Source organism: Cupressus sempervirens, chromosome 9 (assembly GCF_028749045.1).
Source record: "Cupressus sempervirens isolate cs-2001-9-10 chromosome 9, ASM2874904v1, whole genome shotgun sequence".
Classification (NCBI taxonomy): Eukaryota; Viridiplantae; Streptophyta; class Pinopsida; order Cupressales; family Cupressaceae; genus Cupressus; species Cupressus sempervirens.
In genome coordinates, this window is record NC_143126.1 from 59,654,638 (window position 1) to 59,798,816 (window position 144,179).

The 144,179-nt window shown below is 35.3% G+C and overlaps 1 protein-coding gene across 3 annotated transcripts; it reads left to right on the top strand.

The window, feature by feature from the left end:
- The first annotated feature begins 29,279 nt into the window (after window positions 1-29,279).
- Window positions 29,280-94,172, top strand: LOC149537634 (uncharacterized). Of its 3 annotated transcripts, none has more exons than XM_089798993.1 (9): window positions 29,280-29,457; window positions 30,567-30,770; window positions 31,666-31,704; window positions 31,881-31,946; window positions 64,124-64,232; window positions 92,552-92,682; window positions 92,837-92,911; window positions 93,059-93,211; window positions 93,567-94,172. In XM_089798993.1, exons 2-9 carry the CDS (start codon window positions 30,576-30,578, stop codon window positions 93,684-93,686), a joined length of 888 nt encoding a protein of 295 aa, XP_089655119.1. In that variant the 5' UTR covers window positions 29,280-29,457; window positions 30,567-30,575; the 3' UTR covers window positions 93,687-94,172. The 3 variants fall into 3 exon arrangements, with proteins under 3 accessions (XP_089655119.1, XP_089655120.1, XP_089655121.1); XM_089798994.1 differs by having other exon boundaries at window positions 29,288-29,569; XM_089798995.1 differs by lacking the exon at window positions 29,280-29,457 and adding an exon at window positions 30,219-30,378.
- Window positions 94,173-144,179: the final 50,007 nt, after the last annotated feature.

Here is a 144,179-nt window from a genome sequence, read left to right on the forward strand (position 1 = left end):
ATAAGATACTAATTGTTGAATTATTTGTTGATGACTAATTTTTGGTAGAAATGAAGCATTAGGAAATCATGTGTAGAAGAGATAAGGAATGAATTTGAAATGTGAATGATGGGAGAAATAAAAATCTTGATTGGTCCTCAAGTGTAGAAGTTGAAGAAAGGTATATACATCAGTAAATCCAAGTATGCAAAGGAGATTTTGAAAACTTTTGGCATAAAATGATTCAAAACTAGTGTGAACAACCATGGTCACATGTTGCAAACTATCTAAGCAAGAATAGATAAATGAAACTTTATATAGATCCATGATTAAAGCTACATTATGTTTTTCACAGTAAACTAGATATAGCACATGTGTTGTTGGTATTGCTGTAAGGTTTTCTTCATAACCAAAGGCAAAATATTATGTCTCAATAAAGTAACTCTTTAGATATCTCAAAGGAATTGAATATTATGGCCTATGGTATGGTAAGGATGGAGATTCCTTTTATAGTGTATTTATTGGTGCATATTAGGTTGTTAAAGTTGATTACAAGAAGAGAACAAGTGGTGGGGCATTCTTTCTTAGTGAAAGATTGGTCTCATAGACAAGAAAAAAATAGTTTTGTATTTCCCAATCTACTGTAGAGGCAGAGTACATTTCTATTGCTATCAATTATTAGCAAGTGATATGGATAAAATAGATTCTTGAGGGAATTGATGAGAAGGTCATAGAACCAATTATTATATTTTCTGATAACACTATTGCAACAAACATGTCCAACAAGTGATGCACTCAAAGTCAAAGAAAATTGCATTAAAATGACACTTCCTTAGAGAAGAGGTATAGGAGAAGGAGATAAGGATTAACTATGTGTATTTACTAAATAACTTGTTGATATATTTACCAAAAAATTACCAAAGGATACTTTTGAGTATCTCAAAGCTAGATAGAGATTATTCCCCCAACTCTAGTTAATTTAAGGATGATGTTAATTGCATTAGCTCACACGTGTTTATCAAGATATCATGTCTATGAATTGATGTAAAGGTGGAATACTCTATTGAGGGAAAATTCTTAGTATGATGTTATGGTGCATGGATGAGAAAGAAAAAAGCAAGGAATAGTCAAGTATAATCAAATATGACTAAATGATTTGATGCCCTTGGCATTGTTGTCAAAGGGGGAGATGATTGTTTTCATAGGGGAAGTATATGTAATTGACTAAAGTGGGAGAACATGAATGAAATTAAGAGAAAAATATATAGGAAATGATAGAAGTGGACATTAAGGAAATGAATCAGTTTGAAAAAGTGAGTAAAGTATGATCACAAGCACAAATAGAGGTAGAAACATTATTACAAGAGTTAGAGAAGATGTAAGTGTCATTGTCAATACTGAAGGGGAGATTGTTGTACTAATGCAATTATGATAAGTATTTCATTGATGAATATTGCTAAAAATTTGATGATAGGGGAACCGTTTATTTTGTTTTCATTGATGTCAAATGATTGACTTCTTTTTTCAGTATGCTAGGTATCAAATATTGTGTGAATAAAGTATTCAAGTTATAGTATGTTTATGAAGTTTCTATTCTAAAGGAAGAATATGGTATGTATCATGATGCTATGTTTTTTATCTACACTTTTGATATAAAAAATTGAGTTAGTTAACATTGACTAAGATCAATATGGGTAACTACTAAAACAATCAATGATCTAGACAGTAAAACGATTTGAATGTTATTTTAGATTGGTACTATATTTAGTGGAGAAATAATAATATATGATTGATGACAATGTTCAGATAATTTTTTCATGAATAAAACTCTTATTTTGGATAGGTAAAGGTAGTTTATTAGGCTGGAAGTAATGTTAACAAAATGAACAAGTAAACAAGATCAAGTTTTGGAATAGATGATGAGGATTTGAAGATTGATGATAAGATATGAAGTTGCATTGGTATCTATGATATGTTTGTAAAGTAGAAATATATTTTCATGGCTTGTGAAAATATTTGTCATCACATTGCCTAAGGTGCATGCATTTGAGGAGGATTCTTCAAGAAGTATCTTTTGGTCAAAATGAGTTTAGCAGATGGTTTAATTTCAATGGTGAGATTCATATGTGAGGTGAAATGAGTAGAGAAAAATAATTTGAGTGGTTAGGTATTTTACCTAATATGATATGGATCATTCAATCTAGGTTTTATTGTAAGGCAACGGAAGAAGTTCTATATATTAGAAAGTTAATGAAGAGGTCAAGATTATTGATTAAAAGTTGTAGAAGGATTTAATGATTGAGTAAGGGGAAGAATCAAATGTGATCAAGCCAAGGAAGAGTGTAGGGTATGAAAATGAATTTTAGAGCTTAATAAGATTTGATTATGTAGAGTTAGTGCAATTTCATAAATTGCTTTATATGTTTCTTTCTAACAATGGTATTAGTGAGATCCCTTAGCATGGTGAATCCTAATAGTTTCTTACTGTAAATCCTTGACAAGGTGGCATTCAAATATAATGTTTAAAGTCATCTAACCAAGTTTCTCTTTATAGGGAAAAGGTCCTAATTGGTCTAAAGAAAAATCTCTTAAATGGGTAGCACCTACTAATGCTTTTGTAACCCTTAACAAAGTAGGCTCCTCACATGACATAATCTAAAGGAGGACATATTCTATGGATACTAACCCACATCATATTTTTTTACCCAAATTGGGTTTCTATGGGATCAAATAAGTTGTTCACATTGTGTGATTGATTATGTGTGGATGCTTGTTTTGATAGTTTTATTTGTATTAGTCATTTGTTGAATGTTTTGGTGCTTGAAGTTTAGAGAAGTTGAAATCAGTGGTATTTTTTTTAATTTATTGGTTCACCCACCCCCTCTTAGTAATCATGCATGTATTAAAAATCTCTTCATTACTTCTTTCCCATTACACCATCTAAGTGATCTCTAATAATTTTCTTAATGTAGTTAATCTTGCCATAGTTGAAAATCCAAGCAGAGGAATAAAAAATAGAATAAGTTGAAAATATTTTTTGACATAACTACACTCTACCTACTAATGGGAGGTATTTTTTACCATTTACCTAGCTCCATTTTAATATTTCATCTCACCCATTCCCACATTTCCTCTAAATTAGGATTTACATCAAAAGGAATGCCAAGGTATCCAACCACCTGGTTAGGGCCTCCTTAAGAGATGGAAAACTTATTACACCAACTTGGGGGTGCTTCCTCCCACCCCAAAAGGATGGATAAAGAGACTTTGTTGCCTGATGCCTGGTATAAAAAATATCAAGTTTCTTTATGGGGTTAGACATGTTATTGTCATTCAGCCATAATAAAATTGTAGTATCATCATCTAATTGTATATGGAATAACACCACATTGTTAGGAAGATAACTACCATAGACCTTATGTAGTCCCTACCCCTAGTTTATATTCAGTTTGTATTGCCAAACTCTTTTAGGCCAATTTATGTTTATGGTTGATGATTAGTAGCATTATTGTCCAGATCATTGGATGTTGTTTTCATACTCAGTTGATTATATGATGAGACTACTTTGATACTAGTTACTTCATGTATGCATGATTATACTTTGATGATGATGATTTATAGTTATTTTAGTTATTTAATGATGTCAGATAGATGGATTATTTGTACATGTTTTCTATGGATACTTACCTCATACTTGCATGTGTATGGTGTGCATGTATGTTTTCTTTATGTGTGACATTTTTGATGTGGTTAAGGAAGGGAGTCGTAGTCACCTGCTAGTCGGGATCTACACAATCCACCACTTCTTGCCATTGCCTATTTAGTTTAGAATATATGTGTTTGTACATGTATGAATTTTATGCACATTGCAGGTATCGGGTATCGACTTCCCTAAATTGCCAAGATGAGCGTACATTATCGTAATATCTCAATTGTAAGAGAGGGGAGATAAATTCTTGAGTCCAAATCCTAACCTTAAAACCAATTGTCCCAAAAAATTAAGACAAGTATCTAAGATGATTACCCTTCTGAATTCGTCATATGATGTAAATTCGTGATTATAACCCTTGAGTTTGATTTTGTATGTTATATTTTATGATGGGTTTTCATATTTCATCTTATAGATATTTAGTGATTTTTCCATTAATTAAGTCAAATTAAAAGATTAATTAATAATTTAATTTAATAAAAAATTATTAAGATAATTTCAATATTTATTATATTTAATTAATTAAGAAATTAATTAAATAAAAAGAATTAAATTTAAAGAGAAAAATATAGTTCTAATTTTAGAGTGTAATAATATTTATTTAATTTAATAATAATATATTTAGGAGATCATTTTTAAATAAATGGTAAATATTATTATTACTTAATAAATATTTAATCAAAAAAATGCTTTGAAAATTAATTAAAGAAAGAAAAAGAAATTAATTTTATTAAAGATATTTTAAATTGCAAAAAGTGTACATGAATATTCAAAAAGTAAATAAAGAGTTAAAAGATTGTGATGAATGAGTTCCCTCGCGTGATTGCACAATCGGTGCCCCAAATTTAGGGGAGAACTCCTTATCAGAGATTGAGAGTTCATTTCACAAGGGCTAGGATTTTTGGAGAAGGGATTTTCAGAGAGAAGGTTTTGAGAAATAAGAGAATTCTCTCACAATCTTTAGGTGGTTGCATATTAGCATTAGATTCAAGTAGAGTCTTGTGTTTTATTCGCATAATAAATTATGTTCTTCTGAATTCCTATCTACATTGTGTTTGCTAAATCTATTTGCAAAATTTTGTCTATGATGAATCTTTCATTATAAATATATTGGTATTCATATCAAATTCTATCTATATATGGGGATTGAAAGAAATTAGAAAACCCTCATTCTATAAATCAAAAAGTTGATATTTTAACCAAAAAGGATTTTGGGAAGAAATTGAATTGTTAGAATGCAAAATTTGATTAGTTTATTGGGGTTTCCCTATCAGATTAAAATCACAATGTTTATTAAAAAATTATATATAATAATTTATTTATTTTTAAATAGTAAAATAAACTGATAGAGGCAAGGCCACCAAACCCCCCACCTTCCATCACCTTTCACCCCTGCCATGACAGCATGAGGCCTTCTGGCAAACTTTAAAGTTCCACACGATAGACCTACTACCATGACATAGATGTACTGCTACAGTAGTACTCTATTATCATGATAGCAAAGCTGCCACGAAAGTGAATAAGCCTGAGGGCTTTAAAAAATTAAGTCACAGGTATGGTTGTTTTTAATTGTTTTTTAAATTAATTTTTAATTGTTGTAAAATTTAATTATTAATTACTAATAATATTATTAGTGAGTTTTGTTAATTATTAACTCAATTAATATTTAATATATTTATTAATATAGTTTTGTTTAAACAATTATTAATTTAATTTAATTAGTTTAGATTAATTAAGTTTTAATTAATAATAGATATGATTTATTAAAAAGTCTAAAATTATTTATTTAAGGATTTTTTATTATTAGTAAAATCGTAGTAATTTTATTTGTTGATCAATAATAATTATTTAAATAATTTAGGTAAATAATTATTTCAAAGTCATCTTATGATATTTAATCATGATCCTTGTAATTTCATAAGTTAAGGGTAGATTGCGCAAATTGTTCTAACATGAGAAATGGGTTAATTGGTAAGAGTACAAATGTGAATTTTCATCTACTCAAAAACTTACATTGAAATGAAAACTTAAACCTTACTGTTAACTTAGACTGTGTGTCTTCAAAATCAAACAAAACTATGAAACTACACTTTTAACAATATGTTGTCTTATGTTTTGGGGTTTGGGTTGATTAGAGTGTTGACCAGTCTTAGGATGTTTACCAAAAGCTCGAGAGTTTTTTTTTTGTGATATTATGATGATGCTTTGATCTTGATCTTTTAAACTCAACCATGATAATGTGTCCGGTATGCTCTATAATGAGTTTGGATCTATTGTTCATTATTGCTTTTAGTGTTCTTGTGTGAAAATGAGATAAATGGTACGGCCTAATTGACTTAACCTTTGATTCTTCGATCAGTTATTTTTGGATGCTTTCTAGTTTCTTGTAAAAGACTAAGGTGTTATTGTCAATTGCCTTTTTGATGCTTTCCAGTCACTTGTATAGGACTACAGTGAAAACTATGGTTCTTTGATTTGTACTTTTATGAGTTTAGGGTAGGTTATCTATATGTAATGTTGAGAAGTGGCTTGCAATGGAGGCCAAAGCCCAAAGTGGTTGCCTAGGTAACCCATTGTAGGTTATCTTAATAAGTGAAAATGCTACACCAAATGAGAGTAAAATGAACCTAACAAGAGTCTTTATCTTTCATCACCCATGCCTCAAGTGCTAGTATAGACTAGGATGGGAATAGAGAGGACACTTGGTTGTGACCATGCATCATTAGTATGCCTTGTCAGTATGAAAGGATACTAGTGCCGCATAGAGTCACTAGGGAGCTAGGGTCAAGTCAAACTGCTAGGGTAACTCTAGAGTTGATTCAAGCAATGACACTTGTCACTTGCATAGTAGATTCCCTACGTGTCTTTGTTTGCCTCTGGGTTTAGATGTCATTTTATCTTGGAACCTCTGAATTAGATTACTTTCAAGTTTTCCCTTAACCTAGATTGTACTTTTGATTTTGGGATTGCTATCCTATTTGGGACTTGAGACTATCTGCTCAGCACGGTTGGGGTGGACCTTTTTGGGTTACCATGTGGTCAGGTGGTAGTGCTTTTTACTTTTACCATTGAGATTTTTCCGTTGATGTCATGGTTGAAGTTCCTTGTTCTACATTTTCTTTCATTCTATCTCTATGTATTATGATGGATGGTTATATCTATATGATGGATGATTTTACTTATTGCATTGTACTTTGTTTCATGGATCTGAAAGGGATGATGTAATCTATTTTATAAATGTATATTCTTTCAGCCTTTCATACCCTGTGACATGTAGAGTGGATGATTGTGCAATCCGAATTAATGCCAAGTGGCATTTGAAACAAATGTATATTATTTAAATGGATTGGACTTGTAATTATTCTTTCATTTGGATGTGTTATTTATTGGATTTAGTATTATTTAAATTTAAATGTGATTTAAATCTTGGGATACTTAAGGAAGGTAATCTGTTATGTTTGCTTATGTATGCTTGTATGTTATTGCTTCTGTTATTTTATAATTGTTGTTATATGTTATCTTAAGAAAAAAATGTTTGCCAAACTTAGTAAAACTTTAGGTTAATTCTTTTGGATCCCTCGGTAGGGCATTACACCTTAGGAGATAAGGTGTCATCTCTTAGCAAGTAATGCAAAGAGTCAACTGCAATAACAAAAATAACCAGACCAAGGGCCACCCTTGTTTGATTGAGCTAGTTAGTTCAAACTAGTCTGACTTATAGCCATTCACTTTCGCCAAGGCCAAAGCTCCATTCATCATAGTAGAGACCATATGATAGATAAAGAAAGGGAACCCGAGTGCATCAAATAGTTAGAGTGGGGTTGTCATTTCACCAATAGATCGCTCTATTAATGCTTGATACAACCACTCAACTTATAGTACACAAGAAGTGATTAAGCCCTTGTCACGAATCCTAAGGGGAGCATTGAAAATTTTTCTAACAATCTCTACCTTAATGTTACCCAAGGGTTTGAGGATTCAAACCTGTGACCAAGCTCTAATACCACTTATTAGAGTGGAGTTTCCGTTGCACCAAAAGATTGATCTGTCAATGCTCGATACAACCACTCAACTTATAATACATAAAGCCCTTGTCACAAATCCTAAGGGGAGAGCTGAACAAATTTCTAACAAAAACAACATCACAATAAACTTCCACTCTAACCTATCATAAGCTTTCTCATAATCAATGATAAGCATGCCAACTTATTGGCTATAAGATCTTTCCTAGTCCAAGGTTTCCCAACATGTAAGTGTTAGAGTAATAAGATATTTCCTTATTAATTAAATCATTATTATTTAATTATTAGGTCACTTATTATCTCTAGTTTACTTAGGCTAAAAGGCATATAATGTCATGCCCAAAAATACGGGGCTAAACACACACTTTTATTTTAATCTTAAATTTCATAAATTGATACATATCACTATGTTTATCTAATTAACTTCAATCAAACGAATATGATTACAATCATACAAATACCATAAGAAGAGTGAAACATCATCATTTTATCCATTTTCAATTAAACAGATGCAAAGAACTGAAATATTAAAAGGGCTCCATGCAAGAATATTACTCAATCTTTTCTCTTCTATTAATCAACCTGGTTCAAGGCTCCATCGGGAAAGAACTAGTAAGAAAACCCGATGTCTTTGCCAATACATCAAAATTCAAATACATTTTACATAATATTACAATTCATTGAGTTTTCTTCAAGGCTTTCACAAGAGAACTTTTATCAAATTTCTTCATTGCATCAAGGGAAAACATGAAAGAGACAAGAACCAACATGGAGATAAACAACACAAAGAGATAAGCCAATTTAAACATGCATTCCCACCCGGTTGCACAATAGGTCCAACAATGAACCAATATAGGGGAAAGGTGGATTTTCTCAATAGGAGAAGTCAATCACCATACCATCACTTAGCCCTTTCGGGGCTAAAAATTCAAGAACTTCCATTCTTTCACAAGGCCCTTTCGAGGCCATATCCACAAGGATTTTCATTCTTTTCCACATTCAAGAATTCTCAATAACAACAAGGTATGAGATGACAAGTAGGGGCCCATACACCCTACCCTTTCTCCCTCCTCTCATGAGACTCTACACTATTGAGGTCCAACTAAGGCCCTTTCCCCAAACATGGCCACTTCTTCCCTATCCAAGGGTGAGTGTTGCCAAGAACATCCCCATGAAAACCTCTCAAAAACAATAAAAACATCAAGAAGGCATATGAATAACATCAAAAGAAAACAAGATAAAATCCCTCCCAAATCCACCCCCAACACACAAGCAAGAAATGCATAACTACACAATGTCTCCAACATGATTCAAGCAAGATTCAAAACATGAACACACATAAAGAACCATTCAAGGAGTGAAGAACTCCTACCTTCATAGAAGAGTTATGACAATGGTGGTTTGAGAAGAGCTTCCCTTTCTTCCTTCAATCTTCAAGACTTCCTCCAAAACTAGAGGATTGGGTGACAAAAACCAAAACTACTCCCAAAATGCCTCTAAGTATGGTCCTTAACTCTACTAGGCTTCAAGTAACTCAAGATGGAGGTTTGGTTTCACTAACCCAAGGAACAACCCGTTTTCGAAGTCAACCTAAAATAGGGTTTTTGAGTGACCCTAAGAGTCAACCTAGGAGGCTAAAGGGTTGGAAAGTACCCCCACCCATACCCTTACCCATAGGGGTACTTAAATTTAATGTTTCTAAGCCTTTAAAGACTTATTAGGAACAATTGAAAGTTAGGGGAGTAGTAAGATCAAATTACAACCTTTAAAGAATTACAATACAAGGTTAGCACAAAATTAACAAGTAATTTAGCTCCATTTTTCCATTGAGTTGTCTCGGCTAATTTTCCTACACACTCATTGCACACATCAGTAGGTCCAAAAACCACATGGATAATGTGAATTACATATTAGAAGAATTATATAAATTAAAGCATCCATTTTTTAATAAATAGTTGTTTATCTAATTCTACTCATATTTCTAACCCTTCGACTTGCATAACCAAAAGTGTTAGTGTTGCATACATTTTCTTCATCATTATACATATTTATAATCATTAAATGACAAAATCAAGTAACTAAAGTAAAGCATTACACATCGTAAAATAGCATAAAATGTTCAGTGTATCCAATAATGTTCTGACATAACAAAGCATGAGTATCAAAATAATAATGTATCATCGATGCTACGATGGGTCGGGGTGAGGCCTCACAAATCAAAACATGAATCTTTCATTTAAGCAACCCTTTCTTATTTCTACACACCTTTAATCATTATAAATTATGTAATCAATGTAAATGTATTCATTAATTCAAATTAAAATACTAGAATAATCATCGTTAGGCATGCATATAATTAAACATCCTAAACATCATTAATAAGGCAAAATGAACTATCTGAAAGCATACCACTTAATCATCAAGATACCAAAATCAGTGACCTCATTATTAGGTGAAAATACCTCACATCACTGATAGTAACAATTAATGTTTTAACAATCGAGGTGATGAAATAGTCCTACAATCATTAAGTATTAGAACATGGATATATCAACTACTCTAGATTTCATTACGACATTCACAATAAAAGCATTACTTCATATCTATTAATGATGATGTTGCTTCTGGATTCGATTGTGTAAGTTTTTTTATCATCAACGTTTCGGATCACACTTTTTTACTTCCTTCTCTCATCCTGATGATGGATCACAGAGTGTGATCCGAAACGTTGATGATAAAAAAACTTACACAATCAAATCTAGAAGCAACATCATCATTAACAATGGATTGTGGAAACTTGATATTATTAATTCATATCTATTTCCAATCTCCTATAATGATTTTAACAGAGGGTTCATATTTGATAAGTACATACGAGGAGGGTCCTTACATATAATAATTAATTATTTTACTAATTATTATCATGTAACCTAGGTTTTATCTGTTAGGGTTTTGATCTCCTTTTATAAGGATTGATCTCTTTGTAATTTTATTCATTCACTTTTGATATAGCAATTTCTCTTTTTGCTCATCAAAAATGTCTCATCTATGGATCTCGAAATTTTAGCCTCCATAGCCTTTTGCTTCTCTCTTTTGTGATTGATGTTTGCATGCAGGTGATTCTTGGGAGTTGTGGGGTTGATCTTTCATCAAATTCAACATGGTATCAGAGCTCCAAATCTTCATGCCCCTATTCTATTTATGAGAGGTTTGGCTTGGCTTTCAAATCTATGCTTTTTCTTTTAGAGGGTTTCATTTTTAAGAGTTATTTTGTATTGAATTTGGGAGGTCACTAATTTTCAAGTCACTTTGAACCTAAACCGACATCACCATTGAGCTTAGAGCACTGAAACTCCACTATTTTCATATAAAATTTGTTCAATTTGCACACAATTAGAATATGAAGCAAAATAATATTGCTTTCAGATTGGGCACATTTTCCAAGTCTACGATTTTCTAATTTTTGGCACATAAATGGAGATTTTTGATAGGGAAATTGAGATTTTTGGTATGAAAATTGACATTTTTGGGCACACAAATTAAGATTTTTCAGTGTGTAAGTTGAGATTTTTTGACACACAAATCAAGATTTTTTGCACGTAGTTCAAAAATTTTGGCATGCTAATTTAGATAGTTTTGTTACAAAATAGGCATGCTTCCTGAGGGAAATTTTAGTACTATTGAGCATGCCTCCTGATGCCTTCTAGCACAAATCCTGAGGCAATGATTTGTTTGCCCTTTGGGTGCTTTTTTGACCTACATGTGGTTTCTTGGCCATAACTTGATCATCTAGTCTCTATTTTTTGCAAATGAAATATAGTCAAAAAGTTGGTTCTGAGCCCATCATGATGGAGCAATTTATTTGGACTTTTGATGTTGTTTGGCTGCCAATTTATTTAGTCAAAGTTAGAGGTTCTATTTTGCACTACGAGAGACATATCTTAAGGCATTCTATTTTCCAGATTTTGCTCCATGCACATCCCATTCAGTTTTTTTCTTTTTGCATTCTAATGGATATCTTGGTTGTTTTGGGTCTAGGGGCAATTTTGTTTCTTTTTATGGGTTGTACTATCTCTTGTATTAGCCTTATATCTCTTTTGATCTTTGTTGACATCCTTTTGTAGTATTTTTGCAGATGTGATGAGATAAAGTGTCACTCTATTGCATTTTAGGATCTTGCACATCTTTGTGTTTTGATGTACACTACATTAGAAAGTTCCTTGGGGGCTTTCATGTTGCCCATATTTGTCATCTTCCTTTTTCAAGTGAGTGTTCCTTCCATAACATTAACCTCATGATCTATCGATGAGACATGTTAGTATAGGTGTTTGTACTTCTTTTGCACTCTTGATGTTCCTAGTTCTTCTTTCTGTAGGAGATATTGCATTCAGTTTCAGTGTTCATGTCTTATCTCTCAGCATTATAGAGGGGTTATGTTGGTTCTATTACTTTCTTGGTTCGATGAAGTGAGCTATGTATTTAGTATTTGATCGTATGTACTAGGCGATTACAGTGGCTGGATACCTATGCATTTCGGTGAGATAGATCATTTACCATATAGACATTCTTTTATTCCTATTTTAGGAGGCCACGAAAATACCTTCCATCTTTGATTGATCAGCTCTTCAGACTTAGTCTTTTTTACCTGGTCATGTTCTATATAGTGGAGATTCTTCAGATCAATAGTTTGGCTGTGTTTGCAACTTCATGCTTCAGTGGTGTTCTTCATGGTCATCCTTTTGTTCCTATCTTTTGGAACATTCTATTTACATCTCTTTTTGGAGTAAGGTTTTTCCCATGTGGTTTTCTTTTTCTCTCATCTTTATGGAGATTTGGTTGTGCTTGGGTACCTCATCAGGCCTTGTACTGGGACCCAAATTTGCTTTTAACAGTAATTTCTAGGTTTTTAGCTACTCCCCAAGTTTATCTTAAGGGGGTGGAGGGTGTGTGTTAGAGTAATAACATATTTCCTTATTAATTAAATCATTTTGATTTAATTATTAAGTCACTTATTATCTCTAGTTTACTTAAGCTAAAATTTAGGCATACAATAATTAATTATTTTATTAATTACTAAAATGTAACCTAGGTTTTACCTATTAAGGTTTTGATCTCTTTTTATAAGGATTGATCTCTTTGTAATTTTATTCATTCACTTTTGATATAACAATTTCTCTTTTTTCTCATCAAGAATGTCTCATCTATGGATCTCACAATTTTAGCCTCCATAGCCTTTTACTTCTCTCTTACGTGACAAGTGTTTGCATGTAGGTGATTCTTAGGAGTCGTGAGGTTGATCTTTTATTAACTTCAACAGTAAGGAGATTCTCCATAATGCTTTTTGATTTTTTTAATAATTTTACACTATTTATATGTTTTAAATAAATTAATAATTATCACCTCGCAAGTAAAATCACTCTTCGAATTGACAACTTTCTAATTCATTATATATTTGAATAAATCAAAAGCAATATTATCATTCACTCATGGAATGTCTTCTTTCTACCTAATTCATTATTGAAGTTAGAAAATTTCTCATCCAAATTATTCACTTACTAAATTATTTGATCTCTTTTCTATGAATAGTCCCTTTCTATTTTTATCTTTTCACAAATTCAAACTGAAAATTTCCCTCACCAATTTCATTTAATTGGTCTATATTTCTTATGGGTCCATAATATGACTCATTTTTATGATCATTTATGAAATGATGCATTTTTCAAGATTGTCACTCACCCAAGTTCCAAAATTGCAATGCACATTGGTCTATAGGTGAAGAGCACAAAATTGTAAATTTTGGTGCAAATTAGGGCAAAAAATTACAAAATTTTGGTAGAGAAAGAGTCCTTAGTCTTTTATTCTTCCATTGGTTGTACACCAAAATCCCTTTTCTTTGCTTTCAAAATAATTTTCATTTTCATTTTCATTTCCTAGGAAAGTATCAACATTTTCAAGATGTTCCTGAGAGCTTATGGATAAATTAAATTTAAGAAAATTGAAAAGTTTACTTTATTTTTTAATGCTACAATTATATATATTTTAAAATTGAAGTTGAAACATATTTATTCTTAAGTTGTAATTTGTGAATTTAAGTAACTATTTAATATTTTCTAAATATCTATAAGAATAAAAAAAATATTTTTAGTAAAGTAATTATTAATTAATTATTAAAATTAAAATTTGTATTAATTATGTAACAAATTAAATATTTTAAATGATAAGCATGTTAAATTTGGTAGGGTTTTAAAGAGAAATTCAACTATCATTGGGTTTCTTTGTATTATGAGATTATGAAGATGTATACTGGGGAGTAAATAACATATTAGAAGCTATGTCATTCCAATTAGAACAACAAACTTGTTCAAACTTTCACTTAAAGAAGGTGCAAATATTCTCATATTATTATAAATGCAATAAGAAAAAAAAAAGGAATTGATAATTTTTTTTTGCTGAATAGTCCTTTTCTATTTAATAATTAATATACTAAGATTATAATTCACATAAAAGGGTTGGGGGATACAAGATCACTATGAAAGAGTTCACATGGTCGAAGCTAGAATCATAAACTATTCATAAAAAAAAAACATATAAAGCAACCCTCAGGTGGCTAAAGCAATGCCTGTTGAGTGAGGTAGCTCATTGCGATCATGGAATCCCCAATCATCTTTGGGATTGGGAGGTGAACTGGGAATAGTCTAGTTATCAGCAACAACATCAACAACCTTAGTGGCCTGGTTAGCATCCTTCATATCTAGCTATGAAGGTGAAATAACTAGTTCTAGGTGAAAAGGTCATTTCCTAGGGACCACTTGCCAAGCACTAGGAGGAGAGAAGTGGTGGGAATCCTAGGAATGTAGAGTATGTGAGTGGCGACCTGAAGAGTTACACCTCTGACGATGGCCTCTAGGTGTAGAGGTATCAACTGAGGCATTTGGAGGTACCCTGGCAATACTACAAGGGGCATTGCCTTGGTGATTAAGAAACTCTTGCAGGTGGGCCACCTCCAAGGCCACCTTGTTAGCTTGTACTTTAATCTACATCATTACATTATTACAAATGCATGCCTTAGTGTACATAGTAATATTAATTTCAAGAAAATTGTGATTGAAAAGAACAACATTTCTATCTTTCCACAAAGTGAACAAAATCTCCATCCTAAAGGTATGCCAAATCTGGGTAAATTTTTGAGGGATTCTGGGGAATCACCCAAAATAACCATGTGCCAAGAAAAGGGTTCAAGCTGAAATGGATTAAAAAAATCATGAATCCAGGGCCAATAATTTTGAGCATGTTTAAAAAACCAAAAATATGCAGGAAAGACTCTGGTTGTCCACATAATTGACATCTAGGATCCAGAACCCCAATATGCTTGAGCTGAGGCACACGGGTAAGGCCTTGAAAAGCCAAGCACCAAGAAAAATGGGCAATCTTGGGTTCTGTAATAGCACTCCAAATAGTGTCAAAGCGCTTTCTCCATTGAGAAAGAGAAGATTGCAAGTGCCATCTCTAATTGAGTGTATCCACCATCAGCAGATGGGGAGAAAGCCATCTATAACCTAGACTTGGTTTGTAACTGGTGAAAGGAGTGCTAGGATACCACTTCTAATTAGTCCACCAATGTCTAACAGAATAAATACCCACTTTATGAATTAAGTGCACTGGAATTGTAGAAAGCAATGAGTCAAAAGTTTGTCGATCTGGACGGGCAAGACGGTACTGAACTTGCATATCTTCCCAAGATTTGAAACTCATGGAAACCCTAGATAAAAGATCTTTAGGAGTCTTGATGCCTCTTTTGAAAAATTTAGAGCACTAGCACCTTGAGTATTGGCAAGGGGAATACCTTGGATGGAAAACATGGGAGACCACCAAATGTTCTGTTGATTCAAAGAAAGCCCATCACAAAATTCATCACAAGACCAACAAAGCCAAGGCTTGACAACTTTCCATATGCTCTTGATAACAAAAGAGCCTTGTATGAGCATGGCCTCTTGCATGATGAGAAGAGTGTGAAAGCCAATCCCTTTCCATGCAGGCCTGTTGACGGGAAATTTGGAAAAAATGCAATGCCAAACCAAAATCTTCTAGGCTTCATCTCCAGTGATGGCACGAATAATCCATTTAGCACATAGAGAAAGGCCTTACTTCTGTGTGGAAAGTAGGCCAAGGCCTCCAGACTCTTTTGGGAGACAACAAAAATCCCAAGCAACTCTATGAAAGCCATGGTGAGGAACCAAAGCCTAGTAAAAATCATGGAGCAATCGCTCTAGTTTCTGATAGGAAGCTTTAGAAGGAGCCCAACAAGAACAATAATAGACATGCATTGCTGCAAGAACTTTCGAGCAAATATGGAATATTCTCACAAGAGAAAGTTGTTTCCTAAGCTAATAATCCAGTTTCTTAGTAATCTTGGCAAGCACCACATTCCACAAATCCACCGCCGATGCTTGAAAAGCAAAAGGAATACCTAGAAAGTGAAAGACCTCCCCATGAGTGACCCATTTCCATTCAAATTGGCTAAACCAAGGTGATGCTGGAAAAAAAGACTAGCGATAACAGAGTGTTTTATGCCATTGAATAGTAGAGCCAGAGGCTTGACAAAAAGTGTCAAGGCAATTTAAGGTGTTATTGATTTTTCTTCATCCTCCAAAAGAGTGAGAAAGAAATCATCAACAAAATGACCATTGACTAGTAGGGAAGAGGATTCTGGAAAAGAAATATCATGAACCAAACTTGAAGACACAGAGTGGGCTAGCAAATAGCTAAACCCTTCAACAATAAGAACATAAAGCACCAGAGCTAGAGGGCAACCTTGCTTGATGGAACAAAAAAACCCAAAGGCATCAGATTGGGAGTTATTGATGGTAATGCAAGCATTAGCATCTCCAAAGAGCATTTCCATAGAGTACAAAAAATTGGGACCAAAACCAAGAGCCCAGAGCATAGCCAAAATAAAAGGCCATTCAATTTGGTCATAGGCTTTAGCAAAATCTATTTTCAAAAGAATAGTCGGCTTCTTAGACTTGCAAGCCCACTCCATTCCTTCCTAGACTACAATAATGTTGTCAAGAATATATCTGGACTTGATAAAGCCAGTTTGTTCAGGTTGCAAAATTAAAGGTAGGAGGTGGCAAATTTTGAGAGAAATTGCCTTAGCACTGATCTTACACGACACATTCATAAGGGTAATGGGTCACCAATTGCAAATATCCTTGAGATCTCCAGCTTTAGGTATGAATTTAATGTTTTCTTTGTTGATAATAGTTCCTAAACTTTTAGAGTGATAGGCTTCAAGATAAACTTTGTGCAAATCAAGACCAATATGCTCCCAGAAGTGTTTTTACAATTCACAAGGAAACCCATCACACCTAGGGGATTTATCATCTTCCATAGAGAAAACCGCTTCTTTAAGGTCTCAAAGGGTCAAAAGTTGCTCACAGAAAGCATGTTGCTCAACTGCTAGGTTGTTTGGAGTAACAAAAATACACTTTCTAAGAGCTTTCTCTTGAGCATCAAAATCAACAAAATTACACTTTGGATAATTTGAAAATCAACAAAATTGAAAATCAATTTTGAGGGTAAATCAATAGACAAAAGATAATCATAGTCAAACATGTTTTTAGAGCAACCAACTTTAGTATTGACCATTTTTATTGAGAGATAATTTAAGACTATGGATGTTGCAATCACCCTCTTTATTTCATGATGATTTATAATCAACAAGTGCCACATAGTGGATTGCACTTGCCATAAAATACAAAGTAATAGAAATAGTTATTGAATAGTATAATAATTAATAGATATAGTAAATAAAAGATTACGACATAGACTTATAATAAATTTATTATTTTGTTAATTACATGTATTATATAATAATTTAGTATTATAAAATATCTTATAAAATAATATAGTAAAAGTTTTTGATATTTTAGTATAAGTGAAATTTGTATGTTGATTTCATTTTTTTAAATGAAAGGTGTATTTTATGAAATGGATTTTTTTGAACATGTATTGAAAGTTTAAGAAATAAGATTTGAAATAGTAATGTACATTGAAAAAAGTGGAAGTATAAATTAGTTGTATAGTAATAATTTGTAAATAATTTCATTTAAGAATAGAAATATTAAATAGTAATAAGACATGGTAGTTAGCCAAAAATATGGCTGAAAAAAAAATCAATATGGAGAAGCATCGAAAAAAGGGTTCCTATAAGACCAAATTAAATGAACCAATCATTGTTGAGAGAAATAGTTATAATAATAAATTATATTAATGAATTCATATATAAACTTTAGAAAGTATATGGAAAAAAATCTGGAACATCACACCAACAATGTTGGCATTAAGTCATGTTTGTTATTAGTGACAACACTTATTCAGATTTTGTATGGTTACTGAGCTTCTCATTCAGTCTCCAATGTTTAACAAGCAATTCATTGGTTACCAAGTTTCACAGTTCACACTGAGCATTCTAGTAGTTACCTAGTGAATACAGGCAGTGCGAAGTCTAGCAGTTTAGACCGAGCAGTTTAGTTCTTACCGAGCAATCAGTGGTTATCGAGCTTCGCAGTGTCTACTGAGTCATTAGTTCTTGTGATGTGAAGCTAGTGTTAACCGAGTGATGGGATGAGTAGTGTTTACCGAGTGCAGGCATGGTAAACATGGAATTCAGTTTCTACCAAGTGACACTGTATCTACCAAGTCTCTAATGTATATTGAGTTCAAAGCTATGTTGAGTGATTAGTATGGACCGAGCCTCTACTTCTATCGAATGCATGATGATGTTGAGTAATGCAATGGATGTTGAGTATCAAAAATTCACCAAGTCAGCTTTCAAAACTTGAGTTTTTACATTTGGGTTGACTCAATAATATTGGTGTTACCTTGTGCTTTGGCTGACCTTGTAATTATGAGAATTGGGTTGGTATATATGTAATGTAATTTTTTGATGCATGAGAATGCAAATGTGAATTAGCAACAAAGAAAAGTGTATAGCAAGGTCAAATTAGGAGTAGTCAAGTTACATCTATCACAGAGAGGTGATCAGTACTTCAAGGATCTCAATACACAATTTAGTTGTAAGTCAGATAAATATTGTTTCATCCTAACAGGTGAATCAACTTCAAATCCTTTTAACAGGGTAGACTTAACAGTCCTTTCTTTAAATCTCTTTACCGAGTGCATACTTCATTGTATGTTTGTAAAAATTCTAACAAGGTGGACCTAGCAGTCCTAATTGCTCCTAATAGGGCAGATCATCAGAAGTGATCATTGTAAGCCTTAATAGGCCAACTTTATACTACGGTATTGAATTTTTGTGGGTATCATGCCCATCCTAGTTTTACTTTCTATTTGGAAGGTTTGTGGGTCACCAAATATTGTCTTCAAAGTGTTTTGTGCTTTCAATTTCTCATGCATGCAGTAGATTAGATCTATTAATGATAAATGGATTATGTTATTAAGTGTTGAATTTGTCAAAATTTTTGAGGTTACTGATTCACCCCTCCCCTCTTAGTAACCTAGCTAGTCTTGATTATTTCCAACAATTGGTATTAGAGCTTTGTGGTTCTCAAGATAAAGTTTGACAACTTGAGAAAAGATCAAGGACAATGGAGATATTTAGACTTGACAAAGCTATTGACAATGAAAAGCTAGATCTAAAAATGGCCATAGCTCAACTCAAGAAAGCAAAAGAGCATCTTTCCCAATCTTTAAAAAGAAGGAAGGAACTTGCAAAATAGATGAATGATCACTAGTATGCTGAAGAGAAGATTGAGGACTTTTTCCCCTCAAGTGGTTTAGATGAAGCAAATGATGCAATCAAAGAACTTCTAGAAAAGAATGGCTCCTTGCAAGAAGAGGTAAGAAAATTGAAAAGAGAATAGGAAATTCAGACAATAAGATTGTGTGAAATCTCAGAACAAATAAATAAGGCAAGAGAAGACTTGGAGGCAAGGAATAATGAAACTCAAAATCAATCCCTTCAGCAAGAAAATATCATTGATTAGCTCTCTAATTCAAATGAAGAAATCATGAGTCAGAGATCTGAAAATGAAAGGTTAAGGAATGATTTAAATAGTGAAAAGCAAATCAATGAAAGGTTGAAAGTTGATCTAAATTTTGAAAATTAACTGAATGAAAGAATAATGAAATCCCAAGTAGACATGGATCAACTGAATCAACAAAATGAGCAAAATCTGTATAGGCAAAAGGGCAAAGCAAGACTTGGATACAAAGAAGAAGGTGAATCCTCCAAACAAGGTGCTCAAAGAAATCAAAGACCTACTTACAATTACTGTGGTAAGATAGGTCATACATCAAAAAAATGTTGGAGCGATGGAAAGGCAAAATTTAATGGAAAATGCTACAATTGCAATCAGCATGGTCATAAAGCTAATGAATGCAAGGAGAAACCAAAGTTTCAAGGCAAATGTCACAAATGCAAGAAACAAGGTCACAAGGCATCTGAATGCAAATCTAAACCGTTCAATCCAGCTAAAAAATTTGTAAAGGCAATATTTGGTTGGGACTACAATACTTGGTGTAGATGTCATTATTGTGGAGAATATGGACACATTGACATAAACTATGCTAGGCATCACTTGAGAAGAAAGGATACTACAATAAGATGTTACACATGTACCAAACTTGGTCATATAGCTAAGAATTGCATGAATATAGGTAGAGTTGAAGATAAAAAGAAAGCAAAAGTTGATAACATCAGGAAGCAGATGAGAAAATAGTGGATGCCTAAATCTACTGAGCAAGGTAGTTCAAGTGATGATGGTCAAGTCACTCATGAAGTGGGTGACTCCACCATTTCAAATTAAGTTCTTAAGGAAGAACTAGAACTATATTTTCAAGGTCACATCTTAAACAGTTCCAATTGAATTGAAGCAAAAGATCCAAATTAGTATTCCAGATATAGAGGGATCACAAAAGTTCAGCATCAGTAGTCATCGAGAAAGATTAGGTCATATAGAGCAAGATCAGGAGTAACAAAGTTTTGTTTGGTTGCTGAGTTACAAGCTTCTACCCAGCACTTTGTGTAGATAGTGGATGACAGGCTGTTACACACTATGCCATTATGGCTCTCATCATACCGATCATTAATGGGAATTTTTTTAATCAAAATGTAGGAATTTGACTTCATTTCCACCTTGAATTTAGTATATTCAGAGCACAGCGATTTGCAGAGCATTCTAGTGATCTTGATATAATTTGCAGTGAAGTTTTTCAAAGAATTTCCTCAGTTTACTGAGTAATCATGGCATCCAACAACAACAACAACAAGTTGAAGAAAGGATTGGAGATGTCGGTGTGAGGTATTGAATGGAAAGCTCTGCATTTCAAATTGGTACTAGTGATTGCAGAAACCCTCGACCCGAATGGAGCTCAGTCAAAAATTCCACTAAAGGTACTCCATATCAATGATATTTGAACTCATTTCAAATGCACTATCCAAGAGATAGGAACTCTAGAAATGGATAGTGGCCTAGGTGAACTTTGTGTGGATGGAACTCTTAAGCCTAAGCATAAACACCTAGAGGAGAAAGGCTTAACTCATATTCCTCACCTGCTACGAAGCTTTTAGATTAAATGGATTAGATAAATCTTGAGCCGAGTCCATAATGGTCAATTGTGGTTAGAGCAGCCAGTTCTTATTATGAAGAAAATGATTCATTGCATTACTGGTCTCCTTATGCTTAACAAGGTTAAAGTCACGAAAACCCTAGGTTGGGATGAGCTTCAAAAGAAAACCCTAGTCGAGTGGGATGACAAAAGATTGAAAATTAGCAATGTATTTGATGTGGAACTCAAATTTGGCATTTATATCATTTCTCATAAGATTTACAGCTCTAGTCGACTAATAGTGTGTCATGTGAGGCAGTTGACCTAGCATATAAGGTTGTTAAGAAGAATTTCGAATATGACTTAGCAGACTGAATGTTGAAACAACTGAATAAGAACATGGAAATCATTAGAACCTTGAAAAATAACCCATGCAAATTTGGTTCTCCGTTGACATGTTTTTTCTTTTATGTTCAAATTTTTTTCCCTTGTAAAGGCATAGTGGTATGGAAAAAGGACACACCAATTTTGTATCGGATAAATGAGTTTATTGCTGAAATGGCCAAAAAATTTGATAGTATCATGGATAATTATTTTGAAGCTTTCAAGGAAAAGATGAATAACAGGTTCCAGATTCCATAGAAATTGGTTGAAGACTATAAGGATGATGTTTGTTTTATGGTTGATTGTGATAGAGTATACATCCAGGTAGTAAGGCATAGAATAGTATGGCTGAAACCTCTTCCTTATGAGGTTAATATTGATGAAACAAAGGAAATACTTGAAGCCTTGGTTAATGAGCTTGTAGATCCAAAGAAACCTCCCTTTGGAACCTATGATGAAGCCAAAGCTAGAATAGAACTCGAAATCAAGCTTCCACGGGAAATGAATAAAGGTAAGAGGAGGATATCAAAACTAAAAATAGAAAATGCCCCTCTTATGATTACCGAGGGAAAAGGTGAAAATGAAGAAGAATCTGAGAAAGAAGAAGAATCAGAAGAGCTTGTAAGAAAGAAAGGCAAGGTGATTATCACCAAGCCACCAAGCCCTCCACAACTGTATTCACTAGAAGATCCAAGAAGAAAGGAGGCAATGAATTTATGTTTAGTAAGCCGCCTCTCATCTTCCAGGAAAGATTGAAGCAATTGGATGAAAGTGTTGGTATTAAAAATTTCAAAGCATTGAAATATGAAACCAGAACTGATGCAAAAAAGATGTAGATTGAGGAGTTGGTGCTGACAAAGATGGGAAAACGAAAATTTTCCCCTGATAAAATTACACCTCAAATTTCTAATGATTTATTAATAAGATTAAAACCAAGATGGGAATCAGCCATGCAAACAATAGAGGACATATATGAAAAATCTTTGAGATAGTTGTTACCGAGCATTACTAATGTTGAGGTAAAAGAAGCCATGAAGAAGAATGAAGACAAGATGACCATCAAATTTCATAGTTGTTTAATTTTGGTAAAAGATATTGAGCATGTTGTTAAGGATGCTACATCTATGTGGAAAAATGTTTATTATCTGCACAAACCAAGTGAGAATCCAGTAGAAATCAATGATGATGATGATGATAGTGACAAGGATGATGATAATGAAGAAGACAATACTTCTTGTGTCACCATTGATGCTGAAGATTATCAGGATTTGATGAAGGATGGTGAAGAAGAGAAAGAGGAAGAAGCTGAAGAAGAAGATATGCAAGAAGAAGAAGAAGAAGAAGAAGAAGAAGAAGAAGAAGAAGAAGAAGAAGAAAGTGATCTAGTTAGGATAGCAGTGAAAGTCATAGCCTCCCTTCCTCAATCTCTAGTAAAAATAGCAACATCATCAGGCATGGAGACAACTTCAGCAAGTGTGTTTGTGACCACAACAGATACATCATTTGTCCAATCACTCTTCACTCCCTCTCAGCTCCAGGTATCTCTAATGGAAGTGTCTACCACTTCATCTACCAAGCTACAAATTTCTACTTCTTCAGTGCCCGAGTTTGGTTCATCAGCAGTAAGTGTAGTTTCTAGTTCTATAGTTTTGGATTCTTCAGTTTTGTCTACTTTAGTTTTGCATGCTCTAGTAAGTGCTCCTATTAATTCTATCAGTATTCCACCTATTATTACCTCAATCTTGGGAAGTACATCAATTTTAGATTCTTTTAGTACTGTAGTAAGAATTCCTTCAGCAGGCACTATACAAGTTTTTACTGCAAGCCCTACTGTTTCCACCATTGTTTTTGTTTCAAAATCCAAAGCATTTGTATCAGAAGTTGAACCAAAGACACTACTAAAACTTCTTATTAGTGGAAAACAAATTGAGGAAGATATAGATCTGGACAAGGAGATTGAAATTCCCAAGTTAGATTTTGATAATGCTACTGTAGAGCAAATGAGATTGGTCAGCTAGCTACTTGAGAAAAAGGCTAAGCAGAAGCAACTTAGAGAAGAAAGAGATAGAGAATTCAGAATCATAGAGAGTGCCAAGAATATTTTGACTAAGGCTATAGGTGTTGATGTTAATTCTTCTCAACACATTTTGTTACAACTAGAAGAGGCAGTTAACAAATTCAATGAGGATTCTAGTGGCTAAGATAAGATTATAGAGAAAGTAGAGGAAAAGTTTGACAATAAAGTGCTCGAGCACATTGCTTAGCAAATTGCCATCCATTAGGATGAGCTCTCCTCAATTTTGGCAAATCTTGAAAATTCTTTCACAAATGTAACATCTCTTTATGCTAAGTTATGTGATGTTACTGAGTCTACAAAATAAATTAAGGGAAAATTGAATAAGATTGATGAGGATCTGAAGCCCAATGCTCAAAAGTTGCAGCTTGACCCTAGTTCAAGCTCTGCACACCCCATGAGAGTCAAATTCCAATCAAATATGCAGGTAGAGTTATAAAGAGAGGAAGTAAGAATCCGGTTTACATTTATAGACATCTAGAAAATGATCCTTCCTATCATGGATACAATGTAGAAGCACATTGCTTACTCGAAAACATTGATCCATGACAATAATTTTTCAATTGTAGATCACATGATTGAACTCTCTATAAAAGTCCAAGTTGCACTTCAAACCTGCAAAATTTTGCAAGCAAACTAGGACAAGACATTAACTCTTATTCTTAAGGTACACTTTGAGTTTCTCTCACATTTTGGTGTCTCTATATAAGTAGATTGTGTATAAATCTTTGACATTATTGTTAAAAAGGGGGAGAGACATATATATAAGGAGAAGATATATTTGTGGAGAGAGACATGTATATAAGGAGGATAGATATTTGTGCATACACTCAATATGATATTATGCCTAATATAATATGTACATTGTATGGGGGAGATATGTGCAAATGTATATATAGAAAAATTACAAAGACAATTTTTGAAAAATCAAAAATCAAAATCACCATGTTGTACATAAGTTTTGGCTAATAAGTGTTTTTGTCACTAATGCCAAAGGGGGAGATTGTTGGCATTAAGTCATGTTTGTTATTAGTGACAACACTTATTTAAATTTTGTATGGTTACCAAACTTCTCGTTCAGTCTCCAGTGTTTACCGAGCAATTCAGTGGTTACCAAGTTTCATAGTTCACACCGAGCATTGTAGTGGTTATCAAGTGAATACAGGCAGTACAAAGTCCAACAGTTCAGACCGAGTAGTTTAGTTCTTACCGAGAAGTTAGTGGTTACTAATCTTTGAAGTGTCTACCAAGTCATTAGTTCTTGTGATGTGAAGCTAGTGTTAACCGAGTGATGCGATGAGTAGTGTTTGCCGAGTGCAGGCATGGTAAACATGGAATTCAGTTTCTACCAAGTGACACTGTATCTACCAAGTGTCTAGTGTATACCGAGTTTGAAGCTGCATTGAGTGATTAGTATGGACCAAGCCTCTACTTCTATTGAATGCATGATGATGCTGAGTAATGCAGTGGATGCCGAGTATTAGCAACTCACCAAGTTAGCTTTCAGAACTCGATTTTTTACATTTGGGTCGACTCAATAATATTGGTGTTATCTTGTGTTTTGGCTAACCTTGTAATTATGAGAATTGGGTTGGTATATATGTAATGTATTGTATCATACCCAAGTAATAAGAAGTGAAGTAATGTTTTGATGCATGAGAATGTGAATGTGAATTAGCAACAGAGCAAAGTGTATAACAAGGTCAAATCAGGAGTAGTCAAGTTACATCTATCACAAAGAGGTGATCAGTACTTCAAGGAACATAATCAACAATTAGCTGAAAGTCAGATCTACTGTTTCATCCTAATAGGTGAATCAACTTCAAATCCTTTAACAGGGTAGACTTAACAATCTTTTATTTAAATCTCTTTAACGAGTGCATACTTCATTGTATGTTTGTAAAACCTCTAATAAGGTGGACCTAGTAGTCCTAATTGCTCCTAATAGGGAAGATCATCAGAAGTGATTATTGTAAGCCTTAACAAGAAAACTTTATGCTGCAGTATTGAAGTTTTGTGTGTATCATCCCCACCCTAGTTTTACTTTCTATTTGGAAGGTTTCTAGTTCACCAAATATTGTGTTCAAAGTGTTTTGTGCTTTCAATTTCTCATGCATGCAATAGATTAGATCTATTAATGATAAATGGATTATGTTATTAAGTGCTCAATTTGTCAAAAGTTTTGAGGTTACTGATTCACACCTCCCCTCTTAGTAACCTAGCTAGTCTTGATTATTCCCAACGAGCAATATTAGTGTGGGAGATATGGAAAGAGGGAAACAGGCGAATCTTCCAAGATAAAGAACTAAACTTTCTATCGCTCTACAAAAAAATCAAGGTTACTATAGTGGAGGTAATAAATAACGACTTAAGAAAAAAGATGATAGAAGAAGGATCATTTTCAGAATGGGATGCAGAAATTAAAAAATACTAGAAACCCCTAATTAATCCACCCTCATATATAAGAAGAACAATAGTGTAGCTATAAAAGAATGCAAATGGGAACCACCACCGAAATATTGGAAGAAACTAAATTTTGATGGGGCTTCTAGAGGCAACCTTGGCAAGGTAGAAATAGGGTGTATTATTAGGGAAGAATCAGGGAATTGGCTAGCAAAAATAGCAAAACCTCTGGGAATTATTTCAAATGACATGGTAGAACTTGAAGCAGTAGAAGAAGGTCTAAAAATTTGTATCAATCTAAAAATCAAGAAAATTATAATTGAAGGTGACTCCCAAATTGTCCTAAAGGCACTCAGAAAAGGGGCAACTCCAAACTGGATATTAAACTCTCGGCTGGAAGCAACATTAACACTTCTAAAAGAATTTGAAGAAATTAGATTCTCTCATATGTTTAAAGAAGGTAATGCTGAAGCTAATAATTTAGCAAATAGAGGCACAGATGGAGAACACTTATTAATTTTCACTCATAACTAATTCATAACTTTATATTAAAGTTTAAATCTCCTTATGTCATTCCTATTGACACTTGGTTTTATGATTTTCAAAATCTATGCAAATCTTGGATCACAAATTTGCATAATCATAATATCGACCTCACAATAATAACATAAATTAAAGTATCCATTTAATTATATTTTTGAGAACCCCTCACCAAATAATCATCAATATTTAAAACTAAAACTACTAAAGGTTGTTGAGGCATGTTTGGATCTCTCGATATCATCACCCAAAACACTATTAATAACAAATCAAGTAATAAAATTGAACATAAAAAAAGTAAAGAAAAATAGGCATTACTTCACCATATTAAACATAAGTAGGACAAATACTTAAAATTCAGCTCAAAGTCAATGCTATAGTATTTTAGAGCATTTAACTAATCCATAGGCAGTTGGGGCTTCTCATTTTTTTCCCTTAGGTTTTGATAGCAACTTTTTCTCTTTTAAATTAGTCCTAATTAGTCATTAGCTTTTATCATTCTAATTTTATTTATGCTTAACCCTCTTGGTTGTTAGTTGTTGCTATTGTTCGTTTACCTTATTGACAGGTTTTTGGTTTGCTCTACATGGATGGCGCTTTCTCTAGCACACTTGGACCCTCTCTTCATAAGGTTTCTCATTGCTCTGAGCATTATAATATTAAGATGTACTTCTCTCATTGGGGAATGCCCCTTTTATTATATGTATAATATAGGACTTCGGTCCCGAGCTAGACTAGAGGTTTTCTCTCTCTGTTATTTCCTACCAGTGCTCGTCAAAATGGAGAATTTTTGTAATTTTTAATTTTTTTTGCTTATCTAATATAATATAAGGCTCCAACCGTTTACCGATAAAAAAATACAAAAAAAACTTTAGAAATATTTCATTAATAAAAAAATAGTTCATTATGATTGGTTGATAGATTATAAACTAATTTAGTAAAAGTGACTGAATGCAATAGTACCAGCTTGCATCAAGCACAATAAGAAAGCTAACAAATCTTGACAACAAGGTGAAGACTATGAATTTGTGGTGTTCCTTAAACTACTTTTGTATGGTTGCTTTTCAATAGTGTGTTTCATTATGATATGACTATCACCACTTCTAAGAAATCTAACTAGTCTCAAAGATTGGAAATTATGAATTTAAAATATTAATGAATCACTTTTATATATAACTAGTTTTTAATATTGACTTGGTTATATGATTTGCATAAATTGTAAGCCACAAAATATATTACCTAAATTTTCAATATTTAAAAATAGTACTAAAGTTTTTAACAATAGAAAATATTTCTCAATTAATTTATCTTTTTTATTTAGTCCACTAATTCTTGTTAACGACACTCCTTTATGCAACTCCTATTTTTCTATAATGACTTTTTAGTACTTGTTGGTAGGCTAAGTACTATTGTGATACATTTTGAATTTTATGTTTTAACTAGTGATTAAATTTTTTAATTTCTATGACTTATAATCAATCACTTTTAAATTTTCTTATAAACTAATATGTTGTGCATAACATAGATGCAATTTTTTTAACTTTTTAATTTTTACAAAATATTTTTTAAAGATTTGATTTGGCGAATTCATTTAGCTCTTATATGGGCCAAATTTGATAATTGTAAAACTAATATTTTTAAATTTTTTTTTATTAAGATGAATGCATTAATGTTTAATGTATTTTTTATGTATGATTTCAGTTAGCTCTTATATGGACCAAATTTGATAATTCTAAAACTAATACTTTTTAAAAAAAAATTTTATTAAAATTTTTTTAATGTATTTTTATATTTTAATTTTATTATCTTTAATTAAAAATATTTAAAAATAATATTACTTATATTATATTTAAAAAATTATATTTATAAAAAAAATTTAAATTTAAACTAATATATTATAGAAAATTATAACTATATAATATTTTTAAATTAAAATATCTTATATAGTATAGGGGAGAGGACCCAGTAGTTGTGCACTCTAACTTCGCACTTCTAAAAATCTTATGTGTAAATTTCAAATCACTCTCATTTTTTAATAGTAGCTTATTTGGCAAGTCTATGCTTATAACTAAGGTCTCAAAGCCACATCATCAAATATGATGCCACATTAGCATGCTTTTTGTCAAAGTGTGCAAAAAAAAAGAAAAAAAAGTGAGAACAATCATAGTGCATTGGAGACCCCCATACTTGTGCAGCTGATGTGGTATCACACTATTAGTTGTTTTTATGGGAAAAAAAACACTTTTCATTCACTTATGGGTAATCATTATTAACAAGAACAACTGTAAAGTCACATCTATTGATACAATCTTGTAAAAAATGTTTGATATTAAATCAAAGTGTGAGTATTAAGTTAACAATTACTTTGACAACCATTGGAATGCGCTCAAGTATCAAGTATGGGTCCTTTTCCCTAATAAATTTATATTAAACTAAAGGCAAGTATTAAGCCCCTATGTGACACTTGTTTAAAAATAACAATTAAAAGTTGTAGAGAAAAAAAAAACCAAATAACCAACTAAAACTACGACATAAAACATTAATGAGCGGAGCCATCAAATTCTGAATATATTTATAATTGTCAAATCCCATTTGCAATCTTTGTGTTTATATAGGTATATTAATTCAATTGTAACAGTTCCTACTGTGTATTTCTGAGAATAATAATAAGCCTTTCCGATCTGAGCAGTGCTCTGTTTGCGAAAACGTACATGAGTAGCAGAGGGGATTGTACCGCCTGAATTTTCGCTACAAATTTATATTAATATTCTACCGTAAGCAGCAAAACCCTCTAAATGTGTCCTCGAAGTCTCATCGTAATCGGCAACCTATTTACAGAGATTATATTTCCCTTGGCAATGATCTGATTTACTCCCCGTTTCTAGGGTATTACGATTTCCCTTTTCATCTTTGGTAGTTTATACTGTGGAAACCATCCCTGATATCAAATTATAGTTGTAGGTACCAATGCACTCTGAATTGGGAGAATGCTTGGAAAACCATAGAAAACTGGATCACTTTTACAGTTTTTTTGTTTTTGAATTGGTTACTTCTCTCTTCTCTCCCATCTCTTTAACCGCATATCCTAAGGGAAATTTCTCTTCTTTCCTAACATCTCTGTCTTTAATTGCAAACCCTGAGTGTATATCTTCTGTAAGTTTATGTTTAATTAACTTGCACGTGGCCTCGTCAGTTGGATAGCTTACCCAATTTCGACGCTTAGCATTTATATTGACTAGCATTTAGTTTGTTTTCTGGACATCGAGATGATTTTTCAATATGCAGTATAAAAGCAATTGTCAGTCGCTTGGAGATTTGAATATGAATCTCAACTACAAAAGCCATGATCATACCGCCTTAGTGCATCTTAATTGACATCTTGATATCCATTTTGCGTCCTTCTGAATCTATGCAAAATCTGTTAGGTAGTGCAAATTAACAAATTTTTTGGTCAAGTTGAATACTGTTTAGACTCAAATGACGAAAAGGTGTCAGTGGATCCTTTTTTCTAACAAATAAATCATTTCCCCTCACGCAAATTTGAAGGTTCATCTTTTAATTTGGTCTGCACAATTGATGTTTTCGATTACTGTATTTATTTTTATTGAAAAGAAACCCATAAAATATCTCAACAGCTCGTACACTCCTTTAGTTTGAATTTAGAGGGACGGAGGACTGTATACCTTAAAAAAAATGTAAGGCGAATGGAAAAATAAAACATTTGCTTGGTTTAATGCATGCATATGAGGGGCCACATACCCCAAACTGGTGTCTTTAATGGTGGAACCCAAGAAACTAACTTCAATATTTAACATAGATGGCGAGCTAGGAGTTTACGACTTGCAAATAAGAAGTCTGATTCATATAATTCTTGTTTTGGTAGGATTTTGAGATGATGTCAGGGAATGCAGATGACGTCTCGTCAATACTTGATACTTCAAAGGCGGAGCGTTCAGTATGGCTTATGAAGTGTCCTCAGGTTGTTGCTCGAGCTTGGAAGGAATATGGTGATGCAGGTCAACCATTAGCCAAGATAACTGTCTCTGTTGATCCACTAAAGACAAATGATCAATCAGTTGAAGTAAAGGTTAGTTGTGAATTTTCAAATTTGTACTTTTTTCGTTGGTCATCTAGGGTATCTCCACAACCTAGCCCCACACCCATTTTGGGACGAGTTAAGGCAACCCACGAGACTAGAACTTGGAGATGGATCAAGCAGCTCACTAGCTAGGTCCATTTGGTGAACCCTGGTTCGCAGTTGAACCCAAGATGCATAGGGAGCAAACCCATGGCCCAAGTCAATCCCAAAGGGCAAGGCTGGCCGTTAGTCCAACAATTCCCCCCTCAGCATTATCCGAGGAGATTCAAACTTCAAACTTGTGACCAAGTTCTGATACCACTTGTTACAAGCTAGAGTTGCCGTTGCACTAAAAGATCCACCTGTTAATGCCCAATACAACACTTATAGAATATAAGAGGAGGTTAAGCCATGTCATGAATCCTGAAGGGGAAGGCTGGTGGTCAGTCCAACAGCTACCCATTTAGACTTCAATTTTGTACTATTATCTCTTCCAATTGCTAATAAATTCTGCAATTCCTTTTTCCATGTTATTAATTTAGATCCCTTTATTTATTGCCAAAATTCAATTATATCCTGCCTTCCCATTGCACTTGTTGCTATTCAATGTTTCATACTTCATGACTATGTTTTTGTAGAATTCCCTCTTTACAAGTGGTTATAGAAGTTCTATTATCAATGTTCTGGAATAAGAATAAGTTGAATAAGTAGTTAGCTCCTTCAAGAAAATGTGTTTTCCAGGAATCCTCCTCCCTTATGTGCAATAATTCTTTTCAAAGCCTTGAAACCAGCACAAAATGCCATCACTAGCCTAATCTGATTTTTTATTGTAAGAGTCATTTGAAACTATATACTCCTATACATGGCTAAAATTTTTACACTGAGAACTCTAATTATTTTGTAGGTCGTAGATCCAACAGCACCTGCTAGCATACGTAAAAAGGTAATTCATTGTTACAAGACAAATTACAAGTTAATTCTCATCATCAAAACAAGCAAATTAAATGATGAGCAGAAAAGAATATTTTATACTGTCTCTTAGTAATCAATCTGTCCACCATTTGGGATGAGGAGCATGACACTGTATAAAAGCTTATTTCAATTATATCTTGTGTGCAGGCTGAAGCACATGGGACATCTTCCACTAGTAGCCAAAAAAAGTCAACTCGGAACAACAAATCAGAGGTAATTATCTTAACACTTATCAGGGTAGGTATGATTCTATAGCAGATTTTGTATATATGGTGGCCCAAATTAACTTTTTCAGTATCATCTAAAGAACATCGAATAAATTTATCTTTTCCGTCTCATTAAGAAGATTTCCAATGTGTGCTATAACAGAGTAGTAAATAACAGACATCAGTTTTGGACTATTCAGCTTATTTTATAACAGTTCAAATCACAGTTCTAGAAAACTAAGAATTACCTGGAAAAAGCTATAAACCAAGGAGTAAGAGCTCTACGAGCTGTTTGTGAGAAATAAAGTTGGTTTTTCTGAATGCTAAACTTCCTCTGGAACAACTTTAAGATTTCAATAATTTTGGAAATTTGATATTTAATCACTGAGTTTGTAACTTTGTTACATAGAGAATTTCAGCGGATTTGTTTTTGGATCAGTAAAGTTTTGTTATTATATTAATATTTTTGAAGTTAGTTACATCATATTTTCAAAGCATATAATACACTGCACCATGCCGTTCATATCCCTTACAACCCCCACAACCCCAGTCCCTCCACATCAGCACTGTGTACACAGACAGTGCCCCCTCGACTGCAGTCAGTCGACATCATCATTACATATAGAGCAGTTATACAAAATGATTCAAAATGTTTTAAAGCATAAAGTATGCTATATGTACAACAAAAAAAACAGCACCACCTCCAGTTTCTATACCTGGCAGATTTTTGTTCCAGGGTCTTGTTGATGTGTGTTTTATGACTCACCAAACAGTAGAACAAAATACCGAAATATCTTATCCTCTCTTGAATAAAGTCTTGTGTATGCTAAGATTGCTAGAAGATCATACAATGACTTCAAGGTTCCTTTAATGCCAGGTCTTGACTGTGGATAAGATCGATGGTTGATGTGATTTGCTGATGATCACAAGGGCGCCTTACGTGTTTATTCATATTCATTTCAAGCCATGCTGGGTGTGGGAGCTATCTTAAGGTTTTGCAATGAAGCGCTTTTTCTTTTTTTGGATTTTTCACAAAATATGCAGAAATTAAATAGGATGGGGTTCAAGAATTCTATTCTAATCCTAAGGGTAGTGATAACAACAAATAGTGTTCTAGTGGACAAATTCCTCAATTTACTGAATTCCGCTTCGCCAAGTTATACTACAACTAAGCGTGAACCAGTGCAATCTTCAAGGGTTATGCCAAAGATTTTCATATCACCGCATACACCATCATAAAGAACAATGTATACAAATGATAGAAGTTGAGCATATGCATGAAAGAGGTTCAGGCTAACTTTACACAACGAATTAGAATCACTAAAACGTCAAAAGTATGAACCAAAGGAATTCATCAATACACCATCGTATTCTCCATTGTAATCACAACACATTGACTATGCTAAACTTAATCTACTTGAAGAAATTTTAGGAGAACAAGCAAGAACTAAGATACGTCAAGTATTCACCAAACTCCAATGAAAACTTTATTATCTCAGTAACTCATAGCAACAATCTCATAAAAAATCTCCCTTTACAAATGAGAAATGAGGCCTTTATATAGGTCCTCCACTACAACGGGTGGCCCGGATGATCACAATAACCGATGGTCGAGATCATGCCACATCAGCCCTAATTAGGGTTAGGGCAATGGAAAGGAATCTACATTAATGCCATAAGGAATCCACTACTGTAGTGGGTAATAAATGCTCACCATGCATGCTAATTTAAGGAGGAGTGGGGTGTAATCAATGATCCCTATGCACACCCACTGTGCATTTAATGCATCTATCCTTGATTTCTTTGCCTGAAAGATCAAAATCGATCTAATACTATTTCCAACTCCTCTGTACTAATGCTTGGTGCAAATTCTTGCTTGAATTCTAGAACTGCAATTGCTCTTTCTGCTTTTCCCAAGCTTTCATCCCAATCTGGTAGTAAGTCCTTAGTAGTGTGCATTGTATTTGAGAAGATGGAGAAGTTCTCAAAATCATCTCTTCCATATACATTTAGTTGAAAGAATTCCTCTAACTTGACTTCAGATTATCAGTTGTCATTTCCTCTTCTCCTAATCTTTGTGATAACAAGGATGCAACTGCATTTGATATTCCTTGCTTGATGTTATCAACAATCTTTTTCCATCGACTGGATTCCCTGGTAAAGCTCTCGAACATTTCCTTAGCCATGATCACTGCACTGTACCATCGAATAAAATCATAGAAATCCCCCTCGCTGATAACTCGACCATCAATCAATTCTTGCTTTGGGGTATCCATCAGACTTTGAATGTCAGCAATCACCTCTTCTTGGTAAATATGCTCATCCACCCATGATTCCTCCATGCATTGAGTCCTAGAGATTGCAGCCAATGCCCTATTATGCACTTGCACTAATTCTTCTGCATGTTTGAAGGCTACCTCCTGAATTCCTTCGATCCAAATCTTTGCACCTTGAGCAATCCGCTTGATTCTGTCAATATCACCTACCACTTCACTGGAAACACCTGTTGGAGGGACAAATGATGGACCTTCTTCTCTTACTGGATGAGGCAAGTTATTAATGTACTGACATAAGGCCCGAATTTCTCTTTTCTACTTTTCATACCCTTCTTCTACTTTCTTCAGCCTATCCTTCAAAGCCTGTGTGGAGTCATCAAATTCTTCCAATATTTGCTCTCAGGAGGCCCGACCAAGATTTACTTTTGTAACATGATATTCATCTGGAGCAATTTGATTTTTCCCTTTGTCAACTGTGGGAGTCGCAATCTGCAAGATTCTGGATTGTAATTCTCCTCTGATGAATTTAGTATATCTTTTTGCTTTCCCTTGTTCTTCTGATCGGTCCAAAATTTCTTGTAATTCAATTGCTGGATCAACCTCATTTTGTTGATGCAATTGAATTCGTTGCCTCAACCATTCCGGAATGGGTATACTTTGGTCCCCCGGAATTACCAATTGTTCTTTCCTTTGGACTGCTCGAATGTCAATCTCTTCTTCACCTCCTGGACTATCCATTGTAACCCCAGGAACTATAGCTTCGGCACTTGGAAGATGTATTGCTACCCCTGGAGTTTCTTCCTCTAGTGGACCATCTCCATCATTAATCATTTCTCGCTCTAAGATCGTAGTAAGACTTTCTTCTGTAGCAATATCTTGATCTCTCCCTCTTTCTTGCATAGATTTTTCATAAGCATTTATACTCAACCTATCATGAATTGGCATATCCAAATTCTCTTCTTGCTCAAATCTCCTTATACTTGTCCCTATATCCTGCCTTTCAAAAGTTTCTATCTCTTGGACACTTGGAGTTCGACTTGGAGAAGAGGGAGCATCTTCGTATTTCTGCTTCTTATTTTGAGATTCTTGGATGACTTCTTCAATCCTAGGACGCTTTTCTCGAGGTACCTCCTTCCCTTTCTTGGTTCCTACATCTTCGGACGGAGCTCCCCTTTCTTCAACAGTCCCTTCAGATATTTGTCTTGATCTTTCATCCCTGAGTGGTCTGTGGCCAAGCAACCTATATGTGAATCCTTTAGCTGGTGCAACTAATCTTTCAAGCTTACGCTCGATCCACCACTTTGTAAAATCTAAGACTGGTTTTGAAAGGGTTTCAAGATCTGTAATTTCTTTCTTCTTCCAATCAAATGGTTGAGCTGTCATTTCTGGATTGAATCCTTTTCGCATCATATTTGGGTCCTCCTCCATTTGATCAGGAACCTTGAATATGTTGCATGTTCTAATAATGTTCAATGTAGTCTTGAATGCAATCTTTTTCTAATCTCGTTCTCGTCTGCTGCATTTGCCCAAAAATCTTCAAGGTGAACCTTGTGTTGGTACTTTGACCCTCCTACTGATGAGATCTTGTTGAAAGGATCAAAATCATTCCTCTTTGGATAAAGCGGAAGGCGAAAGAAGTGGAGCTCATCTGATGATTTCTCTGCAGCTTTTAGACATGGGCATACCTCAGTTTTCCCTTCTCCTATGGAAATTGGAAACTGCAATCCCAACGTCTTCTTCCGTTCTTAAATCTTTTCATAGGCAGTAAGTTGTCGAGTAAGCTCTAACAAGACCATCTTATCCGTTGGATACCTAGGAAGTTTGTATGGCTCCGTGGAGAATCCTTGAACTCAGATGTATGAAAAGGTGAGAAATTGAATGAACCAGGTGCCATATTCTTCAACCAACTTCATTGCACCCATTGACATTCTTATATGTGGCCTCTTTTGTAGTGTTCTTACTATGCGCATGGCAAATATATCATTAACCCTCATGTAATCATCCTTTGAATACAAATGCAACTGCGGGTAACATTCGTGGACTTTGAGGTGTTGGCTTCCGCTTCCAATTGGTCCTTTGCATCGTAGTCCATCATAATTTGTCCTTCGTGCTAGCATGTAGATGACATAGGAGCTCATGTAAAATTTCCTTGTATGCTCTAGATTCATCAACTGCTCATTTAGGTTATCACTTATGAGCCCAGCCCAATCTATTTTGTCACCTTCCTCCATTACTTGCTCAACAAAATACCACATCCAAGATTCAAACCTATAAGAATTAGGCATGCCAAATATGCGACTCAACATCATGACCATATCACTATATTCCCTCTGCAAGTCGAGCCATACTATTTCTTTAGGAATCTTAGAATGATGTGGTCTATTCTTTTTCAACCATCTTTTGTTGATTATTTCTTCACAAAAATTGATTCCAGATGTATAGATTCTCAGTGCTTGCTCTTGTGTTTTTGTGACCATCCTTGGATTTGAAGGAATTCCAAATGCTTTAGAAATGGATGTCGGAGAAAAATCTGCCAGAATATTTCGTTCCGAATCCCGGATGGTTCTGTCTCTAGGACTGTAATGCTTGGTACATTCCACGATTAACTCTGGATGTTGAAAAGAAGGAGGGAAACCAGCTGCAGCAAAAATTCCACTTCTGAAAATTTTTGTAGCCAGGTGTGTTGGGTGATAGTCGTTATATCCGAGCATTCTCCGGTTAAAATCTTTCAAATCAAGGCCGCCAAGACTTGTATCTCCAATTTTTGTCCACTTTGACACAATGTTGGATTCAGGATAGAATCCTCTCCTTTCATTCTTTATCAATTGTCCTCGCGTTTCTCCTGTTCCCCTGGGCTCTGCCATTTTCCTTTCCTGCAAAATAGAAAACGTAGATACATAAGACTATGCAAGGAAAGCATTAAAAACAACATATATGACTTGTCCATAAGACATAGATTTTGGATTTTCGCCAAAATTTCCATACTCCTTTCAAGATTCACTTTTCAACACTTTCGCGAAAAATATGAAATTCCACAACTCACTGCAAAGAAAAATCCTTTCTGATAGGATTCAAAATCTTCTGACGTGAATTCCCAGAAAACTCCTCAACAATTTCAGAAAATTTCTCAAAAAATCTGCTTCCTTGAACTCCTCAAATCTTACTCCTATTCTTGATCTGCTCTTCAAATTTCTGTGTGAGCCTGAATGAATGAGAGGGTTTCTTATAGAAATCATCCTTCAAAAAAGATGCCTTTAAAGCTGCAGACTAAAATTAAGCAGCTACTTTACTTAACCATTAAGGTTTCCATTTTTTGTGCCACTTGTCGCTTTTTTGCTACTTGATTCAAAAAGTTGCTATCTTTAATGCTCTTAGCTTCATGATGAAGCTGAGTATTCTTCTATTTTGATTTTTTTTTTTAGCTTTATTAATTAAATATCAATTAAAAAAAATAAAAATCAATATTTAATTAACTTGCATTTTTAAATGAAAAATCAAATTTATTTGCAACCTTTTCTCCATTTTTATTTTTTGGATTATTATTCAAGAAAAAATCAAATTAAATATTAGCAAACTAATATTTAATTTTTTAATGTAAATCCAAAAGAAATCTTTTGAAGGAAAATCATTTTTTCGCTTTTCCTCTCTGAATTCAACTTTCACTTCATAAGAAAATTCATCCTTCCTCTAAATTTTCTGATTTTTTGCAAAATTTTCAATTTTCCGCTTTTCACGATTTTTACCAGTAAGCAACTGTTTCCAAAGAGCTTATATAATTTTCTATGCCCACAGGGTTCTCTGAGCCATTGTTAAGATTTTGAATATAATCTTTGCACGAATTGGAGCGACTGGATTCATCCAAACCATTGTCATGATCCTCAAAACTAGTAGATGAAAGTTCATGAACAACAAGATCCGAAGAAGCACTACAATGCTTAATCATAGACAGTTGATCACGTTTTGAATTTAGGGCTTCTCGCAGATGATCAAAGGATTAGCCTTTTAAAATACAAGAGCCATTGTTCCTTTGGGCTTTTATAATAACATTATCACTAGTGCTGCTGCTGCTGTTATGAGGACTGAGATTGCTGCTTGTAGGCAAGGAAGCATCCCTGGTGCATTTTTCATCCTGTTTAGATGATCCTTTATATGACAATCTTCTGGTGAATGACAAACAACTTCAACTTTCTGTGAGTTACAAAAAAGCTGATGATGCTGAAGTAGCTACTCCAGATGAAGCTTCAGTAACCGTGGACATATCCGTGCGACCCCTCAGTGGATGCTTTGCCTTGGATGGGAGATAAAGTTCTCAATCCCTAAATCTGCACTCAAAATTTGCTGGAGCGGGTTTTTCTTGGAATGAAGGATTTTATCCTTCACGTAATATTTCCCTACTCCTTCAGATTTGCGCTCCATGATTTCCGGAGCGGGCTTTTTATGAAATGGCGGATTTTCCTTTTGCACAATTTTCTTCACTCCTGCAAAATTGCGCGCCAAGATTTAATAGGTCGGGGTTTTCGAGGATTGGAGGATTTTGCCATATTCCTCCACTCCTGCTGGCTTGCGCTCCACGCGTTAATAAGTCGGGGTTTTTATGGAGTGAAGGAATTTCCTCATTTCCTGACTTCTTCAGTCTTGCGCTCCGCAGAAGAAGGAAACAACTGGCAAAAAGTTTTAAAAAACGGAAGGGGGGTCCCACAGGGAAATGTTACAAATATTTCAAGGATAAGACTTAATCCGAACTCTGAATCTCTGGTTTCTCAATCTTACGTCATCAATAAGAGAGAAAACAAGCCAAAAGGGGAGAATAATCATATATTGGATCAAAAACACATTTACTTTGCGACAACCTGAGTGTGTGCAATTTATATTAATTCCATCTCAACAAGACCACTCAGAAATCTTAGGATTAATCATGACAAGTTATTGATTCCTCTTGACTTCAAAAGCATCCTGGACATTGCCCCGCTGCCAGTTAGGCGTCCATAGCCCCGACGGAGTTGTCACTGTAAAACCAACGGAGATTGCTCCACTTCCGGCGAATTATTCTTTAGAACACCTATGGAGATTTCCGCGTACCCCCAAAGCCAATCTCATTATTTCATCATTTTTCTCTTTTTCTTTTTTTATTTTCTCTTGAATTTGTATTTCATTTCTCTCTTTTCTCTTGGCTTGTAAGCAATGAAGCTTACCATGGGTTTAGGAGTTACAGTGGCGCTGAAGCAAGATTTTTAAAATTTTCACAAGTCATGACCTTTCCAAAGACACATAAATGGACTTAGAGCAATAGTTAAGAGTGTGAAATATGTGGCAACCTCAGAGTTCATGCGTCGAGACACAATGTATGATTAACCTTCCGAGTCAAGTATGTTTTCTAACCTACTGAAAATATATGAAGGATAGCCGAGATTTTAATGCTCTCCATAACAATTATCCAAGAAATGAAATAAAAAAAACTCGGCGAAGTCTTCAGATGAAGTAACCAAATCATGACACCACTCCACTTGCAAAAAGGAGATTCTCACAGTTATGAGCCACCTAGCAAAAGCCAAAACCGAAGCCAAACCAAAAGAAGAGAGAAAACAGAACCACCCAAGGAAGACAACCTAGGGAAAAATAAAACAAAACAATCAAGGGAAAGAAACCTAAACTACGCAAAGCCAAAACTCCTAACCAAGAGAGGGGAGACAAACCAAAACGCCCACCTAACTAAAAAAAAGGAAAAACAAAAACAAAAACACACCACAAAGGAAAACCTAAACTAACTATGTACAAGTTAGGCTTCACAAAGAAAACCTAAGGGCAGAAATAATGCTTGAGGAATTGCCCATTGATAGGCAATTGGACTTCCTTTCCTGTTAGAGTCTTAAGCTTGAATGCATTATCTCCCAAAATTTCAGAAATCTGATAAGGACCTTTCCATAGATTATCAAACTTGTCATGTCCACCTTTCTTTTCATGTGCCTTATCCCAGCGAAGTACCAGATCTGAAATTCGAAATTCTTTAACCTTTGCCATTTTGTCAAACCATCTCTTAACAACTCCTTGATGTTTAGCAAACTTTTCCAATGCTTCGTCCCTCTTCTCTTCCAAGTGCAATAATTGGGTCAAACGTGTTTGCACTCTATCTTCTCCTTCCATAAAATCTTGCATGAATCGTAGTGTTGGAATCCTCAATTGGATAGGAAAAATTGGATCTTGTCCGTAGACCAAATGATATGGAGATGTCCCTAAAGAACTCTTTATTCTGATCCTATTCGCCCAAAGTGCAAATCTCAGCTGTGTATGCCAATCTCTAGGGTTATTGTCTAATAACTTCTTCATTGCACTCAATAGATTTTTGTTTGTTGATTCTGCCAATCCATTCCCTTGCGGATAGCGGTTTGATGAAAAGTTTAGTGTGATCCCATAGTCAAATGCCCAGTTTGAGAACTTCAACGATCTAAATGCTGGCCCATTATCACGTATAAATGCATGGGTACATCCAAACTTGGTAATGATATTTTTTTCAAGAAATTTGATAACAACCTCCGTTGTACAATTTTTCAGTGATTGAGCCTCGGTCCATCTGGTGCAATAGTCTGTAGTAGTTAGGATATACTGGTGGTGTCCTGATGATGGTGGATTGATGGGACCGATGAAATCTAACCCTCATTTTGCGAATGGTTTTACTTCAATAACAAGTTGTAATGGCATAGCAGGATTTCTTTCACGTGTCGCAGCTATCTGACATCTGTGACAAGTCTTCACGTGTTCATAAGTGTCTTTAAACAAGGTTGGACAATAATACCCTGCTCTTGATATTTGATGAGCCATAGCCAAACCACTTCCATGACTGGTTCCATATTTACTATGAAAATGCTCAAGGATGTGTCCAGCCTCTTCCTTTCCAACACATCTCAAATAAACCCCATCATGATTCTTTCTATATAGCACAGATCCTTGAAGCGTAAAATTTTGACTCTTCATTCTCAATGAACGCTTTTGAACAGAGTTCAAGTGTGATGGAGACTTATGGTTCAACAAATAATGAACAATATCATCATACACTCATCCGGGGATACTTCTTCTAACACATACTTGTTGTACTAACCTGGGACCAGTTGTAGACAGGGTTTGGGCTAGAGCTTGTCCTCGTACTAACTTCATTGGTTGTATCTCCATGTCATATTCTTGAATAATTGCCATCCACTTTCCTCTTCTTTCTCCCAATTCATTCTGCATTAGCAAAGTCTTTACTGTTGCATCAGGAACTATTGCATAAACCTTGCTTCTTAGGATGTAATGTCGAAATTTCTTTATTGCTTTCACCAAAGCATAAGCTTGTTTTTCAACATTCGGATATCTCAATTTTGCATCTTTCATGGGTGAACTCATGAATGCAATAGGATGTTCATCCTGATCATCTGCCTTCTGGGTGAGGATAGCTGCACAAGTGTGTTTTGAGGCAAAAGAATATATATAAAAAGGCTTGGTGTAGTCAGGACTCAACAAAATAGGAGCATCCACAATTGCTTGCTTGATTTCTTTGAATGCCTTTTTTGCTGTAGGTGTCCAATCTATCCTTGCTCCTTTCTTTAGCATGTCATTTAATGGCCTTACTATCTCTGCGAATCCAGTTATGAACTTCCTTACAAAGTTAATTTTCCCAAAGAATGACTTTAATTCTTTCTGACTAGCTGGCAATCCTATCTTTGATATTGCCTCAATGCGCTTAGGATCAATTGAGATTCCTCGTTCTGATATTACATGTCCTAACAATTTCCCTTCAGTGACAGTGAACATGCATTTCTTTGGATTCAAGGAAATCCCATATCTTCTACATCTTTGGAAGATTCTCCTCAAATCACTGATTTGATCTTCCCTGCGTCGAGAGAATACTGTGAGATCATCCATGTAAATGATGATGCACTTCTTTACCAAGTCTCTGAAAGCATAATCCATGGCCCTTTGAAAAGTGGCTCCTGCATTGATCAAACCGAAAGGCATTCTTCTATAAGCAAATGTACCCCACTTAGTTGTGAATGCCGTCTTTAGTCTATCTTCTTCTTCTACCATCACTTGGTTATATCCAAAATAACCATTTAAAAATGACATCATTTGAGAACCGTTAACAACTTGTATCACTTCATCTAATGACGACACTGGATAATTATCCTTCTTTGAAGCTCTGTTGAGATTTCTAAAGTCCACGCACAACCTTATCTCTCCATTCTTCTTTCTAACAGGTACAAGGTTGGCGACCCACGTTGAGTGTCAAACTGGGAATATAATCCTTGCTGACAATAACTTCTTCACTTCTTGATGTATTAGTGGTTCTAACAATGGATTCATTGGTCTCTGCCTTTGTCTAAATGGTTTACTGTTTGGCTTTAACGGAATAGTATGTGTAATGAGAGACGTATCATATGTCTTCAGATCTTCATATCCCCAAGCAATCACATCAGGGAATTCCTTCATAAGCTTCAATATTTCCTCCTTTTCTATGGGGGTACAAACTTTCCCGATAAATACATTCTTGACATTTTCTCTCATTCCCAAGTTCACCTTTTCACATTCCCCTCCTTCAGTACTTTGGTACTTGAGGGAACTTAGTCTGTTGGCATCAAAAATTCACTCTAGTTCAATCATTCCTTTTGGAATGGTATTTGTCCTTAAATTCATAATCTCATCGATTTCAAATTGAGCTTGTTGTTTTTCTCCTTCATCTATGACTTGTGCTTCAAATACCCTCGAGCTTGTCAAAAAATCAAGAATATGCTTGTCATCTTCAAACACTTGAAAATTTGTGATGTTGTCAGGAACTGATGGTACTGAAGTCAGCTCAACCATAAATTTCTTCCCACAATCCATGGCTAATGGTTCTAATGAACTTGCAGATTGAGCCAAAGAGTTTGCTACTGGATTGCTTGTTCAATTTATCCTTTTAATAGTGAAAGCATCAAAGCTTTCGATTAGGTCCCAAACTCTATTGCGATACCGACCCAATCTTTTATCATGGCATGTATATTTCTTGCGTACCTGTCCAATGACTATGTCTGAATCTCCACATACGTGTAGGATTTTGGCACCCTTTTGGATAGCGAGGAGCAATCCAATGACCAATGATTCATACTCAGCCACATTATTAGTGCAAGGGAACTGCAACCTATGTGATGCCAAATATGTTTCTCCAGTTGGGCTGATGAGTTCAACACCATCTCCACTACCTTTCTTTGATTTGGATCCATCAAAGGATAGAGTCCATACTTGATCATTTTCATATTCCATGGGTGATTTTATCTTTGAATCCTTGGATTCTTTTTGATGTTCTTCTTGTCCTATTTCACCTTCTCGAATTCTTTCTTGTTGTGGGTCTAAAATTTTCATACAGGATGAGTTCATTTTGACCACATTTTCTGCTATCCATGCTTGTGGAACCATTTTGGAAACTTGTGCAATTGCTTCTTTGCACATGGTGCATGATATCTCAGAATGAAAAGCATCATGTATTCTACACCAGTTGGGTAACAACAGATTTTGAATGGATGCACCTTTTCCTAGTTCAACTTCCTGCTTAATGCTTTTTAGGACAAAATTCCTAAAATTCTCAAACATTCCTTCATTCAGCGATGGTTCTGAATTATCCATAACTGGTACCTTAGTGAAATTTGGAGTCACATCCGGACATCCCCCTTGATTGTAACCTTGCAACATTAAAACCTCTCCAGTTTTGGGAATATATGATCCCAAAGTGGTTTCCATAAACAAGATCTCATTGTGTTCACCATACTCAGTGATCAACAACCGGAGCCTTGGAGTGCTCTCTATCCTTATCTGATTGGGAATTCCCTTCCATGGGAGCCACATGTGTGAAAAGTCCGTTGCGATATAACCATTCAATTTCCTTGCCCAATCTCTACTAAGAAGCATGCCATACCCTTTAGGAATATCCACAACAGATATGTCAATACAACTTTGAACACGTGGATCAGAGGCCAATTGCATGTGAATATTATTCAACTCTCCCATGACTGGGACTTCAGTTTTATCCAATTGTGTGACTTTCTTGTCAGTCTGAAGTGGAATCAATCCCAACTTTCTACATATGTCCAATGGCATTACATTACTTGATGCACCAGAGTCAATTAAACAATTATGTAACATTTTTCCGAAAATTCTAATAGATACTAGGAAAGGTGCAGGTTCCTCCTTCCCTTGATAAAAAACCACTGGCTTCTGCCCTTTTGAATCAAATGTCTCATTGTTATGTATAGAATTTCTCCCATTTTGAGTTGTCATGGAACTTTCCACTATAGGAGAATTATCTTTGATCATTTCTAGTGATGGATCTTTTGAAGATACTTGTCCATTTGATGTAACCTTTTGATCATCCTGAGAGTTTTGCACCATTCCAATGAAACTTGAAGGATTCTCAGCAAGCTTAGATGCATATGGTGATACATCATCTGCAACATTGGTGTTTTGCGCAAAATTATATTGTTGGACATTGGATACCCCTCTTGGAGGATGTGATACATTTTGAGAAACAGTCTTTGTGGGGGCGTCATTGAAACTTTCCAATAATGTATCTCTAATTTCTGAAATCTTCATCAATTCATATAGTGGAAGACTCACTTTAATTTTCTTGAATTCCTCTAGTACATAAGTACTCAACCTTTTCAATTCCTCTCTAGAAGGACTTCCTTTCTGTTTTTGTCCTGGATTTTCACATTGCCTTTGTTCTCCTTGTTGAGCAGAGGATTGAAGATTATTCTTTCCTTTATCACTTTGTGAAGAATTTGTCATGGGAGATTGGCCTCTATCTCCTTGAGAGCTTGTGTGTTGTCGATATTCAGGGGAGTCTTTGAGAGGCTCAGGATTATTGTTCGCATTTGGATGCGGGGGAGTTGAAAAGTTATTTGGAGGAACTGATGATGTTAATGGCTCATGGTTCCTATAATTCCTCTGATATGTCTTTATTGGAGTATTACCCGATGTTTGTTGAAAGGCTTGCACTTCACTTGTTCCTTCCACCAAGACACTATTATATAGAGGAGGAAATAAAAATCCATCCTTATGTAATGATTCATTTGGGGATACTGGTGGAGGTTGATTTTCTGGTGGGACTTGATAATGTGGCATCTCTATAGGACCATTTGCTGAAGCTGGTGGGAATTTTTGATTAGCTTGTATTGGCATGTAATCCTGAGAATCAGGAGGAGGAAATTTAAAATCATCAAAAACCAATGCTTGGTCATATCTTGGTGAGGGTACCATCTCATATCCCGTAGGAGGAGGATTCTCAGATGTGGTAGTGTTCCTCACTTCTCCCTTGAAAATATCTGCTGCTCTTTGAAATTCGTGACACTGTAATTTAGAATGTTGACTAGTCTCATGTAATCTACACCATCCAGATAGTGCAGCTTTTGCTAAGAAAACTTTATCAGCTGGGTGATTCTCAGATGGAGGATTATCCATTGGTGACGGTACGCCTCCATTATTTGGATTAGTGTTCCATGATCTTCTTTGATGACCTTGGTTATTATTACGATATCCTTGATTACCTTCATTGAATCCTTGGTTGTGTCCTTGATTACTATCATGATGTGGAGGGGTATTCCCTTGATAACCTCGGTTGCTACCTTGATATGACTGATAATTCCTTCGTGCATTTTGCAACTGATTATTTTGATTTCTAAGGTAAGTGACCTCAGTGGACAACTTTTTCACTTGTTCAATCAAATCTCTCATCTCATCTTTTTTCTCTTGGGTCCTTGTAGAATTTGTCGTGTTCTGGAGATAAATTGGTTGTGTGGGCATTGCCTGCGACATAGGTTCTCCAGGGTGCAACACTAACTGGCTCGGAGGGGCAGGAACTGGATTGATAGTCGGAGCATAATTCAAAACTCCTTGATTCAATGCATTTGCATTTCCAAAATAGCTAGGTGCTCCATTCATAGTTGCCGGTGATTGTAAACTAACTTTCTCCGCCTCAGCATATGCTTGGATCAAACTTGCAGGAGCCGGATGAGTTTTTTGAACAAACATAGATGTGAAACAGTCTAGGGCTGCATAGTAGATAGGTCGTGCTGCATCATCTCCCATGCGATATGGATCACGCAATCTTGAATAAGCCCTTTGAAATCGGTTATTGAAAGGACCAATTGATTCACGTTCTTGTCTCCTTATCTCGATAAACTGACTATACAATTCTGCAGGGGTGATAGGCAATCTGAACTTCCCAAGGAATGCATCCTTCAATTGTTGCCAAGTCTGTATTGAATTTGAAGGTAGGTTGATATACCAGTAAAATGCTTCCTCACCCAATGAATAAGGGAATAGTCTACATGCAACATCCTCATCTTGCACGTTTCTATTCTAGAGGACATCCTCAAAAATTTTAATTTGTTCATCAGCAGTGCGACTCACATCATTCACAAAGAATTTAGAACAAAAGTGTTCAGGATTCTTTGGCATATTATTGTATGTGGCAAATGTTGCAAGGGGTGATGCATTCTGCGGACGCCATTGCTGGGCCATTGCTGGAACTTGTTGTTGGACAGTTGCAGGTGAAACAACTTGTATAGGTATTTGCACAAATAACTGTTAAATTTGTGTAGCTCTTGGTGGAACTCCTCCTTGGATTGATCCTTGTGCTTGATGTTGAGGTGGTGGAGTTTGGAATATCCTTGTGAGATCAGCTACACTTGGTGAATTCTGACTCGTAGATGCTTCTTTATTTCCTCGCCTAGGCTTTGGATAAAAACTCAACTCTTCTAATTCGTGCGCTCCCGGGGTGAATCTCAAGGATCTTCGATGTACCTCGGGCGAGGATGAATTAATGTTCTCCAGTATGTGAAACTGCCATGAAATATTTTAGTCAAGCCCTCCTTCTAGCGCCAGTTTCTGTTGATGTGTGTTTTATGACTCACCAAATAGTAGAACAAAATACCAAAATATCTTATCCTCTCTTGAATAAAGTCTTGTGTATGCTAAGATTGCTAGAAGATCATACAATGACTTCAAGGTTCCTTTAATTCCAGGTCTTGACTGTGGATAAGATCGGTGGTTGATGTGATTTGCTGATGATCACAAGGGGGCCTTACGTGTTTATTCATATTCATTTCAAGCCATACTGGATGTGGGAGCTATCTTAAGGTTTTGCAGTGAAGCGCTTTTTTTTTTTTTGGATTTTTCACAGAATATGCAAAAATTAAATAGGATGGGGTTCAGGAATTCTATTCTAATCCTAAGGGTAGTGATACCAACAAATAGTATTCTAGTGGACAAATTCCTCAATTTACTGAATTCCGCTTCGCCAAGTTATACTACAACTAAGCGTGAACCAGTGCAATCTTCAAGGGTTATGCCAAAGATTTTCATATCACCGCATACACCATCATAAAGAACAATGTATACAAATGATAGAAGTTGAGCATATGCATGAAAGAGGTTTAGGCTAACTTTACACAACGAATTAGAATCACTAAAACGTCAAAAGTATGAACCAAAGGAATTCATCAATACACCATCGTATTCTCCATTGTAATCACAACACATTGACTATGCTAAACTTAATCTACTTGAATAAATTTTAGGAGAACAAGCAAGAACTAAGATACGTCAAGTATTCGCCAAACTCCAATGAAAACTTTATTATCTCAGTAACTCATAACAACAATCTCATAAAAAATCTCCCTTTACAAATGAGAAATGAGGCCTTTATATACGTCCTCCATTACAACGGGTGGCCCGGATGATCACAATAACCGATGGCCGAGATCATGCCACATCAGCCCTAATTAGGGTTAGGGCAATGGAAAGGAATTTACATTAATGCCATAAGGAATCCACTACTGTAGTGGGTAATAAATGCTCACCATGCATGCTAATTTAAGGAGTGGGGTGTAATAAATGATCCCTATGCACACCCACTCTGCATTTAATGCATCTATCCTTGATTTCTTCGCCTAAAAGATCAAAATTGATCTAATACTATTTCCAACTCCTCTGTACTAATGCTTGGTGGAGATTCTTGCTTGAATTCTAGAACTGCAATTGCTCTTTCTCCTTTTCCCAAGGTTTCATCCCAATCTGGTAGTAAGTCCTTAGTAGTGTGCATTGTATTTGAGAAGATGGAGAAGTTCTCAAAATCATCTCTTCCATATACGTTTAGCTGAAAGAATTCCTCTAACTTGACTTTCAAATTATCAGTTGTCATTTCCTCTTCCCCTAATCTTTGTGATAACAAGGATGCAACTGCATTTGATATTCCTTGCTTGATGTTATCAACAATCTTTTTCCATCGACTCGATTCCCTAGTAAAGCTCTCGAACATTTCCTTAGCCATGATCATTGCACTGTACCATTGAATAAAATCATAAAAATCTCCCTCGCTGATAACTCGACCATCAATCAATTCTTGCTTTGGGGTATCCATCAGACTCTGAATGTCGGCAATCACCTCTTCTTGGTAAATATGTTCATCCACCCATGATTCCTCCATGCATTGAATCCTAGAGACTGCAGGCAATGCCCTATTATGCACTTGCACTAATTCTTCTGCATGTTTGAAGGCTACCTCCTGAATTCCTTCGATCCAAATCTTTGCACCCTGAGCAATCCGCTTGATTCTGTCAATATCACCTACCACTTCATTGGAAACACCTGTTGGAGGGACAAATGATGGACCTTCCTCTCTTACTGGATGAGGCAAGTTATTGATGTTCTGACATAAGGCCCGAATCTCTCTTTTCTGCTTTTCATACCCTTCTTCTACTTTCTTCAGCCTATCCTTCAAAGCCTGTGTGGAGTCATCAAATTCTTCCAATATTTGCTCTCGGGAGGCCCGACCAAGATTTACTTCTGTAACATGATATTCATCTGAAGCAATCTGATTTTTCCCTTTGTCAACTGTGGGAGTCGCAATCTGCAAGATTCTGGATCCTGATTCTCCTCTGATGAATTTAGTATATTTTTTTGCTTTCCCTTGTTCTTCTGATTGGTTTGATCGGTCCAAAATTTCCTGTAATTCAATTGTTGGATCAACCTCCTTTTGTTGATGCAATTGAATTCGTTGCCTCAACCATTCCGGAATGGGTATACTTTGGTCCCCCGGAATTACCAATTGTTCTTTCCTTTGGACCGCTCGAATGTCAATCTCTTCTTCACCTCCTGGACTATCCATTGTAACCTCAGGAACTATAGCTTCGGTACTTGGAAGATGTATTGCTACCCCTGGAGTTTCTTCCTCTAGTGGACCATCTCCATCATTAATCATTTCTCGCTCTAAGATTGTAGCAAGACTTTCTTCTGTAGCAATATCTTGATCTCTCCCTCTTTCTTGCATGGATTTTTCATAAGCATTTATACTCAACCTATCATGAATTGGCCTATCCAAATTCTCTTGGACACTTGGAGTTCGACTTGGAGAAGAGGGAGCATCTCCGTGTTTCTGCTTCTTATTTTGAGATTCCTGGATGACTTCCTCAATCTTAGGATGCTTTTCTTGAGGTACCTCCTTCCCTTTCTTGGTTCCTACATCTTCGGATGGAGTTCCCCTTTCTTCAACAGTCCCTTCAGATATTTGTCTTGATCTTTGATCCCTGAGTGGTCTATGGCCAAGCAACCTATATGTGAATCCATTAGCTGGTGCAACTAATTTTTCAAGCTTACGCTCGATCCACCACTTTGTAAAATCTAAGACTGGTTTTGAAAGGGTTTCGAGATCTGTAATTTCTTTCTTCTTCCAATCAAATGGTTGAGCTGTCATTTCTGGATTGAATCCTTTTTGCATCATATTTGGGTCCTCCTCCATTTGATCAGGAACCTTGAATATGTTACATGTTCTAATAATGTTCAATGGTAGTCTTGAATGCAATCTTTTTCTAATCTCGTTCTCGTCTGCTGCATTTGCCCAAAAGTCTTCAAGGTGAACCTTGTGTTGGTACTTTGACCCTCCTGCTGATGAGATCTTGTTGAAAGGATCAAAATCATTCCTCTTTGGATAAAGCGGAAGGCGAAAGAAGTGGAGCTCATCTGATGATTTCTCTGCAGCTTTTAGACATGGGCATACCTCAGTTTTCCCTTCTCCTATGGAAATTGGAAACTGCAATCCCAACTTCGTCTTCCCTTTCTAAATCTTGTCATAGGCAGTAAGTTGTCGAGTAAGCTCTAACAAGACCATTGTATCCGTTGGATACCTAGGAAGTTTGTATGGCTCCGTGGAGAATCCTTGAACTCGGATGTATGAAAAGGTGGGAAACTGAATGAACCAGGTGCCATATTCTTCAACCAACTTCATTGCACCCATTGACATTCTTATATGTGGCCTCTTTTGTAGTGTTCTTACTATGCGCATGGAAAATATATCATTAACCCTCATGTAATCATCCTTTGAATACAAATGCAACTGCGGGTAACATTCGTGGACTTTGAGGTGTTGGCTTCCGCGTCCAATTGGTCTTTTGCATCGTAGTCCATCATAATTTGTCCTCCGTGCTAGCATGTAGATGACATAGGAGCTCATGTGAAATTTCCTTGTATGCTCTAGATTCATCAATTGCTCATTTAGGTTATCACTTATGAGCCCAACCCAATCTATTCTGTCACCTTCCTCCATTACCTGCTCAACAAAATACCACATCCAAGATTCAAACGTACAAGAATAAGGCATGCCAAATATGCGACTCAACATCATGACCATATCATTATATTCCCTCTGCAAGTCGAGCCATACTATTTCTTTAGGAATCTTAGAATGATGTGGTCTATTCTTTTTCAACCATCTTTTGTTGATTATTTCTTCACAAAAATTGATTCCAGATGTATAGATTCTCAGTGCTTGCTCTTGTGTTTTTGTGACCATCCTTGGATTTGAAGGAATTCCAAATGCTTTAAAAATGGATGTCGGAGAAAAATCTGCCAGAATATTTCGTTCCGAATCCCGGATGGTTCTGTCTCTAGGACTGTAATGCTTGGTACATTCCACGATTAACTCTGGATGCTGAAAAGGAGGAGGGAAACCAGTTGCAGCAAAAATTCCACTTCTGAGAATTTTTGTAGCCAGGTGTGTTGGGTGATAGTCTTTATATCCGAGCATTCTCCGGTTAAAATCTTTCAAATCAAGGCCGCCAAGACTTGTATCTCCAATTTCTGTCCACTTTGACACGATTTTGGATTCAGGATAGAATCCTCTCCTTTCATTCTTTATCAATTGTCCTCGCGTTTCTCCTGTTCCCCTGGGCTTTGCCATTTTCCTTTCCTGCAAAATAGAAAACGTAGATACATAAGACTATGCAAGGAAAGCATTAAAAACAACATATATGACTTGTCCTTAAGACAGATTTTGGATTTTCGCCAAAATTTCCATACTCCTTTCAAGATTCACTTTTCAACACTTTTGCGAAAAATATGAAATTCCACAACTCACTGCAAAGAAAAATCCTTTCTGATAGGATTCAAAATCTTCTGACGTGAATTCCCAGAAAACTCCTCAACAATTTCAGAAAATTTCTCAAAAAATCTGCTTCCTTGAACTCCTCAAATCTTAATCCTATTCTCGATCTGCTCTTCAAATTTCTGTGTGAGCTTGAATGAATGAGAGGGTTTCTTATAGAAATCATCCTTCAAAAAAGATGCCTTTAAAGCTACAGACTAAAATTAGGCAGCTGCTTTACTTAACCATTAAGGTTTCCATTTTTTGTGCCACTTGTCGCTTTTTTGCTACTTGATTCAAAAAGTTGCTATCTTTAATGCTCTTAGCTTAATGATGAAGCTGAGTATTCTTCTATTTTGATTTTTTTTTTAGCTCCCCCTCAACTCCATGTTGTCCTCACTTTGGTGCATACCCACACCCTTACTCCTCCCCCTGTAGGTACCTTGGTTCTGGTCATGCACATTGTGATACAGGACTCACCTATAGTCCACAAGCTTGAATTTGAGTTTGGTGATATAAAATTCCGCTTGGCTTTGCCAAGATTTGATGACTTTTTTTTCAGTCCTCTGTATAGTCGCACAATACCCATCACGTTCGTTGGGCATGTTCTCTTCTATCTTGGTGATTGGACCTAACCTTGTGAAGTATGAAAGGTTGTAGGTGCAGTGGGTAACCGGGGATCCATGTCCAATCTCCCAATGTAGTTCGAAAACCTCTCCTCGGCTTTGCTATGTGTAGGAAGGTCTCAAGCTGCACCCTCCAATCGGATCTGACACATCTAGTTATCACTTGATGCAGCCCTGACTTTGCACTAAAATCCAACCCCCATGCGCAGAAAAGTGATGAGTTGTCTCTGCTGGCTCTCAGTTTATAGTCTACTAGCAAGAAGTCATAGCCCAAAAGACCTCGTACCATGATTAAGAACCACATGTCATCTATAGTTGGAGGCTGCTCCATCGTAACCTCACCCCAGAAAAAGCATCTCTTGCTTAGGTGACTGCAGGCTGAATTTGGCTTCCATGATTACAGAATTCAATGTGAATTGAAACCATCTGTTTGCCATTTGTCTACCATCTTTCTACCCTGCCAGCCAACAAATTTACTTTACATTTGTGTTGAGCAGTTTCAACGTCCTTCAACACTTATTTACTTCTGCATTTACCACCAATCCTGCATGTGCTTTGTCAGCATTGATGTCCACCAGTAGGGGTTTTATCCACCTCAACCTTGGTTTACCAGCATTTCCCTCTTTGGTGTCTGCATCCAGGGATTTTATCCACCGTGTCGTTACTTCCCTAGGTGTCATTGCTTTGGAGGTTTTGTCATCTTTAGTGTTCATCTCCGGTGATTTCATCCACCCCTATCCTTTCCGACCAGAGTACACTGTGGCGAGGAAACATCCTCTTGCCATTTGTACACCACCTTTTTTCGGGCCTCTCACTATTCCCTTCATGTCCTTCACATGTGTGTTGAGCTGTCTTGATATTCTTTAACAATTACTGATTGTCATGTTATGTGCTTAGTCATCATTTGTGTCTGCCACTGGGAATTTTGTCCACCTCAACATTGGTCTACCAGTATTTCTACCATTGGTGTCTCTCACTGGGTATTTTATCTACTATATTCTTCCTTTCCAAGGTGCAACCTCTTTGGGGTTTCTAACATCGTTGGTGTCCACCACCGAGAGATTTATCCGCCTCAATCTTGGTTTACCAACATTTCCCACGCTGGTATTTGCCATGGAGGATTTTATCCACCATGTCATCCTATCCCTAGTTGCCACTTCTTTAGAGATTTTATCAACTTTGGTGCCCACCTTTGGGGATTTGTTCCACTATGTCTTCCCGTCCCTAGGTGCCACTACTCCACATTTGTCGCCTAATTGCTTTGGCAACTCCCTACTTGGATAGGGAGTCTAGCACCGCATTGCCTTCCCTATATTCATGGGATACTTTGAAATTTCAAAATATCTCCAGTTCTTTCTAGATTGTAGTTTTTATCTTATCGATTTTCTAGACATGAGATTTTCTTAACCCAATAGCATTTACTATGGTTTGCGCATCATCCTCCAAATGCACTTGTTTGACCTTCAAACTTTTGACTATCTCATTGTTTGACTTCTGCCTCATTATTTGTCCCATCCTCCAGTTTCTTTGCCTTCATGGCTAGAATGTCAACCCCTCAAATCCCTTGCCACACATCCTACACCTGATGGCCTAAGTTGCCTTTAGATGCCCCATCAAAGTTTACTTTTATCCATCCATTCTCCGATGCTTCCCATTGTACCTCACTCCTAGAACATTTTCAGAAATCAACTTGTTGGAACCAGTTAATGGGCCAAATTTTAGAGGATTTTTGTCAGATTTTATTATGCCTAATTTAGAACTAGTTCAACTTATTATTGTATGACTTTGAGTTAAAAAAAAATTTAAAATGTGGAAACTACATTGGTACCATATGGTGTTTCATGAAGTTCTAGTTTACCAAATGCTTTCCTCTTTTCTTTGATGTAACATTTATGTCAACTTCTAAGTCTAGTTTGTCATGTCCCCTCCTTAGTTTGACTATCAGAGTCATGGGAGTTAGCCTATCATGGGAGTCTCGTAGGCTAGCAGGGTTGGACAAAGACTTACACAGGGGATTCAGTGGGCGAACAAGGCATTTTAGGCAGTTTTGGGCTAGTTTGGTGCAGTTCTTTGATTTTAGGAGGTTTCCCTAAAATTTAGGAGGATGTGACAGTTTCCAGTTATGAGGTTTCTCGGGACTAGTTCCTGGTTTCAGTTTCAGGATGATAGGATGAGTTTCCTATTGTTTAGGAGCATCCCTAGATTTTAGGGAAGGGACTACTAGTTGACCCATTTTATGTTGCATTAGTCACAGACAGGTGACAGGGTCAGATTCATGATTGGTTGGTTATTTTGGGCTATTATAGGCTATATGGGAAATATATTAATATATTTAAATATTTCCTAAGTTAGTGATTAAATACATTAAAATAAGGCTATTTATATAGCCATTTTGGAGTAATAAGGGGATATTTGCTTCATTTTGTCAGGTATGCTTATGTGTTATAGCTCATTGGAAAGGTCTCGAATTATTATACCTGATTTTCACTATCTAGAGACCTTTTGGTGCCTTGAGTTGTGAAATTTTAATAAAGCAATGTTTTTCCTATAGCATGGATGCCTTTTTTTGGGAAAATATTATTTCATTATATTTTATTTAAAAGCGTAATGTGTGAATTTCATTGTGGATCGATTTGCACTTGGGAGGAGTTATAAGGAGATGAAGACCTAATTGTTGATCATCTTTTGGCATTTGAAACTTATGAATTGTGAAATTGCTTTGGAAGGGCAATTTTGTGGCTTGGGATGAAACCCTCAAGTCTGGACCATTGGGACGCAAACCTCAGCAGGTCTTGGTAATTGGAGTTGTATTTCATTGCATTCCGATTGACAAAAGGAAGTGGTCGATTTACCTTGCCATTATCATTTGAGTGGAGTAGGGCACTTGCAGCTGGGCTCTCAACTTTTGGCAACAAGCATTTCATTGCAGCAGCTCACGTGGGGGTTGGAGGTGGTCTTTTCTTCACCACTAGGTGCCATAGCTTTCCTTTGGCATTGGATTGTGTTGATGTGTGTTTTATGACTCACCAAACAATAGAACAAAATACTGAAATATCTTATCCTCCCTTGAATAAAGTCTTGTGTATGCTAAGATTGCTAGAAGATCATACAATGACTTCAAGGTTCCTTAATTGCCAGGTCTTGACTGTGGATAAGATCGGTGGTTGATATGATTTGCTGATGATCACAAGGGGCCTTACGTGTTTATTTAGATTCATTTCAAGCCATACTGGATGTGGGAGCTATCTTAAGGTTTTGCAATGAAGTACTTTTTGGAATTTTTACAAAATATGCAAAAATTAAATAAGATGGGGTTCAGGAATTCTATTCTAATCCTAAGGGTAGTGATAACAACAAATAGTACTCTAGTGGACAAATTCCTCAATTTAGCGAATTCCGCTTCGCCAAGTTATACTACAACTAAGCGTGAACTAGTGCAATCTTCAAGGGTTATGCCAAAGATTTTCATATCACGGCATACGCCATCATAAAGAACAATGTATACGAATGATAGAAGTTAAGCATATGCATGAAAGGGGTTCAAGCTAACTTTGCACGACAAGTTAGAATCACTAAAACGTCAAAAGTATGAACCAAAGGAATTCATCAATACACCATCATATTCTTCATTGCAATCACCACACATTAACTAGGCTAAACTTAATCTAATTGAAGAAATTTAAGAGAACAAGCAAGCACTAAGACACGTCAAGTATTCACCAGACTCCAATGAAAACTTTATTATCTCAGTAACTCATAGCAACAATCTCATAAAAATCTCTATTCTTTACAAATGAGAAATGAGGCCTTTATATAGGTCCTCAATTACAATAGGTGGCCCAGATGATCACAATAACCGATGGCCAAGATTGTGCCACATGAGCCCTATTTAGGGTTAGGGAAAAGGAAAGGAATCTACATTAATGCAACAAGGAATCCATTACTGTAGTGGGTAATAAATGCCCATTATGCATGCTCGTTTAGGAAGGAGTGGGATGCAATAAATATCCACCATGCATGTCCATTACTCAATAAATGCTTAGTCTTCCTTGAATAAATTATTCTTGATTCCATTTTTTGAATGCATAGAAGTTTGACTTGGAGACCTTAGTTCTTCATCAAAGATAATTGGATGCCATGAAATGATGATGGAGGCCATGTAAGCTCGAGTCTTTTCCAACTGCATCATTTTAACTAAGATCCAACTTTGACTGACTTTTCTGAAAATCTCTCTTCAAACATTCTCGTCTTTCAAGTTTCATGTACTTGCTTGGAAATTTATCTCCCTAAAATGGATTGGAATCCCTTGCTGATGATTATGTTACTCTAGAATTTCTTCATATTGAACTTCCTTCGTCATGTTCTTGGATTTTTGGATTTGAATTTTGATCTTTGAACCTTGAATATTTGGGACCGGATCACTTAGTACTTTGATCTTGGTACTAGAATTTTGGATTTCAGCGTCTTTCTTGAATTTCTAGAACTAGAGCTTTCTCCTTCTTTTTCTTCAAATGCTTTCAATTCACTATTATGCCTTTTCTTACATTTTGAAGAATTCCCCCTTTTTTAATCATCATCAATCATCTTTCCAGTCTTGGGTACACACTTGAAGAGGGTGAAATTCAAGATCTGGAGGAGAAATTTCCAGCACTTAATCCTTTTTCATTTTTCCATCAAGGAGAAAGTTTCCAACACTTAGCCATTTATTCTTCCATGAAGGAGGAATTGCCAACACTTAGCCAATTTTTCTTCCATGAAGGAGAAACTTCTAACACTAGCATTTTTTCTTTCATGAAGAAGGAATTTCTAACACTTAGCCATTTTTGCTTCTATGAAGGACAAATCTCCAATAGTTGGCCATTTTTGCTTCCATGAAGGAGAAATTTCCAACATTTAGCCATTTTTGTTTCCATGATTTCTAATTCTCTTGCTCGTGGAAATTTTGAGTAGTCGTGGATTTTGTCCATGATGGAAGAATTTCGCAACAACCATTTTTCTCCAAGGTGGGATTTTTTGAGTGATCGTGGATTTTGTCCATGATGGAAGAATTTCGCAAGAACCATTTTTCTCCAAGGCGGGAATTTTTGAGAGATGGTGGGTTTTGTCCATGATGGAAGAATTCTGCAACAACCATTTTTTTCCAAGGCTGGATTTTTTGAGAGATCGTGGATTTTGTCCATGATGGAAGAATTCCGCAACAACCATTTTTCTCCAAGGCTGGATTTTTTGAGAGATCGTGGATTTTGTCCACGATGGAAGAATTCTGCGACAACCATTTTTCCTATTATTTTCATGCCTTTCTACTTTTGGATATTTCATGGGTGATTCCAGATTTAACCATTTTTTTCTTGATTGACTGTCATGCTTGCTCATTCTTTTGGATATAGACACATGTACCCGTTTGGCTCTTTATCAACCATAGCTCACTTGTTGTAGAAATAGACTTGCCAAAAATAGACATTCTAAAAATAGTAAGTTGTCCCAAAGTCAAAATAAGGCCAATTTGAGAGGTAGTGAAACTTACTAAAAATAGACTTTCTAAAAATAGTAAGTTGTCCCAAAGTCAAAATAAGGCCAATCTGAGAGCTAGTGAAATTTACTAAAAATAGACTTACTAAAAATAAACTTTCTAAAAATAGTAAGTCAAGATATTCAATTCTCAAACAAGCAAATAATTTCCATTCTCAGAGCCACATGGACTACACTTTCCACATCTGGCCAATTTTACCAATTCTCATTTGAAAGAGGGAACTTTAGAAGATTGAGTCCAATACTACCAAGAACTAAAGCCAAAAGGACAAGACCAAGAGACAAAAGGGGGCCCCCCATTTGCAATGGGGCGATGGTGTGAAAAGCCCGCAATAGACTGTTCATTGCAGCAAATTCTGTAGGGTTGAATCATTATCAAAGCATCTCCTTGTAGCTGGTGTTGATCCCTGTTTAAGACAATATTGTATATTGGCGATGATCTTTTTGAAGTTAATATATCAGGTTGCTGGTTGGTTCGAGTATGTACTATTTCAGAATTCAATAATGATAAAATTTGCATCACGAGTTTACATTTCTTAAGTGCTATTTATTTCCTATTTGTTATGCAATTATTTTATTTCTAAAAAACCCAAAAATTGAAAAAAACAAGGAAAAGAAAAAATAAATCAGAATTCAGCTAAGATCATTCAGTGGTAACAAATGCTAGTCAAAGATTCAGATTTTGAAACAAATGGTAATTTCTGCGGTCACCGGAATTGGGAATCTTTCATAGTTAGATTCACATCTAGCACCTCTGATTGTGTAAATACATTTTCATGTGTTCTAGACATAGTTTTTGATTCTTTTTGGTCTAGACTCATTTTTATTTAATCTATTTGATTCAGACCAGAAATATGCTTTTCCCTGACGAGTCTGTGGTCCATTTCAGTTCCACTTGCTTTATAAAATTCTGCATCTTCAAGATTGACATATATTTTGTCAGATGGTTGGACTTTGCTTTGACATACGGTTTGTGTTGTGTGTTTGAATGCTGCTTTCCTCTCTTCTTTGGCAGGGGTCTCTCAACCTAATTGAGTGCCTGGCAGAATTGGCTCTTTCTAGCCATTTGTTTGCATGATCAAATGGTGTGAATCTTCACTTCAATTAAGCTTACATTGTTGTAGGATCTATTCCAACTTTGCACACCCATTCTTCAGAGGATCTTTTCAACAATATAACCCATTGAGCAGTTGGCCCATGCTTGTAACTTTCCTCCAGTAAAAACCCACTGATCCCTCCTCACATTGCAAATGGATATTAATGTGTCTAACTGCAAATGACTCTCATAGTACCCATCATTACTGAAGTTTTCTTTGTAAGTTCCGTTTGATGATTTAGATTTGCAGATTCTCAATGAGGGTTTGTATCTCACAATTGCCTTATCACCGCTATTCACTATCTTTGCTGATATTCTCACGTAGAGCCATAATTTGCATATTTTTAATGGAAATGATATTGCAAATCATCATCCATTTATGTGTGCCCCTTTGCAACTATTGATTTGGAGTATTCCTAGATCATCCATCAGATGCTTTCATTGTTCTTCTCTCTTCTTGGATTTTGTTTTGGGATCCAATCACTACTTTTCTGATGGTTCTGAATCACTTGTATGCATAAATTATGGGCTTTGCCCTGTTGCAAATATATTTAGCTCTTTTATCAACAGAATGCTCTTTTACATTTTTTTCCGTGAAATCTCATCATGGAGACTGTCCACTGACATGGAAAATTATGTGTTTGGCTGATTGAAAGGGTTTCAAAAGGTTATATGTGTTCCATTGTTATAGTGGTGGGCTGGAGTATTTCCTGTCAATATTGACACAAAGTTTGATGGATGGTTGAATGCTATAGAGAGCGCTGTTGGGTACATGAGTTTTTTTGGTGCATCACCTTCCTTGTATTTTTGCTCTAACCCATTGCTCTGTTATTTTCTTTGTACTGTCCTCTCTTTCGCCACACAGGCAGTAGAAGAGAGATAGATTAGTGACCAGACTAGCCCTTGATTTCTAGACTAGCTTAGTAGCAGAATCAAAAAGGGGAAGCTTACCGGATTTGTAGATTCCTGTATGACTTGATTAATGAAGTTTCTTTGAACATTAACTACAACGGGTGATATTCTCATTTGGGTTTGGTTTGGTGAGTGGCACATTGAACTTGTTCCTACGCTTTGGTAGTCAAACCTCCATGATTGTCTGAAGTGCAAGTTTCAGGTTTCTCTCGGTGAGAGCTGCCGCTGTGCAGAACATATTTAGCATTATTGAATTCCCATCAGGTGTGTAATTCTAAAGCAACAATAAGGTTATCAGGGCTCTTAGTCTTAGATGCTTCAAAAGCAATTTTCTTAAATTGTCTTTACAAGCAATGGCTGGAAACTATCCTCTTTGTCATTATTGGTTTTGTCATGTATTGTTGTATTGTCATGGCCTTTTTGCATCAGTGTAAAATCTAAGCATTTTTCGTTTTTTGTCAGTGTTGCAAATTTCATAGGCATAATAAAGTGAAGCACTGTTAATTATGTTTTGAACGATAGGATATGTCAGTATTATTGAAACTGAATTTTCCTTGGCGGCCTCTAATACACCCACAACGAGCTTAGTTACTGGTTTGAGTTCGGTTTGAAATACGGGTTCAAAGAACTGGTTCACCGGTATGGCCAAATTTTGGAAAGGGTTTTGGGTTCATTCGTACAAAAAACATGTAAAAATTATAAAAAAATAAATGTATAAATATTTACGAAGCCTAGAAGCATAGAGTATAGTAAAATCATATGATGTAAACTAAGTTAATCATTTAAACAACAAAAACACCATAGGCATAAACTTTAAACATGTAAGTTACTAAGTTGTAATCATAGCATTATGAATAAAGATCATAACATCATATATTTCAATTTTTATGTTCAACATCAGAGATTCAAAACATTAAAACTTAAAGTAAATCATTATCCATGAATCATAACAGCAAGTTCAAGTATCATTGTTTCAACTTTAAGTCAAGTAATCATAATGTATAAAATTTTAATATTCATCTTCATCATCATCATCTTCTTCTTCTTCTTCTCATAGTCCTTACACATTAGTTGACTCAGCAATAGAGCTAAGGCCAATGGTATCAACACCAACAACAATAGTATGGGCATGAACATCTTCAAAGTTTTCAATTGTAAGCCGAGAAGCAGAAAAATCCAAGTTCGCCAACTTTGCATCTACATCCCACCTCTTTGTCTCCCCTTCTTTGTATTCTTTAGTCTTGTGTGAAAGGAGACACAAGTTGTAATGCACATACACTAAGTTTTTCACTCTTTTTGATTGCAACCTATTGCGCTTCACTGAATGGATGAAAGAATATGTGTTCCAATTTCTCTCTGAAGCGGATGAACTAGCAATCTATGAAGACATGACATGTATACAATTAAAATAAAATTTAAATTATGTAACTTGAATCTTAGAATTTCTAACAATTTTTTTAGACAAAGGAAACTAATAACAATTTTTAAAAAATTAAAATTAGTTGTGATATCACTTTGATTGCAAGGGGCTGCAACCTTTGAAATCTTTGGCCATGGTCGTACAACCAACTATGAGCATCCTTCTCAACTGATGACGAAGGACATCATTACTTCAATTTTTTGCTTCCACAAATTGTATGAACTCATCCGTAATCAAATCTCACACTTCATCATCAGGAAAGATTCTTTCAAATGCTGCCTTGTATCCATCAGACACTTCTATGTCTCTATAGGGTGGTAGCCTTCTTGGTAGATCAATATATTGGGTGCTATAGTATTTGGGCGTCAATGCATAGGCCAGCAAATGTAGAGGAGTGGTCATTTTGTTCCATCTTTCTATGGTTTAAAGAAGGTCGGTTGAGGATCTTGTTCCTTTTCATTTACAATTTGTTTGATCTTCTCAAGCATTGAGTCTATGCCATCACAGATCTCTCCAAGGCAAGGCCTATCCATGTTTGTGTACCTAAGCATGATCATAATGGGTGTGGTGAGATTAATGAAATATTCCACACGTTCCCACCAATTTTCATCCAATATCCTCTTCCTTTTTGTGGTTTCCCTCTTAGTATTGCTTTGCCGCTATATAGCCCAATTGTTGTTGGTTACCATATCGGTAAGTGCCTCTTTCACTTGCATAAGTCATCTCAAGATGATTACTTTTGATGCAAAACGTGTCTCAGCAACCTTTAACATAAAATAGAGCAAAAACAATACAAATTGTTAGATACATACTTGATGAAAGAATATACATCATTACATAATCAAAAAATAAATAATTGTATGATACTATTTTTTTTAAATTTAACTAATTTGAGTTCAAGTTTACTTACCTTGAGCAACTCCAAATGTGAGAACATTCTGAATATCCCTTGAGTCATGTGGTGGTTTGTGATGAACATTTGGATGTCCTTTGCTTCTGCATACATCTCCTTGATCCACTAAATACTCTTCCCAATCTTTGTAGCATAAGATTGAATGAATGAACTACACAAGGTGTCCGAAAAATATGGTGGTATCTCTCTTCAACCAACAAACCAGCAGCTTTACAAGTCTTTGCGCTGTCTGTTATGACTTGGACAATGTTTCTTGCACCCACTTGTTCAATGGACTCAATTAGGATATTAGCAATAAATGGCCCATCTTTTACATGACCCTCACAATCCATTGCTTTCAAAAACATTGCCTCTTTAGGGGACATCGCTAAAACATTGATCAATGGACAATTTCTAGCATCTTTCCACCCGTCCGAAACAATTGTTACCTGTCTCAATCCACGAATATCAATCAACTTGACCTCGTCATCCAACAAGGTGGTTCGTACTCTCTCAAAACTGGAACTTGAATACCCTGCAGTTCCTTTATTAGCACTTGCCAACATCTGCTTGAAATATGGAGAGCGAACAAGATTAAAAGATAGCCCATTTGCATACAAGCATCTTGCCACATCAATGTTTGTAATTTCCCTACACTGGTTTTGAAATGCAGTTTCAAGTGGTCCCTATCTTTTGTATCAAATGGGTGCTTCATTTTGAGAATCAGGGGTAACTGAGGTAGTATAGAAGGGGTGATTTTCTATCACAACATCTGGGGTGGATATCATTCCTTTTGTTCTTTTCTTATTCTTATTGTCATCAATGGCATTTTGTCTAAGTTCCTCTCTCTCTTCAACTCGCTCATGCTCTTCAATATATTTTAATACTATTTAGTTTGGCACAAGTGCATTTTTTTTCTTGGACACCTTTTCACTCCTCTACCAGGGTATCCACACAATTGACCCACCACATGATAATATGAACTATTTCTCTCTACATCACAACTCCAACATTTCCAATGGAAGCCACCATCTCCTAGAAGAGGTTCTAGAATATCCACATACTTCCACAAAGGAGAATCAGATGGGGGTTCTTTTCTTTGTAGGATGTTGGTATTGCCCATGGAGGAAGATGTAGATCCCTTTGAAGCTCCTTTTCCTATGATAAGAAATTGTGTACATATTGACATATTGATATTATTATTGAGAATAAGTTTTAAAACTCTAGCCTTTAATATTTATGAAACATTGAAACAAAAGCAAAATAGAACGAGAACTTACCTCTTCCTCACATTGTAAGCTTGCAAAGATGTAGCAATGCGACACAAACACTTCAATATAGCTAACAATCTAGTCTTCCAACACCACCTTGCACAAACTTTGTTTGCTCAATCACCTATTTGCACACTACAAATGATGTTAGAAGCCAAAATAACCTACTTAATTCACTTTAAGGGAAATTGGACCTCAAAACATATTAAATTTGTTATAAAAAGTGACTTGAAAGTCTCCCAACAGCAGAAATTCGTCCCAAATTCGTGACGGGTTTGATCTGGGCAGCCCAAATTCGCCTGGGTTCAAATTCTGGGCTGCATGTTTGAACCAGCCCAAGGAAATTCGAACCTTGGTCGAACTTGGATCGAACTGGACCTGAATTTCGAACCGGTTCGAACCTAGGCAGGGTTCTTGGGCCAATATGGCGAACTTGGGCAACTAAGCTTAAAAGTTGTTCCATGGCAACAAGATGACATAATGTGTCCCGATTTCTGACTTTTGCAGAAAATTATAACATATCTGGTGATATAGGTGTGCAGTATTATACATATGAGAAGAGATGAAATTTGATTTTGTTTCTCAAGTCCATTTTATAGTAAGAATGTACAAAAAATCCAATTTGTGGCAACCAGTTAAATTCATTAAGATGTGTATTTAGTATTTACTCTTGTCTAACTTGTTCATTTTGTATTCTTCTCAATGCCTATTTTTTTCATGTGTCAAATTGTTAATGTATGCAGTTTATGATGGAGTTGATGACGAATGGATCTGCAACTGCACCAAAGAGCTATTCGTTGAACATGTCTGCTGATATTGTTCCTATGTGTATTTTATCAGAGACAAGCCAAGGTAAGGTGTAGTTCCGATTATTAAACATTACCTCTTCTAAGATTTTATGCTGGCTACTGAAGTAACTCTTTAGTTCATACAATTGTATTAAGATAGCAGATAGATATCAAAGGAAGGCTTAGTGGAACAGAGAAGGATGACTTAGTGACCATTCATTCTCTTTATTCTCACCAAAATAACATTCAGCTATACCCACCCAAATGTAAATAATTGATTCTTCCTCTAGATTATGAATTGTTTCTCTCGAAGAAAGCAAGTATATTTGAAACAAGGTTGTAAATTTGATATTTCTTTCTTGTAATCTATTTATATCATATCAAACGCTTTCTAATGGCCATCTTTCTTTAACAGTTGTATGTGCAAGATTTAGGAGAGTTATCATTTGATCCAGCAAGTACTTATGATTGGGCTTTTTGAATTCTTTTAGGCTGAAAGCAAATGCTTTCATCAAAAAGGAAAGAATTTTAGTCAAAGTAATGCCTTTCAGGAGGTTGAATATATATACATGTGTGTGTGCGCGCGTGTGCTTTGTTGCCTTTAATTTTGACCCTGAAAATTCTAAATTTTCAGCCTTTTCAGACTCACAGATATTGTTCAAGAGGAATGAGGAACATGTCCACATAGTCAGGAATCAAGCTAAAGAAATAAACAGCTCTTCAACAACACTAAATTGGTTCTTTAAGTCCAATCATGTACCTTGTGCCCAGAAAGTATTAATCCCCAAGATTATGAAAATGCCGATGTTAGTCAGAAAATCAATGTGAAATGCCTTCCCTTTTCAGTGGTTGTGGAACACAATTTGGGTATAATGAGGAGTTCCAAAGCTTCTCTTCAGGCCTGAAATCAGTTTTGGTAACACTTATCATGCTGATGATTGATTGGTTCTCATTCCACTTTTTCTGACCATAGTTGTAAATAAGGTGGCAGATCACAGTGAGAAATCGTAACCTCTTAATTTTGAGCATTAAGGTAATTCAAAAAGGTATCAATTTCATTTTTGTCAGTGTAGTCAAGAAGTGTTAGAACCATAATGGTTATGCAAGCTAGTAAAGCTTCCAGCATCTCTTCGTCTCATAAAACATAGAGCAAAGTGAAGATCTAAACATGCTACTGGTGTTTTAGTTCGAAAATGGGCTTTGGGCCCCAAAACAAGTTCTGGAACTTCACCCTTTTACTGACAAGTGGAAAATGGAATTGGTGACAAAGAAATGTCATCTCGCCTATGACCAAAATTATAAAAGCGCGATGCATGATGAAAGTCGAGACTGTGGCTTGCAGACACACAAAACATGACAGCTAATGCAGTATGACTGCAAATTAGTATTTCATCATCATATATGGAAACATGAACAGGGCATTTGATGGGTGCAAATTTGGCACCTCAGTCTCTGCTATATATTCCATGGACACAATAAGATGGGAACCAAAGTATGATTGACAACTGTTACAAATAATAATAATCAGTAATTTTGATTGTTGTTATCAACTATTGGGGTCTAATACACAAGCTGCAGCTAAGCAATATTGAGAACATGGTAGAAATTGAAATATTTATGACAGTTGCTCCTAAGCCTGATGAGTTCCAAAAAATGGGTTTTTGGACAGGGCTATCTCTTTCTTCACCAAAGCATTTCTCCTTGAACAGAAAGTGCAACATAATATGGTGGAAAAGCTGGCTATTGGCAGTCAGAAAACACATTCAAATGGAGAACTTATGGAATAATGTAAAGACACCCTTTTAATTCGACAGTAAGGTTTGCACATCAATTCAAGAGTTTATATGATATGTGAGTTTCAAAAGTTTTAGTGTCTAATTTAGTACCCCTGGGTTGTATGCCATTGCTTATAAGTTCAAGAAATCCAGATAATGGAAGATGTGTACATTACATCAATAGTATCATCACAAAATTCAACAAGGGTCTAAAAGACATGCTTAAAAACAAATTGCAGATGGAACTCTCTGATGTGTGCTTTTTGAGGAACAACTATGCCATTCTTTCTCAAATCTTCAACAATCTATCCGCATTTGGATTTTAATATGTAAATAAGAGTTGTGCAGAATAGTGCATGTGAAAGCAGACTTTCCATGCAGTTTGAGTAGAACAGGCACTGCATCTATATCAGAAAAATGCATTGAACTCAGAATGGCCGATTTTCCTCAAATCAAGGGAAGCGAAAGTGAATAATTGAGTTGATAAACAACTGTCAAGGATCCATCTAAAGAAATGATATGCAACTGAAAGCAGTGAGATAAAATTTGAGTTTTTTCCAAAGAAGTGGGGAATCATCTTCACTGCTTTTACAGATGAAGAGATCCAGAATAAGTGTCAATTGTTACAATATTTGAAGTCCCGTCCAGGAGCAGATCCATAAGATTAAGTGAAGAGTCAAAGACAAGGGATGCTCCAGAAAGTTACCACAAAGCAGTCTACGAAGTTAGAGGGCACTTCAGATGAAAGGAAAGGGAAGATAAAGAAATTACTGAAGATCGTTCAGAAGTTGAAGCTGATAAGAAAGAGGAAATGAAAGATGCTGGCAATGTGGAAGATTCCATAAAAGAAATAGCTCTTACTGCAGCAGAAGCAGATGATAAGGAAACACGGGATGACAAGAAAGAAAAACCAAACGATAAGTCTGACAAGAGATAATTATGTGTGCAAAATCTGAAAGCATAGCTTTAGAATCTGTTGTTTAAGGTGCAGTCCGATTAATTTTACATTAGGATATGGGCAACATTCTTTCTATTGGACAAACTTATGGAAAGGTCCGAGGAATGGATTTTGCAGCAGCTAGACCAAGTGCCATCCGACATTGCTTTAGAGGAATTTATGTGGATTTAATAGACATGAAGAATGAGAACCACTTCCCACTAAAAATATTCTCACTATATAATGTTGTAACTCATGAGTCATTAATGAATTGAATATCTATGTCCACAGGAAAGTGTGAATGTCGGAAATTAAAAAAACATAACTTTTAGAGAGCTACAGAATTTTGAAACTTTTTGGAAGGTCACTAAATTTAATTTTGTAATTCGTTCTTATATAAGGGAGAATCAGTTACAGAAACTGAGAAGTCCCACGGGAAACAATCTTTTAAATATATAATCGAATGACATTGGAAGGGGCTAGATTTTTCTGAACCCTCTTGCCCTTTAAGGCATGAGTGAGAATCAATAAGGTGAAGGCATTTTTGTTTTGTAGGAGGGAGAGAAGACACATTTCTCTGTTTTTGGACATGATTATTGTGTAGAGGTAGAATGTTCCTTGAGCCATTTGTTTTTTAATCAAAAAAGGAGATATATATTAAGTCCTTGTGTTTATGTGTGGTTCCTATGACTGCAGATTTTCATTTGAGGTTTTGCATTTGTTCTTTGATCTTTTCCTGTCCTATTAAGCTATGCATATGTTTACTGCAAAATCTTTGAGTTCTGACCTATTCATATATCTGGAAAGGAACTGTTGAAGCTTTCTCTTGTTTATCCGTTGTGGGTTTTGAGTCGTTGATCTTTGTGGGATTTTTCTTTGTTTCCCTTTGTTTCTAAATCCATAATCGAATGTGTCACGGTTATGCATAGATGTTAGTTTCGTTTCCTACTTTCTGGTTAAAAGCCTGCCCCCAAGAGTCCAAGTTACATCATAAGAGGAAGATGTACCTCTAAAATTCAAAAGAAAATTGCTAATTCAATAATCAATTTCTCCAACTGTTTGTTAGGAGTTCGTCTTCATATCTAGGCAAAAGAGAGTGATTTTATTGGCAATTTTGAAACTACAATATATATAAGACATTTATAAGACATTTATAAGAAAAATTGAAATGAATTTATAAGACATTTTATAAAAAAAATTGGTTCACCGAATTTTGAACCTAAAGCCAAAAATTCGGTGACCCTTGTGACACAGTATATATATACATACATACATACATACATACATATATATATATATATATATATATATATATATATATGTATACATATATATGTATGTATATATATATATATATGTATATATATGTGTATACATACATATATATGTATACATATATATGTATATACACATGTATATGTATGTATGTATGTATATATATACTGTGTCACAAGGGTCACCGAATTTTTGGCTTTAGGTTCAAAATTCGGTGAACCAATTTTTATTATAAAATGTCTTATAAATTCATTTCAAATTTGTACAGATAAAAATGGGTAAAAATTAGCTTTGATTTAATGAACAATGGCTAGGGAAAATCGTTTATGACCGATGGCTAGGGCAAATCTAGGGCACCATGTACTGTTTCTGTTTGGAGTCTGGACTTTGCATTGCACGATCGCCTACTATTGTTTTGCACCATCGCCCACCATTGTTTTGCACAGCTGCCATGCCATAGTTGGCGTTCTATGATTCTGCTATGAAATAGTCATCGCAGCCAAATAATCCATCAATCTCCCCTTCAAATCTGTCGTTTCCACAGCCGCTTCAACTAGACAGGCCTACGTTTAATAGTTGTGTTTATTTTATTTGTTTTTAGGTTTAGTTTGTTTGTGTTTTATTTATTTATTATTAGATTATTTTAATTTTATACGGTTTAGTTTGCTCAAAAGTTTAATTTGATGTATATATATTTTTATTGAGACAACAATATTTATGATTTTTTTTTTTAGTTTTAGTTCTATTTAGAAATTAGTATAATCATTATTGTATATTCATTAATAGGATTATTTATTATTTTCAATCTCTTTATTATAGAGAAAAATAAAATAATTATTATACTTTTATTTTTTTAAAATTTTAAACTATTACAATTTAGTAGTTTTGTTTTGTCTTTATCATTTAAGATTGTATTTAAAATATTTTTCTTTTCTTTTTTCAAAGTCTAATAATTTTTTTTTTGATTGGTAAGAGGCCGAAGCCATGACTAATTATTGTGTTATGATTAAGTTATTATTATTTATTAAGCTCTCGAGTAGATTCGAACCCAAGACCTCTCAGATAAGAGGCTCACAATTTACCGTTGTGTTGTAGGCTCTTGCCTCAAAGTCTAATAAAATTATTCTTGTTTGTTGATAAATTAAAATAGAATTTGATATTTATTAATTTCACATTATAGTGTCTAAAACAATTATCTGATATATTTGTTCAAAATTTAATATTCTATTTAAAATAATTATTTTTTCCTTTGTAAAGTCTAATTAAATTATTTTTGTTTGTAGTTAATTAAAATAGAATTTAACATTTATTTATTTTATAATATCAGTTTTAAAATAATTATTTGATATATTATGTTTTACTGTTTTTAAAATGAATATTGAATGATTTAAAAATAAATATTGGAGAGTTTTGTTTTGTAGGTTTGAACTGAAAAGTTCCTTGCATGAAATTCATAAACATATCAAAATATTCACTACTATGCAAACTAATTCACTACTAGGCATAAATATTCACTAACGCCATGGACAGCAAGAAGAAATTCCATGTTTTGTCATTCTCCACAAAGTTAGAAAGCCTCCTATAGCTAGGATTGAAGATCATATATTTATAAATGTTTTAAAATTATATAAGGCGGATTTTTTTTTGCCTTGTTGAACTTCATCCGAACTTCATAGTTGTCGAACTCGAACTCAAACCTTGTGATTGTGTGTGTGTGGGTGTGTGTATATATATATATATATTTTTTCTTTCTTTATGGCTTATAGATGAATTACACAGAATCTATTCTGGCAGGCAAAAGTCAACTTCCATAATTTGTGTCGCAAAGATGAATTTTGAAGATGTTGAAATACTTAAAATAAAATGACATGCATGGTGCTTGTATTTACTCTTATCAGGAATATGGATATTTGATTCATGTATGCCTGTATGATACGTTTTATGGAGCAGGTTGCCCATAAAGGATAAGGAAAGTATTTTGGGTAATACCCTTTTCTTTCCAGACTTCTCCAATTGGTCTTTGGATTGTGGTCCTTGCAAGAATTGAGGAGAAGCTGTCTTATTGGATTACCAAGTTGCTTTTGCTGGCTGGTAAATTTCTGCAATGCTCTAAAATCCTTGTAGCCATGCATGTTGATTACTCCTTTTGCTGGGCACCCTCTAAGGCCTCCTATCTGAATTTAGAAAAGCTTTTGTATGAATTTTGTGAGCCTTTTCGGAAGATCACAAAGGCTTTCATAGGTTCACTTGGGAGTTTCGTTGTCTCTCATGTGACTCGGGTGGACTTGGGTTCCTTTTTATGCAAGGTCTGGACTTAACTCTTTGTGTCCTTAAGTGCTGAATGGATAGCTTGTGCTTTTTTTTGAGATGGAGACTAGAAATTTCTTAGACATTGCATTTCCTCTAGCTATCTGATCAATTGGTCGGCTTGGGAAGGGATAGGCTTTCATACTCTTTTGGTTATGATAGATGATGCTCACATTGAAGGCACTTTCATGGACCCAAGTATTTGGCATGTCTAGGAAGCTATTAAACCTTGGTTATGGCAGTCTGGTTCAGGCGTTTAGAATGACCTCTCTTTTAATCAACACAACATTTGCGGGCTCCTCTTATGTAGGCCCAAGGGCTTCCCTTGGATTGTTTGCCTTGGGTTTTGTTGATGTGTGTTTTATGACTCACCAAACAGTAGAACAAAATGCCGAAATATCTTATCCTCTCTTGAATAAAGTCTTGTGTATGCTAAGATTGCTAGAAGATCATACAATGACTTCAAGGTTCCTTTAATGCCAGGTATTGACTGTGGATAAGATCGGTGGTTGATGTGATTTGTTGATGATCACAAGGGGGCCTTACGTGTTTATTCATATTCATTTCAAGCCATACTGGATGTGGGAGCTATCTTAAGGTTTTGCAATGAAGCACTTTTTTTTTTTTGGATTTTTCACAGAATATGCAGAAATTAAATAGGATGGGGTTCAAGAATTCTATTCTAATCCTAAGGGTAGTGATAACAACAAATAGTATTCTAGTGGACAAATTCCTCAATTTACTGAATTCTGCTTCGCCAAGTTATACTACAACTAAGCGTGAACCAGTGCAATCTTCAAGGGTTATGCCAAAGATTTTCATATCACCGCATACACCATCATAAAGAACAATGTATACAAATGATAGAAGTTGAGCATATGCATGAAAGAGGTTCAGGCTAACTTTACACAACGAATTAGAATCACTAAAATGTCAAAAGTATGAACCAAAGGAATTCATCAATACACCATCGTATTCTCCATTGTAATCACCACACATTGACTATGCTAAACTTAATCTACTTGAAGAAATTTTAGGAGAACAAGCAAGAACTAAGATACGTCAAGTATTCACCAAACTCCAATGAAAATTTTATTATCTCAGTAACTCATAGCACCAATCTCATAAAAAATCTCCCTTTACAAATGAGAAATGAGGCCTTTATATAGGTCCTCCATTACAATGCGTGGCCCGGATGATCACAATAACCGATGGCCGAGATCATGCCACCTCAGCCCTAATTAGGGTTAGGGCAATGGAAAGGAATTTACATTAATGCCATAAGGAATCCACTATTGTAGTGGGTAATAAATGCTCACCATGCATGCTAATTTAAGGAGTAGGGTGTAATAAATGATCCCTATGTACACCCACTCTGCATTAATGCATCTATCCTTGATTTCTTCGCCTGAAAGATCAAAATCGATCTAATACTATTTCCAACTCCTCTGTACTGATGCTTGGTGCAGATTCTTGCTTGAATTCTAGAACTGCAATTGCTCTTTCTGCTTTTGCGAAGCTTTCATCCCAATCTTGTAGTAAGTCCTTAGTAGTGTGCATTGTATTTGAGAATATGGAGAAGTTCTCAAAATCATCTCTTCCATATACGTTTAGCTGAAAGAATTCCTCTAACTTGACTTTCAGATTATCAGTTGTCATTTCCTCTTCCCCTAATCTTTGTGATACCAAGGATGCAACTGCATTTGATATTCCTTGCTAGATGTTATCAACAATCTTTTTCCATCGACTGGATTCTCTGGTAAAGCTCTCAAACATTTCCTTAGCCATGATCATTGCACTGTACCATCGAATAAAATCATAGAAATCCCCCTCGCTGATAACTCGACCATCAATCAATTCTTGCTTTGGGGTATCCATCAGACTCTGAATGTCGGCAATCACCTCTTCTTGGTAAATATGCGCATCCACCCATGATTCCTCCATGCATTGAATCCTAGAGACTGCAGCCAATGCCCTATTGTGCACTTGCACTAATTCTTCTGCATGTTTGAAGGCTACCTCCTGAATTCCTTCGATCCAAATCTTTGCACCCTGAGCAATCCGCTTGATTATGTCAATATCACCTACCACTTCACTGGAAACACCTGTTGGAGGGACAAATGATGGACCTTCCTCTCTTACTGGATGAGGCAAGTTATTGATGTACTGACATAAGGCCCGAATTTCTCTTTTTTGCTTTTCATACCCTTCTTCTACTTTCTTTAGCCTATCCTTCAAAGCCTGTGTGGAGTCATCAAATTCTTCCAATATTTGCTCTCGGGAGGCCTGACCAAGATTTACTTTTGTAACATGATATTCATCTAGAGCAATCTGATTTTTCCCTTTGTCAATTGTGGGAGTCGCAATCTGCAAGATTCTGGACCCTGATTCTCCTCTGATGAATTTAGTATATCTTTTTGCTTTCCCTTTTTCTTCTGATCGGTTTGATCGGTCCAAAATTTCCTGTAATTCAATTGCTGGATCAACCTCCTTTTGTTGATGCAATTGAATTCGTTGCCTCAACCATTCCGGAATGGGTATACTTTGGTCCCTCGGAATTACCAATTGTTCTTTCCTTTGGACCGCTCGAATGTCAATCTCTTCTTCACCTCCTGGACTATCCATTGTAACCTCAGGAACTATAGCTTCGGCACTTGGAAGATGTATTGCTACCCCTGGAGTTTCTTCCTCTAGTGGACCATCTCCATCATTAATCATTTCTCGCTCTAAGATCGTAGCAAGACTTTCTTTTGTAGCAATATCTTGATCTCTCCCTCTTTCTTGGATGGATTTTTCATAACCATTTATACTCAACCTATCATGAATTGGCCTATCCAAATTCTCTTCTTGCTCAAATCTCCTTACACTTGTCCCTATATCCTGCCTTTCAAAAGTTTCTATCTCTTGGACACTTGGAGTTCGACTTGGAGAAGAGGGAGCATCTCCATGTTTCTGCTTCTTATTTTGAGATTCTTGGATGACTTCCTCAATCCTAGGATGCTTTTCTCGAGGTACCTCCTTCCCTTTCTTGGTTCCTACATCTTCGGATGGAGTTCCCCTTTCTTCAACAGTCCCTTCAGATATTTGTCTTGATCTTTCATCCCTGAGTGGTCTGTGGCCAAGCAACCTATATGTGAATCCATTAGCTGGTGCAACTAATTTTTCAAGCTTACGCTCGATCCACCACTTTGTAAAATCTAAGACTGGTTTTGAAAGGGTTTCGAGATCTGTAATTTCTTTCTTCTTCCAATCAAATGGTTGAGCTGTCATTTTTGGATTGAATCCTTTTCGCATCACATTTGGGTCCTCCTCCATTTGATCAGGAACCTTGAATATGTTGCATGTTCTAATAATGTTCAATGGTAGTCTTGAATGCAATCTTTTTCTAATCTCGTTCTCGTCTGCTGCATTTGCCCAAAAGTCTTCAAGGTGAACCTTGTGTTGGTACTTTGACCCTCTTGCTGATGAGATCTTGTTGAAAGGATCAAAATCATTCCTCTTTGGATAAAGCGGAAGGCGAAAGAAGTGGAGCTCATCTGATGATTTCTTTGCAGCTTTTAGACATGGGCATACCTCAGTTTTCCCTTCTCCTATGGAAATTGGAAACTGCAATGCCAACTTCTTCTTCCCTTTCTGAATCTTGTCATAGGCAGTAAGTTGTCGAGTAAGCTCTAACAAGACCATCTTATCCGTTGGATACCTAGGAAGTTTGTATGGCTCCGTGGAGAATCCTTGAACTCGGATGTATGAAAAGGTGGGAAATTGAATGAACCAGGCGCCATATTCTTCAACCAACTTCATTGCACCCATTGACATTCTTATATGTGGCCTCTTTTGTAGTGTTCTTACTATGCGCATGGAAAATATATCATTAACCCTCATGTAATCATCCTTTGAATACAAATGCAACTGCGGGTAACATTCGTGGACTTTGAGGTGTTGGCTTCCGCTTCCAATTGGTCCCTTGCATCGTAGTCCATCATAATTTGTCCTCCGTGCTAGCATGTAGATGACATAGGAGCTCATGGCAAATGCAGCAGACGAGAACGAGATTAGAAAAAGATTGCATTCAAGACTACCATTGAATATTATTAGAACATGCAACATATTCAAGGTTCCTGATCAAATGGAGGACCCAAATGTGATGCGAAAAGGATTCAATCCAGAAATGACAGCTCAACCATTTGATTGGAAGAAGAAAGAAATTACAGATCTCGAAACCCTTTCAAAACCAGTCTTAGATTTTACAAAGTGGTGGATCGAGCGTAAGCTTGAAAAATTAGTTGCACCAGCTAATGGATTCACATATAGGTTGCTTGGCCACAGACCACTCAAGGATGAAAGATCAAGACAAATATCTGAAGGGACTGTTGAAGAAAGGGGAACTCCATCCGAAGATGTAGGAACCAAGAAAGGGAAGGAGGTACCTCGAGAAAAGCATCCTAGGATTGAGGAAGTCATCTAGGAATCTCAAAATAAGAAGCAGAAACACGGAGATGCTCCCTCTTCTCCAAGTCGAACTCCAAGTGTCCAAGAGATAGAAACTTTTGAAAGGCAGGATATAGGGACAAGTATAAGGAGATTTGAGCAAGAAGAGAATTTGGATAGGCCAATTCATGATAGGTTGAGTATAAATGCTTATGAAAAATCTATGCAAGAAAGAGGGAGAGATCAAGATATTGCTACAGAAGAAAGTCTTGCTACGATCTTAGAGCGAGAAATGATTAATGATGGAGATGGTCCACTAGAGGAAGAAACTCCAGGGGTAGCAATACATCTTCCAAGTGCCGAAGCTATAGTTCCTGAGGTTACAATGGATAGTCCAGGAGGTGAAGAAGAGATTGAAATTTGAGTGGTCCAAAGGAAAGAACAATTGGTAATTCCGGGGGACCAAAGTATAACCATTCCGGAATGGTTGAGGCAACAAATTCAATTGCATCAACAAAAGGAGGTTGATTCAGCAATTGAATTACAGGAAATTTTGGACCGATCAAACCGATCAGAAGAACAAGGGAAAGCAAAAAGATATACTAAATTCATCAGAGGAGAATGAGGATCCAGAATCTTGCAGATTGCGACTCCCACAGTTGACAAAGGGAAAAATCAGATTGCTCTAGATGAGTATCATGTTACAGAAGTAAATCTTGGTTGGGCCTCCTGAGAGCAAATATTGGAAGAATTTGATGACTCCACACAAGCTTTGAAGGATAGGCTGAAGAAAGTAGAAGAAGGGTATGAAAAGCAGAAAAGAGAAATTTGGGCCTTATGTCAGTACATGAATAACTTGCCTCATCCAGTAAGAGAGGAAGGTCCATCATTTGTCCCTCCAACAGGTGTTTCCAGTGAAGTGGTAGGTGATATTGACAGAATCAAGCGGATTGCTCAAGGTGCAAAGATTTGGATCAAAGGAATTCAGGAGGTAGCCTTCAAACATGCAGAAGAATTAGTGCAAGTGCACAATAGGGCATTGGCTGCAGTCTCTAGGATTCAATGCATGGAGGAATCATGGGTGGATGAGCATATTTACCAAGAAGAGGTGATTGCCGACATTCAGAGTCTGATGGATACCCCAAAGCAAGAATTGATTGATGGTCGAGTTATCAGCGAGGGGGATTTCTATGATTTTATTTGATGGTACAGTGCAGTGATCATGGCTAAGGAAATGTTCGAGAGCTTTACCAGGGAATCCAGTCGATGGAAAAAGATTGTTGATAACATCAAGCAAGGAATATCCAATGCAGTTGCATCCTTGTTATCACAAAGATTAGGGGAAGAGGAAATAACAACTGATAATTTGAAAGTCAAGTTAGAGGAATTCTTTCAGCTAAACGTATATGGAAGAGATGATTTTGAGAACTTCTCCATCTTCTCAAATACAATGCACACTACTAAGGACCTACTACCAGATTGGGATGAAAGCTTGGGAAAAGTAGAAAGAGCAATTGCAGTTCTAGAATTCAAGCAAGAATCTGCACCAAGCATCAGTACAGAGGAGTTGGAAATAGTATTAGATCGATTTTGATCTTTCAGGCGAAGAAATCAAGGATAGATGCATTAAATGCAGAGTGGGTGTGCATAGGGATCATTTATTACACCCCACTCCTTAAATTAGCATGCATGGTGAGCATTTATTACCCACTACAGTAGTGGATTCCTTATGGCATTGATGTAGATTCCTTTCCATTGCCCTAACCCTAATTAGGGCTGATGTGGCATGATCTCGGCCATCGGTTATTGTGATCATCCGGGCCACCCGTTGTAATGGAGGACCTATATAAAGGCCTCATTTCTCATTTGTAAAGGGAGATTTTTATGAGATTGTTGCTATGAGTTACTGAGATAATAAAGTTTTCATTGGAGTTTGGTGAATACTTGACGTATCTTAGTTCTTGCTTGTTCTCCTAAAATTTCTTCAAGTAGATTAAGTTTAGCATAGTCAATGTGTGGTGATTACAATGGAGAATACAATGGTGTATTGATGAATTCCTTTGGTTCATACTTTTGACGTTTTAGTGATTCTAATTCGTTGTGTAAAGTTAGCCTGAACCTCTTTCATGCATATGCTCAACTTCTATCATTTGTATACATTGTTCTTTATGATGGTGTATGCGGTGATATGAAAATCTTTGGCATAACCCTTGAAGATTGCACTGGTTCACGCTTAGTTGTAGTATAACTTGGCGAAGCGGAATTTAGTAAATTGAAGAATTTGTCCACTAGAATACTATTTGTTGTTATCACTTCCCTTAGGATTAGAATAGAATTCTTGAACCCCACCTATTTAATTTCTGCATATTCTGTGAAAAATCCAAAAACAAAAAAAGTGCTTCATTGCAAAACCTTAAGATAGGTCCCACATCCAGTATGGCTTGAAATGAATATGAATAAACACGTAAGGCCCCCTTGTGATCATCAGCAAATCACATCAACCACCGATCTTATCCACAGTCAAGACTTGGCATTAAAGGAACCTTGAAGTCATTGTATGATCTTCTAGCAATCTTAGCATACACAAGACTTTATTCAAGAGAGGATAAGATATTTCGGTATTTTGTTCTACTGTTTGGTGAGTCATAAAACACACATCAACAGGTTTGTGCCTTGCCTTGTCACAAACATGGCATTCACATGCCCTTAGACTTATTTTCCAAGAGTCACCATGAATCTTCGTGTTTGGAAAGATATGAAGATCAACATTGGCTCTCCAGCTAGATCCACTGGCATTTGAAACATATACATCAGTATTGGAAAGGTCTGAGGAATATATTCTGGATAAAGGCTTTCCCAAAGCATATTCTGGATGTTTCTTGTGGTTGGTTGCATCTTGTTCATGTTCTATGTGTTCTGTTTTGTCAACTGGAAACTCTTAATGGGTCATTGGAAGATCTGGAAAGACTGGAGTAATAGAAGTCTCAAAGAGAAAGATTAGTCAAAAGAAAAAAAGAATTTGGTATATGCGAAGTTGTAATTGTTAGAAGTTTGGAACAAAAAATAGGTGATGCTTCAACTGTTGGGACCATAAGGTAAGTTATGAGTGGACTTTAATTAGGTGCCCGGGAAGATTTAATATGAGGTTGACCTGCTCCTCAGTGAAAATGAATAGTGGAAAGTGGAAGTCTTTTCTATGGAGAAGACTGAAATTGAAGTTTAATGGGGCTTCCTAAGGCAAGCCTGAGGTCTCCAAGCGGGGTGCGTTTTGATAGATGAGATGCAATCCCTCAAATGATATATCAAATCAGTTACCACATGGTACTAAGTTGTAACAATGATACAAAGTTTGGTGACCTTTTCAGAAAATAGTAAATACCACTTACGATTTATTTTTAGTGCAAACTCATTGGAATCTCCACAATGGAAGTGATTTTGGATCAGAACTTAAGTACAATTCCAGAGTCATGTCAGGTAGGTGTAAATTTCAAGCAGAAGTCAAGATCAGATTCCAGAAACCAAAACAGAATTAAATAAGAAGATAAAAAAGTGAGTTCTCCAGATCTGAATCAAGTCATATAAGGGTAAAAATCAGAGTTGTGATATGAACTGAAAATCAGAACCTTTTCAAGATCAAGTGCAGATTTCTATCATTGAAGAGCAAATTTTTTTATTAGATTAATGCATTTTCAGATTGACTTGCACCAGCAATTTCAAAAGGGTTTCCAAACCAAGTGTTTGTGGTTGTAAGGATAAATCAGATTTCCTTCATTAGTCTCATCCAATTCCAAATATTAAAATGTAAATCCCATTTAAGATGAAAGTTCCAATTTAAGATGCAATGGCCCCTTGAATGTCGAGTTGCAAGATATTCACCAAGTACTTTGTGTAATGGCCTCCTGAACATCAATTTGCATAACATTTACCATGTACTCAAAATATTCATAAGGTATGCGCACACACATTCTCATAATGCTTACCATATGAACATCTACTATGCAAATTATTATCTATCATGATCTGCATAGACATTATAAGATATCCATCAATTAGAAATTGAAGTTATTGTAAGATCTTCACCTTTCAATAAGTTCCTGCAAATACAAGTGATAATCATTTGGAAGTTGTCACTTCCTAATGTTGTACACAGGGGGCAGGCCCATCAAAATCATACAGTCATACGCATGACACCAAAAGTTTGCATGAAGTCAAAACTCCGTTTGATTCTGATATGATCAAGATCAATTGAAACATATCCTCTATCTTCTTTTTCAAACAGATGTGTCAGACTCCCTTTGAACATCAATCTTTTGAGCTCCTTTACCTTTGAAGAAGTGTCAAACTCCCTCTAAATTTGAAGTCAATCTTCCTTTTCCTAGAAGTACATTCTCAGAGGTTAAGATCAAGGCAAATAGCTGTTATAGTATGTATTGGAATGCAAATAAGAAAGATACCACAATGAATAGATAAATATTATACTCAAAGAAAATACCTATTTGACTCTTCAGGAGAAAATGCAAGTCAGCATCATTCCTCATGCAAGTTGCTCTAATGAAGACCTTGCAACCTGGTTATGAAGGATGTGCATCATGTCACAAGCCTTTCAACTTCAATTAGTGCTTATTACATACTCATTGAAATTTTCTCTATTTACCGATCAAATCTTTGAGAGTGGGAGACATAGTATTGTAGATGCCCCTGGTCCAAGAAAACTCAAACATATCATATCCGTTGGAGGTACTTTAATTCATGTGGTATTTTAATTTTCCACACTGGCTTGGAACAAGCATCATAGGCTCTAACACTCTCAGTCACCAACTTTAATAGCATTACTTCCAAATTTTTTAGAATCCATTCATTTTGTTTGTACTCCGTATCATGCGATATCTTCAATAATATTTTCATACTGTTTTCAGTAATATTTTCATATCCAATACAACACTTCCATGAAGGACATTCATTTGCCATTAGACCATGACTACCTGTGACTTTCCCCTTTGTCTTTGATGCGTTACTGATCTCGGCACCAGTAGTTGTTGCACTTTTATTTTACGTGCTCATTTCTTCCTTGATGGTTCTTATCCTTGTCCTGGTTGCTGTTTTTGGATACAAAAGAAGACAACTTCATTTGTGGGAGATGGAAATTTAATTGCATTTGAATAGAGGTGAGTTTGTCGAGATCAATCTTCATTTGCAAGATGTATCTCCAATATGTATTAATGTCTGCGATCTATATAATAATAGTTTCCTTAAATGTATTGTGAGCATGCTCTAGTATTGGCAGCGTCAAATCTGGAATGAACTCGATTGGATAGAGTTATCACAAACATTGAGATTGGTCATCAACATTGCCTTTGTGACATTGACAGCCCCAACTCGATCATCCCATGTCGACATTGGACATCCACAGTCTGTGGACAACCCGCACTTGATCTCATTTTTTTTCTTTTGCAGCATTTAGTTAACATAAGGCTCCATCTCCAAAGCCAACGGACACGGGATCATAGGGTCCAGTCATAGTGACATTGACCATGCACTGAGTTTGCATCTGCCCACAATCCACACAAGCAAACACATCGACATTTCTTGCAGTTGCACTCTCCTGATCTACTCATACACAGTACCTCCATTGTCGAGCACACTAATCGACTTCCATAGTCGACCCATAACGTTGAAAATATTGAGTTCGAGCCCCCAATTAGTAGGGCACTGATTAACTCTGACTAGCTCGAGAGCATTTAGCAGAAACATTGTACATAGAAGAAAGACCCATCTTCCCACTTTTGTGTATATTCAAGCCTTCATAGAATGTTTTGCATTTTTTCCCTAACCTAATATGAAGGAACTTGGCTTTGATACCATGTTATTTTTCTCTGATTGCTGCAAATGTAGTTGTACTGCCTTTGCAATATGTACTTTCCAAATGGCAGCAATCTCTCTTATATTAGAAGAAATATGTGTTAATTTAAGACTTTATCTATGAGTCAATAGATCTTTAATCCTTTGACAATATAATCTTATGATAATATGATAAATCTCATCACATGAATATCTTTACAATATATATATATATATATATATATATATATATATATATATATATTGAAATGGAGGAAATGTATGTTGTTGATATTTAAATAGAAGCCAAACTGTTTTATACAAATTGAATTGGACAATGAATGGAGTAGATTGGACTTGAATGAATACTAAATATTGTAATCTGCAAATTTCAAACTCTACGTTGAATACTATTATTTCCAATATGATAGAGTGTAACTGAGAGGCGGGATATTATAGTTACTCCACTTGATCGCAAATGAAGATATGATGACCTGTGTTCAATTAAGAAAGCTCGGATGAATCATGTGTTTGTAGTCAACTTTGCACTATAACTCACCTTGGAAGACATTGGGAATTTTGTGTTCATCAGTTGTGTTAAAGTGCAGGTGGAAGATATATTTGTAGGTGACGCTGAGTCACCACCCAATGGGGGGACTCCAACATGTAGTCATGTCCCATTAGGTCATGATTTTCACGTCACCTCTGCATTAAATAAAATGCAAACAAAACATATTTTGTTTTCTATCGATCATGCACTTTTGTCAACCACGTTCTAATTAAATTAGTTGGTCAAATCAGACACTTATATGGTATGCAAGAATATATAATATATAATATGCAATATTAAATATGTTTAGTATACTTATCAATAATATATATGTGCGTGTGTGTGTATTTATAAATATAAAATATATATTTCAATATGTTTTTATTTGAATTGACTATATAAGATTTTAACACTACCTCTTAGTCAAGAAGGATAAACACAAATATTACACCATTGGTATTATTTAGAAATGACAAATTTTAGGGACATCTTTGATCAAAAGATCTCCACCATTTTGATATAACGAGTATTGGTCTTCCAAAATATCAACACATGATATTCACCAAGTACTCAAGTAAGGTTTGATATCACATTTGATACCATGAGTATTGGTTTGCCAGGATATCAACACACGCTCTTCACCAAATACTCTTTGTGTAATGGCCTCCAAAATGTCAAGATGCAAGATATTCACCAAGTACTCTGAGTAATGGCCTCTAGAACATCAAGTCACATGATATTCACTATGTACTCCGTGTAATGGCCTCTAGAACATCAATTCGTATAACATTCACCATGTACTCAAAAAATGTTTATAAGGTATGTGCACACAAATTCTCATAATGTGTACCATATAAACATCCACCATGCAAAGTATAATCTATCATGATTTGAATAGCCATTGTAAGCTATCCATCATAATAGAAAATAAAGTTATTGTAAGATCGTCACCTTTCAATAACTTCTGTAAATACAAGTGATGTTCATTTGGAAGTCGTCACGTCCTCATGATGTACACAGGGGGTAGGCCCATTAAATCATGCAATCTCATTCATCATACCAAATGTTTACTTGAAGTCAAAACCCCCTCTGATTCTGATATGATCAAGATTTTCAAAGATCAACTAAAACATACCTCTATCCGCTCCTTCAAAAAGATGTGTTAGAGTCCCTCTTCCTACAATAAAATTCTCAGAGGAAAAGATCAAGGCACATAAGTATTATATTACGTATTGAAAATACAATCAAATAAATGTGATTTTAATGTTAGATTTATATAAAAACTATATTACAATAATTTGGTATTCTAGGACTCCATCTCAGAAATTGTAACCAAGTCAAGTTCACTTTGAAAGCATTTCACATTTATTGTGCAGTTTGATGAAGATGATAAATAAATAGAGAACCCCCTCTGAATCCGATATTTCACAAATATTATGGATATGTTGAAGTTCTTTAGAATTGACATCTCTCTGAACTATATCAGAATTTTTGACCTTGGCAAGGGATGCTTGATGTTTCAGTTTATCAGGGCATTGAAATGTTGAGTGACCATAGTTGTCACATCTAAAGCATTGTATTTTAGAGTAATCTATATGTTTCCTTTTCCCTTTGAACTTAGATTTCTTCTTTTTATCAACTTGACTTGTGAGTATCTGAATGTCACTTCCAGTAGAACTATCATCTTGAGACATTAACACATAGTTACACCACCCTAGGAGATGGGGGGACCAGGGGACAAGTTTCCAAGACGGGGGGACAGAGAGACCTTGATTTGGGGACGGCGAGGGGACGGCGGCGGGGGACGGGGGGGTGGCGGAGGGAGCAGGGGTGTATATACTATACATATGATACTTAAAATGCTAGTTATGAAAAGATATACTACAATTATACAAGATACACAGATGTAAAAAACTTAAACATTGAACATTACACTGAAGTTTTCATCTAGAATGTCATGATTCATGATCAAATAAGTTATAACAAACAAAAAATGAACATTGAACATTGAACATTAGAAAATATTCAAAATAATAAATATTAGTCTATATATTAGTCTTCAGATCAATAGTATGAGTATCTAGATTCTACTATCTAATAGTAATCACTAATCAATGATCAAATGAGTCATGACTCATGACATAAAGATGAATACAATTAAGTATCATGTACCATGAATCATGATATCAAAATAAGTATATAATGCAAACAAAAATTACAAGTCTCCAAGAGTCCAAATCAAAATGCCAAATCAATGATCAATCATCATCCCCTAGAGGTTGAAACTCATTGCCACTGGAACTATCAGTCTCTCCAAGATCAAGAGCTGAAAAGGGAACACCAACTAGCCTTGTGGTTGGATCTAAAGCATCCTCCTCATCAATCTACGATGGCTCCTCAGGCTCTACATCCCATCGTGATGCTGGGCTTTCCTTGTACACACTTGTGGTGCGGTCATTGATACGCAACATACTGTGTACAACCACTAGCTTCTCTGCTCTTTGAGAGGTAAGTCTATTCCTCTTAAGAGAGTGGATGAAGCTATATGTAGACCAATTCCTCTCAGAAGCTGACAAACTAGAAACCTGAGATGAAAAATAATTGGCTAATGTAAGACTCGGGAATTAGAAATTGAACAATAAACAATGAAAAGTTAAAAGTTGAGGAACTAAGTACCTGGGACAGCAAACGAATAGCTAGTGTGGTGGTTGTAGATTTCGGTCCATAAGCTGACCACCACAAAATGGGATCCTCTTGTGCCATAGTCTTGATATCCGCCTTTGCCGCTTGTTTGTAACCCCTAAGAGTAGCAAATTTGGTCCACTCAATGCGAACCTTAGCTGCTGTCTCAGGGTCATACATCCTGTCTATGCACTTGAAGAACCCTTCCTTTACCTGAAAAAATTTAAAAAGTACAAATTATTAGCAAATAGAAGAATCAAGATACTAGTAATGTAAATGATTTTAATTTATAAAATGATAAGAATCTAAGTCTTAAAGTGTTATATAATAATAATATAAATCACCTCATCATCGTGAAGTGGTGTAACTCTACCAGGCCTAGTCATATACCACCTCGGATTCAATGCATATGCAGCCATGTGTAAGGGTGTGTTAAGTTTGTCCCATCTACGCTGAATAATAGGCCGAATGTGATCATTGTAGAAGGCTAATGTGGGGTCCTTCTCTCGCACAACTGCCCTCATCTGCCCAGGCATAGAATCAATGCACTCATACACCTCTCCAAGTGTGGGCGCATCCGCATCTCCATACCTGATCACCTCGAAGACTGGCCTAATAATAGAGACAGTGTATTTTGCATCGCTCCAAAATACATCTCTCTTAACTATATCCTTCACCCTCATCCCCTGCTCTGACCTAGAACCATCCCACCTATTCCATTCATTTGTCATAACCATTAGTTGCAGTGGCTCCTGCAAATCAAGCATTCTCTCCAAGAGAATGAAATAGGATGCATATCGTGTCTCAACTGGCTTCAGGAACTCCTTGTTGGTGAAGCTCCTAAATAGTACATGTGAGGTGTGGTGGTTGCAGATATACATCTGCACATCTCTAGCATCACTCACCACTCCCTTTAGCCAACTAATCTTCCCCATGTCCTTTAGAGCATTGTTCATAGCATGCACACAACAAGGAGTCCACCAAATATGCCGATATATGGCCTCAATAAGCCTCCCTGCAGCTCTGCACACATGAGCTGCATCTGTCACTACTTGGACCACATTTTGTGGCCCAATCTCCTCAATGGCTTCTCGAAGAATCTGAAACTGAAAATCAGCATCTTTTCGATGCCTCGAACAATCAACCGCCCTAAGAAAGAATGGGCTCTCTATACATGTGACTATGACATTGATGAGTGGACGGTGTCTAATGTCCGTCCACCCATCCATGACAACGCTGCACCCCGATTCCTCCCAAACAGCCCTCATGGTCTCCATGGACTCACCAATCTTGGCATACTCATCATCCAAGATTTTAGTCCTCAATTTGTGCTCACCTGGTGGCGCATATGATGGTAATCCCGCCTTCGCTACTTTCTGAAATGCCTCCTTAAAATAAGGAGACCGAGCAATGTGAAGTGGAACGCCATTGGCAAATAACATTCTCCCAATGTATGCATCTAACTTCTCTCTCGTCTGGGCTACAAACAATTCTGCTATAGGGTTGTTGTCACTAGACTGTGCCTTGCGTTTCCCCTTGCTCATCTCAGTTGCTGCTACACCTATAGAGCTATAAGTAGAGGAAGGTGCGGAGGCTGCCCCTAGCAATGAAGTAGATGAAGCTCTATGCTGTGGTCTAGAAGAAGACATGCGTCGGTGTTGTTGCCCCTGTATTTGTTCCTTATGCACCTCTTGTATAGTCTAAATCTGTTGCCTACCAACCAAAGTAGTAGGCACTGGAAGGCCCAAGCCCTCTGGAACTCCCCAAAGCTTGTTGAATTCAATTCTAATCTTCAAGTTTTTGGATTCACTCAAAAACTTACATGGTTGGACACCTTTACCTGTCCAAAAGAGGAAGTGTACATTCACTCTAGTGATGCTACCATACCAATCTTCACCACAAATATTGCATCTCCACTTTCTTATGCCACCTGTTCTTTGTCCGCTTGTTATTCTAGTGGCAAATTGTTTTAAAGGAGATTTTGGATCAAACTTACCCCTAGCCCACTGTGCCAAACCTGGGGAGGGGCAATCAGTAGATGGAGTACCATATAGTATAAAACTAGTACCTATAGAAGTGGAACTAGTTTGGGCCCCTTGCTGATTTGGCCCAATCGGAATTGCAATGTCACTCTCATGGTCACCCCTCTCAACAGTGTCATTATCATCCTCAGCCCCAACCTCAGGCTCAGGCTCATATTCTGATTCACTGCCACTATCTGAATAAAATTCCATCTTATCATCACAATGAGTATTCATTGTGACACTGCATTTCACAAAATGAAAGAACAAAAATTAATAAAGCTAAATTATTGAGATTTATAATTTATAAATGATAATCATAACTATAACAAAATGAAAGAAGTTAGAACCAAAGAACAAAAAATATATTGTTTATTAATAATAATAATAAAAATTAATAATTTAATAAACCCAGAAAAAAGAAGTATAAAACGAAAATTGACTTCCAATGGTTCTGTAGGATTTGGGCTTTTCTGAGCTGATTTCAGTATGTAAGAATTAACAAAAAAAGTTAATTGGCTTTTTTTTTTTGTAATTTTTTCGATTCCCCCAAATATGGTTCAAAGAGAGTAGAAGTCGTCGGTTTAAACAATCGAAAATAGACATTTCAAAAAATCCAGAGATAACAGAGGTCGTCTAAACAAACAAAAACATTCATAAACATGCATTTCAAAATCATACAAATACGTTAGAAACCCTACCTTTTGCTTTAAAAACTCCAACAAGATGCGGCAAACCCAGAACCACCCTCCTCTTCTTCTTCTTGCTCCTAAGCTCTTCTTTTTCACTTGCAAACACTCTCTTCACTCTTGCACAAACCCTTATCTCATCTCTTCACTCTTCTTCTTCTTGCTGTTGCAAACAATGAGAAATGCAAATGTGAATCAAAATGAAGAATAGAAAGGTTTTAAACAAAGGAGGAGGAATGGATGGGCCCCACTATCCAATACAAGAAATAAGAAACATTAAAATATTTTAAAAATGAGTTCAAGTTTTTTTTTTTATGTGTCTTTTTTGCTTGCCATAGGAGACGTCCAGGCGTCCACCCACAATGAAGGAGATTCCTTGGCGTCCCCCCGCACTCGTCTCGGAGACGTCTCGCTGTCTTCGGCGGCGGTGGCGCTTTGAGTGGTGCCGCCCGAAATGCTGAGATGCCGTCCCCCTGTCCCGGGGACATCCCCGTTCTAAGACGGCCCAGATTTTGAGGGGGGGGACGCATCACTGTGTTACACTGCATTAACATGCACTACTCTTGTATGCAGTCAGCCTTTAGTCGAGCAAGTTTAGGAAGCTTGGATTGAGAGCATACTCCTTGTCGAAAAGTTTTCCATGATGGTGGCAGTCCTTTTAGTGTTATCATGGTTAATTCTTTGTCATCATAGATGTGACCAATTGTAGAGAGTTGGTACCTTAGTTCTGTTTTCCTCATGAAATATGAAGTGATGGATTCTCCTTTATTCATCTTAATGTTGGAGAGTTTGTCTTTCACTGTGAGAATTCTAGTGTTATTGTTTATCTCAAATATTTATTCAAGTTCTTTGTACATTTCATGCGCTATGTCTAGTTCTGTAATGATGGGAAGTGGATGATCCTTCACCCTGTCCACTAGTGATCTCATAGCCTCAGTATTGTCTTCTTCCCATTTACTCAATTCGTCACTCCCTTTGGGTGGTGGGTCTGATTTTTCAATAAACTGTTTTAGATCGTGTTCTTTCAAGATTAACATTACTCGCAATTTCCAAGCTGCGAAATTTGAGTCACCTTTGAGTCTGTCTTTTAATCTCACATACCATTCACCATTTTGAAAGATATGAAATTTTAAGAATATTTGAGTGCAATAGATAGATAAGTCTGATCAAGATCATCTCTTAGACCTGCTCTGATACCATGTTAATTTCAGACTTTATCTATGAGTGAATAGATCTTTAATCCTTTGACAATATAATCTTATGATAATATGAGAAATATCATCACATGAATATCTTTACTATAGACACACACACACACACACACACACACACACACACATATTGAAATGGAGGAAATGTATGCTGTTGATATTTAAATAGAAGCCAGACTGTTTTATACAAATTGAATTGGTCAGTGAATGGAGTAGATTGAACTTGAATGAATACTGTATACCATAATCTGCAAATTTCAAACTCTACGTTGAAGACTATATTATTTCCGATATGACAGAGTGTAACTGAGAGGTGGAAGATTATAGTTTACTGCACTTGAGAGCAGATGAAGATATGATGACCTGTGTTCAATTACGGAAGACTGGATGAATCATATGTGTTTGTAGTCAACTTTGCACTTTAACTCTCCTTGGAAGACATTGGAAATTTTGTGTTCGTCAGTTGTGTTAAAGTGCAGGCAGAAGATTTATTTGTAGGTGACAATGAGTCACCACCCAATGGGGCGACTCCAGCATGAAGTCATGTCCCATCGGGTCGTGATTCTCACATCACCTCTGCATTAAACAAATTTCAAACAAAACATATTTTGTTTGCTATTGACCATGCATTTTTGTCAACCACAGTCTAATTAAATTAGTCGGTCAAATCAGACACTCATGCAATATTAAATATGTTTAGAATACTTATCAATAATATATATTAATTGCATAATGTTAAACATATAAATATAAAATATATATATTTCAATATGTTTTTATCTGAATTGACTATATAAGACTTTAACAATATGGATAGACATGTGTCTTCACGGGACACGTCTATTCATTATTATTTAATCTAATAGTTTGTTATTTAACATACACACACACACACACATATATATCACATATATAGTATATATAATAAATATATGCAATATATCTCGTATATCTAATTATATATATATATATATCTTTAGTGAGTTTTATCTGACTGAAAGTACACTAACCTTAATAGACAATAAAGGATTTCCAATCTGGTGATTCTTTGAAGAGTTGTAATAAGAATATTTCAAAAGATTGGCTTGAATTTCATTTCTATTTGTAACTTTGATCTCAAATTTTCCAATGTTACCCAGGGCGGCATCTCAACATAATCTGACCCATTTTGGAAACAGGGATGTCTTTGAAATGTGTCCCTTAGCTGTCCCATAGTATTAATGTTTGAGCATAAATAATTTGTTTGACTCAACACTCACATGAACTCTCAATTTAAATTATTTAATGGAATTTTTTTTTTGATTGGTAAGAGGCCGAAGCTGGGATTAATTATTAGTGTTGTGATAAATTAGTATTATTATTTGTTAAGCTCGAGAAGATTTGAACCCAAGACCTCCCAATTAAAAGGCTTACAATTTACCATTGTGTTGTAGGCTCTTGCCTTTAATGGAAATGTTATTAGTTAAGGTTTTATAATTTATATAAGAATGCTTTATCTATGTTTTCATATGAATATTTAAAATTTCCCTATATATTACAATTTTTCCCAATTCTTATAGAGCTGTCCCCTCTGTGCCCTAAAATGGCAGTAAAAAAGTCCATCTCATAAACTTGTTTGCCTATCCCCCCTTCACCCTTGTCTTATAAACTTCGGGTATTCTCTTCTTTTGAAGTTTGATGTAAGGATTGATGCAAGAGGAGATGATAAGAGTATGCTGATCATGGAGGATGAAGAGGATTAGCTCAAGGGTCAATTTTGAAGAATGATGATATTTGAGATGAAGATGACAAGAAATTCAAGATCAAATTGTTTAAGGAACTTAATCACTACGCAATTGAAAGATCCTACAAAATCCTTGGATTTCCAAGACTGACATGAAGGTGGTTACAACATGGAGTACTCCACAAATGTATTCAAGGAGGGACATTGCAACACAATAAGTATGGGATATCAAGTTATTGACAGAAGACAACATCAAGATCAATGTGTGCAAGATGAAGTCACTTTACCATAATAAGCATCTCAAAACACAGGAAAGAGATCAAGTCACGCGAAGAGGGATCAATGAGGAGAAAGATTACATAATTTCAACAGTGTAATCATAACATTAAAGGCTCATCAACATAAGAGTAGATCAAGGTTAAATTCAAGAGGGTGATAGCAAAAGATGGAAATCGAAATGCAATCGCAAGGGTCTAAATCAATAACCAGATAGGTAAAAGGCATGAAAAAGAACACTTAAAAGAGTAATGAAATACAAAGAAGATGATTTAATCAAAGAAGTCTGCCGTAAATAAATACACAATGAAGTCCAAGGAAGATAGTTTCAAAAGAGTTTAGAAATGTTGAGTATCAAGAGATATTGCTGGAAATGTGAAAGACTTCTTTGTGATAAGCAGATTGATGAAGTATGCACTCATTTATAACAATCAAGTGATTCCACATCATCATCATGGTGAAGTTCATTGAATTTGCTATCAAGGTTAAGGAGCATATTTACCTAAAAGATAGTTGTGAGCATTGAATTTTCCTAGTCGCCATTGGAGGCTACTTTATTTCATTGGTTCACATTTAATTTGTGTAGGTGGTAATTGTAGCAAACCCTTATCAGAGTTTTCTTGAATTATTGTGGCAGTTGATTTAGAATGGTTGTAATTGAAAGCCCTATATAAAGGCTCATTCGTTTCATTTGTAGGGGAGAAGAAACTTATTTGTGAAACTGCCATTGAAACTAATGATTTCAAACTCATTGGAGCTTGGTAAGAACTTGTGTTGTTTTGGGTGTGAGCATGGCTACCCACCTCTCATTAGTTTAGATTTGTTTACATTGAGTTGAAGTAGTTCAATGGAAGATTTTTGTTGTTTATTGTGGGGAAACCTCAATACTCCTACCATTTGTAATTTGTTGATTGCAAGTTGCAATGTAAGGTTAGTTTGAACTCATTTCAAAAGCTTCACTTCAGTTGCTTTATCCAAAGTGTTTTGAATTATCATTTGCATACCCTTTGGGAGATTGTATTGTCTTTGTGTAGTTGTTTCCTTTTGGTGAAGCATAACTTGCTTCAATTTGATGAAGTCAGTAATTATTTCTTGCAATGTGAGAAGTATAATCGATCTCTAAACACCCATCTCTTTTGCATTTTATTTCAAAATACCCTTGTTTGGATCAGTTGAAGAGTCCACATTGCAAAATCATTCATTGTTTGAATGAAAGTTGATACTCCAGAGAATAATATCATAAGTCCCTTTCTGGATCACATCATATTCACTGAGCTGCATCCAATGTTAAAGTCGCTAGTTCACAATGTAAACCTTGGGACTGCTTTACCTGTTCACACAATGCCACATCTTTTAGCATTTAAGTTTTCCTTGTTCAAGAGAGGATAGAATATTTAATATTTTATTCTATGTTGGTGAGTGTAGCAAAACACCCGTCAACAATATCTACTCCCAAACCCCCTCAGTGTAGTCTAGTTTTGTAGGTTACAACAGATCTCAATAACTTGCAGGGGCTGGGAGTGGAAACCCAATGGGTTGAGGGTTAGTCCCCACCACCAAGCCAAATGAGGCCTTTGAAACCACACAAACCTTTACATATAAATGTTGCAGCTGCATCCAGTTGTATCCAACTGTACCATATTCAAGGAATTGAGTTCAGATAACAGCATACCAAGTAAAGAATAAACAAAACAACCAACGGAATTTAATATATGTATATGTACATACTTGTATACACACATACATATATGACCTCAGATAACTATATACCATGCATAAATTAAACAGAACAGTTGTAAAATGTCAAATTATAAAATTCAAATGTCTTAATAGATATTCATTATTCAATATTAAATACAGTGAACATAATGAAAGTCTCTCAATTTGAACTAAATAATAAATCTAGATCATCGAGAGAAATGTAATTTGAGTTGGGCTCTCTTTTCACTTGTGACATTTAAAACATTTCTTTCTGCAATTCCGACCTAAAAATAATCCCATGTTGATACTATTCCAGCAAAGGAATGAAGCTTGCAAAAACCCAACACAGGTGAAAGAAAATATATGCACAGCGCTGCTACTTTCAACAGCTTGAAGTAGTTCCAAAACAATTTCAACGATCTAATGCCAATGGCATGAGGAATATTCTCCGACCAATTACCTATAAAAAGACTCATTCATCTTCTCACTTCTGTCCATTTCTGCTTATTTGCATTGTATTATTGCTTGTCAAAAAAAATGTAAAATGAAAATATGTCAAACATTCTGCAGAATTGTCCATGTTGGTTTTACTATGGGAACAAGAATTCAGACTGTGGATCATTCTGCAAGGTTATACACCAAGATTTGATTTGCTACTGTTTCAATTCTCAATCTGGGGGTGGTTCAGCAGCACAGCATTTGATGAGTCAGATTGTTGGGTATTTTCGTTTTGTCTAAATAAATGATGTAAAAATGGTTGTAGACCAAAATTGTTTGAATCAATCTTTTTAAAACTAATATTAGTTCCAGACATGTTCCTTTGTAAAATTAGTTGCTACTGTAAAGTTCATTTGTTTTAACATCTGGAATTGAATTGAATCTATGTATTTTCCCTTGACAATTTGTAAGCAAGCATTTGATATGAACAGGCCTTAAAAGTAGAACTGTAAATCAATTTATGCACATACAGGAAAGGTAGCTATTGATGGGAAAGTTGAACACAAGTTCGACATGAAACCCCACCATCAAAACATTGAAGACTACCGCAGGTTGTGTCGTGAGAGAACAAACAAATTTAATGTCAAGACAAGACAAATTCAGGTATGAAGTTTCTTTTCTTGTTTATTCTTGAGTGAAAGAAATTTGTGAAATGGATTATTTATTACAATTAAGCAATTTAATCATCAAATAAATGTTTTCCTTTGTAATTGGGCTATTGAAATCCATCTTTCTGCCCTTCCCTTTTCTATTTCAGATGATAGACAGTGACCATGGAGGAGGTTACAATCCAATGCAAGGGATGATGGATTTTTCAACATTTACTTCAAAGGTATGAACTTCGGAAATCTGTTCCGTATTTCATTTTAGCTGGCTAGAACTTGCAGAGTAACCAAAAGGTCAATACAAAGCTTAATGGTATTCTTTGTCCAGAGTTCAGAAAACATACTTATGATTTTTCACTGTCGTGTGAGTGCAGGACAAAAAGGGTGCTGCTGCACCAGTGAAAAGTCAAGAAATGAAGAGAACTAGAATGGATAGAAATGAGCTGGAGAATATTCTTTTCAAGCTTTTTGAGCGACAATCTAACTGGACTCTGAAACAACTTGTAACAGAAACAGATCAGCCTCAGGTGATCATCTACTTGCTTGCATTTTCTAGGAGGCAGTGATTGCAAACTTTTGGCTGTTTACAAATTCGTAGGTCTAGTTGGGAGATATCCTTTGACGACCTCATTTTGTGAAATTATGTGTATGGATAATGTTATTGTAGCCTAAGCTGCTTGCCGCCATTTCTCTTCTCATTCTGAAAAGCTTAAAACCAAATCACTTTAACAGAGATCTTTTCCATTGGCATGTGCAGCTTAGCAAGTTCTAATATATGCTTACCCCAGGGATGTGTATGAATCTCTGGTTATACAGTGTTATGTGCTGCTTATAAATATTTAGCTACAGATTCTCTTATGAATGTTTTGATGTTTGCTACAGCAATTTATAAAGGAGATAATAATGGAGCTTGGCAATTACAACAAAAGGGGCGCCAATCAAGGAACTTATGAACTAAAACCTGAATATAAGAAAACTGCAGAAGACATGGAGGCGGATTAGTTCTTTGGCATTTGGAAAGAGAATGTCTTATCACAAGGTTGTTTACAATGACCCTCTTTCAAAGTTTCTAAATCACGTATGGAAAGGGAAGGTTATTTGGAAAGCGATCATATGTTGGAGAAACAATATATATTATAAAGGGTAAAGGTTCCATGCAACCAGGAAGTTTGGGGTACGATTGTGACCTCCATATTTAATATTTCACTGCAATTACAGAATGAAATCATTTGACTTCCAATTGTAAATATTTAGAACTCTGATTCACAAGAAGTAAATTTTGACCTAATATTTAATTTATACTCTCTGCATATTAGTTATTTGTCAGTGAGAGTTAGAATAGGCCAGTGATTCAAATAATGGTATCATTGTGCTACGCATCCTTAGGGAATGGAGGAGCACGGCTCATATTGGTCAGTTTTATTGTGTCCATTTGCATTTGTATCTCTTGGTTTATTTATTTATTTACAATGCGAGGTTTTGAACTAATGGCCTCCCCAAAGAAAGCCATGCCAATTCACCTTTGTACTGTGGGCTCTCTTGGTTTTACTATTACAGATCTATTATTGTAATTTGTTCAATTAACAAATTCTTTATTTTAAAAAGAACTTATTAATTCGCCACATATTTTCCATTGGCCCTTTCCTTTGGTGGTCTTATTCTTCGTTTCAATTGCTGAATTAAGGCTTGACAAGACACAATAATGAAGTCACCCAAAATCATGGGTTCATTATTTAGGTATTTGCACAATTAGGGAGTCAATTGTTCAACGTTTTTGAAACGTGAGAACTTTGTCTTTAGCCTAAGCCTTTGTGATAAACATACATTAGTTGTTCAAAGTTCTTGGAACATGAGAACGTTGTCTTTAGGCCAAGCCTTTTCATAAATATATGTATGTTATTAAGTGTATTTAACAAAATAATATTTTAAAGTTTTAATAGGATGTACTTTACATAATACATATAGCGCCAATATAAATTATATATAAGATTATTAGAATAATAATAACTAACGTTGTACAAAATATATATTTTAGAAGTTAAATAATTAACACACATCATTGTGGTAATGTCAAAGTAATTTTTAATAAATTCATATATATTTATGTAATAATACTAAAAAATTAGGTAAGAGTCTACAATACAATGGTAAATTGCAAGTTTGAAGTCTAATAAATAATAATAATAAATTACATGTGATAATAATTAATCTTGGCTTTAGCTTCTTACTGATAAAAAATTAAATTTAAATTATTAAATTATTATTAATTTACATAAGAAAAGTGTACATATAAATTATAATTTTTGGAGTTTTAATTGTGAGGCAATAATTTTAATTTGAATGATTTGTATACTTAATGAATAAAAATAGATAGGGGAACTTTTAGATATGATGTTTTTGTTCGGTTGTCTTATGTGATTGAATTGCTTATAGTTATTGTCTTGTACGCAAGTAGCAAAAAATTGTCATTTAAAGTGTAGTCCAAAAATGTATATTTCTTCTTGTTATATTACTAGTTCATTTTGACAATAAAAAATTTTGCACAATTGATATGTAATGCTCTTCATAATTGTGCACCATTGGTACCATTTAAATAAAATAGTCAATCTAAATCCTAACCCTTTTTAAAAAAATGGGTGTTTATTTGTCCACTAGATAATTTTTTTGTGGACTTCAAATTAGTAAAATCCATTAAATAGTAGTTAAAACAAAGAATATAGATTGTAATTGATGTTCTTCCTCCAAACACATCAAAATTCATATATTTGAATATTCTTCAGTATATTAATCAGCTAGATAGAATTTCTACACAAGTTGTTTGGACCTTCTAGCGAAACCAAATGCAACCATCATGCGCATGGTCCATGTCACAAATATTGTTCTAGAGCACGTCAATGTGATTCTCAAACCATTGTTTAACCTCATACACCTAGTGATGCCTTGATTTCCTTTGATCAACCTAGGCATGAACGAAAGAATGAAGCTAATTTGAAAAGTCTTAAAATGAAAAACATGACAATTCTATTTGTATGTTAGACTCTATTACACTTAATTTAGACAAATAAGATACTCTTGATGATGCTTTTGATGCTAGCAACGATATATTCATGGTTCTATTTTTGATAACATGTATGTACTTTTTGTTGTTAATAATGATTTTTGCCAATTATGTTTTCACAACAATTATCTATCAATACTAGCACACATGATAACCTATCTTCAAACCTTGTTTGAAACTAGTTGTTCCATCTTTTGTGTTTGATGTTGCTTCTCTTGTGATTTTCCCACCTTCCTTAAATAATATGGTATGCAATACACTAGACTAACTCTTCTTGTTTGGTGGACTATGTTTTCCTATGGTAATTTACTTCCCTTCTAATGTATTCAATGTTCTATGTTGTATGTTTTGTTTAGAGTCTTTAAATGACTTGTTATATCATTGGCTCAAGGTGATAAAGGATTAGAAAAAAATTGCATACATTCTTCTATTTGTATCTCATTTTTTTTATATGTTGTTACATATTATGTCATACACGTGCCAATATTGTAAATGTGCCTTTGTGTTGTCTAATTGGGGATGATGCAAAATGGTACTCACCTATTCCCTTTGGTCTTTATGATGCTGACCAAAAAAGACACTTCGAGGTAACTCTTACATGATTTTCTTAAAATGTGCTTGTAGTTCTAACACCTTTGGGGGCTGATGTCATTACATTTTGATATAATATTTCATTTATTATCATATGATCATACTAAATGTAGAGTTGGTAGATTACTTTCATGCTCCTTTTTTGTGTTCATTTCCCTTGATTTGTCCTTTCTAGGGCCATTTCACAATATAAATATTTCTTGTGGGTGCCTGCATGTTTTGTTAAAACCATTACTCCTAGTAAGGCATTTAAAATCAATTTAATGCATGGGATTACATTATGCTTTATGTATCGCATCTTGCACATATGCATTAATGTCATCTTTTAGCAGATCCTTAGAATGTTCATTCTTTTCATTTGGTCCTTAGATTTATTGCATACATTTGGTCCTTTGATTGACCACCTTTTGGATCATTACTTTTTTGAAGGACAAATTCTTGTAGATGGATTAAATTAGCATGACACAATTTGCAAGAACATTCAATGCCATCTTTCATGGTGCTTTCTTTTGTGTGCTACAAAATAAGACCTCTCACTAGGATACTCTCTCTCTCTCTCTCTCTCTCTCTCTCTCTCTCTCTCTCTCTCTCTCTCTCTCTCTCTCTCTCTCTCTCTCTCTGCCCCTCGTATTATTATTATTTTATTTGATGAGGACTTAAGCCACTTGCAAGCTTGATGTTTGTTTGTCTCCTTCAACTTTGTAAGATTATCCTATCCATTCAATGTACTTTATCAAAAGCATGAGATTATTAAAGTGGCAGGTAAATCTATCATCTTAAAAACTTAGAGCACATAATTGGAGGCTCTAAGATATATTATAAACCATTTTGGCGATTTCAAGGCCTAGGTGTTTTTTTTTGCTTGATTTGAACAACTCAACTTTTTTTCCTCTACATTCTATTACACCCTTAGATCTTGTAAATTTTTGAGGCAGTTTTACCTCGATTAAGTCAAGTATTTATCTTATTCCTGTACTAAGACGACAACCTCAAAAACCAAGGACTAAGTCGACTTAATCCTAGTTTTCAAGACAAAATTTGGCTCTGGGCTTCATGGAAAGTTTTCCTCCAAGGTTTTGGTTTGTGGTTGGACTTGAGAAAAATTTAATCCCACTATAAGTATAAAAGGATATCAATTAATCTCATTTTTTCATAACATATACAAGGCAATTTTAGGATAAAGTGCTTTCTCTCACAATGCATTCAAGTTGTGGATTGAATATTTGAAGGAAAACATCTAATTCAAGATCTCTAGGTCTTTGTTTCTTTAAGATCAATTCAAGCAAATGAAATCTTCTCTAATTGATGCAAATTTTCTTTCCCATCATAACCAACTAGAGAGATTATTAATCAAATAAGAAGATTGACACATCCATTCTTCTTTCCTATCCTTCTTCATGAAGGATACCAAGCATATCAACATTCTAGATCTACAATTAGTGATCATACATTTATGCATTTGTTAAGGCATCCTTGATTCCATTATACATTTCATTCCAAGATGTACACATACAAGCATCTTCATGGATATGACAGATTCCCACAACCATCTATGAGTGTTTCTCATGCAAGGTGAATCTAACATTTTACATTACCTTCCTAAGATATGCAATTTTGAAAACTCAATTAGTTCAAAAATAAATAAATAAATGTGCATGTGGAGAGTGATGAGGAGTGATGGATGTCAGTTGGGCTAGGGCTCAATCCCTAGCCTATGTTTGTTGTTTTCCCTTTTTGTTGATATTCTTCCTTGTTCCTTTTGGATTGACGACTATTGGACAAAGTCAGTGTAAGTTCCAGATTTTGGAGAGCATTTGAAAACAATTTTGGATTGGGTTTTTATTTTTTTCATGGCAGGGCTTGGGATTTCTTCTACATTGGTGAGGACAGATGGTTCTTCTCCAACTGTGCATGCAATGAGATCTGAATCATTTTATTCAGGGGAGAGCTCGAAGATGAAAAATGTTAATGGTTTTTTTTTGCGTAGCCATGATCACCCTGTTATGGTTATTCCTCCAATGACGGTGATGGAGGACATTGAATATTGGGCCAAGCATGCTTTAATATGAAAATTTCTTGGAATTTGGATTTCCTTATTTGCTATTGAGGCATGGATCTGTCACTCATGGTAGGTGGAAGGAGATATGTAAATCATGCTGGCTGGGAATAGCTATTTTTTTAATTGTATTCTAATGCATGTCTGATCATGATCATGTTTTTGAAGGAGGGCCTTATTTCTACAACCATGTGGGGTTATTTGTCAAACCCTAGCATCCAAGTTTTAATTTTGCTGAGGATCTCCCTTCAACAGTATCAGTTTGGATTCTCTTGCCTTGCCTTCCCCTAAAATTCTGCCAAGAAGACATCCTCTGTCAAATTGCTACTTTGCTAGGAAAGCCAATTATGATTGCACATCAATCCCTCGATAAAAAGGTAATTTCTTTTGCTAGAATTTATGTTGAAATTGATTTGAATAACCCATTACCATATTTTTCAAAAATTTGTCTTGGGGCTTCTTCCTGGGTGCAACAGTTAGATTATGAATCCCTTCCTTTCTGATGTTGGATATGTCATGAGTATGGTCATTTACAGTGTCAGTGTCCTCACAACTTGACTTCCAAAGGAGTGGATGTTCTATGACTGACAATGGTGGTGGTCTGGCAAATGCTGTAGGGAAAGGACAAGCTCAGATGGATAATACAACCAAGGGGATGAATCAACTTGATACTACGGGAAAGGGAAAGGCTCAAACATAGGATAAGGATGGATTTATCCCTGCTAACCCACGAGCTAAGGACCATGGTCAGAAGAGGTTTTTGAAAGATAGACAATCTAATTTGGGTTTTAATCACTTTGAGGTGGTGGATAGTATGGTTCTAGAGGAGGGCATTCCTCCTAGTATCTCTTCTGACCCGATTTTCCCAGATGAGGGACTTTAACCTGATGATGCTTGTGGGGCATTCTAGGTTGTGCTACACCAAAACTATGAGGTCTCTATAGCTCCTGTGTCTGATCCTCTAGTGACACTTGTGGTCTCGGAGGATAATAACATTGTTTTGGAAAACTTGGTTAAGGATGTGATACAATCTGGTAAGGGTAAGGGGTCTCCTCTCCCCTTGGGGTTGATGCATAGACCTTTTAAGTAGGTTGGCTTTACTTTGCTAAGTTGCCTTTACTTCTCTAAGGAGTGGGCACAAAACAAACCAAGATAAGATTAAACTCACAAGAGATATATTGATAGAGTTTGGGTTAGTGAAAAATTTGGATGCTCATTTTCCCCATTCTACTTAATGATGATTATTCTCTCATGGAATGTTAGGGGGTTGAATAGCACCTCTAGACAAAAGGTTATTCAAAATTTGGTGATTGATCATTCTCTTGATGTTTTTTGTGTCCAATAGACTAAGATCTCTATGGTGTCTATGATCTGATATGCCTCTAGTATTTGGCCTCGTGGGCAATGCTAATGTGTTGGGGCTACGGGCAGTGCTGGTGGTTTGGTTATCTTTTGGGATCCACAAAAAGTTTCTCCCCTTGGCTAGGTTTCTTCTCACTCAGCTCTCTCTAAGATAGCTTCTACTTTGGACTCAAGAGAGGTAATCATGATTACTAATGTGTATGCGCCTATTGATTTTGTGGGAAAGGAGGAACTTTGGAGGCATATTCAGTATGTTAGAAATTGTCACCCTTTCCATCCTTGGGTGTTAGTAGGAGACTTCAATTCAATTTTAAGTTTGGAGGAGAAGCAAGGTGGTTTGGCTAGATTGGGGTCTTCTACTCTTCTTTGACATCACATAGTGCTTTTGCATCTCTATGATGTTAAGCCTTCTAATGGTCTCTATACTTGGAATAATCGAAGGACTGAGGTTGATGCTATCTTATAATGTTTGGATAGATTTCTTGTTTCTTGTTTATGGGTTAGTGGCACTCTTACTCTCTCTTCAAAAATTCTGGACTGCAGGGGTTCTGATCATTAGTCAATCAAATTTTTTGCTACTAGGGATTTTATTGTAAAGTGTCCACCTTTTAAGTTCCATTGATGTGGCTTCGTGCCTCATCTCTTCATGATCTTGTTTTATGTTGGTGGAGAGATGGCACTCTTGCATATGGTACTGCTATATTTTCATTTTCTAAAAGGCTTCAATATGTTAAAAGGCAGCTCAAGATATGGATTAAACAATGTTTTGGGAACCTTCACTCTATGAAGAGGCTTGCTCAAGAAGATCTTGATGTCATCACCAAGCAGATTAGAGATCGAGGTTTCTCGGAGGATCATGGAAGGGCTCAATCCCTAGTTTCTAGAGTTCTAGAAGAATGGGAACTTCAAGAGGAAATATTTTGGAAGCAAAAGGCTAGAGTTAATTGGCTCCATGAAGGTGATAGGAACACTTCTTTTTTTCATAAAACTGTGCAATCTCACCAGAGTCAGAGTAATATCTCTTTACTGATTAATTCTCAAGGTATCCAAATGACTTCCTTGCCAGCTTTGTTCCGAGAGACTACTCGATACATTTCTACCTTCTTCTTTGAGGACTCTCCTCCTATTGATAATGAAGAAAATATTATTTTGTCTTGTATTCCTTCCCTTATTACCTAGGAAATGAATGATTATCTCATGTGATCGATCTCTTTGGAAGAGCTGGAGGAGGTGGTCTTTGGCATGCCTAAGGGAAAGGATCTTGGTCTTGATGGATTTCCAATTGTGTTCTTTCAGGAATTCTGGGACATCATTAATCATGATTTTTTGGAGGTGGTTAAGGAATCCTATTCTAGCAAGCAGATGCTTCAGGCATTGAATTCTACTTTCCTGACTCTTATTCCAAAAAGAGAGGGAGCTAATCAATTGGAGTTTTTTAGACCAATTACCTTATGTAATGTGGTTTACAAAGTCATAACTAAGTTGATTGCTGAGAGAATTAAAAAGTGGCTCCCCATTATTATCTCAGAGGTACAAGGTGGTTTTGTTGCTAGAAAACAAATTCTGGATGGGGTGGTTATTGCTACTAAGGCTATTCACTCTATGACTAGTTCAAGGGAGTGATCAATGTTTGTTAAGTTGGATATGGCTAATGCCTACGATAGAGTTAAATGGAGTTTCTTGAGGAATTTTATTCTTACCTTTGGCTTTAACTCTAACTGGGTGAGTTGGACTGTGAGTTGTGTTACTTCTACCTCTTTTTCAGTTCTTCTTAATGGTCAACCTTCCTAGCTATTTGATGCCTCTAGAGGTCTTGGCTAGGGTGATCCTCTCCCCCCCTATCTTTTCATCATCATGGCTAAGGGCTTGGGTGGATTCCTTAAGTATCAGGTGTCCCAAAATTCTATTCAGGGGTGGCAGTGGGGTAATGGTTTACCTACTCTTTCTCACCTTCAATTTGTTGATGATTTTGCTCTTGCAAGTTTTGCTAGGATCAAGGAAGTTGAAGCCTTTCGACATAATCAGGATATTTATTTGGCAACTTCAAGCCAAAAATTTAATGAGCACAAATCTTCCATTTACTTTTTTAACATTCATGATTCTATTCAGCAAAGAATTGCTGATATCCTGCAGTTTTAGATTGGGTCATTTCCTTTGACTTATCTTGGCATCCCTATTGTTGTTTCTAGGGAGCCACAACTCTTTTGGAAATTTTTTATTAGCAAGCTTCAGGATAAGGTAAATCATTGGATTCATAGATGGCTTTCTACTGCTACTTGGGTTACTATTCTTCAATATATTATTCAACATCTTCCTACTTATAGAAGCATGGTTTAGGCTACTCCTATTTACTTTCTCAAGGAGTTTGATGCTCTTTATCAGAAATTTTTTTGGAGTGGTAATTTTCATAGCACTAAATGAAGTTTGATTAATTGGGAGACTATTTGTAGGCCTAAAAGGGAGGGTGGTCTTGGTCTTCGATCAACTCTCTTGAGTAGTCAAGCATTGGCTACTAAGCTTTATTGGTGATGGTGCTTTGGACAACATCGAATTTGGGCTTGTATTATCATCTGTAAATATTTTTGTGGTGTTGATCCTTTCTCTATTTCTACACTTCCTCTTGAAGGTCATGACTCTATGGTCTAGCATTACTCTGAAGACTAGTGCTCTATTAGTCAAGAGAAGTTTGTTCTAGATATGTAAGGGAGGTTCTAAGGCTTTTTTTTGGGTTGACGCTTGGGATGGATTCCCATCCATATTATCCATGGACCCTCATCTTTAGACTCTCTGTGGTTCTTTTCATGCAGCTGGATGGGATAAAGTGCCTCATTTCAAGACTCCTTATCAATTGGGACCTAGTTTTAGTTATAGATGGAATCACTCTTTTGATTGGCGTCTTGGAGGCACAGAGGTGGATCGTTTGGAGATTTCTCATATTTTGACTTCTAGGGAGTGTTCTTTGCTAGGACCAGATGTTTTGGCTTGGGGAGGTACCTTGTCTGGTAAATATCATGTCTTTGTTGGGTATCAGGAGATAACTTGACAATTATTCGGGGATGCCGAGGTCCCTTGGTGGAAGCAAGTTTGGAATAAAGTTTCTTGTCCAAAAGCATTTTTTTTCATGTGGCTAGTGGCTCACAACCACTGTCTTATGTGGGATAATCTTTGTAAATGTGGATTTCAAGGCCCCTCTTATTGTGTTTTGTGTGGTAATGGGGAGGAGCCCATCTCCCATCTTTTCTTCCATTGCTCCTTTTCTACTCAGTTATGGAACCTTTGGTGGAGTTCTAGGCATGCTTCCTCTTTGCCTAAGTTCCAGGCCTACTTGGGCAATGCTCGCTCCAAGTCTTTTCCTCTCCATGCTGCTTGGATTGCTAGCCCATCATTCATTCTTTGGCATATTTGGCTGGAGAGGAATCGTTGAATCTTCCAAGATGTTTAGATGGGTGCTATGCATCTTTGGTGGAAGATGTCACATTCTCTTCAGGAAACTATTCAAGTGAATTGTGCACTAGATGGGGGTATGGATCTAGCTAACCTTGCTATATGAAATCACCTCAATTTTCATCTTTAGGATGGGGTTGCAACTCAATGGTATCAAAGAGTGCCCAAGAATACTTGGCAATATAGGAAAGGATGGGTGAATCAGGAGGGGCATTGGAATCCTCCTCCTCATGGAGTTCTAAAAATTAACACTGATGGTTCTTTCTAGGGGAATCCAAGCCTTGCTAGTATTGGGGGAGTGGCTTGTTGCAATTCATATGAAGTTAAATTCTTTTTCTCAGTACATAAGGGAAATTACACAACAATATCATGGAGGCTTAGGCCATTTTATATGCTATGGAACAATGTTGTTTGTGGGGATGGCACTAGATTATTTGTGAGCCTGACCCCCAAATGGTGGTGAACTTGCTTTCCTTGTAGAAGCTTAAGGATATTAGTTGGCAATGGGCACTGTTGTTAATTAGACTCTTCTCTTTTGTACCTCTCTTGAGTTTATTAGGTTTACTTACATTCCTCATGAATGGAACAGAGTTGCTAATTGTTTGGCCAAATGAGCTTCTAGTCATGTTCCAGGCTAGAATATTATGGATAGGGGGTGACTTCCCTTTGAGCTGGTGCAAGAATTTGATGAACTTGTTGCTTAGGATAGAGCTCCTTGTTAAGCTCTTCTTGTTGTAATCTTTTCTATTTTAATAATTTTTTATCCTTCTTTTTCCTAAAGATATGCAATTTCAACTTTATTTCAAGACTAATTCCTATACAGGGGTTTGACCAAGGCATGTTACCCATTTCCATAATCTTTCCCCTTCTTTTATGTGTCAAAATAATTCCTTGAGTTGCATATATGGATTCCAAAGTTTTAAAGATAGTCGTGGGCCCTCATATATCTACATAAGATTTGGAGCTATTGGGACTAAGTTAAATAGTCAATATAGTCTTGCAAATTTTTTCTAAAAAATTTCATAGTAGGTAGGTATAGACCTCAGGCTCCCATTTGGAGTTATATATGATGTTGTGATGTGGAGCCTAATTAGACTCAAAGGTTTATTTGGTGTAGTTTTCTCCCCAAATTATTTCTATGGGGTTTTGGAGGCAACACCACCAAGATAGGGGTCAAGGGGTAGCACCCCTGCGGGGTCTTGGGGTAGCGCCCTAGGTGTAATGCCCCCATTAGGGTTTTTTAGGGGCAGTGCCCCCGAAGCCAAAAAAACTGTTATATTGTAAAAGGCATTGGCTGCTATTTTTCTTATTGGACAACTTTTTCTAACCCTAATTTTGTAAGTGACAAAAGCTTGTATAAAAATGCTTAGGGTTAGGGATTTCATAATGTAATGGTGATATTGTAGCTTCTTGTGGTGGTATTGAGCTGTAAGGGATTGTGAATTGTAATCACTGGATAATAATAATAATATTGGACTTGATGTTGGTGGAGGTAGTCCACAAATTGGGTGAACCACGTTAAATCTTGGTGTCTTATGTTCTCTTTCATGCGATCTACTATTTTTTAGTAATGGTTATATTGCATGCAATTGTTATTTCTGTCTGAGGTTAATCTTAACAAGTGGTATTAGAGCTAGACGATCGTCATTTTTTTAGCTAGACCATCACCATTTTTTTTAACGATCCTTTGAAGGAAGGTCTCACGATTGAGTGGGAGCAATGACAGACGAGGGTAAGCTAAAGGTTGAGAAGCTTAATGGGTAAAACTTTCAATTATGGAAGATGTAAATGTAGGACTATCTTTATTAGATGGACTTATGGAAGCTGTTGGAAGAAAAATCCAAGAAACATGGAATTGTAACAGATAAGGATTGAGAGATTTTAGACACAAAGAACTTGGAAGCATTCAATTATGCTTGGCACTATCAATGAAATTTAATATTACAAAAGTGAAGAGGATGGAAGAGTTGATGTAAACCCTAGTGAAATTGTATGAAAAGTCCCCCGCTTCAAACAAGGTATTTCTCATGAAGCATTTATTTAATATGATGATGATAGAAGGTGGATCTATTGCAGATCATTTAAATGAGTTTGATATTGTTACTAGTCAATTATCTTCTATTGGTATTAATTTTGATGAAGAAATCAGGGCTCTCTTAATTTTGTGTTCTTTTCTTGAAAGTTGGAATGGCTTGGTAATGACTGTGAGTATTTTTTTTTCTAGATCTAATACCCTAAAATATGATGATGTGATCAATGTTATTTTGAGTAAGAAAACTCGTAGGAAAACCTTAGGTGGTTCTACATCAGGAAGTGCTTTGAATGCACAAAGAAGAGGTAGAATGACTGAGAGAAGAAATAATTCTAGAAATTTGGTAAAATCAAGAGGAAAGTCAAAGGGGAAGAGGTCTCAATCTAGAGGACCAAGAGATTGCTAGTACTATGGTAAACTAGGGAAAAAGAAGAAAGATTGTTGGACTCAAAAGAACAATGAAGGAGATAAACCAGAAGGGAACAAGGAGGCAAATTTGGTAAGTAACAAATCCAAAGAGGATGCTTTGCTTCTTTCTTTAGGAACTATTGATGATTCGTGGATTTTAGATTCTGGTGCTTCATTTCATGCTACACCTCGTAGAGGTTATTTTATTGATTATGTTCAAGGGGATTTTGGGCTTGTTTATTTGGGGGATAGTGAACCCTATCAGATTGTTAGAAAAGAAAAAGTTAATATTAAGTTGTAGAATGGAAATCATTCGCTACTACATGAGGTAAGGCATGTTCCAAGGCTGAGTAGGAATTTAATTTTAGTAGGGCAACTCAGTGATGAGGGTTGTGTAGTTACTTTTAATGATAAAAATTGGAATATTTCAAAAGGTTCCTTTGTAGTAGCAAAATGTGTGAAATTAGACACCTTATATCTTTGTATAGGTCATACCGTTCCTTCTACTTTGATTTTTTTAGAGAAAAATGAATGGTCAGGACAATTGATACAGTTGAGTAGGGAGAACAAATTGTTGCTGTAGATTATGATATTATAGTATTTTGGTGCAACAAGCTTGGGCACATGAATGAGAAAGGTATGAATATACTTCATTCAAAGAAAGTTATACTAGGTCTAGAATGTATTACTATGGATTTGTATGAAAGTTGTGTGTATGGAAAACAAAAGAGATTGAGTTTTGTGAAGACTAGGAAGGAAAAGAAAAGTGAGAGATTAGAGCTTGTGCATATAGATGTATGGGGACCAACTCATGTAACTTCTCTTGGTAGCTCCCATTATTATGTTACATTTATTGATGATACAAATAGAAAAGTATGGGTTTATTTCCTTAGACAACAATTTGATGTATTTCAAACTCTTAAGAAATAAAAATGCTTGGACAAAAATAAGTTTGGTAAGAAGTTAAAATGTCTCAGATATGATAATGGCGATGAGTATTGCAGTCATGAATTTGAAGATTATTGTTCCACTAATGGTATTCATAGACATAAAACTATTCGAAGGACTCCATAGGAAAATGGAGTGGCTAAATGCATGAATAGGACTATAATGGAGTGTGCAAGAAGCATGAGGTTACATATAGGGTTGCCCTTAACCATGTGGGTGGAGGTTATCAATACGGCTATATATTTGATTAATAGAGGCCCCTCCACTCCTTTGGATGGTGGTATTCTAGAGGAAGCATGGATTGGCAAGAAGGTCAATTATTCTTTTCTCAAAACCTTCCGTTGTGAAGCATTTTCTCATATAGATTCTGACACTAGAACCAAGCTGGAAGCCATGTCAAAGAAATGTTTTTTTTTTTGGATATGGAATTAATGAATTTGGTTATAGGGTTTGAGATTTTGCAAATTGTAAAATTGTAAGAAACAAGGATGTCATATTCAATAAGAAAGTGTTGTACAAAGATATGTTGCAACAACATGAGAAGAAAGAAGATGATAATTTAGTGCTAGATGATATTCCAAAAAAAGATTTTCCAACAATTTTTCATGATCTACAACAACCACAACAATAAATAATACACACACTAGTGAGTGATAGACAAAAAACAATGCTATGTAGACCTCTAGAAAGATTTTTCCCTTCCTTGTATTCTATTTTACTTACTGATGCTAGTGAGCCTAAATGTTATGATTAATCTATGCAAGTGGATACACAGATTCAATGGGAGTGTGTAATGAAAGAAGAAATGGGGTCTTTGCTAAAAAATAAGGCATGTAATTTACGCAAATTTCCTATAGGTAAAAGGGTTTTACAAAATAAATGGGTTTACAGGTTGAAAAAATAAGATGGAGGCAATAAAAGATTTAAAGCCAGATTACTGGTAAAAGGATTTGCATAGAAAATGGGCATTGATTTTTATGAGATATTTTCTTTCTCTTGTTGTTAAAATAACTTCTATTCTCACTATTTTAAGTATTGTGGCTACTAAAGATTTTCATTTCAAGCAGCTTGATGTTAAAATAGCCTTTCTTAATGGTGATTTTGATGAAGAGATCTATATGGCACAAACATAGGGATTTGAGGTCAAAGGTAAGGAGAACTTTGTGTGCAGATTGAAGAAAATTTTATATGGCTTGAAGCAAGCACCTCGACAATGGTATCCAAAATTTGACAGTTTTATGCATGAACACGGATATAGTACCTATGTCATTAAGATCATTATGTTTATTTTAAGAGGTTGGATGATGATAGCTACATTATTTTATGTTTATATGTTGATGATATGCTTGTAGTTGGGTCTAACATGAATCAAATTAAGGGGTTAAAGGAACAATTAGCACATGCATTTTCTATGAAGGAATTTGGGGCAGCAAAAAAATCCTTGGTATGAAGATTTGCAAAGATGGAAGAACAAGAAATTGACATTATCTCAAGCTGATTATATTGCAAAGGTGTTGCAACATTTATCTATGGAGAATGCTAAAGCTGTCAACACACCTTTACCTAGTCATTTGAAGTTGACAAAAGATATTTGTCCCAAGACACAAGAAGAGGAGGATAAAATGTTTAAGGTACGTTATGCTTTAGCTATAGGAAGCTTGATTTATGCTATGGTATGTATGAGGCCATATATTGCACATGCAGTAGGAGTTGTTAGCAAGTACATGAGTCATCTAGGAACTGACCATTGGAATGTAGTAAAATAGATTCTTAGATATTTGAGAGGTACATCCAGTAAGTGTTTACACTTTGGAGGCTCTACTACAACTTTATAGGGCTATGTTGACTTAGATTTGGTAGGGGATATTGATACCTGATAGAGTACTATAGGTCATGTATTTACTAATGGTGGGTATTAGTGAGCTGGGTTTCTCATTATAGAAGGTTAATGCTTTATCCACTTTAGATGTAGCCAAGGAGATGATATGCCTTCAGTTCTTCTTGAAAGAATTGGGACGCCCTCAGAAGGATAATTATTTGTTCACAGATAGCCAGAGTGCCATTCATCTTATAAATAATTTAGCTCTACATTCAAAGAAAAAACACAAACAGTTGCAGTACCATTTCACTTGGTCAGTTTTGGATAATGGATAGTTAAACTTGGAGAAGATACATATAGATGACAATCCAATGTATATGTTTACAAAGGTAGTGACAAGGGAGAAGTTGAACTCCTCTTCAAATTTGGTTGGTCTTCTCAACTAAACAAAATAAAAGAACAATAGAGTCTAGGGTGGTTTGATATTCCAATGGGAGCTATGAGTTTAGCAGTGCTATGATCAATATCCAAGTGGGAGGTTATTGTTGTGGAGTCTGATTAGTTTCCAAGTGGGAGATTGTTGTGATGTGGAGCCTAATCAGACTTAGAAATTTATTTGGCATAATTTTATTCCCATATTATTTCTACAGGGGTTTGGGGGAAACACCCCCAAGATAGGGTTAAGGATCAGCACCCCTGTGGGGTCCTAGGGTAGCACCCTAGGTGCACTCCTAGTTGTAGTATAGGGTGGGATCAAGGGAAAATGCCTCCACGGTTTTTTTTGGGGGGAAGCTCCCCCAAAGCTAAAAATGCCCTTATATTATAAAAGGTGCCAGCTACTATTTTTCTTATTGGATAACATTTTCTAGCCCTAACTTTGTAAGCAACAAAAGGTTGTATAAAAAGGCTTAGGGCTAGGGATTTCATGATGTAATTGTGATATTATAGCTTCCTGCAATGGTATTAAGTTGTAAGGGATTGTAGATTGTAATCACTAGATAATAATAATATTGGACTTGCTATTGGTGGATGTAGCCCAAGGATTGGGTGAACCACATTAAATCTTGGTGTCTTGTGTTCTCTTTTATGCAATCTACTATTTTTTGGTATTGGTTATGATGGTTTGATTTTCCACAGTGTAAAGATTTTCCTAAAATATGTGTGAAAATTAGATAGATCTATATATATTCTACAAATTAGAGTTTGGTCTTTTCAAAATTCATTAACCCTAAGAAAAACCCTAATAAAAACCAAATTTGTGCCCTAAGTAAACCCTTTAGGTTGTATGCGTTTGAAGATTGAGCAGGAAAATCATTTTTGAAAAGAGTATATATTCTCGGGAACTTTTAAAGTTTTTCTTTTGGCTTCATATTTCCCCAAAATTTTCCTCAATGTCAAATCTTTTTAAGATATATGGTGGTTGTCCTATCATTATGGAAACTTGCGGTCACTTTATCTCATGTGACATGGTGTCCTCCCACAAAAGGAAAACATGATGGGCCAAAAGTGAATATGGCGCCAGAGTTTCTGCCTATCATTAATGAACCATGTGAACATAATGGACTGTCTGATGTGTCAAAAGATTAGTAAATATAGTCATACCTAGAGCATGTGTTATTTTCATAGTGCCATTTTTTTTATAAAATTATGTTAGTCGCTATGTCGCCACCGAAATGTGTAAGAGTTTTGGTGGTAGTGATATGGAAACCTCCTGGGAAAGTGAAGCATGGCGAGGTTGTTGGTGTAAATAAGTATTTACTATTTACACTTACTTAAGTTTACTTAGGTTAATGCATTATTTTATTATTTTATTTTGTGAGACACTTAGGAGTTTGTGCACCTTGTGAGTTGTCATATTGACAACACAAGAGTCCACACCCCTTTTATGCACATGGTGTCGATAAAAAATGAGTTAGCACACTAATTAAGCACATGGTTTCTACAACCTTGTCATTCTTATCCACTCATCTAGAATGATGGATAAGGCATGTGCTTAGTTGTCATGATGCTTATCTTATCTCCTAGTTCTTTCTAGAGACATTCTAGGTGCTTCTTGAGAGGCCTTTATATACAAGCACTCTTAGTGTGTTTGTAGATATTGAACAGAGAAATGTATTAAGACATACTCAAATTAATTGATCATATCCATTTTTGGTCTACAGTTGTGCTTATGTTTGAATTCTTAGTTCTTTGGTGAATTTTTCCCTAAGGAAACTTCTTACATGGTATCAGAGTTTGGAGATTTTCTCATCACATAGCCATTCAAAACTATTGTTGTTTCAGCACCTCAGCCTGAATTTGGAGTACTGTAAAAATTGGGAGAGCCTAGAGCCAGATTTGACCTCACGATTGTGTCCAAAATGCTGATTCGGTGAAGATCAACTATAAATTTGGCTACTTTAGGCCAAAGTTGACCGTGAGGCAATTTTTTTTTGAATAATGGCACCAAGAGGCCCCAATTTGCAGTTTGGGTATGGTCATTTGCAGATCTATTTAATTAATTTATTGGATCTATAATTTTATTTCTCTGCAATTATTTTTATTAGTATTTTCAAAAAATGTTTTTCCCCTTTGGGCAGCTAGTAGAGAATTTTTTTTAGCAGAACCGGGCTGTCAGATCTAGGCCTTGTGCAAAGGAATATTCTTTTATTATAGAGAATATTCAATTTTATTTCAGCGAGATATTTCACTAAATTTGACCAGATTGTACATAATCTGGCAAGATCACAAACTGGCCATGAAACTACACTACACTACCACCTAGTGACCAAGCTCCTCGAAAGTCTCTTGTTTTCAAAGTCACAAGTTTGTGTTTAAAAATAGTGTAGAGTTTGTTTCTCCCATCAATGTGGGACAAAACAAAGTAAAAATAGTGCTTGTTTTTCTTTCCAATCTAGTGTTGCAATCATTACCTCCAACGTCACAATTTAATTCTCCGGTGTTGCAGAGTGCAGACTTCCACCCCACAAGTAATATATTTTGGCTTTGCCATTTTCACCAACCATTTTTTTTTAAATCTACTGTGTTTTACAATTTTCAGTCACTACATAGCATTTTTTAGTACACAATGTCTTTTTCAGTGATGCGAAATATCTTCGGCCAGCGTGTGTTGTTTTTTAGCCTCTCTCAAACTTTTTCAGCACAATTTTGTATTTTTTCGATGTCTTGCAATAAACTACGGCTGCACATTTGATATTCTGGAGCCCATTTTAAAATTTATGACCCATCCACCTCCATATACAGTGGACCCAATATTTGCCACACGTATCATACCTGCCATGCAGGACAAACTTTAGCATAGAATTTTCCACGTAGATCAGTAATTTTTTGCCACATGCACTCATTTGCCACGTCAGCACACTGACTATGCTTGACACTTCATCCAAACATGTAGGAGACACATCAGGAATAGAGTCAAATTGCTATCAAATTTCTCACTTAGTACAATACACTACCATATGTGAGAGGACTTGAATACGATCTTGAGACTTCTTCCCTCATTTGTTTTATTCTCTTTCTATATAAAGATTATGAGGTTTTGGATTCACTTATCAACCTTAAGAAATCTTATCACTATGATAATTGGATGTATCTTTGGGAGACATATGGAGATCCAAACATTCCTCCATTTCCAAAAGGTCTCATACCTCTAGTTTTAGCTCACTCCTCTTCAAATGAGATCACACCTCCTACTCCTGTTGCTCCTACTGATCCCGTTCCAGCCATAGATGCTTTAGATTCAGTGTAACAAGACTTTTTATGTCTTCCCACTCTACCTTCATGTGATGATTTCCATTTTTCCATTGTAGGCCTATTCATGGAGTCACACATTGAAGATGTGGGAGACACTATTGATGATATTCATCTTTTCTTTGAGGTGAATACTTCATTCATTACCGTAGTGACAGATTCATGTACTTCAGCATGACAGGGTACATTTTTTCTTCTAGGTGATGACTTCTTCTTGTCTAACATTTCAACTTTTTTTGTAGAGTCACACACAAAAAATTTGGAAGACTTCTTTTATGATATTCTGCTTCTCTTTTCTGAGGACAATCCTTCTACAATTGTTGTGAGGGCACACTCTGACCCTCATGTCCATTCTCTATATGATTAATTCTTCTAGGTTGGTGTGATTGTGGATACTTATGTACAACAATTGTTGGAGGTCTCTTTGTCATTTGAGGAGATTGTTGGTTCTTTGAAATAGGTTCTACATCAATCCTTGCTAGATCTGCACTTCTTCTTAGCAATTTTGGAAGGAGCCACCATTAGTATCGACATAGGGACACTTGAATAAGTTTCAAAGAAACCTTTCATCATCAAGATTCTTTCCACACATAGGGGAAACATCTCACCAGTACCACAGTCATTGTTTCTTCCAAAGGGGACAAACATCATTCAATGGTCATGGATCAACTTCTACATTGGAGCTTTTCTCACTGGTGGACACCTTACATTTGGGGGGAAGGGGGGGGGGACTACCTTGTTTCCTTCTTCTCTTTTATGTGGGGGACTTTTTCCTCTTAGGAGGTTTTTTCCTTCTCCCATTTCACTTTTGTATATACTTGATGTATGTCATAATGGGGGGGAGGGGGGTCTTGATTACTCCATCCATCCATGCATCCTCTTTTCATCTCTCTTTTTGGGGGAGGGCTTTTTCACACAATTTTCTCTCTTTCTTTGCTTTATGAGAGCTTTCATATCATTATGTACATGGGTACCTAACACGGCCTAGTAGTCGGGACCCATTATGCATTTAATCCTAGTTTTTGTAAGCTTAAGGGCATTCCTCTAAGTTTCACTTAAAGGGGGGTGTTGGTGTAAATAAGTATTCAATATTTACACTTACTTAAGTTTACTTAGGTTAATGCATTATTTTATTTTGTGAGACACTTAGGAGTTTGCATACCTTGTGAGTTGTCATATTTACAACACAAGAGTTCACACCTCTTTTATGCACATGGTGTCTACAACACAAGAGTTAGCACACTAATTAAGCACATGGTGTCTACAACCTTGTCATTCTTATCCACTCATCTAGAATGATGGATAAGGCATGTACTTAGTTGTCATGATGCTTATCTTATCTCCTGGTTCTTTTTAGAGACATTCTAAGTGTTTCCTGAGAGGCTTTTATATATAGGCATTCCTAGTGTGTTTGTACATACTAAATAGAGCAATGTATTAGGACATACTCTGATTAATTGATCATATCCATTTTTGGTCTACAGTTGTGCTTGTGTTTGAGTTCTTAGTTCTTGGGTGAATTTTTCCCTAAAAAAAATTCTTACAAGGGTCAACATTGAAGAAGGGTGCCATAAAATTTCTTTGTCATTTATTCAGTGGTTTCATCATTATGGAATGTTAGAACATGCATTAAATAAGGTAACCTATTGAGAACATGCTTATTTCTTGATGCTGGATTTCTTCAGAAAATATGGTGGTCACTATGTTGCCACCAAAAATTATGATTTTTTCACCAGTAGTGACATGGTGACTTCCCATGAATTAAAACACGATTGGACTTGATTTTAAAAGAGTAGTACCAAAAGGGTTGATAGTTATAAAAGACTATGCTAGCATGTCAAGGTGGTCTAATGTCACATGCTATGTGGATCCACACTCATAGAAGGATACATGTTGATTAAAGCCTTTAGATTGAAGATGCATCAATAGTAGGTGCCATGTCACTACAAAAAATTTCTCAAATTTTAGTGCACGAGACATGGTGACCAAAGGAAAAATAGAAGGACCTACCATAGTTGCATTAAAACACTTGTGGAATATACATCGTCAGATCAGAGATGCATCAATGATGGTCACTATGTCACATGTAGAAGTTTCTCAATTTTTATGCATAACAATGTAGCGAGAATGTGACATGTGTCTGCCAGTGCCAATGGGGCTAGAACAAGTTTCCAGTAGTGGAAAGAAAAGCTTATGTGGAGAAACTTGATTAGGTTGATTGCTAACTTAGAAAATCAAAAGTTAGTCATTCATGACTTTATTCTTAGAATGTCAAATTTTTTAGAATCGATAGTGTGTTTTCAAAATTAGAAGGCAGTGCCACCCTATTTCTCCTTACAATTCATTTATGAAAATTAAAAGCTCCCTATGCGAATCATAACCAAAGATATGTTGTAAAATTTTTCCATTTCCTCTCCACACAAATGAATTTTGGAATTATAGAGAGCTAAGAGCCAACTAAAGAATTGTTCCTCGCCTGCATGAAGTTGCAAAATATTTTCAGTATCCACCATTTGTTATATAATTTTGAGAGGGATAATGAAGAGCCAGGTAAATATCCAAATCCATTAGACAATGAAGAGTTCTAGTATTTCTGTGTCACTAGTAAACATGCCTCCAAAGAAAGTTTTCTTAGGAAAGTAGATTATGCAAGTAGAAATATACATGATGACCTTCTTGAATTATTGTCCAAGTCTACAAATGAGTCTACCTAGATGAAAAAACTAATTTCTATAAACCCTAGGCTCAGGATTGTAGATGGCTTATATGATAGAGGGAATTGGGTTAGGGATGCTACCGATACTAAAATAGGGGTCCATATTTTTAAGAAGTGGTTCTCAGAAAGAAATTTCTTTTGCTCCCCATGGAAACATTTGGAATTTTGATTTTGGAAAACTAGTGGTCCCTAGTGCTTTTATGGATTCTAACCTACTAATGGCCATTACCCAAAATTTACTCAACAACTAGGATAGTGAGAAGAATGGATGGGGAATGCCTGGTAAGAATAAATCCTGAAGAAATTTGAGAATTTTTTGGTCTAGAACCATTTTCAGATTATCATGTACAACTATTGACCTAGTAGGACTAGAGAAAGAATACTTATTGAAGAAGGATAAGATAAGACAAGGTGCATTGAGGGAAAACATAGGTTCAATTGGAAATTTTTCAGTAGTCACAACATCTACTCAAGAGCCCTCTAAAAATGATTTTTTCACTTCTAGGGCCTTAGAAATATATATGACTATGTTTAGGATTTTTGGTGAAGATGAGGAAAATTTTGTGCCAATAAAATTTATGTATATGTTGATTCAAATTTCCTCTTTTGTAGTTGATATTATTTTTGATTTTGCATCCTATATAGTGGAGGAAATTCATATAGGATTAGTTGGAATTACAAAGAGCAAAGTGGAAAATTTTTTTGGCCACGATTCATTGTTAATGTACATATTCCTATTTAAAGGGGTTACATATTTTGAGAAGGAGATGGTCCTGAACCAAAAATATGAAGAAGAGGCTTTGCCAATCTAGTTGTGGAGTGCAGACATGACCTGGGATGCAGAGGAGGCTAGTCTTGTTAGGTTTGATAGGTATTTTGCTACTAGATTAAGGTGCCTCTTTTTAAGGGACAATCCCACAATCCCCAAGGCACTGTTGAATTTTATCAGACCCATGTATAATCATTCTGATTTGAAAGTATCACCTAATTGGGTAGATATCATTTCAACCATTTTTAGGGTTTATGGTTTCCAAGGGACTCCCCATGTACTACCCTACTAGGTGCCTTTGAAGGTAGGGACAACTAAGATGTTGTTGCAGCTAGGAGGATTGGATGAAGCACTATTGGATAGAAGAAATAGAGGGTCAATTTTTCCAACTTGTACTATTGCCCACCATTTCATAATCACAAAGGGTGGTTGGTTATTATTGTATAAATTTCTAGACTAGTACAAGATGGGTGTTTCTCATCCCCATTTTTCTGACACTGAGGGATTTTTTGATGTGTTTAGAAGAAGGGCTAAGGTGGGTGCAAAAGACCACCAATTCTATTTCCTTGAAGACATATGATTTCTCCCTACAAGAGAAAGAGATTAAAAAAAAGAAAAGTGGAGAGTTTATTCTAGAGTTTTGGAATTCATTCATTGTTTTGATAATAATTACAAGCCTCTTGCTAATGCAAAAATAGAGGTAGATAGATTGAATAAACTCATGAGTTCTTTTTCCAAAATCATGGAGGTCATGAATGAAAAGAAATTATTATTTATTAATTCTTTTTTAGATGAAGCCAAAGAGGTCATGAGGAGGCTATCTTTTACTCCTACAATAGGATTAGGGTACTTGATTATTCAAAAGAGACCTGGTTACAATGTGATCCAAAATAAAATAACCCCTGTAGATAAAGGAAAATAGATTATGGGATCAACCAATGTAGTTCTTGAGGAAAGACCTGATGAGTCCTCATCTAAGAGGTAGAAAATAATAAAGGAACAAACAACTCAGATTGAGGAATATTCACCTACTCAGTCCTCATTAAAAATAGGAGATGAATAACTGACTAGGGAGCAAGTGGAACAATTGGGGTCCCAAGGGGGAGTGTTCATTACTCAAGTAGAGTTAGAAGAGGGAAATCCGTAGGAATCTCCAATGGCAAGCCTTGAAGTAACAATGGAAGACTATAGAGGAGGAGAGTTGGACCTTGTAATGAAAAAAGCTACCATGAATTCATCTTTGATGATAATTTTGTCAAATCCAAAGCCTTCTACCAATTTTCTTGGAGAACAAACATGGGAATGTTTGAAGAAAGATGCAATAAGCTGAAAATAGAGCATCCAAAAATGGAAGAGGCAGATGTTCAAAATCAAATAAAGGAAGAAATGATGTAAAAATTCAAAAGCTTGAACCCTAAAGAAGGGAGATGAATGAGAAAAAAATCCAGTGTTTTGTTGCTACCCAATTGGGATATTGCAGATGCTTTAGTTTTTAACTTTGGTGCAAACAAAATGAGTATAGAGGATCAAGGGAAGAAAGAAATGAAAGGTGCCAAATTAAGTGAGGACCAGGATACATTGGTCATTTGGTCAGTAAGGAAAGGATCTAGGACTAGTTCTTCCCATCCTGATGATACCAAGTTGATAGACAACCTAATTATGAATAGAGTTGAAGAAACTACTAGTGTAGAAGCTACACATTTGGGTGTTGGATCAATCCACTTTACCTTAGCGACAACTCTAAGAGATGAAAAGGAAAGGTTGGAGTTACAATACATATATGAGAAGGCTATGGATACATACAATAAAGAAGTTCAACAAATAATTGAACATGAAAATAAAGTGATGGGACGATCCACTAGGCAAAGAATCAACTACCCTCACCAACCAGTGGAGCCTTTTAAATCCACTCCCCTCATTGAGATTCTAGATACACCAGAAAGGCCACAATATTATATTATAGAATATTTTGAACAAAAAAAGAGCAAATTATGGGCATTACATGTAGAACTGAATGTAGAACATGAGGATTATCTAAGAAAAGCCCTCATGTATTTAGTTGATAAAATTGATTGGTCCTCATTTTTTGAGCAATTAGCAATGACATCAAATATATGGGATGAAATAAAGGAAAAAGATGAAGCTTTGAAGCCAATTGTCAACAAGTGGAGTAAAAGGAGTAAAGAGGTCACCTTTTTATGTTTTTCTATCATCAATTTATCACATGATCATATAGAAAAGACTTATGATGTTGCCAATGATCTTTTAGAATTTGATGATAAAAGAGTTGATCTACAAAGGAGAATTCTTGGTTATCTAGACAAGTACAAGAGTGTTAAATTTGATTTGTTCCCACATAATTTAGGTAAAAAGAATAAATTAAAAAGTAAGGAGGAATGGGCCCAAGAATTAGATGACCTATTTTATCTAAGGATGAATAGATTCATAAATGAAAGAGAAAACAACATGATATTCTACTATTTAATTGGCCAAATGACACACTTTTTGACAAGTGGATGGAAGATATCGCTCATGGTGAGTAGTTAGAAGATGCTGGAATTGATAATGATGAGGAAATGGAACAAGATGAGGTAAAAATAATTGACACATCAACAAGAGATCAAAAAGAAGAGAACAAAGGTGCACAACCAATTGCAGTTACTAGCACCGAAGTCTAGATTGATGACATGGCAGAAGAGAAAATAGATATAACTATTATCTTATTAGTTCATGATGATATACATGGAGAGCCTCAAGTAGAAGTTTTTCTGCAACAAGAAAAGCCAGATATGTCACAATCAATTCCATTGGCTACAACCTCCGAGGAGCAACAATAGTAATAAGGCCAATCATCAATTTTTTCACTCACAAAGAAATGCAACAAAAGATGTAACAGAAAATGGTCCCACCAAAAGGCGTTATGATGTAAAGTTTTTCTTGTTGTACATTTCTTTGTCTTTTATGATAGTAATGATGTAAATATTTTTTCTTAAGGACAACTTTCAGTTCTCTATACTTGAAGCTTGTTGCATCTCACCCTCTATAAGTGAGATCCCAAGGTTAGAGAAAGGGTCTGAGTATTTTTTAATTTTGCCTTGTTCAAAAGTGCAGTCAGTCCATTTTTATGTGTAGTCTTTTGAGTTTACTTTCAAGCTTTGTAATTTCATAATGTTTTCATATAAATGACAAAATCAACAAGGTATTATGAGTTTTATTGAGTTTCTATTAGTTATTATATTAGTATTTTCAAAGGATAATACAAAAGGGTACTTGCACTACATCTATGGTATCAATCTCTATCTCCATTTTATGAGTTTGTTTACTTTGAGATTAGTTAAATAAGGTTTGATTGATTGAATGCAATTTGGATAGGTTGTAAACTAATTCTATTGTTGCCTTTAATTCAAGGAGTTAAGGAAGTGCTTCAATGAATCAATAGGGTTTGTGAGTTTATAAAAGGTATATTTCATAAGAATGAGAATTAGTGAGTACAGTTGATATAATTCTTTACAAGTTATTTGAGTTAGATCCCCTGCTAATAGTTGACTCTGTGTAATAATGGATAAAGCACTGGCCATATAAATCAAAGACAAACTGAAGTAAATTTTACTACATGTATCCAATTTATATTCAAATCTAAATCAATCAAATATTATATCAAGTGTATAAGGGTGGTCATCATCTATCTATGGAAATTTATGAGTTATTGTTAGCTACTATAGCTCATCTTTGTTTCACATATATCAAAGAAATTGGACAATATCTGCTATGTCTATGGATTAAGGGTAAGAGTCAAGAAATTAATTGAATCCCTAAGGTACTCCCACCTTGGTTTGGAAGAGCCAAAAGTGTAGGAAGCAGTTGTGCTTTGTGTAGTTGGCCTAGAGACATAGTTTATTATGGTAATCATGAACATTGGATACCTCTAGGTATAATACATTTTGTTGTCTACTGGTAATAATAATCACTATTAAATTAGGAGCTAATAGGTTATATTTCCATGTAACTATTATTTCTGTTTGAGGTAAATCCTAACATATGGTTATGACATTAGGTGATAGGGTCAATATTTATCTTCTTGTTTCAAGGTGAGTTTATTCTATTTGTTTGTCTCTTGCACTTAAATTAAGAAATAAGATTTGGTATCATACATATTCACTTAACATTAATTTCATCATAATTCATATAAAATCAATTAATCAACATTAGTGAATCCACATATCCTCCTTGAGCCTAGCTCTTTTACTAACATCCATTCATCCTTTTGGGTTGTGCTAATCAGATTAGTTTAAGGGTTGGCTTGTATTCCAAAGAAATAATATGATTTGGTGAGTAATCTTTATTCCCAACATTCCTCTCCATTTTATATTATACACTATAAAAATTTTATATTGAAAGATAAAACTAAGTACTTAATATCAAACTAAATACTCTTATTCTTTGAGCTTATTGTCCTCTATATATGTATATGTAGGTGTGTATACACACAATCATACATACAGGTATATTCACACATATGTACATATATACATACATTTAAATAAATAAATAAATACATACATACATGCATAAATACATACATATATGTGTTTATGTATATGTATACACATAGATGTGTGTGTGTATGTACACACACAAGTGTGTACATATATTCTCACACTTGTATTGATTACATCACTAATCTATGACTGGAAGACAACATTGTATTTATGGATTCTGTAATAGCCCACTCAGGAACCCAAAATAAATAAATCTAATATGTTACAGAGTTTAATTTTTTTAAAAGTTTGAAAACATCAAATTAATAATCTAGAAGCAATATACATATACACAACATGTACACAAATGTAATTACAATACATATTTAATTCCTAAAGGGTTACTTCATGTTGAGTCATGTTTAAGAAAGTTTTATTAGATATTTTAAGTCTCTCTTATAATGTCCATAATCATAAAATGAATAAAAACATACATAATATCATATACACATACATAAAACAATTGATATTATATAGTACATTCATATAACATCATCTACTGCTCATGTTGCAGGGTATGCAATAATAAATACAAGTACATCAATATACAATACAATATCTCATAGGATCTCAAAACACATGATACATCAAACAAATAGAAGTCTCCAAGATAATAATAAGAATGATAATGGTACAATTGTATCAATGAGAATCAAACATCTATCAATCTTAGGGGGATCCAAATTGTAAGAAGCCACTACCACCTAACCACGTGGTCACTTGATCAGGTCCCCACTCCCTTTGTGTAGGAGAGATAATGTATGATCCACACACATATAATCAAATTATAAAATAATCCTAGGTAAGGAATCCTAATAGCCAAATCTACCTCAAGGGTAACACAAACTATTGACAAAGAAAAGAAAAGTAAAAAAGACACTCATCCAAACCAACATCTCATACCAAAATCAACAACAACCACCTCCAAATCAATGTCAAGTGTCATATGAACAATAACCAACAGATAAAAACTATCATAAAAAATAGTAAGCCACCAATCACTAACTCCAACAATAAAAACACCATTGATGAATCAATGACATTCATTAATAAAATTTAATTGTCCACAATAACTGACATCCAATCAATAAATAATAACTCACAATGAATACACCATCAAAAGTAATATCTAGCAAGTACACCACTAATAAATACACCATTAAGGGAAACTACAAAGAAAATATGAAGGAGACTCAGGCTACATACTATGGAGTGTCATCACATGAGCCAACTCTAAGTTTATCCTGACAGTCTCTTAGGACCCCGACCCCCTAGTGACTCTATGCAGAACCAAAATACCCTTTTGTGAAGATGAGGAAATTAGTCATACCTCTCAAGGTATTATCTCACTCTCCTCTGTAACCTATACAAGCACTCAAGGCATGGATGAGAAATAATCTCTAACTTACCTTTTTAACTTATCTCAAGGCATGGGAGAGGAAAGTATTTTAATCACTATGTTATTACTTGTTACACAACACTTTGGGCCTCAACCCCATTGAAAGACACTCCCATAGACATGCACCAAGTCTATCTTCCCAAAAATCACAAACCACAATTGTGTCTAATACCACAAAAGTAATATTGATCAAATTTGGTTCCTTAACATGAAACCCAAATTCTTATAAATGTTCATCAAACAAAATTTCATGAAAAAATATTAATTTATATCATAAAGTACATCATGACATCTATTCAAATAATCATAAAAGAAGTCTCACAAATGGCTCTAGTGCACATCCTAACTTGGCCAACTAAACAACCCACATAGAAAAACTATCACAAAATAAACATCACAAGAATATAAATAAAATATTTGAGAAAAGACATAGTTTTCAGCCATATGATTTAATTCCATGTTGTTTAGTTTGAGTCATAAAGATGTGTTTAAAAAATAAAGTGAGAATATACATGTTAATATAAATTGCTATGCTAATATACTTATTTAAATCAATAAGTATTTGAGAGTCAAATCTCTTTGTATTAGAGTAATAAAGTATTTTCTTATTAATTAAATCACATTGATTTAATTATTAAGTCACTTATTATCTCTAGCTTATTTAAGCTAAACTTTGGACATATAATAATTAATTATTTTACTAATTATTGTCATGCAACCTAGGTTAGTTACTTGTTAGAGTTTTGACCTCCTTTTATATAGATTGATCTCTTTGTAATTTATTCATTCACTTTTGATAATAGCAATCTCTCTTTTTTCTCATCAAGAATGTCTCAACTATGAATCTAGGAATTCCAACCTCCATAGATTTTTCTTCTCTCTTTCTCTGATAGGTGTTTGCATACAAGAAATTCTTCAAAGCTATGGGGGTGATCTTTCATCAACTTCAACATGGTATTAGAGCTCTAGATATGTATGCCCCTATTTTATTTATGAGAGGGTTGTCTTGGCTTTCAGATCTATGCTTTTTTAGAGGGTTTCATTTTTTAGACTTTTTTTTTGTATTGGATCTGAGGTTTACCCTTTTTGATGCACTTTGAGTCCAAATGAACCTCACTGTTGAGCTTAGAGTACCCAAAAACTCCTATTTTCATATAAAATCTGTCCAATTTAGACACAGTTGAAATTAGAGGCAAAAAAATATTGCTCTTAGATTGGGCACGTTGCTTGAGGTGGTGATTTAAAGAATTTTTGGTATGGAAATCAAGATTGTTTGACCTATGAATCAATTTTTTTGACACAAAAATTGAGATTTGTTGGCACAAAAACCACAACTTTTTGGCACACAAATTCAGATTTTTTGGTATGAAAATCAAAATTTTTGACACACAAATTGAGATTTATTGGCATGAAAATTGATGTAATTTTGGTTCAAAACTAACATGTTTCCTGAGGTAATTTTGGTACCAGTGGCTATGCTTCATGAGAAATTTTGGCATGAATCCTAAGGCAGTAAATATTTTTATCCCTTCAAGCTTTGTTTTGACCTATATGTAGTTTTTTGGCTATAACTTGCTCATCCACACTTTGTTTTTCATGAAAAATATATCACCAGAAAGCTAGTTCTGAGTCCATTGTGATGGTGTAATTTATTTGGACTTTTGATGCTATCTAGTTTCCATTCCATGTAGTCAAAGTTAGATGTTTTATTTTACACTCTAGGAAACATATCTTGTGACATTCTATTTTCCAGATTCTACTATAAGCACATCCCATTCAATTTATTGATTTTTTGCATTTTGGTGGATATCTTGGTTATTTTAGGTCCAAAGATCAATTTTGTTGCTTTAGATGATTTTTCATGGGTCATACTATCTCTTGTATCAGCGTTATGTCTCTTTTGATCTTTGTTGACATCTTGTTGTAGTATTTTCACAAACACACTAAGATAAAGTGCCCCTCCAAATAAACCTCATTGTTGAGCTTAGAGTACCCAAAAAACCCTATTTTCATATAAAATTTGTCCAATTTAGACACAATTGAAATTAGAGGCAAAAAAAATATTGCTCTCAGATTGCGCACATTTCTTGAGGTGGCGATTTAAAGATTTTTTGGTACGGAAATCAAGATTGTTCAACCTATGAATCAATGTTTTTGACACAAAAATTGAGATTTTTTGGCACAAAAACCACAACTTTTTGGCACACAAATTCAGATTTTTTGGTATGAAAATCAAGATTTTTGACACACAAATTGAGATTTATTGGCATGAAAATTGATGTAATTTTGGTTCAAAACTAACATGTTTCCTAAGGTAATTTTGGTACCAGTGGCTATGCTTCATGAGACATTTTGGCATGAATCCTGAGGCAATAAATATTTTTATCCTTTCAAGCTTTGTTTTGACCTATATGTAGTTTTTTGGCTATAACTTGCTCATCCATACTTCATTTTTCATGAAAAAGATATCACTAGAAAGCTAGTTTTAAGTCCATTGTGATGGTGTAATTTATTTGGACTTTTGATGCTATTTGGTTTCCATTACATGTAGTCAAAGTTAGAGGTTCTATTTGCACTATAGGAGACATCTCTTGCGACATTCTATTTTCCAGATTCTACTATAGGCACATCCCATTCAATTTATTGTTTTTTGCATTCTGGTGGATATCTTGGGTATTTTAGGTCAAAAGATCAATTTTGTTGATTTAGATGATTTTTCATGGGTCGTACTATCTCTTGTATTAGCATTATGTCTCTTTTGATCTTTGCTGACATCTTGTTGTAGTATTTTCACAAACACACTGAGATAAAGTGCCCCTCTATTGAATTTTAGGATCTTGCACATCTTTGTGTTTTGTTGTACTCACACTATATTATAAAGTATCTTTGGGGGTTTCATGTTTTCCATATTGACCATCTTCATTTTTCAAGTAAGTGTTCATTCCATGATGTTAGCCTCATGATGTGTCGATAACACGTGTAATTATAAGTATTTTTACTTCTTTTGCACTCTTGATGTTCCTAGTTCTTCTTTTTGTAGGAGATATTGCATTTAGTTTTAGTGTTCATGTCTTACCTCTTTGCATTACAAGGGGTTATGTTGGTTCTATTTATTTCTTGGTTTAATGGAGTGATCTATGTATTCAATATTTGATCGTATGTACTAATTGATTTTAGTGGCTGGATACCTATGCATTTTAGTGTGATGGATCAATTATCATATAGACATTGTTTCATTCCTATTTTTGGAGGCCATGAAGATACCTTCCATCTTTGATTGATTAGCTCACCAGAATTAGTCTTCTCTACCTAGATAGGTTCTATATAGTGGAAACTAGTACATTTTGGAAAATACATGACTACATGATTAAAAATTTTAGTCACACCACTAAAATTTTTGGTCACATGATTAAAGTTGATCACATTCTACTATTTCTTTATAATTTACAACTATAAGTGACTAAATAAGTGACTAATTTAGTTATCAGATAAAATCATAAGATCAACCACTAAATAAACTACCAAATAAATGAGTAAATAGATGACTAAAAATATACTCACTAATAACTAGTCACCTAAATAAAAACAACTAAATAAACTACTAAATAAATGACAAAATAGGTAATCAATAATAATCATTGAATAAAAAAAAAAAGAATGAATACAATAGTTTTACTCATGTTTATAATAACATTTGATAAAATAATCGTAGACTAATATATGAATTAGAGGTTCCATTTCACTAGAAATGTTTATTCGTCAATAGGATTATTGCATGAAATCTGTGTAAAATTGACTCATGCAATAATTATGGATTTCAGGTGATTTTAAAATCAAATATTGATAAATACTATTTAAGTATATTATAATAATTATGACAAGCTTTGAATCTTCAAAATAGTTTCCTAATACATTAAAGGAAAATCTTTTAGATTTTTGTTATTGGTAACTGTATTTAGCTAGGAGAACAAAATTGGTGTATTATAATTCATGAGGTACATTAATAGGAGGGTATTATCACAAGATATTCATTGTCATTCAAAAGTTCAAAATTCTTGATCTTGTGAAAGAATTGGACACTTTTATTCATTGTATAATCAATTCAATATATTGATTGATGGAAAGGTCAATCAAAATCTTTTGAAGTGATATAGGGAAGCGGGTTTTTTTTTACTAGGGTTTCAAATTATCTTTGAGATTCCTTGCATACAACTCTCTGTCTGAGCTTTCTTTTTGTTTTCTCCACCTATCAAACTGCATTTACTGTAGGAGTTTTTAGGCTAGTTTATAATGACCTCGACCAGTGGTGACCCAATTGTTGATACTGGTGTTCACACTGCTGATTCATAAAGCCATGGAGCCTCCATTGAAAAAAAGTCCTCACAAATTCATCCCAAAGGTCTTTCATGAGGTAATCCTAATATTTTCATTCCTTTGTAAGAATTTAATGCTGTTTGTGATTGGTTAGAGAAACATACCTTAATAGGGTATTTTGTGGGTAGGACTCCTGCTAAAGCTATGCTCCAAGAATAGGATAACAAGAGCTGGACTCCTCATGGAGTCTGCCTTGAAACTATGCAAAACCTTACCAAAGGGTTTTTTAATTTTGTTTTGCCAACCTATCATAGGCAGATGCAATTTTTAGCAATTGTCCTTGGTCTGTACATTCTTCCCTACTTGTTTTTCAAAGATGGTCAAGAGATTTCACTGTATCTAACAACAAAAAGTTTAGGGTTCTTGTGTGGGTAGAGTTTCTAGGTTTATCCTTGCCATGTTGGCCTTTTATTGAGTCTAATGTCAATACTCTTGGGAAACTTATTACAAAGGAACATGAATTTTTTTTCAATGATCATCCTCAGAAATGTGTTTGTGTTGACGTTGATCTCTCCAAGGATCTTAAGGACTCTATGGAGATACATATTGGTTCCCAAACCTTCTCTTAGAAGGTGCTTTATTTGAACCTTCCTAACACCTGTTATAGGTTCCAGTCAATAGAACACAAGATTAGGGATTTCCCTTTGGCTATGCCTAGGGTTAAACCCCTGCCTAAAGAGACCCCTATCAAACTAGTAGAAGGGAAGAAAAAAGAAGAATGGACTACTATTGGGTACAAGGGCAAGGATCCCTTGGCTCCTAAATAGTCATCTATGAATCTCATTTTGGTTCCTCCTATTTCAATAGGAGTGCAAACCTTGACCATTTTAGGAATACAAGAAGCTTTTTTAGAACCAAACCCTAGTGTTTCATAGGTTTCAAACCCTGGTTCACAAGGGATCAAGGCAACCACTAGGGCTAACACCTTGGTTGTGATTCACACCCCTCTTGCTACTTCCTCCATTGTGAATCAGAATGTGCGACCTTCTCACAGTCCTCCCAAACATGTTGAGAAACTAGAGGAGAATGTCAAGCCATTAGTCCAAAGGATTTTCCTTTTGGCTTTAAGCAAGTTTCAATTTTCTTGCAAAATAACTACTCCTCTCTTGAGGATGAGGAAGATATGGAAGAATTTTCATGAATTTTTTTTATCATGGAATGTGCGAGGTCTTATAGACCTCTCCATAAAGTACTATGTTAGGGATACCCATCATAGAGTTGGTAATTTTAATTTTCTCTATATGCAAGAAGTTGAGATCTCTGGTTTCATGCTTTTCTCTACATGTTGCATCATTTGGCCAGATGGCATTATGTTTTCCTCTCAGCACAATTTTGGTAGAGGCGGTGTAGTTACTCTTCTATCACTTCATCTCCATTCTACTATTATTTTGCACAGTTCTGACCCCATGCAAAAAATCATTTGGCTTTTTCTTTCTATTAACAATCATTCTTTTGGAATTGTTAATGTTTATGCTTCCAATGATGCTGTGGAAAGATCTCAATTATGGCATTGGATGGCTGACAACTTGTCTTCAACTACTTGGGTTATGTGTGGTGACTTCAATATGGTTAAGGTGGCCTTTGACAAAGATGAAATTTTGACTTTTCACTAGATAGCTAGGGAAAGGGAAGCCTTGTGCTGCATGCATAATAAATTGGGCCTTTTTGATCTCAATACTAACCATTGCCAGCGTAGTGGGGTTTGGCATACTTGGTCCAACTTTTGAGCTAGCTCTGATCACATTTAAAAATGTCTTGAACATGCCATAATTAGTGCACAATATTTTTTCTCCTTTTCTAAGGATCAAGATTTACCTCTCATTTCCTTACTAGATGTGACATTATTAGACCACTATCCCATTTATTTTGCTATTTTGTGGTGCACATCTATCCAGCGAGTTGTCAAGACTCAATTTTTCCTCAATAAGTTAGTGTTGATGCATGTTTCCACTATTTCTCATATTCTACATGTCTAGAATTTGGAGCCACATCTGCATTCTTATAAAAGGTGGATTTAGTGGTGGAATGACACCATTACTAGAACTAGTCAATTTATGTGCATCTATGGGCAGCAATTAGCAGTTTTTAGAAGGCGGTCCTATGAAACCACTACCACTACTCTCAAGAAATCTTTTGAGACTCTCACCCTTAACCCTTTTGATGTTGATTTGCAAATTCAACTTGCCAAACTATGCTTTGACAAACAAGTTGCAAATAATTATGTTTCTCAAGGGGCCCAAATCAAAGCTCGTCTCCATTGGTTGGAGGTTGGCGATAAAGTTTCAAAGGAAGTTTTTGCTGGCTCTTCAAGTGTGTCATACCAATTTTGGGATTAAAAAAATCAAACAAGGCACTTCTACTCTCTTGAGTCTCCTTGACATCCTACAAGCTTTTTTACACCATTAAGAAAATGTGTTTTCTTAGTAGGAAAATTTGGTTGCTCAGGAGGAAGCCCTCAAAAAGTGTATTTCTAATACTCCAAACTACCTAGTGGTTGAGCAATTTTCTTTCTGTGAGGAACTTCTCACCATCCAAGGCCTTTAAGAGGTAGTTTTCTCCATGGATGATGACAAGTCCCCTGGGTGTGATGGGTTTCCTTGTGAATTTCACAAACACCTCTTGAAGTATGTTAGTCCCAACTTGCACAAAGTTTATCTTGAAGCCTGCCATTCCAAAATCCTTGGCACTATTATCAACAAAGGAAACATCAAATTCATACCTAAAGCTAGTGATCTTGAGGATATTTGTAATTGATAGCCCATTACCCTTCTTGTAAGAATTTGGTATAGCTTTGATACCATATAAGAATTTATCTAAGACAAGAATTCAATGCCAAGATCAAGAAGCTTGGTAGATAGCACAAGAGAGGCAAATGATGATAAAATGAGAATGGATATTCAAATGATTGGATCACAGATAATTGGGTATTAGATATCTGGATGAATACATTATAGAAGTGCCTTGTATATAAACGAAACTAATATGACACAGATTCAACAAGGAGATAAGAATAACAACTAAGCACATGTCCACCAAGAGTGGATTATCTTCCATTGTGCATGAATGTTTGTGTGACAATGAGAGGATAAGAATACAAAGGTGTATCTCGTAAAGAGATGTAATAGACAACATGTGCTCAATTAGAGTGGAAACTACTATGTTGTCAACATGACAACTCATATGAATATGCAAACTCCTAGGTGTCTACATGACAACTAATATGCTAATGCATCAACCTAAGTAAACTTAAGTAAAGTGTAATTGGTAAATACTTAAATATACCAACACTTCATAATGTGTCTTATAAGATTATTGCTAAGGAAATTTCTCTTAAAATTTTCTATCTACTTCCTTTAATTATATGAGTAGAGCAAACTAGCTTTATCAAATCCAGGTATATTCTTGACAACATCATTACTATCTGGGAAAGTGTGGAGTGGGATCGCAAGTCCAAGCAGTCATCTATTTTTTCAAAAATTGATTTCACTAAAGCTTATGAATAGATTGAATGACTTTTCATTTTGGCTATGCTCCAGGCTCTTGGTTTTGGTCCAAATTTTCTACAATCTATGGAGATGCTAATTTTTGCATTACTACCAATAAATATCAATTTGACTCCTTTGGGATTTTTTGTTCCATCAGGTAGGGTTGCCCTCTAGCTCCAATGTTATATGTTCTTGCTACTGAAGGGTTCAGTTGTTAGACCACTCTATCTCTTCAAGTTTGGTTCATGGAATTTCTTTGCTAGATTCCTCTTCCTATTTGGTCAATGGTCATTTTGTTGATGATTATTTTCTCACCCTTTTGGAGGATGAAGAAAACATCAATAATGCCTTGAATTGCCTTGACACTTTTTGTCAAGCTTTTGGCTCTGCTATTCAATGACATAAAATGCTCTGTTATCGCTTGTCTTTTTTGCCAACTCCACCTTGTCTTAACTAGTTTGAATGGAAATGGGTCACACATGGGGATATTTTCTACTTTCTAGGCATTCCTTTTGCCTTTTAAGCTTTGCCAGTGGATTTGTGGAATGCTATGCTTTCCAAGATTATGAAGAAGCTGGACTATTGGCTTACAAAACCACTTTCTCTTGCGAGAAAATTCTAGATTTTCTCTAAAGTTCTTGCAGCTATGCATGGATATTATTCTTCCTATTGATCTCCTTCTAAAGCCTCCTATTAGAAATTAGAGTGATTGCTCCATGATTTTCTTTGGGCCTCCAGTTTTGACCATCATGGCTTTCACAAAGTTGCTTGGTATTTTTTTTGTCTCCCCAAAGAGTTTGGAGCCCATGGCCTTTCCTCCACATAGAAGCAAAGCCTTTCTCTTTTTGGAAAATGTATTATTCATTCCATCATTGGAGATGAAGCTTGGAAGATTCTAGTTTAGCATTGCATCTTGTCTAGGTTTCCTATTAACAGACTTGCATGGAAGTGGATTAGCTTTGAAACCCTTCTCATTATATGAGAACCCATGAAAATACATGGCTTTTTTGTTATCAAGAGCTTATGGAAAGCCTAGGAGACTGTAAAGCCTTGGCTTCACTAGTCTAGTGATGAGTTTCGTGATGGGCTCTCTTTGAACCAACAAAACATTTGGCGATCTCCTATGTTTGCCATCCAAGGTATTCCCCTAGCCAAGACTCAAGGTGCTAGTGCTCTGCATTTTTCAAATGTGGCATGAAGACTCCTAAATATATTTTATCTAGGGTCTTCATGAATCCCAGATCCTAGGAAGATATGCAAGTCTAATTTCATCTTGCCCATTCAGATCAACATACTTTTGACTTGTTGCTTTTTGTTATTCTAGGGCACATAATTCATAAAGTGAGTAGCTAGTCTATTTGCCCATGGTGGACTAATTGGAAGTGGTATCCTACCACTCCCTTCATGAGCTACAAGCCAGGTTTTGGATATTGATGTCTTTCTCCCCATCTACCGATGGTGGATGCCCTCAATTAGAGACGACATTTGCAATCTTCCCTTTCTTAGTAGAGAAAGTGATTTGACACTATTTGGAGTTCCATTACAAAACCCAAGATTGCTCATTTTTCTTGGTGCCTAGATTTTAAAGGTCTTCCCCTTGGGCCTTAGCTTATGCATATTGAGGTTTCAAATCCTTGGTGTCCATTTTGTGGCCAACTAGAATATTTCCTGCATATTTTTTGGTTTTGTAGACATGCTTGAAAATATTGGCATTGGATTCATGATTTCTTTTAGTTGTTTGAGCTTGAAAATATTGGCACTGGATTCACGATTTCTTTTAGTTTTTTTAGCTTGAACCTTTTTCTTGGCATATGGTTATTTTGCATGATTCCCCCAAGTTCCCTAGAAAATTTACCTAGATTTGGCATACTTTTAGGATGGGAATTTTTTCCACTTTGTAGAAAGATAGAAATTTTGTTCTTTTCACTCATAGTTTCCTTGATATAAATATTGCTATGTACACTAAAGCATGCATTTGTAATAATGTAGTGATGTCGATCCAAGTGCAAGCCAACAAGGTGGCTCGGGAGGTGGACCACCTACAAGAGCTTCTCTCACTAGGGAAATGCCCATTGTATGGTTGCCAAAGTGCCTCTAAATACCTCTGCTGATACCATGGCCATTGCCAGAGGCATAGTTCTTTGGGCTGCCGCTCACATATGCCATATTTGTAGGCTTCCTGCCACTGCTCTCCTAGTGGTGGTGATGATGGTTGGTGTCGTTGCTCAATTTTTGTGCCTCGTGGTGGCACAGGCTGGTCCTTAGGCCCAATGGATCCTCTTCTTGGTCCTTAGTGTGTGGTTTTTGGAAAGTGGCCCATTTTTCTACAATTGGCCATTTCACCTCCATGACATGATACAAAGGATGCTAACCGGGTCTCTAAGGATGCTACTGACAACTTGACTATTCCCAGCTTGCCTACCAATCCCAGGGATGATTAGGGATTTCATGATTGGGATAAACTACCCCCCTCAGCTTGCACTACTTTAGCTTCCTGAGGGTTGCTTCTTATATGTTTTTTTTTTGATGAATAGTTGTTGATTCTAACTTTAGCCATGTGAACTCTTGTGGGGTGATCTTGTATCCCGCGACCCCATTTTTGTGAATTGTAATCTTAGTATATTATTTATTAATAGAAAAGGAATATTTATAAAAACAAATACATATTGACCATGTCTTATAGTTATCTAATTTTGTTCCATGTTACCATGCATGGGAATGATATTAATTTCTAATTTTATGTAACTAATTTGCCAACCTAAAATCTAGGGCTCCTTTTCACTAATACTATTACATAAGAGTGTAATTTAATATGTCTTTTAAAATGTAATTAATGTTTTATCTTAAATATTTTAATTATTATTTTAATTATTTTTAAATAAAAATTAAAACCATTTCAAGTGTCTTAAATTGAAATTAAGACCATTAGTAATAATATTTTTTATATTGATTAATTGACTTTAAGTTTGATATTTTGAAATAAGTTTTTATAACAAATTTCTTTAAATGTTGATAATCAGTGATTAGTTTATAAAATATCATTATAAATTAATTGATTTAATTATAACTATCAAATGTATAATTGATGATAATTGATCAACTTTAAATATGATATATATTTAGAAAAGTTGTATCAAATGTATAGTTGATAATAATAATAACTCATTATAGGGTTAAGTGCACCAAGTTTTGGTACCAAAAGTGGGGTATAAGTGGCCACTTTTTTTTGTTTTGTTTTTTGAAATCATTAAATTTTGAACTTCGATGAGGGTTTGAAGATAGTTACGCTCAAAATTTTAAGATATGAAAAAAATAAAAGTCTTAGTCCTTTGAATCTAGTTTTTAAACTACTAATTTTTGTTTTCAAAATGGTTTAGTTTTAGGCCTGTAAAAAATGGGGCCATAGAAAGAGGTATTGTTTTTATAGAAAAAGCATAAAATAGTGCAAAGTTTTCCCCCCCTAAAACTTTAACTTTTATTTTGAAACTATTTAATTGCTCTTGTCAAAAGTTACCAAACACCATGTAGTTTAGCACAAAATTTTTGCATAATTTTATATTTTATATTTCTTTTAATGAATTTTGTTAGTGGACACATCCCAAAAATGTGAAATATCTATGTGTTCCCCTAGAAATTATTGAAAACTAATCCAAAATAAAAAAACTTATTTTTTTCAAATGTGTAGAATGGAGTCTAGTTTCTAAAAAACTAAATTATTGCAAAATTCAATGAACGAGCTAAAATCTACACCCCAGTATATGTTGGTTTTTGAGAGAAAGTGGACATACATTCAAAATATAATATAGTTGAAAGGCTTGACATAATATAAATGTGAAATAAATTATATGGTTATATAGCTAACACAGAGATCTATAATACTATGTAACCTAATTTTATCGATTCTCAACCATAGGGAAACTTGAAGGAGAGCATAGAAGGAAAAATAAGCATTTTTTGTACGCTTGTTGCAAAACACATCTCAGACAAGTTTAGAGCCTCCAAACCTTTGGGTTAGATCTCCAAGGAAAATCAAAGCCTTAGGCTTGGTGGTATCCAATGCTTTAGACAGTGCATGAGCACAATAGTGCATGCATGCTATTTAAAGAATTTTAAAATTCAAGGCTTAATAGTGTGTACACGCTATAGTGTATGTGTGCTATAGTGTGTGCATGCTATTTAAACCTTTTTTAAATTGAAGGCTTAAATAGTGCATACACACTATAGTGGACATGCACTACAATTTGTACATACTATTTAAGCCTTCAATTTTAATAGAGAGGATGGATAAGGAGAGAGTGAGAGAGGGTAAAGAGTGGGGGAGAGAGTAGAGGATGGGAAGAGAGTAGGGGACATGATGTAGGGTGATAGAGAAGAATAGAAAGAGAGAAGGGAATGGGTAAAGAACATAGGGGAGAGAGAGAGAGAGAGAGAGAGAGAGAGAGAGAGAGAGAGAGAGAGAGGGGGGGGGGGGGAGGAGGGAGGGAGAGAGAGAGAGGAATAGGGGTTCAAAGTGTACATTAGATATGATGCATATAAAAAGAGAGAGGGACAGAATATTGGATGATAGAGAGAGAGGGAGAGAAAGATAGAGAGGGGAGAGAGAGAGGGAGAGGGAGAGGGAGGGTGTGTGAGAGGGAGGGAGGGAGGGAGAGAGGGAGAGAGGGAGAGACTAATAGGGAGTAGAGGATGGGGGTTCAAAGAGTACATGGGATAGGATGCATAGAAAGAGAGAGAGAGAGAGAGAGAGAGAGAGAGAGAGAGAGAGAGAGAGAGAGAGAGAGAGAGAGAGAGAGAGAGAGAGAGAGAGAGAGAGGTAAAGAGTATGAGATAGGATGCAAAGAAAGAGAGAGAGGATGGGGGAGGGAGGAAGGGAGAGAGAGATAGGATGTGAGAGAGAGAGGGGGGGAGAGAGGGAGGGAGGGAGAGAGAGGATGGGGTTTGGAGAGAGGGAGGGAGAAATGAAGAGAGAGAATAAAGGGAGAGAGAGGGGAGAGAATAAGGGTTTCTATTATTTTATGTGATTTCCAATAGTGTGTACTTGCTATTACGAATTCCATTTCTCCATAGTGCATGCTATTAACAATTACATTTTTCTATAGTGCGTATGTGCTATGGCTTGGGCTCAACAAGCCTATACCTAGGCCATAATGCATATGCGCTATTGGAAACTTTGAAGGAACATAAGTGTCATCTTTTTGGTGCATTTTCCCATAGAAAATAAATAATAAGTGAATTTTGATAAGTTTTAAATATGATATATTTTTAGCAAAGTTAATAATATATTAAATCTGATACACATGCACAATTTTCTTTCTATTAGGTGGCAATGGTAGAGGAATTGTAGGAATTGAAAACATCATCTTTTGGCACTTTTAGCATGGAGTTACATTTCTAAAAGTTTTTATTTGCAAGAAGTTTTAGGATGACAAAGGAAGCACATCAAAGTTACAAAAAAATCAATAGTTGACTGAAGAGGATTTGGGTGGTTTCATAGTTGCATCTCATGGTTTGGATGGTTATGTAATTGCATCTCGTAGTTTGGGTGGTTTTTTAGTTGCATCTTTCTAGGCATTGAAGTGAACTTTCCCAGTTAGGTTACTTTAACCCATTTTCATCCACCTTTGGTAGCATTTTGATAGTTAATCTGCACTCTACCATTTTCTTTTAGTGTTATGGTAGAGTTTCACAATCTTTTCCTATAAAATTATTGGGAACTCCAATAAAGCTTTTGAATTTCCTTGCAATGATTTTCTTCTTCTAATGTTTCATATTATTATGGTTATTGTTTTAATGCATTATCTAACTCTGTATTTGTCTCATTCTGCATACTCAGTTATAGTGCATTGCTTCAATAAAGTTAGGAAAATGAAGGTAGCTAGAGCATTTGAACCCTATTGTATGTCCGAGTCTAGTTAATTTATCATGTTAAAGGAAGATGGTTGTAAGATATAGCTTGGAGAGTTAAAATTTATTCATTTGTAAGTATGGCTTCCTTAACTTTGAAGCTATTTTTTTCTAAGCTTATTATTTTATGGAAACTACAATAAACTTTATAGACTTTTCCTCTATTTTGAAGGTGAGAGGGTTGTCTTTTAATTTCGTTTCTATACTTTTTATTTTGGTTTAAATGGATATTGAACATTGGCACTGACATCATTTTTGGTATTTTAGGACGCCTTCATATCATGGAAGACATGTATTTCCAATGGATCTCATTTAGGTGTTTTGTTATCATTATTTCCTTTCTAGACTATTTTGGGCTTGGAAATTACAATGAATTAATGCTCTTTCATCTGACATGCAAGTCATATGTGGAATTTCACCATCAACTTATGGTGGAAGAGATGGGTCTGAAGGTGGATGTAGTTGGGTTCAATGTTGCAATTGAGGAAGCTAGAGAAAAATAAAGAAGCTCTTAAGGTATAACTTTTCTTTATTACTATACTATTTGTTTGGACAAAAGATAATTTGCTTAAATGTGAATAATTAACATTAAAGCTACTTTCTATAAATTATTTGAAAATTTTATTTGGATTGATAGCTAAATGAATCCACACTAAAGCTACTTTCTAAATACGATTTAATTAAATTCTATGTTTTTATAGCTAAATGAAAGGGCTTTGGTTGAGTATAAGCTTTAATATATTAGAATTGAAATTCTAATATCAAAACTAGCATTACTAAAAAAATTATAATAAGAGCTCACAACTATCAAGTTGGTTTCATACTACTATAATTATACAACACTGACATCCAAAATGGAATATAAATATCAAGGGAGGGTTTCTAAAGATATGTGTTAGGATTAACCATAGACATAAATAAAAATTACATACAAATATAACTAATATCAAAAAATAATAAATCACAGAGAAGAGAACACAAGACACCAAGATTTAACATGGTTCACCCAATCCCTGGGCTATGTCCACCAAATAACAAGTCCAATATTATTATGATCTAGTGATTACAACCTAATTACAATCCATAATCCCTTATAGCTCAATACCACTACAAGAAAAATTTTTCACATCACACCTTATGAAAAGTCCTCAGCCTAAGCTCTTTTATAGTAGTATTTTTATTGCTTTAAGGTTATAATTAATTATCATGTGTTGGCCCAAAATCCTTATAAAATAGGGCCCAATTTTTTTCTAAGGTGATGCCCTGAACCCCAAAGAATTATGAAGTATGTATAGTACTTCCCTAATCAGTCACTAAAAACTAATAATCTCCCACTTGAGACTAATTAGCCTATACTCTAGACAAAAATCTCCCACTTGGAGACTGATCTTATAGCAATACCACTACCACATGAGGCTCCCATTGGATCAAACCACCCTGGACTCTCCTGTTCATTTATTCTATTCAGTCTACAAGACCAACCAAAGATGAAGAGGAGTTCAAATTCTCCCTTGTCACTACCTTTATAAACATATCTATTGAATTTTCATCTATACGTATCTTGTTCATTTTTAATAGTCTATCATCCAAAATTGGTCGAATGAAATGGTAGGACAACTGTATATGTTTTGTCTTTGAATGCAGAGATGAATTCTTCACAATGTGAATGCCACTTTAACTATCTATAAACAAATTATTATCCCTTTGAGGGCATCCCAATTCTTCCACAAAGAACTAAAGTCATATCATCTCCTTGGCTATCTCTGTAGTAGCAACATACTCTGCCTCTATAGCAGATAACACATTAACCTTCTCTAACCTATAAACCTAGCTCACGAATACCTCACCAAGAATAAATACATAACCTATAGTACTCCTCTTGGTATAAAAACCCCACACCAAATCTGAGTCAACATATCCCTATAAATCACTAGTAGAGCCCCCAAAATATAGACAATTACTAGATGTTCCTCTCAAATATTTGAGAATCCATTTAACTACATTCCAATACTTAGTTCATGGATAATTCATTTACTTGTTAACAAATCCCATTGCATGTGCAATATCTAGTCTTGTACATACCATAACATACATCTAGCTTCCTATAGATGAAGCATAAGGTACCTTGGACATCTTATCCTCCTTTTCTCATTTCTTTGGAAACATCTCCTTAGGCAACTTCAAATGACCAAGTAAAGGTGTGCAAACAACTTTAGCATCCTCCATAGAGAAATGTTGCAACACCTTACAACATAATCAGCCTAAGATAATGTTAATTTCCTATTCTTTCTATCTCTACAAATCTTCATACCAAGGATTTTTTTTTTCTGCCCCCAAATCCTTCATAGAAAATGAACATGCTAACTCTTCTTTTAACCCCTTAATGTCATCCATGTTAGACCCAACTACAAGCATATCATCAATATATAAATATAAAATTATGTAGCTATCATCATCCAACCTTTTGAAGTAAACAAAATTATTTGAATGACATCTACTATATCCATGCTCATGCATAAAACTATCAAATTTCATATACCATTACCAAGGTGCTTGCTTGAAGCCATATAGAATTTTCTTCAATCTGCACACTAAGTTTTTCTTACCTGTGACCTCAAATCCATGTGGTTGAGCCATATATATCTCTTCATCAAAATCACCATGAAGAAAGACTATTTTAACATCAAGCTACTCCAAATGAAAATTTTTAGTAGCCATAATACTTAAAATAGTACGATTAGAAGTCATTTTAACAACAAGAGAGAATATCTCATCAAAATCAATGCCCTTTTTTTGTGAAAATCCTTTTACAACTAACCTAGCTTTAAATATTTTCTTACCTCCACCCTCCTCTTTCAACCTGCAAATCCATTTATTCTATAAAGTCCATTTACCTATAGGCAACTTGCATAAATCCCAAGTCTTATTTTTCAGCAAAGAGTAGACTCCCATTAAATCTTAGTATCCACCTACATAGCTTCATCATAACATTCTCTTTCAATAAAATTTGTTAGTAAAATAGAGTACAAAGAAGGAGAAAATTATTTTGGAAGTCTACTTAGCCATGTTGACCATCTACCATTCATTGGGGTGTGTGGTATTTGTTGTTGCAATTGTCGTACATCATGAGGAATTGCTGGAACATTATTTTTTGGAGTATCATCTAATACAACATAATCATCTTCTTTATTCTCATGTTGCTGCAACAAATCATTGTACAACACTTTCTCATTGATTATGACATCCCTGCTTCTTACAATTTTATGATTTTCAAAATCCTAGAGCCTATAAGTAAATTCATCAATGCCATATCCAACAAATACACATATTTCTTTGACTTAGCTTCCAACTTGGTTCTATTTTCAAAATCTATATGAGAAAATGCTTCACAACCAAAGGTTTTGAGAAAAGAATAGCTCACCTTCATACCAGTCCATGCTTCCTCTAGAATACCACAACCCAAAGGAGTAGAGGAATCTCTATTAATCAAATATATAGAAGTATTAATAACATCTACCCTCATGTTTAAGGGAAACCCAACATGTAACCTCATGCTCCTTACATGTTCCATTATAGTCTTGTTCATGCGTTCAGCCACTCCATTTTCCTATGGAGTCCTTGGGATAGTTTTCTATCTATGAATACTATTAGAGGAGCAATACTATTCAAATTCATAACTGCAATACTCACCACCATTATCAGATCTAAAGTATTTTAATTTTTTACTAGCCTCATTTTCAACTAAGCATTTTCATTTCTTAAAAGTTTGAAATACATTAGATTTCTAAGAAAATAAATCCATACATTTTTAGTTGCATCATCAATAAATGTAACATAATAATGAGATCCACCAAGGGAAGATACTTGAGCTAGTCCCCATACATCTGTATGCACAAGCTCTCATCTCTCACTTTTCTTTTCCTTCCGACTCTTCACAAAACTCACTCTCTTTTGTTTTCCATACAAACAACTTTCATACAAATGCATATTAACACATTTCAAACTTGGTAAAAATTTCTTTAAATGAAGTAATTTCATACCTTTTTCACTCATGTGCCCAATTATAATTGTGCCATAACACTGTATCAAAATGTACAACAACTAATTGTTTTCCCCACTCAACTTCAATAACTATTCCTAAACATTCATTTTTCTCTAAAACAATCAAAGTAGAAGGAAAAATATGACCTATACAAAGATATATAAGGTGTCTACTTTCACACCTTTTTCTACTACAAGGGAACCTTTTGAAACCTTCTAATTTTTATCATTAAAAGTAACTACACAACCCTCATCACCAAGTTCCCCTAGTGAAATTAAATTCCTACTCAACCTTGGAACATGTCTTACCTCATGTAGTAGGAAATAATTCCCATTTTGTAAATTAATCTTAACTTTTCCCTTTACAACAATCTCACAGGTCTCATTACCCCCCCAAAAAATAGAAAATCCCCTTGGACATAATCAATGAAATAACCTCTATGAGGTGTAGCATGAAATGAAGCACCAAAATCTAAAACTCATGAATCATCAAAACTTTCTAAAGATAGAAGCAAAGCACCCTCTTTAGATTTGTTACTTACGACATTTTCCTCCTTATTCCCTTCTAGTTTATCTCCTTCATTATTCTTTCAAGTCCATCAATATTTCTTCTTATGCCCTAGTTTCTTACAATACCAACAATCTCTTGGTCCTCTGGATTGAGACATCTTTCCCTTTGACTCTCCTCTTAATTTCTCATGATTTTCAAAATTATTTCCTCTTCAGTTATTTTGTCTCTGCTTTGTGCATTCAAAGCACTTCCTAATGTAGATCCACCTGAGGTTTTCCTATGAGTTTCCTCACTCAAAATAACACTGATCACATCATCATGTTTTAGTGTATTAGATCTAGAAACAAAATTACTCACAACCATTACTGAGCCATTCTAGCTTTCAGGCAAAGAACACAAAATCAAGAGAGCCTTAATTTCTTCATCAAAATTAATACCCATAGAAGATAACTGACTAGTAACAATATTAAACTCATTTAAATGATCTGTAATAGATCTACCTTCTTCCATTTTCATATTAAATAAACACTTCATGAGAAATACCTTATTTGAAGCGGAGGGCTTTTCATACAATTTCTCTAGGGTTTCCATCAACTCTTCTACCATCTTCACTTTTTTAATGTTAAATGTCACCAAGGGTGCCAAGCATAATCAAATGCTTCCAAGTGCCTTTCTATCTAAAATATCCTAGTCCTCATTTGTCATAGTTCCTTTGTTCTTAGTTTTTCCTTCTAACAACTTCCATAAATCCTTCTGATAAAGACAATCTTCTATTTGCATCTTCCATAACTGAAAGTTCTTCCCATTAAACTTGTCAACCCTCAGGTTACCCTCATCTTCCATTAGTCCCACTGAACCATGAGGCTCCCACTCAACTATGAGACTTTCTTCTAGAGGATAACTAAAAAATAGCTAGGCTCTAATACCACTTGTTAGGATTAACCACAAACAAAAATAACAATTACATGCAAATATAACCAATGTTAGAAAAAATAAATTAAAGAGAAGAGAACACAAGACACCAAGATTTAAGTTGGTTCACCCAATCCTTGGGCTACGTCCACCAAACAACAAGTCCATTATTATTATGTTGCAGTGATTACAACCTGATTACAATCCCCAATTCCTTACATCTCAATACCATTGCAAGAAGCAATTTTTGCATCATAGCTTATGAAAATACCTAACCCCAATCTCTTTTATACTAGTATCTTTACTGCTTTAGGGTTATAATTAATTATTACTCGTCGGCCCAAAATCTTGATAAAATAGGGCCCAATTTTTTTTATAGTATGTACATTACTTCCTTGATCAGTCACCACAAACTAACAATACGTTCAGTTATAAGTAAGACATGCCTAATTGTTGAGTAGTTGTTCTCTTGGTTCCCAACCAACCAAAAAATGTGAGTATATATGAGTAGTTTACTCCCAACTTCATGTAATGGTATGGCAATCAACCAAAAGAAAATGCAATATCTAATCAAAAAATTATTTCAAATCTTTATTCTTTTTACTAATTGAATAAAAATTCTTAGGCACATAAATGGAAATTCTTGGGCACATAAATGGCTCTAGTTTACTTGGACTTGGAATTAAAATAAAAAAAATGACATTTCATCATCAGTGGGAACTAATTTTGTATTACAATAGTATGATCGTTGCCCACATTTTATTGTAATGTTGACATCTAAAACCTAAAATTAAACACATAAAAGTTGCTTGCTAAGAGAAATTTTGCAAATCGCTACATAACTACTTTTCATGTTCCCAACCAACCACCAAACAATCATATGTGAGAAATTCTTGTTTGAGAAAGTATTAGCAAAGTTGGCTGAAAACTATTTTAGTATTGACATCTAAAATCTAGAATTATGAGATTATAAATCCAATAGTTTAGAGCTTTCATATTGAATACTTTTGCAATTAGCTATAAGTTGCTATAGTATTGACATCTAAAACTTGGATTGTCAATTATAAGATCAATACTTTAGAATTCACATATTTACTACCTCTTATATAAGATTAAATTATTTTGTTGACTACTAGTACACATGTTTATTATTGCCCACTATCAAATCAAGAGGAGATTCTATGCATTTAGTTTTTATCTACGATTTATTTCTATATTGATGAGTACATCTTGCAACACTTTCATACTTTGGTCATCAATGATAAATTCACATCTTCCACCACATCTTCCTCAACTGCATCAATGAAAGCTCCCACATCTTCCACCTTATCACAAGCTAGAATACACTCCAATTCATTCACAAAGGTAGAAAGTTCATTCTACTGAGATTAATCCTTCTTGTTGTTCCATGCTATATCAAGAGACACTCACCATTATCAATCCTCTTCTCAACTTCCACATCTCAAAGAATTTCACCAGTGTACTCATACATAAAGCTACCATAAGGTATAGGCTCTAATGGTCTCACTCCCTAACCTCTCTTATCATTTTTAAACACCTCAAGATGAAATTGAATATGGTGGAGGAGCAGCCTACCAAAATCATTCTAGTGTTTAATGTTCAAACCTAAAGAAAATATTGTAAAAGTCCAATGTAAGTCTAATAAGTAAGTTTTTTTTTGTACAAATTTAATATTGAAAAATTGGATCCCTATTTTACAGTGTTGTGCTAAATGTGTCCAAAAGAATGCAAACAATTATGGTCTAATCGTTGAAAGATTTTATAACTATCTAAATATTTATGAAAAGAGGCTAATGTTTTTGAATGACACAGATTTAAGAGGATAGATCATGGGACAAAAGTAAAATTCAATAGTTCTATGGCTTTTGACAACCATTTTGTATAAAGTTTTGAGATGTTGGTATTATGAGAATAAAAAAATAAAAGGTGTTTATTTTTATTCTAGTTTGCTTTTATTATTTTCTTATCAAAGTTACCAGGTTGTAAAATCTGAACATGCTTGATGAATTTCATTTGATTTCTATAATAAGTGTTTATCTTGGTGGTCTAAATCAGTTATGATATCACATAGAAAAGAACACAAGACACCAAGATTTAACATGGTTAACCCAATCCCTAGGCTATGTCCACCAAACAACAAGCTTGATATTATTACAATCCAGTGATTACAACCTTATTACAATCCATAATCCCTTACCATTCAATACTTCCCAAATAACCAATTTTCGTATCACCACAATGAAACAATCCCTAACCCTAAGCCCTTTTATACAAGTATTTTTACCACTTTAGGGTTATAATTAATAATTACATGTCGGCCGAGAATCCTAATAAAAGAGGGCCCAAGCCCCAAAGAATTTATGAAGTATGTATAGTACTTTCCTGATTAGTCACCACAATCTAACAATCTTCTACTTGGGGACTGATCAGGCTCTACACTAAACAAAAATCTCCCACTTGGAGACTGATCTTGTAGCTATGCCACTATTCCATAAGGCTCCCATTGGATCAAACCACCCCAGATTCTACTATTATTTTATTCATATTTAGTCTAGAAGACTAACCAAAGATGAAGAGTAGTTCAACTTCTCCCTTGTTACTACCTTTGTAAACATATATGCTATATTGTCATCTATATGTATCTTGTCCAGCTTTAACTATCCATCATCCAAAACTGACCGAATGAAATGGTACTACAACTATATGTGTTTGGTCTTTGAATGTTGAGATTAATTCTTTGCAAGATGAATGGAACTCTAACTATCTACAAACAAATAATTATCCTTTTGAGGGTGTCCCAATTCTTCCAAGAAAAATTGAAGCCATATCATCTCTTTCATTTCCTCTATAGTAGTAACATACACTGCCTCTGTAGTGGATAAAGCATTAACCTTATGTAACCTAGAAACCTAGCTCATGTCTACCCCATCAATAGTAAATACATAACCTATAATAATCTGGTTGATATCAATATCCCCTACCAAATCTAAGTCAACATAGCCATGTAATAAGTGTAGAGCCTCCAAAGTGTAAACACTTACTCGATGTTCCTCTTAGATATCTGAGAATCCATTTAACTACATTCCAATGCTCAAGTCTGGGATGACTCATATACCTGCTAACAACTCCCACTGCATGTGCAATATCTAGCCTAGTACATAACATAGCATACATCAAGATTCCTAACACTAAAGCATAGGGTACCTTGGATATCTTATCCTCCTATTCTTGTGTCTTGGGACACATCTCCTTAGTCACCAAAGTGTTATCTTTCTTAGTTCAGCTTGCTAGACGCATCACTCATCCAAATCCACTAGCTTAGGTGCTCTCCGATAGGTCCTTGCAGGATATAGCTTT

Bases quoted from the DNA above. Each gene is read 5' to 3' on its own strand.
- LOC149537634 (XM_089798993.1), top strand. From the start codon at position 30,576: ATGATGTCAGGGAATGCAGATGACGTCTCGTCAATACTTGATACTTCA. The intron at 64,233-92,551 runs GTAAGGTGTAGT...ATGCACATACAG, and splicing joins TTTATCAGAGACAAGCCAAG to GAAAGGTAGCTATTGATGGG. The intron at 92,912-93,058 runs GTATGAACTTCG...GTGTGAGTGCAG, and splicing joins TTTCAACATTTACTTCAAAG to GACAAAAAGGGTGCTGCTGC.